Source organism: Anolis sagrei, chromosome 3, assembly GCF_037176765.1.
Source record: "Anolis sagrei isolate rAnoSag1 chromosome 3, rAnoSag1.mat, whole genome shotgun sequence".
In the NCBI taxonomy this organism is placed as follows: domain Eukaryota; kingdom Metazoa; phylum Chordata; class Lepidosauria; order Squamata; family Dactyloidae; genus Anolis; species Anolis sagrei.
In genome coordinates, this window is record NC_090023.1 from 214,941,608 (window position 1) to 215,065,302 (window position 123,695).

General features: G+C 39.9%; 1 protein-coding gene and 1 pseudogene across 2 annotated transcripts; both read right to left on the reverse strand.

The window, feature by feature from the left end:
* Positions 1–8,831: 8,831 nt before the first annotated feature.
* Positions 8,832–10,815, reverse strand: LOC137096590 (filamin-A pseudogene; annotated as a pseudogene).
* Positions 10,816–20,833: 10,018 nt separating this feature from the next.
* Positions 20,834–119,698, reverse strand: SUFU (SUFU negative regulator of hedgehog signaling). Of its 2 annotated transcripts, none has more exons than XM_060768296.2 (12): positions 119,369–119,698; positions 107,733–107,867; positions 96,847–96,983; positions 65,323–65,465; positions 63,189–63,274; positions 60,884–60,956; positions 58,908–59,061; positions 57,716–57,827; positions 46,522–46,656; positions 45,360–45,498; positions 31,796–31,864; positions 20,834–30,038 (listed from the first exon to the last, which is right to left on the reverse strand). In XM_060768296.2, exons 1-12 carry the CDS (start codon positions 119,524–119,526, stop codon positions 29,949–29,951), a joined length of 1,431 nt encoding a protein of 476 aa, XP_060624279.2. In that variant the 5' UTR covers positions 119,527–119,698; the 3' UTR covers positions 20,834–29,948. The 2 variants fall into 2 exon arrangements, with proteins under 2 accessions (XP_060624279.2, XP_060624278.2); XM_060768295.2 differs by having other exon boundaries at positions 58,908–59,064; positions 119,369–119,697.
* Between the last annotated feature and the right edge of the window lie 3,997 nt (positions 119,699–123,695).

The following is a 123,695-nucleotide window of genomic DNA, read 5'->3' on the forward strand; positions in this document are numbered from 1 at the left end:
GATAGATTGTAGACCAGTGGTTCTCAACCTGTGGGTCCCCAGGTGTTTTAGCCTACAACTCCCAGAAATCCCAGCCTGTTTACCAGCTGCTGGGATTTCTGGGAGTTGGAGTCCCAAACATCTGGGGACCCACAGGTTGAGAACCACTGCTGTAGATAATTGATGGAAACTATAGTCTAACACAGGAATGGGCAAACTTCGCCCCCCCCCCCAGGTGTTTTGGACACCAACTCCCACAATTCCTTACAGCCTACTGGTTGTTAGGAATTGTGGGAGTTGGAGTGCAAAACACCTGGAGGGCCAAAATTTGCCCATGCCTGATCTGACACATCTGAAGACTATAAAGTTGAAGAAGCCTGGGTTAGAACCTTGGTCTGAGGAGAATCAGGTTCAAATTCCCAATCTGACAGGAAGTTCTCTCTGCTTGAATGTAGGCCAGTCTTGTTACTCTCCCAGCCAAATCTACCTCATGGCTGTTATGAGGAAAAGGTGAGAAATTAACAGGAACTCCTGGAAAGAAAGGATAAAAGTGGTAGAAAATGGGATCGTGTTAACACACAGCATATTGACTAGCCTTCTCTAACCACAAGCCCTCCATATATATTGGTTTACAACTTCTACCGGTGGCACAGTGGGTTAAACCCTGAGCTGTTAAACTTGTTGACCAAAAGGTTGCAGGTTTGAATCTGGGGAGCGGCGTTAGCTTCTGCTGTCAGCCCCAGCTTCTGCCAACCTAGCAATTCAAAACCTGCAGGGAAGGCAACAGCGCTCCATGCAGTCATGCTGGCCACATGACCTTGGAGGTGTCTACGGACAACACTGGATTTTCAGTTAAAAAATGGAGATGATCACCAACCCCCAGAGTCGGACACAACTGGACATAATGTCAGGGGAAAACCTTTACCTTTACCTTTCGAGCAACCCAACATGTTCCTAATGTCATACCATTCACTCAATGCCTCACTAATGAAATGCAATTAGACCTTGTCGTCCCAGTTTAATCTCTCTCTTTCTCATACACACACACACGACCTCTACGTGGGGTCACATCCCCCCTAACAAGACTCCATTCCCAGTCTCCAGAGAACTTTCCCAGTGGCTGGAGACTGACGTGACTCATATATTCCCTTCTGCTCAATGGATCTTAGACAATGGCTGAGGCCAGGCTTCAGCGAAAGGACTTGGAGCTTGGGCTGCAGAACTGTACGTCCCCAATGAGAACCTATTTTTTCTTGAGGGCTCTTACAAAACTAAGGCCCTTTTGGGTGCCCAGAATTTTAGTCAATCAAGGGAGACTAATTAAGATGGGAAAGAAAAAAAAAAACCCTCCCCTCTTCCCTGCCAACATCCGGCATTTTCATTCCCTTGGCCAACACATTCACTCTCGAGGTCATGACCTTTGGGGGGATCACAAATGAATATGGGGAGGTGGTGACCTTTGCTCAGCAGAGATGGAAGGAGTGAGGAGCTATCCCCAAATCTTTCCTTTGGTGGCATGGGGTCACTGTCTGGGAAGGGTCAAGCACTGTAGGATTAGCTCTTTCATCTAGGCCACCCATTAAAAATCCCAGATCATTAGCAACACATTAATGCTGCCTCAGAAAAAAAACTTGATCCCTTCACCCACTGCTGCCTCTCGGCAAAGGGACAAAGCCAGTAGCCTCACAATTTCCCATAAGATACTTCTATGGCTGCAAGTGGTTCGAGAATCAATTCTCCATTTCTGGGTCACGGTATAAACTGTCTGTCATTGTCACGTTTACAGTGGCACACAGTATATATTGCAACCCAGAAACTATACTATCTAGTCTCATGTATGAATGGACTTCATGTATAAGTCAAGGGTAGATTTGGGGACCAAAATTATGGATTTTGATATGACCTGTGGAAAAACCAAGAGTCATTCTGCAAAGAGGGGAAATCACCAATGTCATGGGCCGGCAGCCCCAGACCATTTCCTCAAGCAAACATTCAAAAAGGCAAAAAGTGGCTCCACAGCAGGAAATCTAAAATGGTCTATGTTTCTTCTAAGTTCTCCTGGAATGCACTAAGCTTTTACCCTTTACTACTCTAAGAAAAGGGGGTGGTTACTTTTTCCTTCTTAACATTTTGGAAGAGAGTCAAGACTTGGTTGTTTGAGCAAGCGTTTGAGAATGCAAGGTAAAAGACATAGAGCGACTGGACAACGAGATGGGACAATGTTTTTATTAGATGATTTATTGTATGATTCTAGTATTCTTGTTATGGTTTTATATTATGTGTTAATGTTTTAAATGTTTTATGATGTTTTTGGGCATCGAATCATTGCCATTGTAAACTGCCCTGAGTCGCATGAGGGCTGAGAAGGGTGGTATACAAATATAGTAAATAAATAAGATAAATAAATAATAAATAAATAAGCTTTATGGTTCAGTATTCATACTGATCTGTGGATCAGATTTTTTGTATTGGAGTATATATTGAACACTTTGAGCAATTTCCACTTGTTCCTGTCCCAATTGGTCACCCTTTCCATGGTCATTAATTGAGAAAGCTCCGATATCAACAAGCAGAACAGAAGCAACAGTAGTGACAAAAGAGAGAGACGGTCAAGAAAAATGCTTTCCTTTCAGTATTGGGATCTGAAAAAGCTTTATAATGACTCATGGGAGTGGGTTGTCTCAGTCGGGTCAATGTTATTTTATCACCCTCTTGCTTTCAAGTGCTCTGAGTTTAATGTACCAAGTTTTTGCCAATTTCAAGATTTGTCTATGGGATTTTCCTGCTGTCTTGTTTCATGGATTAAAGTGCCTAGTTTCATGGATTTTGATGTACTCATGGATCTTGTTTTCCTATATATTGGAACTTTATTTTTGATGTATTCATGGATCTTGTTTTCCTATATATTGGAACTTTTTCCCCCTGCTATTTTTTACTACTTTGCCTACATATATTCCTCAATAAACTACTTGCTGATTATACCAAGCTGGTGTGGTTTTTAAGGTCAGAGGTGTTCAGATGTAAGGATTGAACACCAAAGTGGGGAGCCTTCCAGAAGTTCCAGACTCCACCTCCCATCAGCCTCAGCTGGCACGGCTACAGATGAGAGCAATTGCTGGTCAACAAATTCTGGAGGGATAAAGGTTTCTCATGTTTGACATACAGACATTGGTTTCTGAGGAGAAAACCAATGCCTTTCCCAGAACTGCTGTTCTGTATCTCATGCCTCACCTTAAATCAGAGATGAATGTGCAGCCCTTAAGTATGCAAGGTGTGTACGCTCTTCAACCTTCAAGTCCAGAAGGAAATGAAATTCATCTCTTATATCTCTTGCACTTTTCAAAGTGTGAAGAGCTCTATAGTTTTTTGCCTCATTTATCCTTGCAGCAAGCCTGAAAGGTAGGTTAGCCTGAAAGGAAGCACGACTTGCTTGAGGCCACCCACTGAACTTCAAAGCCAAAACACTGCTTATGCATGGCCCTTGGTTTCTCACATTCAAACCAAAATAGTTTCCATCGTGCACTCCAATTGATGAACTGAATCGAGGCTTTGCAGTTAATTTGTGAAAGCACCAGAGTCCTAAAAGACACCAGAGCTTGAAAAACGTTCCTCTGGGGGAGCATGGCCAAGATCCTGAATTGCTACAGTGTTGTATAAATAAATAAATAAATAATTTATTTAAAACATTTATATTCTGCCCTTCTCACCCCGAAGGGGACTCAGAGCATATACACGGCAAACATTCAAAGCTGGGACACAAATTCACATCCAATACATAAACATTAAAAAAAACCATTTATCAAAATATTAAAATACACCATTTAAAACTGTCCTAGTCATAACCACCATCAGAGTTATATTCTGCTTGCTTTGTGCATCCCACAATACTGGATACCACTTCAACACATATGGATGACTGTTAAATATGCACAGCTCACACTCCTTTGCACAATTGGAAAATTATGTGTGCTGGTGTATGCTCTACAATACACCTCTGAGTGCATCTATATTGTAGAAGTAATGCAGTCTGATGCCACTTTAACTGCCATGGCTCAATGCTCAATTATGCGAGTTGTGGTTTTTCAAAATCCTTGGCCTTCTTTGCCAAAGAGTACTGGTGCCTCAGCAAACTACAACTCCCAGAACTCCATAGCATCAAAACATGGCATCAAACTGCAATGGAACTACAAATATGGTCATTCCACTTAACCCATCAGTGGGCAAACCTGTAGTCCTTTGGAACAATTGTTAGATCACCTCTTATCAATTATTATCTATTGTTGATGGCTTTCATTGTCGGAATCACTGGGTTATTGTGAGTTTTCTGGGCTGTATGGCCATGTTCCAGAAGCATTCTCTCCTGACATTTCGCCTGCATCTATGGCAGGCATCCTCAGAGATTGTGAGGTCTATCGTTGACAGCAGTCTAATACCATTTGGATGGTCACAAATAGTTGGTTTGAACTAGTTTCTTGCCCAATGGGATCATGTAATGGGATCATTTCTATTTCAGCTTTGAATGTCACCAGTGTAGCTGTATTGTTGGAAGGAACAGTGGATAAAGATCCGCTCATTTGTTCTGTCATGGTTACGTTCACAGCAATATAACCCAAAGTTGTGTCAGATGCCACGAGGTTTGAAGGGAAAATTCTGTCAGCCAAGCCCTCTCTTGTCTCTGAGACAATGGGCCCTACCACACAGCTCTATATCCCAGAATATTAAGGCAGAAAAATCCCACAATATCTGAGTGTGGACTCAGATAACCCAGTTCAAAACAGATATTGTGGGGTTTTCTGTCTTGATATTCTGGGGTATAGGGCTGTGTGGAAGGGCCCTACCATTTTATTAGGATGGGCTTTTGGGAACTGAGGTCCCTTCTACACTACCATGTAAAATCCAGATTATCTGCTTTGAACTGGATTATGTGGCAGTGTAGACTCAATTAATCCAGCTCAAATTCGATAATGTAGATTATCTGCCTTGATAATCTGGATTATATGGCAGTGTAGAAGGGCCTGGGTGGACCATGAGAATGCTGCTTTTTCAGTATCAATGTATTTTCAATATGTGCTTTGATATTTGAAGCCAAAGAAGACCTTAAGATCATAACAGGGGGAGGGGGGAGGGCCTTGTAGGGTGTATATTGCTATAATAGTGATGGACTGTGATGGTGCTACTCAACTGAGAGACTTGATAACCACCAGTATGCAAGTTTGACAAGTGACAGAAATGCAGTCTAACATCCTATCACGACACAGTTAAAAATGAAGCAGCCAAATTATGATTAAGGGATTGGTGCAATGTGTTATTTGTGTATGGTATTTATTATGTTTTAATATTTTAATGGTTTTAAATTGTATTTATATGTCTATTGTTGTACATCACTCTGAGTCCCCTGTGGAATGAGAAGAGCGGGATAGAAAGTAAATAATAATATGAGGGCCATCCAGTCCAACCCCTTGCCATGCAAGATTACACATATGGCCATTGTGAGACATTTTCCGTTCCATTTCAGGGTGGACAGTGGAATATAAAACCAGTCAATCAATTAGATCAGTAATGTAAGTCAGAGGAATTAATGACAAGACATTTCAGGCAGGAGCTTATCTAACCCAGATATGGGCAAATCTAGGCCTGGGGACTGATTCTCCTCTCTCTCACTATCCTATCATTCCTTCTTTCCTTCCTCCTTCCCTCCCTTACTTCCCTCTCTCTCCTTTTCATCCTTCCCTCCCTTCCACCCTTTCATCTTTCCTTCCTTCTCTTTTGTCTTTCCTTCTTTCTCTCCTTCCTCCTTCTCTCACTTCCTTCTTTCCCTCCCTTTCTCCTTCCTTCCTTCCCTTCACCCTTTCATCCTTCCCTCTTTCCTTTTTCCTCCGTCCTTCCCTCCCTCCTTCATTCTTCCTTCCCTTTTCTTTCCTTCCTTCTCTCTTTCCTCCCTCCCTCCATTCCCTTTCACCCTTTCATCCTTCCTTCCTTTCCTTCCTCCCTTCCATCCTTCCTCCCTCCCTTATTTTTCCTTTCCTTCCTTCCATCCTTCCCTTCCATCCTTTATCATTTCTTCCTTCTCTCTTTCCTCCCTCCCTCCTTTCCTTATCTCTCTCTTTCTCCTTCCCTCTTCCCTCCCTCCTTCCCGCTCTCCCTTTTTCCTTCCATCCTTCCTTCCCTTCCTCCCATTCGCCCTTCCTTTCTTCTCTCTTTCCTTCCTCCTTTCCTCCCTCCCTTCCATCATCGGGCAGCCAGTCCTCCTAACAGGGAGTGCTAGCATGCGGCCCCCAAGTTAGAAAGTTTGCCTATGCCTGATCTAACCAATCCATGACCCTATTGGACTGTGATGTTACTCACTGAGTGGTATTGAAAACTAAACTTTAACAGTCCTATTTCCTTCAGTGGGAAGTATTTCATAGGAGGAAGGAAAGTCCAGGTAAGCTTCTTCCTCTCTTTGGTGCCTTCTGCACCAAACAACACTGGATGGTGGTCAGCCCAATGGCCCTCCATCAACATTCACAAGTCAAGCAACTGCTTCACCTTTGGCAAAGAGCAGGCAGAGCTTCGAATGCAGTGGAGATACATGCAGGTACTTTTAGCAACAGAACACCAGAGAAGGCACATTAACTTCTCCCTCTCATTTTTTTTAAACATGTGCATGCACATAAAAATTACAAACTGCTTTCCAAACCTAAATTAACTCAAGTTTAGGCTTAACCTCTGGGTTAATTAGAGAATGTTTGCTAAGCTCATTGAAGATGAAAAAGGACTAAGAATTCTCATTATGAAATCCAAGGGGAAGCAAAATGAAGGGAGAATAGGGCGGGGGAGGAAAAGGAAAGTGAAGGTATAAAAAGGCAACAAAAGAGCCAGCTTTTTTGCTTTTGGGAATATATCATGCACAGGGAAAGCAAACTATATGATCCATGCTACACTAGATTTTTTTTACAGTGCAGCTACTAGGGTTCTAGGCTCCTTAGTCCTACCACGGAATGTATTTGTGGTTTGAGCCATTTAAACTCTCCACATAGGCCCCAGCTCCTCATACTGGGGGAGAACCACCAGGCAGCATTAGAAGGCCTCCTTTACATACCTTACCTAAGGCCTTAGGTCCAGTCCCTGGGTATCATCAAAGACAGGGCGCAGATAGGTGAAGAGGGAGACATCTGGCTGGGACAGGCACGGGCAAACTTTTTAACTTGGGGGCCCACAGAGCGGGTCGGAGTGGGGTGGGTGGGCTGGACAGAGAGGGAGAGGAGAGGCGGGGGGGGGGCTTTGTTGCAGGGTTTCACACACAGCAGTTTGCCTGGTCCACGACTGTGCCCAAGAAGTTGTGCTCATCAGCACCAGCCCAGGCAGAGCCCCTTCCTGGTCCACACCTTGGCCTCCACTGCCATGGGACTCATCTGCTCCTTGCCAACACACTCTCCTTCTTCTGGGCCGCTGCCCCCCCCCCCATGACAAGGGGGGCAGCTCCTCCTCCTCTTCCTCCTCTACCGCTGCCACCTGGGCATGTGGCTGCCAGGAGCTCTCCTTCTCTTCCCTCTTGCTCCTGTTCTTCCCAAGGGGGGATTTGCCCAAGATTTTTGGGAATTGTAGTTCAACCAAATCCTTATGCATTTTGTAATGGGAACATTCATGAAAAACAAAAGCAAAGACTGAGTTTTCTTCTAAGACATACCATAACATATGACCAAACTGATTTTACCTAACTTGCCCTTGAGGAAAGTGGCGGCAGTAGTTGAGAAGGAGGAAGAGGAGGTAGAATGGGAGCCACCTTCCTTGTTGTCAGAGGTGGAGACCTGGAAGAAGGGGAACACACTGGCTCCATGTGTGCCAGTGAAGAGCAGCTAAGTCCCATGGAGACCAAGGAGCAGGCCAGGAAAAGGCTCAAACTGGGGCTGCATGTGACTTCCCTGTTCTCCTCTCAGCATGAGGACGTGGGTGGGCCACCATGTCCTTATCGTTATAGGGAGGTGAAAGATAGGAAGGCCTGAGAAAAGAGCCCAAAGCACCGCATCTGCCCCCTCGGGCCTGGTTTGCCCATAGCTGCTGCAAAGCCTCAAATGAATAAATAAAATTGGAATAGACTAAAGGTTGACAGCTTTGGTGAATCTGGTGTCCACATTTTCTACCACTGGGTTGTCAGAAGGCTGAGCAAGGTAAATAGACACTTTTGTACTGTGGTGTTGGAGGAAACTTCTGAGAGTGCCTTGGACCATAAGAAGATCAAACCAGTCCATACTCCAGGAAATAAAGCCCGACTTCTCATTGGAAGGAAGGATATTAGAGGCAAAGATGAAGTATTTTGGCCACATAATGAGAAGACAGGATAGCCTGGAGAAGATAATGATACCTGGGAACATGGAAGGAAAAAGAAAGAGGGGCAGGACGGATGGATGTTATCCTTGAAGTGACTGGCTTAACCTTGAAGGAGCTGGGGTGGTGACAAGACCTCTGGTGTGGGCTAGTCCATGAGGTTAGGAAGAGTCGGAAACTACTGAATGAATAAGCAACAAAGGGTTGTCCAGGACCCACATCAACTGGTAAAAATTAGAAGTAGCTGGACGTCTACTACTGATTTTGAAAAAATGAAATTACTCAGTACAGGACTAACTGCATATTACTTAAAAGATGAATTGCCATTCCTGGGGGGTGGTTTTTGTGTTGACTAGAAAAAGGATGCTGCGCAGGAACCTAGAAGGTGTGTCAAAAGTCACAAAACAGCTCCAGTTCCACATTTAGCGCACCTCTTGGTAGGAGAAACAGTTTGCTTTGGGATGAATTCAGTTCTTATGTGCCTACCTCTCAATTATGTATGGATGTATTTTGTAATTCTGATGGGGCTGGTGGGGGTGGCCTGGTCAGCAAAAAAGCATCATGATGGTATAGCTGCCAGCACCATGGGGAGTGTACTTAACTGTGAACATTTCATTGTTATTCCGAATGATGACAAAGTTGATGTCTCCCTCGGCTGGACCCACAACATCTGGGGTACACTTAATCCCAATGCTGACATCACCTTGTCCAGTCTCTGTGCAATTGACTGTAAAATAAATAGGTTCATGAGTCTTCATGCCAGTTTTTGCCACACCAGGACGATATACTTTCACTTTGTTGGAATGACTGCCAGCTCCAACATTCATCCTGTAGGGACTGTTGAGGATGTTGACTCCTCCCCAGGAGACCATGGCTGTGAGCTTCGCTGGCTTCTTGGGCACATAGGAGCAGCTATTGGTGCCATTGCCATTGTTCTTTACGGAGACATCCACGGGAGATCCATCAGAATCCTGTACTTGCATTTTGCGAGGTGCCGTTCCACCATTCTTAGCATCTATTGTAAATTCTGCAGGTTTGTTGACTGCAACACCTGTCTTCTCTGGCCCTGGACCATGGGCTTTTACCTTCTCAGGGTGGAAGTCTTTGGGAGCAGCTTTGATCTCAGCCATGCAGGGACTGAGCTTTATGTCCTTCTTGTTGCAGAGCACATGAACAGCATGCTTGCTAGGTTCCTGGGGCCAGTAGTGCACATCACAAGAGCCGTCACCTTTGTCATCACATTCACTGAAAAATCTAGTGTGCCAACATCATCTCTAATGGCCTCCACCACAAAATCAGTTGACTTGCCAATGACGCCTCCTTCCAAACTGAGTCCCCAGGCTCTCACCTTCTGGTTTTTGCATTCTGCGGGAGATTTATTTATTTATCGTGTCAGGAGCAACCAGACAGTTGTATTACATTTTTAACAAAACAAACAAACAGACAAAACACAAACTTTGCAAGCTTGGTAGCTGATTAAATGTCCTTTGACCAATATCTGGTCACTTGGAGTACCTCTGGTGTTGCCGCAAGGAGGTCCTCCATTGTGCATGTGGCAGGGCTCAGGTTGCATTGCAGGAGGTGGTCTGTGGTTTGCTCTTCTCCACACTTGCATGTCGTGGATTCCACTTTGTAGCCCTATTTCTTAAGATTGGCTCTGCATCTTGTAGTGCCAGAGCACAGTCTGTTCAGTGCCTTCCAAATCGCCCAGTTTTCTGTGTGCCCAGTGGGGAGTCTCTCATTTGGTATCAGCCATTGATTGGGGTTCTGGGTTTGACCCTGCCACTTTTAGACTCTCGCTTGTTGGGGTGTTCCAGTGATCTTAGAAAACTATTTCTTGATTTAAGTCATTGACGTGCTGGCTGATACCCAAACAAGGGATGAGCTGGAGATGTCACTGCCTTGGTCCTTTCACTATTGGCTGCTACTTCCTGGCGGATGTCAGGTGGTGCAATACCGGCTAGACAGTGTAATTTCTCCAGTGGGGTAGGGCACAGACACCCCGTGATAATGCGGCATGTCTCATTAAGAGCCACATCCACTGTTTTAGCGTGGTGAGATGTGTTCCACACTGGGCATGCATAATCAGCAGCAGAGTAGCATAGCGCAAGGGCAGATGTCTTAACTGTGTCTGGTTGTGATCCCCAGGTTGTGCCAGTCGGCTTTCGTATGATATTGTTTCTAGCACCCACCTTTTGCTTGATATTCAGGCAGTGCTTCTTGTGGGAAATCTGCTGCTATATTTATGGTTCCATTTGGCATCAAGCCAGTTTTACTTTACGGTCTCCCTCTAAACGAAAGAGCTCCAAGAGCCCCACTCAGATCTCACAAACTCAGAGCTGTGACTTCGCTTTCTGAATCCATTTGTGTCTAATGCGACCATCTTCTTTTCTTGTTGCCTTCCACTTCAACGAACATTATCTTTTACTGTAACACCTCAAAACACAATAGTATATCCTGGAGCCATTCACCTGATTTGGAACAGTCACATAAGCCCAATATCCTATCATGACCTGCCTTGGAAACCATGTTGACGTACTACAAAAGGAATTATCTGCTCTTGCAAGCCAACCAGGATCAGGCCTGGTTAGTATTTGGAAAGATTGCCAGTGAATACCAGGTATTGTAGGTCATATTTCAGAGGAAGGAACTGGCAAAACCACTTCTGAGTATTCCTTGCCTAAGAAAACCCTGTGAAATTAATAGGATTACTATAGGTTGACATATAACCTGAAAGACTACACATTCATACACAACGATATGCGAATGTGGAGAGGAGCAAACCACTGACCACCTGCTGCAATGCAACCTGAGCCCTGCCACATGCACAATGGAGGACCTTCTTGCAGCAACACCAGAAGCACTCCAAGTGGCCAGATACTGGTCAAAGGACATTTAATCAACTACCAAACTCACCAATTTTGTATTTTGTCTGTTTGTTTGCTTTGTTCTGTTAGAAATGTAATATAATTGACTGGTTGATCTGACACGACAAATATAAATACACAACTTTTCTGTATGTGATAATTGAACACCGCACATGGCAAGGCTACAAGTCTAGGATCTCACAGCACAAGATTTTTATTTAATGTTGCCACCATAAGCCTAAAAGGCCTTGTGAATATATTTTCAGAGAGTCAGGGACTTTCTGTGGAGAAATGGCCAACTTGGCCTCTTACAGCCCAAAATTAAAATCTTAAATCTCTAGCAATTCCAACCAGGACTATGACCCCAAAAGAGGAGGGAAAGGGAGAGGGAGAGAAAGAGAGGAAGCTGCTTTGTTTTTTGTGGAACAGAAGAATCTGCATGTAAAAGCTCTTAATGGATTTCAGACTAGCCTAAGCAGGAAACCAAAGATTGTGTGGGGGCCAAGCAAATGCTTATAGCAAGTTCCAGGAAGTGTTACTTAGTAATCTGGCTAAGCCCTCACAAACACAACTTGTGTAGGCAGAGTTGAGAAAACAGCCACGCGGCACATTCAGTCGGCTGAAAGACAGGAAAGAGAGAAAGAGAGAGATGGAAAGAAATTAATGAGGATTTGCAGTGTGCATCCTGATGATTCTGAAGCTCCAAGACCAAAAAGTACATATTCATCTCACCCTATGTGCATAATTACAGGTTGTAGCTCATGATATTGCTATTCCTGCAAGGAACGGTTCCTCCTAGAAGAATGAGTGGCATAAAGAGAATTTCTACACCTAGGCTGCCCTTGAAAAGATATATATGCACAAGTGCATATATGAACAGAAAATGTTTTATCCAAGTTAAGAGGTGAAAAACCTGCTGAAGTTTGGTACATCTGTTTTTGCTGATGATGGAAATGAATAACATAGTTTAAAACATGCCTCTGAGAGATCACAAGTGGAACTTTTGGTGCGGTATTTGAAGGGCAAACATCTTGATCAGGAATTGAAGGGACAAACCCTCCATGCTCATTCCTGCTTCCGATATCAGGCATTGATTGAGAGACAGGGCCTTTTCAGTGGTGGCCCCTCATCTGTGGAACTCCCTCCCTAACAAAATTAGATCAGCACCCACCTTCTTGGTCTTCAGAAAGAAAGTAAAGACATGGACGTGGGACCAAGCCATTGGGCAGTAAGCAGTGCAAAAAACGAACAGGATTATGTGCAACTGACATTTGGAAAGGCCTCGGATTATGGTTTCTGAATTATGTGATTTTAATGTTTATATTATATTTTAAATTCCATATTTTAAATGTCTAAATGTTGTTTACATTTGTTTGTTTAATATGATTTAATAGTTAAGTAAAGGTAAAGGTTTTCCCCTGACATTAAGTTCAGTCGTGTCTGACTCTGGGGGTTGGTGCTCATCTCCATTTCTAAGCTGAAGAGCTGGCGTAGTCCATAGACACCTCCAAGGCCAACATGACTGCATGGCACAGTTACCTTCCCGCCAAAGTGGTATCTATTGCTCTACTCACATTTGTATGTTTTCAAACTGTTAAGTTGGCAGAAGCTGGGGCTAATAGTGGGAGGTCACACTGCTCTCCGGATTAGAACCTGCGAATTTAATGTAATTTATAGGAGCCCATGGTGGTGCAGCAGGTTAAACCACTGAGCTACTGAACTTGCTGACTGAAAGGTTGGTGGTTCAAATCCGGGGAGCGGGGTGAACTCCCATTGTTAGCCCCATCTTCTGCCAAAACATGCAAATGTGAGTAGATCAATAAGTACCACTTCGGCAGGAAGGTAATGGCACTCCATGCAGTCATGCTGGCCACATGACCTTGGAGGTGTCCACGGACAATGCCAGCTCTTCGGCTTAGAAATGGAGATGAACACCACCCGCCAGAGCTGGACACGACTAAACCTCATGTCAAGGGGGCATTCATTGGTTATGGGGTGGATTGGACTAATTTTAAATGGGAGTGGGCTGTGTGTGGCAATGTCTTGAGGGTGTTGAGCTGCTCTTTATCAGGGTTTTGGCAGTTTAAGCAACTGGACTGTAAGTCCTATAATTATGCTTCAGTGCAATGCAAGTTTGATATGTTTTAATATGTGTTATTATGTTTTAATCATTTGAAAGACTATTTTCATTGATATGTATGTGTTTTTTACAGTTCTATAATACTGTGTTTTATTGATATTGTTATTATTTGAATCTGGCATTGAATTATGGCCATAGTTTGTAAGCTGCCCTGAGTTCCCCTTCGGGAGTGAAAAGGGCAGAAGTACAGTAAATAAATAAATAAGGGAAACCTTTACCTTTACTAGTTTAATTTATATATATAGTACTGTTAATATAGTACTCAAAATTATTGAGAAAAATAAAAACGTTTATGCTAGGTTTTTATGTGGATGTTAGGCATCAAATTTTGCCGTGAATATGGTGGAAACCATTTTGAGTCCCCCCACCCTCAGATGAGAAAAGCAGTATATAAATAAAGTAAATAAATAATAAATAAATACTTAGCAGTAGGAAGGCTAAAATCAGAATTTTAAAAATGATGCCTTAAAAAAACTCCAGCCAAAAAGTAACTTTTTCAAGCTTTGCTAGCAACATATTATAAATAAAACCGCCACCAGACCCACAGGGATTTTCTTGTAAAGCATTAGAGAATTAGAATTTATTCACATCTAGTTCTCATGAAGTATCCTCAAGGCACCTGTTTAATCAAAGAATGTGATTGAATTTGTGAGCATCAAACCAGAAAAAAATGTACTTAAATCCAAACTGCAACTTGACATTTTTATTTTGCATGCTTGTTGTTTCCAAGATGTGGGTTTTCAAATAATTTATATATATATTTAAAAATTATTGAGAAAAATAAAACCACAATGTGAAAACAGAAAATGGATGGGTTTGCAGGAAAGTGACTTAGGAGATCCAAGCCAGATGGAATTGCACCATGGATCCCGGAATGGGGAGGGGAGGTTGAGCACCTTCCTGAGAAATTATTAGACAAAATTGGATGACTAATAATAGTTCAGCTTAATTAAGAATTAGAAATGTGACATTTACTAAATAATCAAGGAAACACACACTTACACACACAAATTTAAGACAGCTATTATAATTGAACCCTCCCAGGAATACTAAAGGTTGCATGGAGTCTATCCTACGTAGATTTATATAAGTGTACACACTAAGTAACACAGGATGTCTGAGTGCACATTACATTTATAAGATTGTAGTAATCAAGAATGATTTAATGATAATAGGGGAATTTTCCCTCCTCTTGATTGTTCCCTCTAGTAATATGGCAACTGTTGTCATGCCATGGTTGGAGAATACAGATCACAGGAGATTAAATGTTTTGTCTACACCAGTGTTTCTCAACCTTCCTAATGCTGCGACCGCTTAATACAGTTCAACATGTTGTAGTGACCCCCAACCATAAAATTATTTTCGTTGCTACTTCATAACTATAATTTGCTACTGTTATGAATTGTAATGTAAATATCTGATATGCAGGATCTATTTTAATTCACTGGACCAAATTTGGCGCAAATACCAAGTTGATAAATGTTTACCACGTTGATAAAATTAGAAATGACCTGCTTGTCAATATTGAGTCCTTAAAACTAGTTCTGTGGGTCCGGTAACCAACCTTGTTCTACCATTGCAAAGTACCATTGCTCTGCCCACCTGATAAAAGATCTGATACATTGAATAGGGTCAATGGTCCCCACTTACCTTTGGAAGAAATAGTATAATATATGCCAAGATGAGAAAGAATAACCTTGGTTTTGGAGGTTAGAGAACTGCCAGCTCTGCAAAGGCTGATGATGTTAAAAAAATAGTGTTCACATACCGGGGTGGTTTCTTCTGCAACATAAATGGTCATCCCGTGGTTTCCCATAGCTCATACCAGGACATTTAGAGATCAGATATTCCGATATTTGTATCCACGCACCCTACTTGTATCTTCCTTAGGCAATCCCTCATAGTCCGAGGACAATGGTCCTCCAAGTGTAGTGTCTTGGTGGTGGGGCCGTAGGTGGCTGTGGAGCCCTATTCTTTATCTGCATGTTCTCCCGCAGTGAGGGCATCAGTTTCCAGGTGGAAGGCGGTCCTGGTCAGGGTTGACTTGGTGCGCCTTCCTCTTGGCACATTTCTCCCTTTCGCCCTCCATTTGTGCCTGTTCGAATTCTGCAGCACTGCTGGTCACAGATGACCTCCAGTTAGAGCGCTCAAGGGCTAGGGATTCCCTTTTATCAGTATCTATGCCACACCAATGTTGGCTACTTGCACCAATACAGATTAATCCTGAAAATGCAAGTGGTGTTTTTTGTTCAAAGATATTACACATTCTGTTTCTATGGGACAAGATATTCTAGGAACCTTAATCTAGGTAACATTGTTACCATTAATACTACTGTAGCAAGATTGTTAACTCCTGTAGTATTGTTAATTTAAAAATAATCACTCATGGTTTGGTGCTTTCATTACTGCTAGAATAACATTAAATGATCTGCTATTCCTAGTAAAGGTAAAGTTTTCCCCTGACATGAAGTCTAATCATGACTGATTCTAGGGGATGGTGCTCATCTCCATTTCTAAGCCAAAGAGCCGGCGTTGTCCGTAGACACCTCCAAAGTCATGTGGCCAGCACGACTGCATGTGGCCTTTCCATAGAAGCACTCCTACTGATCTACTGATATTTGCGTGTTTTCAAACTACTAGGTTGACAGAAGCTGGGGCTAACAGCAGGAGCCCACCCGCTGTTCAGTCAGCAAGTTAAGTAGCTCAGCGGTTTAACCCGCTGCGTCACCAGGGGGCTTATTCCTAGTTCTATTTTATTTAGATTTAACTTTGTAGCAGAAAAAAACTAAATAGTTCAGCTTTTGCAATTTATGATTTAAAAGCATCAGGAGTGATGAAAAAAGTGTTGGGAGATTTTTTACATGACTCAAAGGCTAAAAGTCAACTTGGAATAGTCAAAAAGATAGAAATTGGAAACAAAACATCTACCCCTCCCCTTGCCGCCCCCCAAATAAGGGCTTGCTGCTGCCCAGAACTTGGAAATGTTGCTCTTGTGCTAACTGGACAGTTCTGGGAGTTGTAGTCCCAAACAGTTAACTTTTCCATGCTCAGCTGAAAGTAGCAGGAGTTGGCTGGTCTGCAAGGGCAAAACTGAACAGCCCCAGGGAACTGCCTCAGGCCTCCTCCAGACTCAGTGGATATTTAGCATTCAGCCCAACCTCAAAGCAGTTGAAATATTAACTGTATGCCATAGGCCAGATGCACAGTGCCCGGGGATATCAAGCACAGAACTCTCTTTTTAAACGGCTGAGTAAATCACTGCCCCATTCATGGTGCTATTCTGAGCTTCCCCGTACACCCCTCATCTATATGCGCCTATTATCTTGTGTGTCAAGGTCTAACCTCTCATCACATGTGGAAACGCCTTTTGTGCACTTCCTTTGGTTGCCAGTGTCACTGCAAAAATAAAATATGCCGATCCCCAGGTCTTCAGATCAGTTTGTTTCAGAGGTGTCATCCACAGAATCAGAATTTGGGCAGTAAAAGCACCTAGAGATTTGGTTGGCAAAAGGTGAGGTTAAGCAGTTGTTGTTTTTCAGGATTATTGTTCCATTGCCTCAAGAATCACAGAACTGGTGCAGTCTTATGGGAGATGGAGACCTTAGCTGATTGACTGAACTGATACAGGGCCAGCAAGAGAGAAATCCCAATATACAGTGCTATCCAGCAAAGTGTAACATCCTCGGGGTATTTAGGACCCCTTTGGAAGCTCTGTTCAAAGTCTGGCACTGGATAAACAATAGCTTTGTGTGTACAAATGAGGCCCACATTTGCAAAGCAGTGAAGGTCATTTCTTTCTGCAATTGCCTTAATAAAACTACATAAAACCCAAGTGTTTAGCAAGATACTTTACAAGGAACGTTGGTCCTGTAAATGCCATATTAAACGTATTTACTTTTACCTTTCTCTTGTAGTGACAGAAAAGAAAAGAAGCTGTTCTAAGAGTGAGATCATAGATTAAACTACCTGCATGCTGGTATACTGGGATCTGAGTTCTGAGTCCCCCTTTGGTGGTTGAGAAGGGCGGGATAGAAATATTGGAAATAATAATAATCTAAATCTATGTATATAGATTGGTTTTCCCTGCATGCTTCACTATCACTCCCCGTTTGTGATTCAAGGGCTAATTTTGAAACATGAAGATGTATTGAGGCTACTTTGTTTATCTGTTTATATCCTGACCTATATCACAAGATCTCAGGGCAGCATAAAATCAATTTGAAACCAATTAGAAACATGTAAAACAAGAAGTTTTATATGTAAAAGATGAAATAAGGAGCCCCCGGTTGCGCAGCGGGTTAAAGCGCTGAGCTGCAGAACTTGCTGACTTAAAGGTCGCAGGTTCAAATTCGGGGAGCGGGGTGAGCTCCTGCTGTTAAGCCCAGCTTCTGCCAACCTAGCAGTTTGAAAACATGCAAATGTGAGTAGAGCAATAGAAACTGCTCCTGTGGGAAGGTAACAGCGTTCCATGTAGTCATGCTGACCACATGACCGTGGAGATGTCTATGGGCAATGCTGGCTCTCCAGCTTAGAAATGGAGATGAGCACCAACCCCCAGAGTCGGACACGATTGGGCTGAATGTCAGGGGAAAAACTTTACCTTTTTTTACTAAATCAAGAAGTAATGCATAAGTCTATAAGCGTTTCTAACAATGAAAAATGAACTAAAACAACACCCTATACAAAAATCCGGACTCTGAAGGTTTTTATAAAAAGCCATGTCTTAACTTGATGGCAGAATGAAGCCAATATTGGCATGAATTAGGCCTCCAAAAGAAGGGCACTGTATAATTTGGGGTACCACTGCAAAAGGGCCCTTTCCCTCATCCTCCCACAGCCCATAATACACACTAGCAGGGACTCCAAGATATTGCAAGGAGGAAGAAGGCTGCTTTTGGACCACAGAGGAGTAGGGTCTTCTCTAAATGGAGGATTTAAAGTCCAAATTGACTTTGAATCTTCAATTAAGTATTTTCAGTAAAGATAATGGTATTTCCTGAAATTCTAAAGTTGTAGTTTTTGGAGCCCCCGATGACATAGTGCAGGGGTCCTCAAACTTTTTAAACAGAGGGCCAGGTCACAGTCCCTCAAACTCTTGGAGGGCCGGATTATAATTTGAAAAAACATGCATTCCTATGCACACTGCACATATCTTATTTGTAGTGCAAAAAACACTATAAAACAATACAATAATTAAAATGAAGAACAATTTTAACAATTATAAATTTATTAGTATTTCAATGGGAAGTGTGGGTCTGCTTTTGGCTGATGAGATAGGATTGTTGTTGTTGTTGTTGTGTGCTTTCAAGTCGTTTCAGACTTAGGTTGACCCTGAGCAAGGGCCGGGTAAATGACCTTGGAGGGCCGTATCCGGTCCCCGGGCCTTAGTTTGAGGACCCCTGACGTAGTGGGTTAAACTGAGATGCTAAACTTGCTGACCGAAAGGTCAGTGGTTTGAACCTGGAGAGCAGGGTGAGCTCCCACTGTCAGTCCCTGCTTCTGCCAAACTAGCAGTTTAAAAACATGCAAATGTGAGATCAATAGATACTGCTTTGGTGGGAAGATAATGGCACTCTATGCAGTCATGCTGGCTACATGACCTTGGAGGCATCTATGGACAACGCCAGCTCTTTGGCTTTGAAATGGAGTTGAGCACCACTCCCCAGAGCTGGACACAACTAGACTTAATGTTAAGGGGAAATCTTTACATTTACCGAGTTTTTGATTATCAGAAATTCACAGGGTCCTTCTTGGCTCTCTGAGCCTGACCATACCAGCTGAACCCCACTCATATAGGCTCTTGGCCACTAGTGTGTTACAAGATGTTCCTATTAGCTTTGTAGCTGCTGTGAATTCTACTAGCTGGAGCTTCCAAATAATTTTTAAGGGCAGCCCTGGATAGAACATGCTATTGTTGTGATGCACTGGGTTGTTTCTCACTTATGGCAACCCTAAGGTGACCATATCACAGGGTTTTCTTGGCAAGATTTGTAGGGGGGAGGTATCATTACCTTCCTGAGGTTGAGAGAGTGTGGCTTGCCAAGGTCATCCAGTGGCCTTCCATGGCCAAGCAGGAATTCAAATCCTGGTCTCTCAGAGTCCTAGCCCAGATTTCAAACCACTACATCCTGCTACAGCGCACATCATAGTCTAATTGGAAAACTACAAGTGCATGAAAAACCGCAGTAGGTTGACCCTTGTTCAGGAAATACTGCACTTAATGGGCTAGTCAAACCTGGCCACAGGCCTCTACTTGGGACTCTAAGTAACAAAGAAATATCCAGGAATATTCCCTGATGACACACTTACTTTTTCAGGAGAATACAATCCCTTCCAGGCCAAGCTTCTTATGAAATGTCCTGGACTGGGAATAACTGTTCCACAGAATCCCTACCTTACTGCAATTCAGATTAATGTTACTACCTCTAAGATAGACAAAAGTTGTGGACAGGGGTTGTTTTACTGCAGAGATGTGACTTGAAATCCAGGTCAGAGTACAACATCCCAGCCAAGGAATTACGGTGTATCCAAATATAACAAACATGCAAATAGTATATTAACTCAAACCATAGTTATAACAAAAGCAATGAAGAGTATAAGAGCACCCAGTGTTTCACAAAAGGGCTTCAGGAATTATTATTATTAGTATTTTCTCGTGTCACGAGCAACTTGAGAAACTGCAAGTTGCTTCTGGTGTGAGAGAATTGGCCATCTACAAGGACGTTGCTCAGGGGACACTCGGATGTTTGATGTTTTACCATCCTTGTGGAAGGCTTCTCTAATGTCCCCGAAGGAGAGCTGGAGCTGACAGAGGGAGCTCAACCTGCTCTTCGATTCGAACTGTTGACCTGTTTGTCAGCAGTCCTGCCAGCACAAGGGTTTAACCCAGGGGTCCCCAAACTTTTTAAACAGAGGGCAAGGTCACAGTCCCTCAAACTGTTGGGAGGACGGATTATAATTTGAAAAAAAGTGAATGAATTCCTACGCACACTGCACATATCTTATTTGTAGTGCAAAAAACACTTTAAAACAATACAATAATTAAAACAAAGAACAATTTTAACAAATATAAGCTTATCAGTATTTCAATGGGAAATGTGGGCCTGCTTTGGCTGATCAGATAGGATTGTTGTTGTTGTTGTTGTTGTTGTTGTGTGCTTTCAAGTAGTTTCAGACTTAGATTGACCCTGGGCTACGGCCGGGTAAATGACCTTGGAGGGCCGAATCCGGCCCTCGGGCCTTAGTTTGAGGACCCCTGGCTTAACCCATTGCACCACCGGGGGCTACAGGAATTATTATTAACAAACTCAAGCCTTTTCCTGAGTCTGTCCACACTGTATAAAAGGAAACAAACCACACCAGAGGGATACTGATAAGAAAATGCTGAGGCCTAGGCTCATGTTATGTGTGCACACAAATGGCCCTCAGACCAGGCTGGAGCTGGCAAAGAATAGCTGGAACAAGAAAGTTAAACATAGAAGAAAAAAGCCTAATTTATCAGCTCTGCAATCACGTAATAAATGCACACACAAGACGCAACTATGCAAACAAGTTTAATGCACTTTGAATACACAGGAGGGAAACAAAGCTTTGTGATTCACAAAAATATTACAAAACGTAGTTTTGTGCAGGTAAGCACACCAGCACTGTAATAATGTAAGAATATACACTAGAAACTAATATAAAATATTTTAAAAACCTCTGCTAGTTTAGGTTTCCATTGTTCTTTTGGTAGAAAAAGGGTATACTACAAATCTGAAAATCTCACTGCAGGAACGGCAAACCATTTTGAGACACCTTCTGCAGTGTCCTTACCATTTTTGTAGAAACACACGCATACGCACACATAGATGAACTGCAAAAAGGTTCATCTCAGCCGAAGCTTATCAAAGGAGCATCAGCAGTCATTATTAAAAAACCACGCAAGCCCAGATTAGGGCCCTCCACAGCAAAACAAACATTTTCAACGTTTTCTATTACTAAAACCACCCAAAATATAGAAATAATCCACAAGCATTCAACCCCTTGAAAAAAAGAAAGCAAATCTACCCCTTTCCTTTAACAGTGAACTCTTGTTTGCTTGCAGATTACTCAGTTTCAAGCAGAAAAATGACCCCTCTTCCATTTGTAGTGTGACACAATTTCCATGTATTCCTTTAAAAATCTTATTTGCCTTTTTTAGGGGCAGTGACACTCAGACCTGCTAGAACTGAACATCAATGCTGCGCTCTCAAACCCTCCGCCAAGGATGCAGTGAATGGAAGATTCCTACGAATGCAAGAAAAGTCATGAAGCCCTTGGCTTTTAGGTGTCCTTTCACCCCTTCCACAATGACATTTTAAAACTGTTAAAATAGTAAATTGCGGTTCCAGAACAGCCAGGCCTCAGACTGTAGTTCATCAGCAATCAGAGCACAGGATCTTTTGAATTAACTCACTGGTTTTATCACTTTAATAGGTTTTGCTTTCCCTAAGGTAGGTTTTTATTCAGAATTGAGATTCTGTTCAGTGTCATTGAAAGGGAAACTAGTGAAAGGGGAACTGGTGAAAAGGATATTCAGCTTAAACCTGAGCCAATCGGCCTTGTGACACTCCTGTGTTTCTCCAGAATATTAACCAGGACTGAGCTGTGGCCATCTTTGCATACTGCAGAGCTCGCTCTGTTCTAAAATACACGATGAACAGGGCTCACACACGATTGGTATCCCCTCCCTCCATTATGCAGAAGCCCCGTGATGAATGCAGACCTTTGCCATTAGGACCCCAGGGAAGAAAACAACAGTAGCCATGTTGATTTTCACCCTCACTTGGAAAGAAGGAAGGGAAGCATCAGGCAGAGGGGGAAGGGGAGCAGAGAGGGAGAGAAGGAAGAAAGAAAGAGAGAAGTGTTTGTAAAGCCAGTCAGCTGGCAAGAAAATTCCTGTTTGAGCTTTTAAACAAATTAGCTTTCAGAAATTAAAATGCATTTGATGGGAGTTTTTGAAGCATTTCCCCACACACTAGCATTCACTGTGTCATTCTGCTCTCGGAGAGTTCACATTTCAGCAGTGTGAATCTAAAAGCAGGTAGATGGAAAGAGCTCCCCTCCTTCACCCCAATACTAACTCAAACACCTTATTAGCTGACTGGCTCAAAGAAGGAAAGGCACACCTTCATGACAGCCTTGGAATGACACTACAAAGCTAATGTACCACTTACTATGACTTTATGGTCTGTAAGCTATTTGAGAAGGGTAAAAAAAAAGAAAGAACTGTATATGAAACGAAAAAGCAGCAAAGTGCCTAATGCCCATAGGTTAATTGCCTGAGAGGTAGGTCAGCCTACGGAGCCTTTTAAAACTTACATCAGCTACAGGCTCATTTTCTTTCGGACGTTTTGAATGGCCAACAAAGAAGGGTTTGAAAAAGACAGAACAGAGATGGGAAAGGAAACCTCATAGTAACATAATTTTGCTAAAATATGAAGGCATTCTCCCCTTTCCCTATGGTGATAGCGTTGGGGAGAAAAATTAAACATTAACACATATTTTGCCTTCAGCCATTACAACATTTCTGCAAATACATTTACTCCTAAATCCTTCCATTGCTTTTATGTATATAGATCATGTGTAAATGATTCCCCTACAAAGCAGTTTATGGCTTTTCTCCTGCTGTTGGAAAAGCTGAGTGCTCTAGAATAAGAATTACAGTGCAGCTGAACTCTACTGACATCCTTGCAGATGGCAAAGCTAGGCTCTTATTTGCCATATGAGTGACTTAGGCCCCTTCCACACTGTCCTTATATCCCAGGATCTGATCCCAGATTATCTGTTTATCCCAGGTTATCTGGCTGTGGAGACTCATACAATCCAGTTTAAAGCAGATAATCTGGGATAAAATCCTGGGATGTAGGGCAGTGTGGAAGGGGCCTTAGACTTTCAATTTAGCAATGCAAAACTTGCTTCAGAGGCTTATAGTGCATGTACAACATCTCTGACTAACCACTACCTTGCCTTGATGGAAATGGGTTGCAAGACTGGATGCTTGATGGAGCTTCTGTAACTTTAAGCTTTAACAGATCTTTGAGTAGGACCAGCTACTGTGAAGTTCTGTCATATGGAGTTTAAGTATTTATCCTCCCACAACTTCCAACCCCAACATTCAACAGCAGTTGTCATTCCTCAGTTTTGTGCTGGAAGAGGCAGAGAAAGGGTGTGTGTTGGGGGGGGGGGGGCTGCAACAAAAACAGAGCTGGGTGCGTCTCTGCACACCTTTCACTGCAGAGGCAATAGCCGTGTTGGGAAGGAACTGCTGCAGCTGAACATGAGATCTGAAAGGTGAGAGATGACAGGTACCCTCATCTCACTTGACAGAGCTTCATGTAACCACATCCTGCTCTGTGATCTGTAAAGGAGTAGATACAGAAATACTATTCAAGATCCGGTCCAGAGGCAAAGTCCAGCCCAATGCGTGGAAAAAAATACAAAGGGAAAGCATGGTATCTAAGGTGTACAGAGAGGTGCATAAAATCAGGAGCCATTACGTTTTCTTTTTTGGCCCCTTAGGGTAAGTCAGTCCATCCTCCATCTTTGTTTTTCTCCAGAAGCACAAACTCTCGACCATAAACGCTAACTTTCTGCCAATTTCTCTTCCACTGTTTCTGTTGGGTTGTTCCCCGCTGGAGACAAGGATTATGCTTGGAGTGCTGTTTAATGCAGCACTAGACATTTAAATAATACAAGATTTACATGATCTTTATTACTCTTCAAAGTAACATGGTTGTTCATTTCAAAGCTGAAAAACTATGGGATTGAAAGGATGTTTTGAGATTGTCCCCAATATCCAGCTAATTATGGCTCTGCAGTTCTTCTTTTGCTTCTATCTATCTATCTATCTATCTATCTATCTATCTATCTATCTTTTTCTTACTCCCACTCCTAACTCAATCTTTGAAACACTAGTGCAGTGGTTCTCAACCTATGGGTCCCCTGATGTTTGGGCCTTCAACTCCCAGAAATCCTAACAGCTAGTAAACTGGCTGGGATTTCTGGGAGTTGTAGGCCAAAACATCTGGGGACCCAAAGGTTGAGAACCACTGCACTAGTGTGACAGCAACTTGGTAAACCAGACTTTGAAGACCAGAGTGGTTCCTATTTTTGCTTAGGCTCCATGAATGCTAGCACTATGATCAGATGAGAGAAACGTATGCTGAAGTTGTTTCATTATAAAAAAGCCATACTATCTTCATGGGGTGCAATTCCTGAGTATAACATCAGGTTGGGCTAGCCAGCGGTTCTCAACCTGTGGGCCCCCTGGTGTTTTGGCCTACAACTCCCAGAAATACCAGCCAGTTTACCAGATGTTATGATTTCTGGGAGTTGAAGGCCAAAACATCTGGGGACCCACAGGTTGAGAACCACTGAGCTAGACACCTGCAACGCAATGAAATCCCTATTGTCTAACCTATAGCAAGCCTTCCACTTGAAAATTCTACTGTTTCCTGTACCTTGCCTTCACATTTGAATAGGAAGCCTTCGGAATGGTCCTTTTGTTACCATTTGGTCTAATGGCTAGGCGAGCAAATGGCTGGCAGAACAGCTGCACTGAAAGTTAATAATTGTTGCAGCAACCCAGAACTGGTGTTTACAACCCCAGGTGCTTCAGGGATTAAACAGCAGGTGCAAACCAACTGAAAAGCAGCCAAAGCTCCAATTCTCTGCAAACTACCGTTTCACTGAGTAACAAGGAGAGAACAAAAGTGCAAGGTGAACCCTTCCTGTCTCATCTTGCCGCGGTGAAGGGAATGGTCAGCATGTCTGGCCCAAGAAATGTATTCATCTCCAGTAAAAAGTTGAGAGACCAAGCCCAATTCCATTAAGTCCTCTAGAGAGCCGACAAGAATTTTCAGCGGTAACTGCCACAAACTGTTACTGATTAAACAAATATACATCTAGGCAAGTTTCCTTTGATTTGCCATGGCAATAATTCGTGGATAGTTCCAAGCAGATATGAATGCTGAATGGTTTCTCAAGTCATATGAGACAACTTATTTTAACTTTAAATAAATAGAGGCTGGAGGACATGTTTTCCCCTCCAAAGGAATGTGCATGCAGGACAAAACACTGATTCTAATTCACAGATCCTTTCTCAACCCACTGGGTTTTTAAATTCCAGGTTCTCATTTTGTATCATGAACTGCAAAATTTCTAAGATGAACTTTAGATACCCCCTTGTTTTCTTAAGGTCATGTTAGTCTGTTATAGCATAAAAAGGAAAGAGAGAGAGACAAAAAGGGGGGAGAGAATCTAGCAGGACATTTAAGACCAATTTATCTAAAGTATTCATAAAATGTCCACAGAAATATATAAAGCAAAGCTTCTGCTAATCTTGGAGTTGCTGCTAGGAATTTTCCTATAATGCTTCTGATGAACTAGATCAGTGCTTTTCAGGCTATCTAATATGGGTGTGGAATCGGCAATTATTATTTTGCAATGTGTCACAGACCAACACTAAATTTGTGCCCATTGGGTATAATTGTTTCTTTCTTTCCTGTAAACATGCCAAGGATCAGCCGACAATGACTCAGGGACTAGTACTGGTCTAGGGAATAATACTGCATTAGATAACTCAGTCTCTAGAAATTCTTCCTAAGGGCTTACATGACCAACTGTAACAGTCATTATGATGACATTATTTCTAAAACTCTATGCCCCTGAACACCAGTTTTTGGAGAATATTAGTAGGAATGTACTATTGCCCTTGTGGGCTTCCCAGGGGCATCTACTTTGCCACTATGGGAACAGGATGCTGGATTTGAAATTCTTTTGACCTGATCTAGCATTTCACATTCTTATGAAATAAGCTGTATATCCATTTTAAACACCAGGGATAAAGGCTCTAACTTCATCTACTTTCTGATAGGGCAGCCATCTATGCAAATCAACTATTACACCATTACAATCTGTAGCACAACAGTCAATAAACAGATATACCACTTCAGCTGTTGTTTGAAAACTAGGATATCACTGTGAACATAACATATAAGTTATCAGACAGCAACATTTGAATAACAATACACCAAGTGAGTTCTAAAATGTTTATCTCATCTGGATTTTCATACAGTGTACTGCTGTTCTGTGCTTTGTCAGCACACTAACCTGGATTGTGATCTTGACAGCACAAATAGCATAACCAACACAACTATGCTAGAATTTAAAGCCTTCCCCCCTCCCTTTGTGATCCATACACAGAAGACAAACTAGAACTCTGTGTTACCCTCAAATCACAATGTGAATGGTGACGATTCTGGTGATATGACAGGAAAATGTACTCATTACAAAAAAAACACCCCCTTGGAGCTGGGGATCAACTTAGAATCACAGAGTTGGAAAAGCCCTCATGAGCCATCCAGCCTAACCCCCTGCCAAGAAGCAGGAAAATTGCATTCAAAGCATCCCAGATGGGACAGTCTGGCGTTGAACATAAGGCTAAAGTTAAACCGGAAGTCAAGTTACTTCCTGTTTTGTTTTAGTTTTATTTTGCACAATTTTTGTTTTGTATATACAATAAACTGCTTCACTTGGATGCATATCTGTAGTGTTTTTTTGGGGGGGGGGGCATGGGGAGGGGTCCTCCAGGTACTTTGTGGGTATCATGAGGATACAAAATGTGGTTGGACCACATAGATTCCATAGGCTGCTTACACCACACATTGGCTATATCATGCTCCCCACAGTATCCATACTCTGTACTCAAATCATCAACACTTGTCTACTCATTTAAAGGGAATGTATGCCAGTTACAAAGGAGCTGTATAGAAATGTTTACGTATTTATTTTCATCAATAAGATTCTGCTCCAGATTTTAAGTTCCATGTGATGACAACAGAACACATGGAGTCTGGAATGAGCTTTTCTATTTAAAAAAGAGTAAGAAGAGCTGTCATCTTGAGTCAGAACTATGGCTATGGAAGGCCAGTGCTGGAAAAAATTTCTTTCAGCATGGCTCCTCTCACCTTTTACAATATTTCTCCAGCAAATAAAACTTTAACTGATGCAAAGAGGGACACAGTATTTAGAATGATAGGTCAGCTGAAGAAGAATTACTTCTTTGTCTAATAGGTGGGGAGAGAAATAACATCTCCTTAACTCACTAGAAATAAAATAGAAATCTACACCTTGAAACTAACTTCTGGATAACAAATGCATTTGTGTAAAGGAATACCTTTATTCTTCCCTGTTCTTAGACGTTAATCTAACCCCCTATAGCACATTGTCATATTTTGTAAGAAGCATAGTGTAGTTGTCACAAAATTAGGCTGCAACTTTTGACCTTCCATCTGGAGGACTTGATAGTGCATGATTTCCAAGGCATTCCAGAATTGCCTAACTCAGTATCTATTAGAATATATTCAAGAGGTTCCCTAAACATAAATAAAAAGCCAAAATATGACTTCAGCAGCAATATGGAAAGATGAATTTTCTAAGATAAGACAACAAGCATCTCTCAGCTCATGAATTGCTTCACAGTGGGTTCTCTGCAATCTAAAACAAGCAAAAGTCTGTAAGAACCATCACAAAGAAGCATTTTTAGGAAATCTGATAAAAAGGTGGTTCTACCAAGACTAATAAATCAAACAAACTATCAACCTATTCAGTTGTTTCCTGTGTTTAAAGAGAAAACCCTTTAATTCTAATTAGCACTCTTATTTGCCCTTTTTTACTAGACATGAAGCAAGAGGTTGTTTATGTTGAGCTTATCACAAGAAGCCTGGGTTTGTTTGGTTCAGTGGTTCTCAAACTGTGCTCCTCCAGATGTTTTGGACTTCAGCTCCCACAATTCCTAGGAGCTGGTAAGCTGGCTGGGATTTCTGGGAGCTGAAGTCCAAAACACCTGGAGGAATGTATGAGGGTTGAATGAAAAGTAATGCCTCCACCTTCGTAACTCCTCAACAGATGGCAGTACTGGTATGTGGCAGGTACTGGCTTGTTCAGTAGACTAACCTCTACAGTTCCATGCTGACAGGAAGCCTTAGCATTGAACAGTTGTGTTGTTAAAGTGCGAAGTATGGAACCCTGCACAGACGGTCGGTCAATGCGACTTAAGCAATGTACAGTCATTGAATTCTTGACAGCAGAAGGTATCACCCCAAAGAAAATTCATTAGAGAATGCAAGCTGTTTGTTTATGGTGATTGTGTTGATGAGTACTGTGCGTCATTGGCTGAGTAAGTTTAAAGATGTTGAGGTGGGAACATCTGACTTGCATGACAAAGAATTGGACGTCCTGTGATAGCAACCACCAAGTTTCACAAGCAAAAGGTTGACAGATTGATTCAGGGCGATCGTTGTATCACTCAGAGAGAAATTTCAAGCATAATCAGGAGAGCACGTAGGGCACATTATTGCTTTGCTTGGCTATTGGAGGATCTGTGCATGATGGGTTGCAGAAACAGAGTGTCGACTTCTTCCGTGACAGCTTCAGAAAACTTGTTCATCATTGACAGAAATGTATCCAATTGTCTGGTGATTATGTGGAAAAGTGAATAGTGGTAGTTAAAGAGCACATTCTAAGGATTATTTCTGCATTTGATTTATTAAAATATTCCCATCCAAACCCAAGTAACAAAGGTGGAGGCATTACTTTTCATTCAACCCTTGTAGTTTGAGAAACACTGGTTTGGTCTATTCCCCCAAGAAAACAGTGAAAGAGAAATTTAAAATTACAATCTAATCCATACTATCTAGATCAGTGGTTCTCAACTTTCAGTTGTTTTGAACTTCAACTCCCAGAAATCCCAGTCAGTTTCCAGCTGTTAGGAATTATAGGAACTGAAGTTCAAAAAACCTGGAGGACCAAAGGTTGGGAACCACTGGTCTAAATAGTAGAACCTACAAGATTCATCCCTTCCAAGTAAATAAGTACACACTTGGGTCTCAAAGAACTTCTGTTTTGAAAATACACTATTCTCAAATATGATCAAAGTTGTAAGCACATATTTAGGCTTTAGAATTTCAGTCCTAAAGTCTAAAATGACAGCCAAGGTACTTGCATTATCTGGGCTGTAAGGCCACGTGATTTTTGAGATATGCTTGCAACCAGTGACTATGATTCACCTGCAACTCAGTCTCTCACAGATGATCATGATGTGTGCATGTGTGTAGCCAAGCAGGGGAGGACATAGCATAGCCTTTCCAGAGTAAAGGGGGAGTTACAATAAAAGAGAAAGTTGGAGAGCAAAAAGAATGTTGAAGTTAGAAAAAACACATCTAATTACCAAAATATCTGTTTACACCTGAAAAATATGTGATTCAAACAAAGGTAGACAAGACACATGAACCCTGAGCTAAAGCTGCAGGGAGCTCTGGAGCTAGTTAAAATAGGGAAAGAATTCTTACAACTACTTTTCATAGTTAAATACTTTTCTCTCTCTTTGTTTCACTCTCACACTCATTCATTCGCAGGGTATTCAGAGTTCAGCCAAGATGCAAAAGGAGAATGCCAGGTGTACCAGAAGAGTTCAGTTCTGGCTGGACTACTGTTAGGTAACTCCTCCTCGGCTTGCAGTGGTTATGCAGCAACATTTCTCATTTCCAGGAAGAGCTTTCACTGTACTAAATTATCCCATGAGTCACTGGGCAGCATAAAGTTAAGTTGTTGCTTGCCTGTGTCAGTTGGCTTTAATGGAGCGGGTTGTCAAATACAGCATCAGGCAAGATGGAGACTTTCAGTTTCTTTTCAGGCCAACTATATTCCTTTGGGAGTTTGAACTAAAAGGCAAGGGAATTCATTATTAGTTGATATACCTTACTAAAATCTAGAACTTACAAGCAAATAAACAAAGCAATACCATTAAGAGCCAAGATTTCAAGCTAACAAGCGAAGATGTTTTCCCCAATGGGACAATATTATGGCATAAGTATTCTTATTTTCACCACGCACGTAATCATAATTGCCAGTCATTCATCCAGCCTTCTCAAATTATCTTTGCTTGCTTAGAAAAGATCAAACAAACTCACCTGTAAAAGTTGAGTTGGAACTAGACTAAGTTATTTATATTTAGTTTCCACTGAATTCAACAGTGAGTTGCCTTATAGAAAACTGGATGATAGCCTGTTCAGCATCAATGCTCATTTAAAAAAAAAAAAAAAAAATGAGATCCTAGAAGAAGCCAGGAAATTACAGGCCTCTTAAGCTTAATATCTGGGCAATCAAAACTATCAAGGCATTGGAACAGAAATGAGAAAAGGTAAAGTGCCTCGATTGTGTTTATTTTTTGTTTAGAAAAGGTGGCTAAGAGAACATTTAACAGCAATTCATAAAAATTATGAATGCTGCAGAGACAGTGAACAGAAAGCTCGTTCTCTCTTGTGTAACACTAAAACTCAGGGTCACCTCATGAAACTGAGTGGTTGTAGATTCAGGATGAGGACAAGAAAACCCTTTTTTCATTGAATTACACAGAAATAATTTATGGAATTGGTAGCTGAAGTATGTGGGAATGACATTTGGTATAATGTCATTCCCACATTTTAAAACTTTTTAAATTTGCTGAGTGACGATATCTACTGAAGGATGATTAGTTGATATGAAAAGCACTACTAGAATACCACTGGCAACTTGGGGCCCTTCCACACAATCCTATATCCCAGAACATCAAGGCAGAAAATCCCACAGTATCTGCTTTGAACGGGGTTAACTGCCATATATTCCAGTTCAAGGAAGAAAAAGTGGGATTTTCTGCCTTGATATTCTGAGATATAGGGCTGTGTGGAAGGGCCCTTGATCTTTTAATTGAAAGACCACATAACTTCAGCAATAAGCTGCACTGAACACTGGAAGCAAACGCATGCTTTCTGAACAACAGCAGTAGTGATGGCTGTTCTGCAAGAATATAAAGATTGACCAAAGTCAACAAGAACTATGATGATGATGATTATAATCATCATCATCTTTATTTATATTCTGCCACCATCTCCCAAAAGGGACTTGGGGTAGCTTACAAGGCACGACAAGTGTAGTATATGAGCATTACAATTCTGCATAGTGTGGATGAACAGTAGGGGAATAATTCATGCCATGCCCATAAGAAATATTATTGTAGTCCTCCATAGAAGTGATATACTTGACTGAACCTGCTACTGTAATGTAAAGCTGCCCAAACTGAGAGCAGTTACAGAAAGCAATTCCTGAAAGTTACAGAAAATGCCATCACAATGGTCAGAGCAGGATACTAGGGGCAGTAACTCTAAAGGAAATTAACTAGATTATGGGCTGCTAGTGGGTGGCTAGTGCGATGCTCTGAAGAACATTCAATCTGTGCCAAATCCAGTTGTTCCTGCCATATAATCCTGGGGTAGATATACTTCCTCACACAGGGAACTTCTAGGAATGGGATACAAACAGCAAATAAAAGTGATGCCTTGAATTCAGAGTCAGGAAACCAGGCCATGCCAACAACGTGAACAAGTCAAGCCGCTGAATGTAGAAAGTGCCCCGTTGGGTATTAAGAGCTAAGCAGACGTACCTCCTCTGGAGAATTCAGGTCTTCTAAGTCTTCCAGCATTCTTTCCACAAACTCTTCAGTCAGCAGGATCTGCAAAAGGAGAAACAGTAGTTTTATTCTTTTACGCTTCAAGCTTCACCTAATTGCCAAGCAACAAACTCCTTGCTAGTGCACAGAGAACTACTGTACTGTTGTTCGTACAGCAATTCACACAGGCCTTGGAGGTCGCTTTGCTTCCTTCCTTAATACATACAAAATGCTGCAATTATCATGGAATCCAGTTGTATCATCAATTATTTCCCTGTGTCAAAAAACTAAAGGCTTTGATTCAGTGGAGAAGAAAAGGTAAGAAATGAAGCGAGAGATCAAGTTATCAGAAAAAGCAGGCAATAGGAGAAAAGATGGGCTTTGTATATGACATACCAAAAGCTTGCCCTAGGCCTCAATAATAGATAGGGAAAAAAGAAGCAGGTACTATGAGCTTGAAAATATTTTTCTGGCAAATAGGTCATGCAATCTAACCTTTGTAAAACTCTGCTAAACCAGATCCACAGTCTCAGCACACATTCTGTTACTGATGGGAATTGAGAGAAAAGGGATTTACTAATACCTGTCCCAGGCTCAGATCAAGTTTCCTTTGCATGGGTCAGATTAACCAAATATACAAGGGCATAGAGGCAAAACAAGCCCCCTGTCTCTGCCGCAATCCACCCTCAAGTGTTTCTTGGCACAGTTTTAACGTGACTGAGTGTTAGCAATTGCTATCCATATCTTTTCCACAGTACTCCCTAAATTCAGTACTGCTCCTGCAGTGACAACACCCCAGTACATTAGAAATCACATACATTTGATGAGCCTGATATTAAAAGGTGACATCTGCAGCAAATCAACATCAGAGGCTGTCATAGCTCTAGGCGCCTCATTTAATTTCTTGTGGGATTCAGAAGCTTAGAAGCTGAAATTGAACAAATTTGTTCTTTGAAAAAAAATCAGCTTGAACTGAGTACCAGAATGTTTAAGAACTCCTCTATCAACAGGACTTTGCAGAAGAGTAGAATTATCTAAGGCAATAGTGAGGAAACTTGTAATATACAGAGGCCAAGTGAACTTGCTTCATGTGCATTCAAAACTCTCATCAAAGAGGACTGTTCTCCAAGGGAAATTTTCTGCTGCAACTATGACAGCAAACAGACCCTTGAGTATCAGATAGCATTTGCTATGGGGCTTTGGAAACACTACAACATTTCCATAGTTCTGGCAGCATTGTGCAAATAGTTCCCACCCCACCAGCCTGTTGTAACTGGCTTCTCATGCTGGGACATGGTTCTGACTTTGTATGAAGACTGTTTGCAAAACACACACACACACAGAGTTACATTACAAGGGTGCTCTGCCATTAGCAACTGATGAAAGGAATGTCCATGCTTGGATTTTCAAACGGAATATGCTTCTGACAAAGCAATGGGCTTTCACAACGTTTAGCTAATTGGGTTAAGGAGCTGAATGTCCAGATACATACGCACAGAAATACTGCAGTTCAATAAAGCTTTATTTAGGTGGCATGGTTGGACAAAAAAAAAGTAAATATGTTCAAAGTGGCCCCTATACCCTTGTGCTTTCTTTCCTTGACTCCCCCTGTTGATCAGGAAGGTGTGTAGTGGGATTTCTAAACCTATTAGTCATGAATGAGCATGAAGTATATGCAGTTGGAAACTCTAGATTTTATGGCTATTTTTATATATCTTTTCCTGTTTTTTTGTTTGTTTATTTGTTAATAAGTTTATTAAATTGCATTGAATTATACAGTATTTTGTCTGCCGTTCGGCAATCTACCAGAAAACATTTGTTATTATGCAAACCAAAAATTAATAAAATAAACTGTGCTTGAATAGAAGTCCTTGCAGGAATGATGCTTCATCCCCCTAATCATCTACTTCAACTTCTCAGCATTTATCCCAACTCTACAATGTCTCCAGTAAACAGAACTTGGAATACCAGTTATAAACATTATGATATTGAAAATCTGGAAATTAATGTTCATTTCTAGCATTAAGTGGGTGAAATTAAATTTGTTGAGGTATTATTAGTTAATGTATTAATTACATTAGCTGTATTTAGTTATTAACCAAAATTAGTTATTAGCTCCAACTAAATTGAACGTTGATTTCCACTTATTTAACTGATGCAATGTAGTTGGGCCTAACTATAGGCCTTCATTTTTTTAATAAATCATGGGAATGGCAAAATATGGCATTTCTGATTGTTGCTGCTGCCTCCTACTGGTTAGTTTTCTTATTGGCTCCTTCAAAGTGTTTTTGTCACTTGTAAGTTGCCTTCCCCAGCCTGAAACCTTCCAGATGCATTCTATTGCAAATGCTACAGTCTGATTGATGAGTGAGGATGGTGGGATTTGCAGAATATCTGGAAACTGCCGGATTGATGAAAGGTGCTTTTTCTCCATAGGGAGAAAGGCAGGGTATAAATAAAGTAAGTAGGTAAGTAAATAAAAACAAAAGCAACCTAATTCAATCAAATTTGACACTGATTTTTCTCCATTCCAGACTTACCAACATAAATGTGGCTCATTCACACTTCAAACACCTCATCCTCCTTGTCTCCCAGTATGGAAAAATGGAGTAATACATTTATTCCACTCACAGGACAATACTGAAGAGGACCACCAAGTGGCTACAAAGATCAGTTGTTGAATTGAGGAAGAAATTCTTAATCGGAAACATTCAAAAGCCTCTAAACATGAAGAATATTTTATGCTGTACTGAGTACCTACATTTTACACTATCCAAGTCACTTAGGATCATGGGCTGCAAAGATCAATATAAGAACACATGATTTTCATGCTAAGACATAACATCTCCAGTTTCTAATGACCTCTTTCTTGTCCAACCATTCTTCTCTTGAAACCACCATCCCTGAAATAAGTAACAAAGCAACGTCTCTCATTCATTGTACTGCAAGAATGAGTGCTGTTAATTGCCAAATGTAGTTATGTAGTTGTTAAAACTCATCAGGGAGGAGGAGGTGAGGTAGCATACAACTAGTTCAATTTAAATTAAATTCAATCTTTCACTAACAGAGCTTGGAAACAGAGTATTAGTGACTAATGGTTTGAAGTTACAGGAAATTAGATTTTGACTGAAAATATGAAGGAAATTCTTCAAAGTAAAAGTGGTCCAACAATGGTACCAATTGTTTAGAGAGATGATGGAGTCTCTTTCTTTGGATGTCTTCAAAAAGAGGCTGGACAGCTACCTGCTGGGGATACTGAACAAAGAGCTACGATATATATCAGTGGTGTCCAACCTTTGGTCCTCCAAGTGTTTTGGACTTCAGGTCCTAGAAGCTATGGGCAGCATGCCCAATAATTGGGAATTCTGGAAAATGAAGTCCAAAACACCTTGAGGATCAGAAGTTGGACACAATAGTGAAATCTGTCACCATCATCATGTGTTCCTCATAAGAGAGATTTGATGCAGTGACACAACACGCCCAATGCATGCCATAACACAAGTCAGTAGCATATACTGGTATTGTCAACAAATCACCAGCCTTAAGATAGTTTTGTGATGAAAAACCTCAATTATTCATAATTTATTTCCTAAAGCAAACTTTCCAGAAGTGATCCAGGCCACTGCACAATGGAAAGTGGAATTTTTACTATGAAATACATCAGTAAACATTTATGTAATTTTAAAAAATCCACCTGAATTTTTATAAAAGGAAATTATTGTCTACAGTGCAAAAAATATGGCAGGTACAAAACACATACATATAGGTCATCCAAACAGGATACAATAATAACTTTGGAGGAATGAGTAGAAACTTTTAACAGTTTCTTTCCTCATAGCAACATGGTTGCAATCAGTCGTCTGTTCTCATTGGTAAGGTACAGCTTGCTTGAGTCATGACTGACACTTGGATCCAATGCACGTTATATGCATTATATACACTTGGATTTTTCAAAATGTATGTCATGCTCCAAATGGTAAGAACCAAAGTCATGATCTATAGAAAATGTCAAGTAGGAAGTAGAAATGGCCGCACCTTCACATTAAGTGGTTAATGGAGGGTGGTCCAAATAATATCGGAACTGCTTGGCTAGGTAAAGTGGCAGATGCACAACTGATATTAAATGGTTTAAGTATAGTCAAGTGAGATGTAAGGATTTGATAGGACAGATGAGCAAAAAAAATGACCATTACTAATATTTATTTATATCCCACTTTCCTCTCCTAAAGGAAACTCAAAACGACAAAACTGAAGTATAAACGTAGTCACTCACCAATCATCTTCACAGACTGTTGCAATATTTCTAATTTCTCCCTTCCACTATGAAAAAAGCAAATGGGTAAGGTACTTGAGCGCACCAATGGCACTACCTTTCCACAATGGTGGGATTCTGTGCTTCTATGACACAAGAGGCTAATCTGACAGCAGCGGTTCTCTAATAGGGCCTCTCATGTCTGATAGGTTTTTGCTAAAGAACCAGATGAAACATGTCACAGAGCTAGAGGGCATCAGTAGTAGAGTATGAGTATGTGTTTGGGGGGGGGGGGGGGGGAGAGATGACACTGGCAGAAGATCTCTTACAGACAGCAGAAGATCTCTTACAGCATAGCTAACACTTGTTAGTGCTTCACAGAAGGAGACACGATAAATCTCCTTTTAAAGATATTTTAACACAAAACTCCTAGGATGATACAATCCAAAATGAAATGATAGTGCCAAAAGATCAAATTCCCAAGTTGGATGACACTCAACAAATTACTGGTGTACAGTAGAGGGCAAATAGTGCTGTGACTAATAATGCAACTGGTCATTGCTAGTTGCAAAAGGTCATTTTCCTCAGAAGTGAAAGGAAAATCTGAAGGTGAATAATACACATTATAGGAACATGGAATTAGGGGAAACAAGATATAGTAAAATAAGAACTGGAGTATATAAACATTGTAAAACTTGGGGTGAACAAGCTAAAGTGGATAGGAATGGGATGCTTTGAGTCAGATAATTCTGGAGTTTTTAACTCAGGGATTGAAATGGGATAGGATTCATAGTGACATGAGTAGTAAATCAGTCAAAATATATAATGCAAAGTCTGGCCCAAATAATATCAAGAAAATTTCAATGAAAACTTATCAATATAGCTGCAATCCAAGTTTATGCTCCAAATACAGCAGCAGCAGAAGAAATTTAATAATTCTATGCTGGAATCCAGGAGGAAATTGAGAACATGCCAAAACAGGACCTGGTGTGTCATTGGTGGTTAGAATGAAAAAGGAGGAAACAACGCAAATTTAAAATTATGGAAAATTTTAAGAACTTCAATGCAGAGAAACTGAAGATAACAACAACCAAAATGAAAGAGGCTCTTTCTACAGGATCTGAGAAATCAAAAGGAAATTTAAATCATGAGTAGAAATGCTATATGATCAGCAGGGGAATATATTACAGGACAAGTAAAACAAATAAAAAGAATACACTGAAAAACAATATACAAAAGATGGAAGAATAAAAGATTTCTTAAAAAAACGAACAATTTGAAGATCAACCTACAGTTTTAGAAAGGAAGCTGCACTCAAAACATGTGGGAGAAATTAATCACCAGGATCAGATGGTGTACCAATAGAGCTGCTTTAAGCTACAGAAAGAGAAACTACGGTAGTTCTAACTAAAATCTGTCAAGAAAACATCTTCAGATCAAGAAGTTACCGTCAGGACACAATACAGAGAAAATGGAACGGTTTCTAAAAGGAAAGGAGGTCAGGGAAGATTACATTATACCATCTAATCTGCTTAACCTGTATGCTGAACATACCATACATACAGAAAGGAAGTACAAATATCCATCAACAATTTAATATATGTAGAAAACACCATACTACTAGCAGAAAGTAGTATAAACTTGGAACCATTACTGAAGAAAATCAAGGAAATGCAAAGATAGGTTTACACCTGAACATTAAGAATACAAAATAATGACAACAAATGATTCTAACAACTTTAAAATAGATTATGAAGACATTGAAATAATTGCAATAGTTCTGTTATACAATCAAAAATACTAGGAAGCAAAGTCAGGAGAACTGTGGTCCCCTTGCACCTTTAAATGCATTAGCAAATGCAAATGTGCTGAGATGTTAACAGCCCTTCAATTATTTTAGTGAAGAGAATAACTGAATTTGCTATATGTCATATCGCTTAATTGTGCAATTGCTTTTTAAAAAAAACTCCTTTTTATTACACACAGATACTGTCAATCTATGCATGAGTCTCCATTGTGCTTAATATGCTATTTGTTTGACCGAACACAATTGTTTTTGTCTTCACCTGAAGCATTGACTGCCCCTAGGAAGTGGTTTACTGTAGCATTATCTTCAGAAAGATTTTCTGGTGCTTTTGGCAGTCGTTATTCAAGAGGAGGTGAAACTGTTGCTGGAAGCCTTTGATCATTTACAGTATTAACACGAGTGGAACACATCAGAGATACTGCCTTGGTAACTAACAGGCAAACAGAAGCTTAGCATTAACAAATGAGACTTCTCGCTTACGTTTGCATCTTTGTGGCTCAAAATGATTTTCTTATAGAACAATACTAGAGACAGGGGAAGGTTTTAAGAAATTAAGTTAGGCCAACAGAAGAAATATTTAAATGTAGCTCTGATCAAGCAAGCATATGAAGTTTTTGAAGAGGATGTACAAGAACCTACATTTTGATGTTGAAAACTGGAAGAAAAACTTAACTGTGCTAGTTATTTCTAACTCATGGTGATCCTATGGTGCACCTATCATGGAATTTTTGGGGCAATATTTGTTCAAAGAGGATTTGTCTTTGCCTTCCCCTGAGGGTGAGAGGGTATGATTTGTCTAAGGTCACCATTATTGGAAATTCCATAACCTATTGGAATTAACTGCACCATAACGTTATTGAAAAGGTAAAAATGAGGTCACATCCATTTGGCAAATGTGAATCTCCATGAATATGTGGAGACCACCTTTTGAAAACCACTAGTCAAGAAAAGCATGACCTTGTTAGAAGTCAACCCTTTGAACAAGTGATATTCATAAGCATTCATGTAATGGCACACAGGTAACTCAGCTATTAAACTGAAGAATCGTGTCTTTAAACTGCCAAGGATAAAGACATGAAACTACAAAAAATATATTTGGATAGTAGAAGATGGTTGTTTCTTTGAAGTAGAATTTGCAGTTGTAATTGCCCAAAAGATATACACTCCCTTGAAACCTCTTAGTTAAAATATGCACTCAGAGGTTAAAAAAACAAAGTAGTCTTCTTTAAAAATAACATCTCAGGTTTACTTACAAACGTCTTGTATATATTCAGCATTCTAGTCAATAGTCCAATGTCTTTAAGCATATAGATATAGTCCAAACTGTATAACTGTACTCACTGAAGTCTGAAAGGACACAAACTGCATCCACCTCCATTGAGGTCTAAAAGCATATTATACTAAAGTCCAAATAGCAACATGCATCCACCTCCACTGAGATCTGATGCAAACGGAATACAAAATAGAGTCCTGTGTCTGAAGCCCCTCCCACACCAAAGAGATACAGTCAAACTGGCAAACCAAAATGTACATACAATATAGGTTAACCATTATACACATTTACAAACAGCAGAGGCTTGGAAGGTTGCTATTTCCAACAACCATGGCCAAACAGGCAATCAAACCCTGGTCTCCAGAGTTGTATTTTGGACTACATTGGGTCTCCAATTTTCCTATACATTGCACATATTGTGTAACACTGATTTGCTTTTTTTGTTATGTTTTGAGAACAGCTGTCTTCAAAGTTAGTGTTATGGGTTGAACAAGAGCTGGGAACTACAAAATAAGTAGAGGAAGAAGGGCAAAGCTCCAAAATATCTTGAGGAGGACTGTGAACTATGCCAAAAGAAAAAGATTTATCCTATGACCAAAGTCCCACAAGCCCTATGACATCCAAATCTAGGGGATCCAAAATAAGAAATCAAACCACAGAATACTCTGTGATTTGACATTTAAATGTAATTTTTGCCCTCCAGGTCTGTTTTGGACTAGAAAAGGTTTTTTAGATTGATCGCTCTAATGAATTGTCCAAAGGCCTATCTAATTCAATATTCTGTTTTCATAATGGTCATCTGGATGCCCACTTGAAATCATACACGCAGGACACAGGTGCAATAGACTCATTCCTTTGCTATTCTCTAACAACTGTTTTTCAGAGATATTGTGTATTAAAGTTCTCATTACTAGTAGCTCTTGCTATGGAATCTATGTGGCTGAACTGGGGAACTATAGAAAGCAGAGCTTCTTTACATCTGCCCTGAATCTCCCACCCTTCTGATCTATTAGTTAAATCTGGGTTCTGTCATTACAGAAGAGGAAGCCTCTACCCGTTCACTTCTACCATACACTATTTTATAAATGGTCATGCTCTTACCAGTTTTCTAACCTAAAAGCCTCAAATATTATAATATTCCCTTACAGGAGAGGGGAATAGTTCTAGTCCCTGATCATTCTGATAGCTCCTTTTTGTCTATTCCCCATTTTATATCTTTTGTAAACATGCACCCATATCAACCTGAGGACCAGTTAAGACTGCTAGAGGTCTTAATATATTTTGACATCCATTTGCAGTTAGGTTGATGATGGCCAAGGAATGCGCTCAATTTGTCTGAAAGGCATGTTATCATGCTAAAAAATGAGATATGGTATCTGATTGGATCTGTATGCGTTAAGCAACACTAACAACATGTAATGATGACATATTATAACTTGAACAAGCTTGTTAGAACTTTCACTATGGATAGGTTCACTTGAGCTTGTTGAAGAAAGGGATAGATAGGCTGGTTTTTCTTGCTCAGTTGAAACTCAGCTTCACTTTGGCTAGATTAGTAGCTGAGTTGGAGCTAGTCGGCTCTTGGTAAACACACTCTTGTTCCTATAGCATAGGCATAGCCCTGAAGGCTATTGGCATTGTCTGTTGTACTAGGTGGTAAAAGAACGTCAAGAGGAAAAACGTCACTGGAAACACTAGTGTCTTATTTCAAAAGAAGATACATGAAATACTGGTTTGGCTTCTGTGTCAAGAGCGAGCATTTGGACAATACAAGGCTTGCTGACTGCAAGCTTACAAAATCAAGGATCTTTCTTACCAAGGATTTTCCTTGTAAGAATGCAAGATTTGTTTTATTTATGGCTTTCCACTTTCATTTCAGTATGTTCACAATCAAGAGAAGTACAATGACACTTGTTTGGACCCTTACTTAATTGAGTCACGTTTTGTTCTTTCTCTTATTCAAATTAATGTTGTGTAACCTATAACATCATATCACGCAAATGGAAACTGAACAAAAAAGATCTAAAGACTCAGGGACTATGAGAAATCTATGTTCACAAACAGCTGGATATAGGCTGTTTTGAATATGTTATTCCCAATTTGTTAAAAACAAGGACAAACTGCAACTACCAATCCACTTCAGTAGGATCATATTAAAGAAATCTTATTGTTATGTTTATACCTATCCTTTAAAGGAAGTTATCAGCTACAGTAGCAACAAAATACAATACAATCATAAACAGAAAAATAAAAATCCCACTAAATTTAGTGGTATTTCCTCCTAATAGAAGTAGGAAGAGAACCATAGCGTATTAGTACATTCTCCTCTGCTATAGCTAACCAAAACAAATAGATCTTTCAGAGCCCAACACCCTTCTGCTGCTAATATGTTTAATAAAAGATGGAAAATACTTATTTAGAGGCCATAGTTTTACACTTTATTTATTTATTTCACAGTTTTGTATACCGAGCTTCTCAACCTCGTCGAGGGACTCAGCCCGGTTTACAGCCATAAAAACATATACATTCATTAAAATATCATATATCACAAACTACAAAACAACTTTAAAAACACTAAATATAAAACTACAGTGGTCAGTCGTCCTAATAAGATGGATCTATATCCACTTCCATCCAGAGTCCTATGGTGTTGTCTCATTCCTCGAAGGCCTGACTCCACAGCCACGTCTTCACCCGTTTTCTAAATGTTAGGATGGATGGGGCGGTTCTGGCCTCCAGAGGGAGAGAGTTCCAGAGTCGTGGGGCCACCACCGAGAAGGCCCTGTCCCTCGTCCCCACCAGTCGTGCTTGCGAGGCTGGTGGGACCGAGAGCAGGGCCTCTCCAGATGATCTTAGTAATCTTGATGGTTCGTAGGGGAGAATACGTTCGGAGAGGTAAACAGGGCCGGAGTCGTTTAGGACTTTATAGGTCAACACCAGCACTTTGAATTGTGCTCGGAAGCTAATTGGCAGCCAGTGGAGCTGGCGTAACAGCGGAGTGGTGTGCTCCCTGTACCCAGCCCCCGTTAGTAATCTGGCTGCCGTGCGTTGGACTTGCTGCAGCTTCCGGGCAGTCTTCAAAGGCAACCCCACGTAGAGAGCGTTGCAGTAATCTAAGCGGGATGTAACCAAGGCGTGTACTACCGTGGCCAAGTCAGCCCTCCCAAGGTACGGACGCAGCTGGCGCACAAGTTTTAATTGTGTGAAAACTCCCCTGACCACCGCTGAGACCTGGGGTTCCAGGCTCAGCGATGAATCCAGGAGAACTCCCAGACTGCGTACCTGAGCTTTTAGTTGGAGTGTGACCCCGTCCAGCACAGGCTGTAACCCCGTACCCTGTTCGGTCTTACGACTGACCAGGAGTACCTCTGTCTTGTCTGGATTTAGTTTCAATCTGTTGTCCCTCATCCAGTCCGAGACAGCGGCCAAGCACCGGTTCATGACCTGAACAGCCTCCTTACTTCCACTGTTCTTGCATGTCCTAGCTAGACAACAATGCAGCAGATCAGGCTATGAAAGTGAATCATTATGGGCAGACAAGATATTGGTGAACTGAATTGGTATTTTTGCAAGTAAACAAAATGACAAATGTGGTAGAAGCATTCTTGAGCCAGACTGTGAAAACAGCTATCATTGCTACTTCTTCTTTTAGGATTGTGCTCTTTTTTCTTCTCAGCCTGAAACATGAACTATATTCACTTGAAAAACGATTGTTTATGATGTTTGAATTCTGCAATCACGAGTCCAGTTCTCTAGTTCCTTTAAGACTCTATTTTGCCTAGCCTCTTACCTTTATCATCAGTGCTTAAATTACAGGGCAGAGAGCAGCAAGAAGGGTGGCCCGAGGTCCATAAAACCGAGTAAGACTATTCCCATGAAGGTCACACCCACAACCAAAATGTAGACTATTATTTGTTGCTCATAGAATATCCAACACTAACATTTTGCCTAGAAACTCTACTCTTCAATACATTGTCATACATGTATAAATTCTGAATAGCTGTGTCTGAAGCTAATACATGACTGAAAAGGATAGTGATGTAATAAGAAATTCAATGTGCAGATTTGACAAATATGAATTTAAAATGATGTGTGGGAATGAATGGAAGAATGGAAGATGAATGTAGGGATGGAGTTAATAATTTTGGAAACACCAGTATAATATTAAGGCCTGCAATGACTAAATACCTGCTTGCTGGACTTTCTAATGAGAAACCTGATAAGAACTGGGACAGTGATAAAGGAAATGTTTGCAACCTTCCTTATGTTAAGAAGGAAGTCAACACAAGCCTTGTGTTTGTTGACACCAATCAACAAGATCAACACTGAGATGGATCCAGTATGGAAGACGTCTATCATTAATTTACAACTTTGGGACTACATCAACAGAATATTTCTATAAAAGACTCGACCTAATAATGCTCAAATTGTGACAGATAGAGACGCTGTTCACCCGCCATGCTCTGTTCCATGGGAAGGACAGAGAGTGGCAGTTCTGCACAGGAGCAGTCTGGTCACTTCTGGGCTTCTTTCTCAAGGGAAGAGGAAGAAGTACGCTTTTGGAATCTTAGATTTTGTGCAGGGAGTCAGGTTCTGTTGTTTGGAAACAGAGATATGGTCCTTGGCATTGCTCTTAGGGAAAGAAGTTTTGGCATTTCAGTGTTTTGAAGTTTTAGCGTTATGGAACTATACGTTGGCAGGCTGCAGGAAAGCAGGGTCTGGCCTAACAGGTGCTTCTCCAAGGAGGGAGAAAAGGATATGATAATACTTGGATGCATGTGGATGGATGCGTGTACATGTGTGTGAATGTTGAGTGAAAATGTAATTCCCCTTTGTTTGTTTGTTAACCAATGTAATTGTAAATCCAATGTAGTTGCATAGAATCTGTATGTCTGTATGTCCAATGTCATTCTTTGTCTAAATGTTTTCTGTAATCTGATATACCTTCTCACACTGGAAATTGCAATAAAAAGAACCTATGCTTTAAGATCATTCATGTCAGTGAAATAACCAGAACATGGATTTGAGTCTTCAAATGTCTACCTTAAATAATTGCTGGAAAATTCAACAAGTTTCTCAGAAAACAAGCTGGCCTTCTCCAATCTAGCTTTTCAAATTGTTTTGAAACATTAACATAGTCATGTACCTGAAGAAAATGCAAAAAATGTGAAGTGATAAATATGTGTAAATCCAGGCCAATTGTGACACCTAGAGGAACAAAGTGCAGGTGGGTTCATACAAATTAATACGTATATTTCAAAATGTCCACAAAAATAGGTTCACATTTGTGCTAGAAGGTGTACGTGATATACAAAACTCAGCAGTTTTTACATGAGTTGCCAGAGAAGAATAAAATCTTATCTAATCATGAGTTCTTGAAAGATGCAGAACCAACACATGGCTCTACTCCTTGTGGGCATGAATTTTACTCAGCCACTTTAATCTTTCCTCCAGAGACTGCCTGCTTCCCCATCACTTCTCTTTGAAAAGCTACAATGTATTTTAATTTCTGTTTCCAGAATCAACTATCTCATCCTAAAGGATGCATGCAGTCATGATGACATGCTTTTAGAAAGAGCAGAAGATTGTACCAAGTGTGTGGGGCAATCTAACAATTCATGAACTGGAAACCATAAAGGCAATGCTTGGAAGCAAAGCTGCCACTGCATATCAACACCGCACTCTGCTCAAATCATTACTTGGCAAGATGAAGCCCTAGCAGTTTATTGAAATTGGTTCTATTTTCCTTTTAGGGGAGAAGGAAGAATGCATAGAGTTTGCATCAAAAGCCTAGACTTTTTATCATAGAGTACTAAGCTAAAATTATTTTGCAAGGCTCCAACTTTGGCAGCTCTGATTTTCCTTTTGAGTTTTTCACAAGTTCAAGTATTGTAACCTAGCCTCCTAGGATGCAGGATGATGTTCAAAAACAACAGTGACTACAAAGGAAGCTGCATTGCAGTAGTGAAGAAAGGAATTAGAGGTTGTAGAGTATGTAAAAGTTCTGGGATTTTGGACAGCAAATTGCTGTTTACATAGAAGAGTATTAGAATTTGCCATTATTTCTTAGCTAAAAATTCCTTGTTCTCAACACTTCAAAGAAAACTGGATAAGGATGAAAAGGTTTCCTAAAGCCTAAAATAATACAGCAAAACCAAGGAAAAATATTCTTTCAAGACATAAAAAGGAAGGTATAGTAAGGAGGAAAGTAGCAGTGGGTTCTTACTTGTAACCAGGGTCCATGTGCTGCATAGGGATGCTCCTCCGTAGCAAAGGCCCCTTCAACTCCTGTTGATACAAAAGTGATTGCTGTGTCCCCTGTAATACTTTTGTATGTAAAGTGCCGTCCATGTAATAATCTGCCTCTGGAGGAGTAAATGGAAATATGCTTAGTAAATCCACGCTATCACCTGATCAGCACAAATACAAAACCCATCTCAGAAAGATTTACATATTACACTCAAAAGTTCAAAGATTAGAAAAGAAAGGTTGCAGTGGAGATGGCCACCAGTGGGTGGAGTGAACATAAACTGACCATGGCTATATATGATCAAGAGGCTTGCTAATATGGTGCAGACTTTAAAATGAGATTTATGCAGTTAGCATAAATGTTCCAATATTCACAAAAATACTGCTGCCTCATGGGCTCAAGATATTAAGGGATCAGTACCTACTTAAATGTACAAATGGAAAAAGGTCTACACTTTTGTACTATGGTGGCTTACTTTTTCTTGCCAAGAACAATGTATGACAGTGAAAATAAGTGTTTCATTCTGAGCAGCAAGTCAAGGTGTGGGTTGGAACATATTCAGCAGCTTCAAGACAAGTTATTACTTTCTATTTCACGTTTTAAGCAGTAAATGCAAAAAAAACCCCTACAATATAATCTCACCAGTTTAAAGGAGACACATTAAACATCCAAACAAGCAAAAAGTTCAGATAGGCTTGACTTGTATGTTGGTTAAAACTTAACTTGGCCTATATAATGGTCAAGGAGCATGCTAACCTGGAAATACTGGTAATTTAAAAAATTAGGCATGATAAAAGAGCTCATGCAAAAGTTCATCAAAAGTCTTGGATATACCTAAATATGTTGGAAGTCAGGAGGGTATCTGCCACTAGTGTATTTTCTGATGTATAATAGGCCACAAGGCAACTAAAAATGCATTGATAAAGAACATTTTACAAAGAAATAGTAACTAGTTTCAGAAGACAGGGCATTTTCACACTTGATGGCCTATGCCTTATCTTAAAGATAAAATCAAGAGTTTTGTGCCATATAGTGTATGCACACAGTATCTCAGGCTAGTCTTTGTAAGCTGAGTAATATAAGCCTGAACTGACATCCCAGCTGCAGTTTCCTGAGAAAAAGCCGAAGTAACACTTACCTTAGACAAAGTGGAATTAATGCTCCTGATTCCTGATTAAATTTTAGGTGCACACTCTCGAGCTGCCTTGTGCGAATCAGCTCATGAGGAATAATTGCTGCAGAGCTTTCACTTTCTAGACTATCTTTGCGACTTCTAAGGGAAAGAAAATAAAAGGATTTAGGCCCCAATACCAGTATCTTATTGCTGCACGGAAGTTTAGTGAAGGGAAACTCATTCAGCTATGGGTTACAATGTCAAACCCAAACCACACCAAATAACTGTGCTAAATGAATTAAAGTTTCCCTGAAACACCAAAAATGACTATTCGCAGCCATTATTTTTTATGTTCAATTTCACATGCCATCATATCCCATCTAGTTTTGATCCTATGATTTTGGTTTATAAACAGTTTGTTCCCTGTTCTTTACAAGAATTCTGGCACATACAATTTTAAAAATCTCTCTTATTTTCTGGTGTTCAAATATGATCATACTTGTTTTATAAACATATGATTGATTGATGCCAGGCTTCAATGTTTTTAAACTACTAAGTAATGATATGCCTGAAAACAGATACTTTTGAACAACAAAAGCCCTCCACATCTAATTCTCCCTCTACATCTCAACTGTTTTGTCTTTAAAACTCAATTGCTCCTAGAACATTATTTGTAACACCTGTAGATCAACAACGTGCATTTAAATCCAGAATCAGAAACTCCCTTCCATCATACAACAGACAATACTCCTAAAACACGATCAGGAAGATAAAGATTAATCCATTCAGACCAAAAACTTTAGATTATGCAATATAACTATACAAACTCATTTGGAAAATATAAATGCTGTAAGATGCACCAGATCTTGTCTAATTCTGGAAGTTAAGCAGGGTCAGCTATGGTTAGTACTAGGAAGGGGGACTGCCAATGAATACCAGATTCATAGGATTGCTATAAGTCAACACCAACTTGAAGGCACATATAAACACAGACAAAATTCCACAATGAAATGGATACAAGCATAGAGAAAATATGTTAACAGAGCAAAGAATTTTATACCTTCAGTCCTTAAAATCAGGCATAAAATCATACCTTTTGTTTGAGGAAATGCTCTTTTCACATTCCTCTGTGCGTGTGCATGTGTATTAGATTGTATGTCTGTGGCAGGATTGGCATACATTCTAATTATTGCTTTACTTTGTAAAACATTGTGTACACCGAGGCTCCAAATAATTATAATTTCCCTGAGAATAAAAACTGACCTATCAGTGTATATACAGAATTCTATACTTCTACCACTATCCTATATACCAGACTGAATTGGTGTCAACATGAACTGTGCTACAATTGTTCGTTTAATCAAACTACTCCTCAAAATGGCAGTCCATAATTTCACTAGGGAAGAGTTGCAACAGATTTTGACAGAACGACAACTCTCAAATAAAGCACCACTTTTGCCAAAAAGTGGTGTTACGGATTGAGATTTTATGCAGCTGGTTCTGGAGAAAACCAAACAATATCCAGCACATAAAATACTGCATACATAAGGTCCAATTTCTGTTTCTGTCAAGAGAACAGCTACATTAGTGTTAAAATTATGTTGTCATGTAATCTGATCAAGTTACAACTGTTACATTAACCCTGAAATTCTATGAAATAAACGATTAGTGTAACTAGAAATGTTTAAAGTTTGGTCAGTTTAGTTTTTTTTAAGTCTGTTCCTTTACTCTGGACTTAATTTGGCCTCATCTTCTGGCTTGAGTACATCCTGTTGAAGCACTTCTCCCCTAAAGCTCCCCTAAATCTATATTTGACTGAGACCTGTTGGCTCTGCCTCTTGACACTGTGGTATTCTTTAGTGACTGACCCTGGAAGCGCAGGGGTTTCCATCTACTTTGTTTCTGAAATGAAGACCCCACTCTTTGCCTTGCTAGTTCTTAATAAAGGGAGGGTACTGGCAGGGCCACCCACATGTTAGATTTTCAATAACCTATGCTAAGCCGAGTAAAGCACTAAGTATGCAGGAGATTTTCACATTCTTTTTAGCCTGAATGAAAATCCTTGCCTAGTCCTTGGGAAAGAGGACAACTCAGACAGAGATGATGGAATTCCTTACCTTTAAAAAAAAAAGAGGATGGGACAAATATGTAATTACTATACTTTTTTCCCTTCCAAGTTTTAACTTTAAAAGGGTTAACTCAGAAAATTTGGCACATCTAACATTTGTTATTTTTACTTAATGGGCCTCCTTCATCTCAGGTTTTTTCACACACCTCCTCCTCTCTGTTTAATCAGACCTGTTTAGAACAAATACTCAAATTTTAATTTTTACAATTAAGACTACACTAATCAGCACATAAAATATTGCTAAATCCCCACCAGATTCAATGTTTTATCTATCAACACAAATAATTCATGATTCTCAGTTTGCATCCAGAAAAAACGAAACAAAAAAATTGACAAAAGGCAAGGCTGCTGTGTTAGGAGGGGGAGAGCATTTGCATGAGAGCAATGTGTCGGAAATGCCCCAGTTTGAAGACTGCACATCTAGCATTTTATGCAACTAGAGGGGAATTTGAGATTAAAGCTCATTCCCAAATGATTGAAGGATTGTGGGAGGTGTAAGTGTGGGCAGTTGTCAGATTAATTCTTTAGATGATTAAATTCTTTTTGTTTCTTTAAAGCTGTTTGTAGTCATGTTTGAAGTCTCTTCATTTTGAGTGAGCGTAATGCAGCAGTTACCAAGGTGACTTTTGCTGACTTTCAACTATTTCTTCCCTCCTCTTCTGTTCTTACCAACAGCCTGAATAGGTTTCTAAATCTTGTGAATTGAGATGAACAGCAGTGCTGTTAGCCGCAGTGCTGTTAGCCGCAGCCATACTAGACTTAAAAAGCTGGGGTTGTGCTGCAGAGCCAGCCACACTAGTAATCTACTGTAACACTAAGCCTCGTCATCTTTCTGCCCTTATTATATCCAAAAGACCTGTGAGAACAACAGGTCAAATCATGACATGCTCAGATGCATAAACCGGAGCCCAATTGTAGCTCTTTCCATGTTAATTGTCAGCTACTGCCCAAAAACTTGATGCCAATAAGTATCCATTTTAGGGCTCCTGAAGAGAAACCAATGCTGAAAATGTTTGCCTGTTTCACTCTTGGTTTATTAAAATAAAAGATGGAGTGTCGACAAGACAAATCCCAGCACTAGTACTTGGACAGAACTCACATAGCTTTCTTGAATACAAGTAAGTCTGACAGAATCATAGACTCATAAAGTCTTTTAGTTGGAAGAGACCTTGTGGGCCATCCACTCCAACCCCTGCCAAGAATCAGGAAAACTGCATTCAAAGCACCCCCCGATAGATGGCCATCCAGCCTCTGCTTGAAAGCATCCAAAGAAGGAGCCTCCACCACACTCCGGGGCAGAGAGTTCCACTGCCGAACAGCTCTCCCAGTCAGGTAATGTTGAGGTGGAATTTCCTTTCCTGTAGTTTGAAGCTGTTGTTCCACTCAATCCTTCAGGGCAGCAGAAAACAAGCTTGCTCCATCCTCCCTATGACTTCCCCTCACATATTTATACATGCACATCATGTCTTCTCTCAGCCTTCTCTTCTATAAGCTAAACATGCCCAGCTCTTTAATCTACTCCTCATAGGATTTGTTCTCCAGACTCTTGATCATTTTAGTCACTTGCCTCTGGACACATTCCAACATTTCCCTTCAATTGCGGTGCGCAGAATTGGACACAGTATTCCAGGTGTGGTCTGACCAAGGCAGAATAGAGGGGTAGCATGACTTCCCTGCATCTAGACACTATACTTCTATTGATGCAGGCCAAAATCCCATTTGCTTTTTTAGGCACTGCATGGCATTGTTGGCTCATGCTTAACTTGTTGTCCACAAGGACTCCAAGATCTTTTTCAGACATATTGCTGTTGAACCAGGCGTTCCCAATTCTATATCTTTGCATTTCATTTTTTTAACCTCAGTAGAGTATCTTGCATTTGTCACTCTTGAACTTAATTTTGTTAGTTTTGACCCATCTCTCTAATCTGTTAAGAACGCTTTCAATTCAGCTCCTGTGTTCTGGAGTATTGGCTATCTATCCCAATTTGGTGTTGTCTGCAAACTTGATTACCATGCCTAAACCTTTCAAAGATAGATCTTTGAAAGTTTATCACTATTCTAAAACATGTTACCACATTGGACATCTCTACTAATTTTATCCATTATGTATTTTTATATTTCAAAACATGGTTTGAGAAAGTTAGATTTCTATGTGTATTTGTTTTCTGCTCCATAACTCCTATTTCTGCAATTATAGTTCACTATTTTAACTAACTCTGGTCTGATTCTGCCAGTAACTGGAAGCCACGATAAAACCACAATTTCCAATTCTAATTTGCATTCTATAATTACAGCAAATTAAGGTTACTCTTGGCATAAAGGAAAGCAAAACCTGCAAACTCAGTGCCTGCAGGTGGAATAACAAACTAGTTTAGGTGCTTTACAGGGGGTTCTAACTCACTAAAAGTTCTATAACAGCAAAAAGAGCTGTATAATCCAGCAAGAAGGGAAATTAAAATGTATAATGATAGTATAATAGTTGAATGACAAAGTGAGCTAGCTCGGGATACTGGTTTAAGTTTCATTTTAGGACTCTAGAAGACCAGAGTTCAAATCCCTGTTCTGCTATACAGAAAGCTACTTGAACTTAGGCAAGACACTAACTCTAAGCATTTAGCCCCCAGTCTTTTTTGTAGCATTTGCCCCTAAATGCTGTGGGGGGCATTTGGGGCATTTTTGTCATTTTTTGCCCCCCATGGTCCAATTTAAAAGACCAGCAGAGGACTTTTTTAAAAAGGAAGCAAACAGGAAGAGATTGCTCTTATAAGCCTATCCATGGGTAATGTCTGCAAATGTCTCCAATTACCAGCCTACTGAGAAAAGAAGGTACATCAGAGGCAGCAATAACTCTCTTTAATATGCTTTGGAGGATTTAGGACCACACACAATGAAAATATCTTTCTCTGATGGTGATCCTGTGGTTGACTTAAAGTTTATAGAACTTGTACCACATGCTGCGAAACCTCGCCAATCTAGAGTCCAATCCAGAACAGTTATCTTCTGTGGTCTGTGCCAGATGCTTCAATCACGGGCTAAAAAGAAGTTGTAGTGTGTGTGTGTGTGGGGGGGGGGGGGGGGTTACTTTCAGATACAATAAAATGAACCCAAATATCAGCCCAATACTGAAGGGATGGAGAATATGTGGCATGCTATATGCTACTTAACTGTAAGGTACATGATTTAACTGTAAGGTACATGGTCAGGGTTTATGACAAATTAAGATCAGAAACTTCTCCAGAACTACCTGTCGTTAACACCACACACCTATATCTCTAGGCAATGAGCTGTCTTTCGTTTAATTATTTAATTAGAAGGACAGAAAACATTTACAGGAAGTCTCTGAGTTACAAACATCAGACTTACAAATGACTCATAGTTAAAAACAGGAGTGAGACAACAGGAACTTAGAGAAATCTGCCCCTAGGAAGGGAGAATCACTCCTGAAAGAGTTATCATGGGGGAAAGATGTCTTTTTCACCAATCCTTGTTTCCACAACAAGCCATTTTTTTTCAAAATCCAATTATCACAGGGAGAGGATGGTAGGTGAAATCTTCTATGCTATCCAAAGCTATAACATATATGCTTTTGGCTGGAGTTACACTTAAAAATGTACCGGTTCTGACTTGCCAATTCAACTTAAGAACAAACCTATAGAACCTATCTTGTTCATAACCTGGGGACTGCCTGCAATGCATTTTGCAAACCTGGAGATTCCTGGGTTCTAGGGAAGAAAAAGAGTGACAACCTTGCTCTGTTGCATACCCAACTATACATGTACCTTTGGAGAACTGTGATGGCATTCAATGGGAAGCAGAATGCAAGAAATAATTTCCATTGCTGCTTGAAGAGGAAACAACAGTTTAATCTGTTGACAACAACAAGGTCCTCAGAATGGCACAGATCTCTCATTCCCATTGGACCAAGAACATCCGAGGGAATGACAGCAATCACCATGCCAACACTCATTTGTTGCTATATTAAAAGGCCAATATCCTTATGGGATAATTTATTTATTTACTTGCTTACTTCATTTCTACCCCGCCTTTCTCGACCCCAGGGGGACTCAAGGTGGCTTTCAAATCTGGCAAAAATTCATTGCTGCACAGGTAAACAATAAAACACATGCTCAAATAGGACTGCAACAAAATAGTCTATGTTCTGGATTCAAGCCAGTCATTTCCTTGAAGGATAGCATTCATTTTCTCCACCATCAATTATTACTCCTCATTCTGCTACTACTGAACATTCTTAGATAGTGGGATTGTTTGTAGATGTGCCCTCTGCTGCCCCTCCCAACTGTACTTCTGCAAATTTTATTGCTTCCTTAGTCAAACTAATATCTTCATTGTGTTTCTCACAGGCCCCTTTTCAGTTATAATTTTACAGTATTCACTTCATGAATCCACTATTAGGAAAAATATGCACAGCTTTACACAGCAATGAGTAGAGTGGGTTCTGTTTCCCAATTTGTTATAGAGCCAGTTCAATGTGATAGAATGTGCTCCGGGTTTCTGTCGTTTAATTAGGTGTACGCCCAAAAGCAACAGTTCCTGGACATCTGATGAATCGCAAGCCATACGACTGCATTATTATTCTCATTCATTAAATGAAAAGGGGAACACCTGAAATTGAAAAATCATGACTTGCCATGCTAAAAGCAAGGTTCACTTCTAGAAATCCACATGCACATGCCCATCCACTACCCTCTACATCAGCGGTTCTCAAAGTGTGCTTCGAGGAACCCTTGGGGTCACAAAGTATACTGATGAGCTCCGTAGTTTCCTCCTCCCCCTCCAAACTTTCCCTCCTCTTTCCTGTTTCTCCCTTTTCCCTGCCTCTCTTGCCCCAAAAAGCCTTTTTCCCTCACCTTTCTCACCAGCCAGATCTTTTCTTCCTCGCCTTGATTGTTTCCAAAACCCTATTTCCCTCCCACCACTCAAGTGGTGTTTAGACTGCACTTCTCCTGCATAGACTGAATGGTTCTTGGGGTTTCTGTTGCTATTATTGTTGTTGTTAAGAATGGATGGCTATCTGTTGGGGGTGCTTTGATTGTGCTCTACCTGCATGGTAGAAGGGGGTTGGACTGTTAGTCAAAAAGTTTGCCATGCCTGATATATATCCATAATAAATAATATATAACATTACACATGAACATGTCTTGGGGCTCCACAATAATCTTTTACTTCAAAAAAGGCTCTGAGGCTGAAAAAGTTGGAGAACTCCTGCTCTACATCATTATAATTTAGCCACATAGTAAAAGAAATTCTGGACCAACTCCTGTTGCACAGAACTTCACAAAGACAGCAAAAATGTAAAAACTTAAAAACAAATGCCTTTCAAAACAGCCAGTACAGAACAATGAATCTACAAGCGTAAGATCCCCAGGATGTTCCACATTCAATCAAGAACTTCCCAGGTGGTCCAAAGAAAGCTACTATTTTCCAGTTGCCATGCCACATTATTTACAGTGTTGTAAGAATTCTTTAAATATGTATGTGATGCATTTACAGGAATTGTAAGTCAGGAAAAAAATGCAAAACATAGAGCAGGAAATAACTCATTTTAGATGGAAGTTCCTTCTGAGTTCTATGCATCACTCACTTTTGCACTCAAGAAGGTTGGGAGGAGACATGTTAGCCATTTAAAAATAAGTGAAAGGATTCCATAAAGAAGAGGGAGCAGGCTTGTTTTTTGCTGCTCTGGAAACTAGGACTGAAAGCAATGGGTTCAAATTACAGGAAAGGAGATTCCTCTTGAACATTAGGAATAACTTCCTGACTGTAAGAGCTATTCAGCAGTAGAACCCTCTGCCTTGGAGTGTGGTGGAAGCTCCTTCCTTGGAAACTTTTAAACAGGCTGGATGGCCATTATTATGTATATTTATTTAGTGTGTACCCCACTTTATCTCCCCCAAAGGGGACTCTCTTAGATTGTGCTTTTCCTGCATGGCAGGGGATTGGACAAGATGGCCCATGTGGTCTCTTCCAGCTCTATTATTCTATCATTCTTTGATTATTCAGATATCAATATAAGTCTACATTAGAAAAACAAAGACACAGATATGTTGTCGAAGGCTTTCATGGCTGGGTTGCTGTGAGTTTTCCGGGCTGTATGGCCATGTTCCAGAAGCATTCTCTCTTGTGTCAGGAGAGAATGCTTCTGGAACATCTCCATAAAGCCCGGAAAACTCACAGCAACCCAAATTTGAAATGTACTTTTCTGTTCAAAGACTAAATACATAGTTTCCATGCATCCCTCCCCTTCTTAAATCTATATGGAAGGTACAAGAGGATGTAGTGGCTTCACCTTTAGTTTCTTCACACCACTGAGAAGCTATGGCTCAAGTCATTTATATTCCTAAAAAATAACACTGAAGTGAAATCCAAGCAAGCCAACAGAAATAGTTAAACAAGCCTATTTTCTTCATAACTACAACCCATTACTAAATTAGTTTACAAGGAAATGCCTACCAATTAAACAAGCAAAGTCCTGACTCTTTCTATTGCTTCATCTTAAAATGGCTGGAGGATTGTATTGTATTTCAGTGACTCCAAAGAAAACAGATCAAAGAGATCCATCATTTGAAGGCCAACGTGGTCTGCAGAATGTGAAGTAGTAAGAACAAGCCTGAATTCTGCTAACCAAGGAGAACTGATTTGCTCTCAAAATAAAGTGTTCCTAATTTCTGGTGAGAGGAAGACTAGTTGCTAATTCTTGCAATGGTATGTTGCCTGGTAAAACACATGAAGTAGACCCTGTGGAAATTCTTTATTCATTCTTCCAACTGAATGGACTCTGTGTTTCAAATAATGGATTGCCACACCAAAGGGGTCTTATGATGTCCTTCAGGGTGGCTTGCCAGTTTTTCTATAGTCACTAACACAAAAGTCACATGACATGCAATAGTCTTCATGAGCCTTTGATGATGTGGTTTTCCCATTGCACACTAAATAACAAATATATCTGTCTCCATGAAGATACTATTTTAAAAACCTACCTCCACAGCCATTTTGAGAAAGCAGAATCTGATAATGTTTTAGTGTATTCCAAGAACCAACTTCTATTCAATATTAACCAAAATTAATTATGAGTCACGTGAACAATTTTGTGGGGACGGGAAATCAACAGATTAAGGTTTTATAACAGATATATAAAAGTGTACAGAACAAGGCTACACTTTATTACTTCAAAGCCATTGATCAAAAAATGTCGCTGCATCATGCTGTGCATGAAGCTTTGAGCAGAGGAAAGGATAAGCTGTCCCATATTTTGAAGCTTCTAAATACAGTTTATACTAAGAAGTCTATGTATTTATTCGTATAGTGGACACCAACTGTTTATTAGTGGCAAGGTAGCAAATCTCAATTAATTCGTTTTTTTTTTCTTTCTTGCACTGGAATGCTAGTAGGCTACTATTAATCATGCATATGTTTTACCTTGCCCCTTTGGGATAAAATCCAGGATCAACAAAGCATCACTAAACTAACCCAGAGGTATGCAACATAGAATCCTTGTTTATTTCTACAAGGTGCTCAAAGTCAATTATTTGTTGTGAAGAATACATGTTTTACTTCCCAGAAGAATCATGGTCTAAACTGACTGCTGTCAGAAGCAAGGTGACCGAATTGCACATGCCTTGTTTCCCAACTGAACAGTAGCAATGAAACAGTGGCCACAGTGATTTTTGGCCACAAGAGAAAGGTTAAGTCCCTGGTGGGATCTTGAGTGGAGGGGCAATACAACCACCCACTCCTGAAAAGCTGAACACACTGATCTAACCCATAAACAGTTATTCTCCTACCTGGCCTAAAGGTTATTGGGAGATAATATCTAATATCTTAGACAGATTAAATATCCTACATGTGTACTGTATTTGTCTTGGTCAACAGATGATGATGATGATGATGATGATGATGATGATGATGATATAATAATAATAATAATAATAATAATAATAATAATTTGTTGTATTTATAGACTGTCCTATCTCCCCAAAGGGACTCCAGGCATTTTTCAACAAATATGGCAAACATTTAATGCCAAAAGAAAACCATGGAAACAATTTATGTCAGGACAAGGCACACTAGACAATATAGAACAACCTAACTGTAACATAATAAACAAAATAACAAAAAATAAAAACATCATAAAATACAAAAACTCTGATAAAACATACTAAAAATAAAAAAAAATAACCAATTACATTGGAGCTCCATCAGGCGAGGTTGAATAATATCAATGGCCAGGAGTACTAAAAGGACCTGATCAACTATAAAAGGGCTAGGTGAGGGGTAGTGCAATCAGTGTATCATAGGGCCAGGGAAGTGGATGAAGTGCAGAACAGCATACTATCTGGTGACCTAGGGACTGGGACTAGTGACTAGTTGTTCTCGAAAACCAGCTGGAACATTCAGGTTTTCAGTTCCCCATGAAAGGAGGACAGGTCGGGGGGGGGGGGTGTTGCCTAATCTTTTTGGGGAGGGTGTTCCAAAGTCACGGGGCCACAACCGCACCTGTGATGGTGGTGGAAGTGAGAGGAGGGGCTCCCAGACAGATATTAGAGCCTGTGCTGGTTCACAAGGGGAGATGAGATCACGAAGATAGGCAGGGCCTGAACTGTTTAGGGTTTTGGAAGTCATAACCTGCACCTTGAATTTGGACCGGAAACTTACTGGAAGCCAGTGAAATAGGGGTGTCATGCGCTCCCTATAATTAGCTCCAGTTAAAAACCTGGCTGCCGACTTTTGTACCAATTGCAGTTTCTGGGCTGTCTTCAAATGCAGCCCCACGTAGAGTGCATTGCAATAATCCAACTTGGATGTAATCAAGGCATGGATCACCGTGGCCAAGTCAGGCTTCTCAAATAAATTCTGAATGAACGCTATCATATGCTGGTATGTGAAGTCTCCCATCCTTCTGCAAAATCCCCCCTCCAAATTTCTGTCTTTTATAGATTGTGAGTTGGCCCAAAATATTCCTCTTTCCAAAAATTATGAACATATTTCAAGTGCTGTACAATTAATTTAGATAAATGCAGAAGTTACTTGTCCTCTCTCACCCTGAAGGCCAAAAGACAATACATAACTTACGGTGCTCTGTCATTGTTCAACCCATTCTGTCTCTGAGTATTAATTGGTGGCAAAATAGGCTTGCTGTTAATCTCAAGCCCCCTTCGAAGAGTTTCTCGGATCTGTTCTGTATCTGGAATAACAACAATTAAAAACAAACAAACAGGTTTAGTTCAGATGACCTTCCAAAGAATAACTGTAAGACCCCAAATGAGATGTCCGCTACTCTCTTCCATCATGTGGCTTCCCCCTGTGTTTTCTGCTTGGTATTGATCATGATTTGCTATGACAAACTGCTAACTGTGTCTAGTGGCTGCCCTTCAATCTAAACTGTAATAAGAAAGAATGGTGTATGGTGCAGTCTTCTGGGGGAAAAAACAAAAAAACATTGACAAAACTATAGATTTGAAGTAAGAAGGAAACTTTTAAAATTTAACCAAATCAATTTGGGGTCCCCCCCCCCCCCAAAAGTTGCCATATCATCTAGGGTGAATTACACTCTGAATATTCTCACATTAAAGTTTTGGCTAGTTTTGGGTGTATTCATTTATATTCAATGCGGCAGTGTTACAGCCAGACCAAACACACAATGCTGGAGGATGTACTCGTATTATTACAGTATGCTATTGTGCATATTCCCAAAAGGGGATGATGTTTTCAATACTCCACATATCAAAATACACTTTTGGGCAGCATCAATTCAATTTCAATACAAGTTTTATTCATCACAAATTACAAAGATTTCTGACACACAGTACTTCACTCTAAAGTGAAAGTAGTTTGAGTTTAACTCTATTCTAAAAGAGATCCACTTTCCTCTTGCCTGCAATTTTATACTTGTTTAAATGTTTCACAGTGCTTTGTACTCTGACATGCTACCTACACAGCTCCAAAGGTAAGTTAGAGTATATATAAAGTCTATATAAAGCAAATAAACCAACCCATACTTAAGACGTTGCCCAAGCACTAGAAAATGCCTAGGAAAATGCCCATCTTCTTTTTTCATCAGGAGTGATGCAAGTTTTATTGGGAAAATTATTACAGTTGAAGGCCACAGTGTGCTCCAAAAGCAAAATATGAACTCCTGAAAAACTAACCCCAGTTTTGTATTAACTTACATCATAGGCATTGTATTAAGCCAGATGTAATGTATTAACTGAGCTGGAATGCCCAGAAAACAAACTTCTGACTGCTTGATCAAATTGTCTCTTACCTTTCCCTGACAGTCGCCGGGGATGTGAGCCAATGCAGATACTTCTACTGTCTTCATCATCTTCTGGTGGACGGCTGAGATCATCCCAGGCACATTTAGCACTGACACCACTCAAGTTTGAGCCGTCTGTCTCAATCCCTTTATCAACTCTGTCCTGCTTAAAAGGATTCAAAACAGCCAAGTCCTTTGAGACTATGGTCCTATCCTGCTATTACACCAATATCTTGCAGTTCATTTTCCAATTTAGTTAGCAATTAGCAGCTAAGAAATGAAGGACTATAGTACTTTCCTACATGCACAAAAGAAAATATACAACACCAAATCGGTAGGCAATATAGTCCCATGCAGTGCTCATTTCCAAATAGACATGCAGACAACTAAACTGTTATTCATTGTTTCCTGTGCACCATCTAAGCCACAAATTTGAATGGAAAACTACTGTATATACTCGAGTATAAGCCTAGTTTTTCAGCGCCTTTTTTAGGCTGAAAAAGCGCCCCTCAGCCTATAATCGAGTCAATGTTATTTATTATTTTACTCTGTAATTAGTATCATTTTTATTAGATTTATTATTATTATTATTATTATTATTATTATTATTATTACACTTACATTATTTTACTCTATTATTATTTTATTACATTTATTACTCTATTATTATTATGCTCTATTGTTATTGTTATTATAGTTATTATTTTACTCCATTGTTACATTTATTATTTTACTGTATTATTATTATTGGAAGGGCACGTAAGGACATTTACATTGAAGAAGGTTAAAATGATGGTTTAATCAGAATTGGAAAGTCTTATTTTAAATTACAGCTTTATGTAAATATTAAAAACATTTCACCTACTGATGCCTCAATTAATGTAATTTTATTAGTATCTATTTTTATTTTGAAATTTACCATTTGCGCCTGCATTTCCCACCCTCGGCTTATACTCAAGTCAATATATTTTCCTAGTGTTTTGAGGTCAAATTAGGTGTCTTGGCTTATATTCAGGTCGGCTTATACTCAAGTATATACGGTAAATTACAAAGTGTTGAATGAAAAATGGGTTCTAATGAATTAGCCACAGTTCATTCTTTCAATTTTCAAAATCACAATAAATTTCTTCCTTTTTTGCAATGTTCAGTTCTTTTGTGAGATAAAAAACACAATGTGCTCCTTAGTGATTTTCCTGACTTCAAACCTAAAATTAGAAAATAACTCTCCTGCATCATACAAAAGTTACCCATTCTTACAAATAGTGTGTAACTGAAGAAAATTACTTGTCTCTACTTCCAACACCTACCACTAGATGGTGGTATTAAGCTAAGCCTCATATATGTAGTTATAAATAATGTAAAAACAGAGAACATTCATTCAGGTTCTGTTTTTTTTCTTTTTCACATCCAAATACAAACACACATGTTTTCTCAGGACTGCATTTAGGAAACTTCTTTCTCTGCTGTGTTCATCAAATATGATTCAATGTTTGGCATGCTTGAGGTAAATTCCAACTTAGGCTGCTAGATTCACAGAGCGTTCCATATCTTTAATGGACCTGTTGGTCGATTTAACTAGAATTGTCTTCTCTGTACACAGCAGGAAAAGACTGCACATGTTAAATTTCTGCAAAATTGACAGGTTCTCTTCCTTTCCTTGTGGGATTGCAGGATAGAGAGTAGCACTTTGCTTCCTGTCCCAAGCAATGGAGAGTGTGAGCTGCTCTGATATGTTTGAGAACAGAACAATTAGCTATTGCAACGCACCCAATGTAAACAGCTGAAATGTATTCAGCGAAGCCAAGCACTCCCTCGGTTATTTAAAAGCTTATCTCCAGATACTATGAACCCAAGGATTTTTATTTCAAGCTCTTGCAAGGTGCTGAGAACTTTCAGGGAAGAGAATTGAGCTGTTCACTACAACAAGGAAAAGAACTATCAGCTATCTTAAAAAAAAGTAACAGACTGGAGTAGTTAAAACATACTTGCAGATGTGGATCTATTTCAAATATTGTCTCTCCACGTCGCATATCTGTTATTAACCATGGGCCTCCAGCTCTATAAATGCACAAAACCAAACAGTAAGTGTTACTATCGCTCTTGCAAGTTGTCTAGGATGCAATGAAGGCCAGAAGGAAGAAACAATAAGAACTTATGTTCATACATTCAAGATACTGATAAAAAATACATGTTTACAGAATAAAATATTTTTCCAACAGAAAGTGAACAAAAGCCTAACTACCTAACGCACCAGATTGGCATTTGATCTTTCATGCAAAGCAGTGTCAGGTTTGGTTAGTACTTGGATGGGATACCATCAACAAATACCAGGTTCTGTATGTTATAGCAAAATCACCTCTGAATATTCCTTGCCTAAGGAAGTCTTATAAAATTCATGCAGTTGCTATAAGCTGAAAGGGAACCTGAAGGTACATATACAAGAGACAGATGAAAGAACCAACCCATTGTTCCCGATACTTGGAGAAAAAATGTTTACAGCAAGTCAATGAAATGAATAGTAGATAATAGATTGGAACATAACAACGTTTATGGATGGGATTTATGTTTCCTCAATATAAATTGCTCCCTTATTTGAAATTAGCACAATATTTTATATGGTTGCTGGGATGTTCCAGAAGTGTTCTCTCCTGACGTTTCGCCCACACCTATGGCAGGCATCCTTAGAGGTTGTGAGGTCTGTTGGAAACTAGGCAAGTGAGGTTTAATATATCTGTGGAAAGTCCAGGGTGGGAGAAAGAACTCTCTTCTGTTGGAGAGAGTTGCAATTGGCAACCATGATTAGCATTGCAGCTTCAAAGCCTAGCTGCTTCTTGCCTGGAGGCATTCTTTGTTGGGAAGTGTTCGCTGGCCCTGATGGTTTCTTCTCTGGAATTTCCTTGGGGTTTTTTTTAGCGTTGTTCTTTATTTGCTGTCATATTTTCATTGTTCATGTAACTAGGAAAATTTAATTCCCTATAAAGGGAGGATGACCTAGAATTATATTATATATGATAAGTCTTATGTGTTTTCCAGATAATCTTCATACAGTGATGCTTCTTCTGAGGTCTGAAAGTGCTAAATAGCACCAAATCCTATAACTTGTATGGATGGAGGGGACTGTATTAAATCAGAACCTCATACTTTGGAAGAAATGCCTTCCTAGGACTAGTAATTAAAATGAAACTTGCTTTTAAAGGAAAGCAACAGCTATTGACCAATTAATATTTGTTTGTCTAAAGTAAAATATACTGAAGTATTCTAATGTTTCTCTTGTTTCCTGAGATTTTGTGCTCACGACTCAGTACAGGCTGAGTATCAACTATCTGAAATGCTTGGAAAGAGAAGTGTTTTGGATTTTAGATTTTCTGGATAAGGGATATTCAACCTATGCCACCTTTTCTCAGTTTATTTACTTGAGGATTTTTACACAGGAACTACACTTCCAATACAGAGAGTCTTAAAGTAGATTGTAAGGTAAGGTAAAGGTTTTCCCCTGACATTGAGTCCAGTCTTGTCAGACTCTGGAGTGCGGTGCTCATCTCAATTTCAAAGCCAAAGAGCTGGCGTTGTCTGTAGACACCCACTAGATCATGTGGCTGGCATGACAGCATGGAGCGCCGTTACCTTCCCACCGGAGCAGTACCTATTGATTTACTCACACTTGCATGTTTTCGAACTGCTAGTTTGGCAGAAGTTGGGGCTGTCAGTGGAAACTCACGCCGCTCCCTGGATTTGAACCTGCAATCTTTCAGTTAACAAGCTAAGCAGCTCAGCGCTTTTACCCACTGTGCTACCAGGGGCCCCAAAAGTAGGTTGTACACACAACAAAATGATTACTGGAAAACAGGAGACAGACAAATCTTGCAGGCAGTTTCCAGTCTTATACTATAACTAATTAAGCCTTCTTGTATATTCCAACAATCATATTTTAGGGAATAATGATACTACAACAAATTTGTTTGTTATCTGAGGAGGTCCTTCTATGTGTTTTACCTTGTGAAGTATCATTGTTGGTCTATTTTGATATAGTATAAGGCTGGTATTATACTCAGCTATCCTGAGACTTATTTTTATCAATTCTTCACAAATGCTGACTGAAAATACTGCAAATTCAGGTGACAACATGAAACCAGAACAAAATAAATACATACATGGACACCTGGTTTCATAATACATCCTAACTCTGGAATTTAGAACATTTGATGATATGTCTGTATTTAATATGGAGTAATGTTCTTTCTTAAGTGGTTACCACATGGTTTCCAAGTCGTCTGAAGCTGCTATACTTACACAGGAACTGTCCGCAGAAGTTCTAATATTCCCTGCCCATTCCACTGTTGTGCTGCGTGAAGTTCCTCAGTGCAGACCCCAACAATCTAAACAGGAAGAAAAGGATGAGACGGTAGTCACCTCTAATATACATCCCAGGCATACATTGCAAGCTAGATTTAAAAGGGGCCCTATTATATTAGATGAAAGTGAATTACTAAGGAGGGAGCCAGGGCTATTTCCTCACCACCACAAGGCCAAATTGATATTTCCAGATATCTGGAAGTGAGGAGAATACAGTTTTAATTGCAATAACCGACCAAAATATGAGATTCCTACAATTTGGACCCTCAAAATAACAAAAACACTTCCCAGCCCGCAACATTTTCTCCACCTCTGCTCTAGATTATAACAATTTGAATAAATGCACATGCAGCAGAAACAACTTAATAGTTCAGACATTGTCACCGTGTAACTTTAATATTCAGCATACTTTTCTTCCAGAAATGTCATGTCCACACAGAGTGAATATTACTTAAATAGATTAAGTATTTTAGTACTCAGCCAGATGCCTTTCTTGGACTGGCATGTTGCATTCACAATTTCTTTTAGAATTCTGGCCTTGTCCTCTCCACCTAACCAAAGTTCAGTGGTTAGGCAAAGTAGGAAACAATGATTTACTTAAAATCAGTACTGGACCCACAGATTCCATATTATTGAAGATGGGGAAAGTGGAATAAAAAGGGGAACACATGATGCTCTTCACTGCTGTTTGCATACTATCAAACAATAATTTTACATTATGTCTAATTCATCTCAGTAGATTCAGATGATCAAATATATGACAGTGAATCATTCCTTCAATCCTTTCCTTTTCTTCCTTTCTACCTGCCAAATATTTGCTTCACGTCTATGTTTCCTAACAACAGAAGCTATGATTAGCATGAATGACCAAAACATGGTTAGATGAGATGGTTTCAAATCCCTTTTCAAGCCATGATTTGGAAATCAACATCAACTACAGCTTTTCAGTCTGGCTATAATGGCAAACAATAACCCAGAACTAAAGACCATAAAGTCCAAGAGGGATTGTGACACCACCCCCTCCCCAGGATACATTTGATTTTTCATCAGCAAGAAGATGACCAATATAGACCAGGATGCAGATAACATACATGCTTCTCATTTGTTTTGGCAAGCTGAGTTTGACAACCAAACTACAGAGATGAAGCAACAAACTGGTGCCTGCCTTGCTTCAGTTTGCTGACTAGATTGTCTTGTATGGAATAATACACAAAGCCAACTGTTTACTGAGTGCATTGCTGGTGCAATGGAAGCCAATAAATTATTTTGAAGTTAAACAAGTTTCCAACGCGATGTGACATGGATACATCAAGCTAGGCTGCAATAGTAAACACCAATTGCCTTGGATAATGGCTTTCATTTAACAAAAGTTAGCCTGTGTTTTTAAATGGCCAAATTTTAATATCTGCTAAATTTGATTACTGATTTGAAAACAATAGTAGTTGAATTATAGATACTAGTTTTGTATTTTTGTTGATTTCTTGAAGATTTAAATGTGAAAATGCTATGAGAGAACTCTATAGTTTTTAAGGGCTGAGTGTATACACATATCTAAAATCAAAAAATGGGGAGAAATCCTTCTGCCATTTCGTGAATACTAATATCACAAAAATAATATCCTTATTTAATTGAAGAAGGCAAGAAAAAAAATCTTGGAAAGTAGAATACAAGACAGTATAATTCACGAATGACAAAAGCCTGAATGTAATATAACTGTCAACAATATAAAAAACTCCTAAACCTGTAATAAGTATTTACACAGCACTCTCAAAGGCTTTTACCCATTTTCCCAGGAATGGATAAAATTGAAATTATGAAAAGGACACCTAGATCAACCTAAATCTGCCATAATAGTGTACAATGTGAGACTAATTTTACATTCAGAATTATGACAAACTTTTGCCAGCTTTCAGCCACCTATATAATTACATGTAAAGGAAAATGTGATCCAATATTAATAATTTTCTAAGAGAATGAAATGAAACTACAGACCCACAATTACTAATTTGAGTACATACTGTAAGATTATCATTTGAAGGCAATGATTAGAAAATCAGTTCGGTTACTGTACCTGCAGAAATGTAACAACCCCAAATGGTGTCTGAACTGGTTGCATTTGAGGATCTTCAGTTAGAAGCATATGCTGGATCCTAGACTCACTGTTGTCCAATGGACTGTGCCACGACACATGATCACCACTGCAAAATGTATTTTCTGTTGAAAAGAAATGGGAGGAGAATGAGGGGAATTGTTGACAAGTACTCCTACATGTGTATCTATTAAAAAAGAGGAGTAAGTGAAAGAACTGTAGTAACTTAAGTTCAAATTTATTTACACATACCATTACCTATTTTCAGTCATAACTCATAACAGGATGGACAAGCAAATTTATGAACTCTCCTAGGACCAAGGAGTCTTTCTAGCATCCACTGATTTTCCTCATCCTCATCCCACTGCCTCACTGTGGCCACATGGTATTGGCTACCTTCCCTTTTGGTTCAGTCTTGCTGACACTTGGACACTTTTGTTACTTTTGTCAAAGTGCAACCAGTAATTGCGGAGCTTGTTTCCATAAGGTAAAAAATCCATCTGAACAAATTTTACAGGAATTGGGAAAAAAACTTGCAGAGGATATGCATGATTTTGCTATAAAATGCAATTTCCCAAGCCCTGTACCAAAGTGATTTGATATACTTTGATATTTCTTAACTCTACATAATATTCCACTCCTAGTCAACAATGTGCAGCCACCTATATAACTCATTATTAATCTTTTTGGAACCCTTTTGGAAACAAATTCCACAATTTGATTTTTACAAAATGTACATACCGGTATATTTTCCTCATCAATTGGTAATAGCACCACTGTACACAGTAGAACCCCCCCCCCCCCCCAAATGGCAAGGAGTTTGGAAGACTATTCATTTCACTAGCTTCTGTAGATTTCTAGTTAGTTAGACAGATGGCTGTAATGTTAAAACTATCAATGTATAATATATAACATTATGTTGTTCAGCAATAATAAAGCAGTAATAAGTGGGATTTTATTTATTTATTTATTTCATACATTTGTATCCCATCCTTCTCACCCTCAGAAGGGGACTAAGGGCAGCTTTACAATCGGCAAGCATTAGATGCCCAAACAAAGATAATTATAGTAACAATTTGCATTTAAAACAATAGCTAAAATATCAAATATAAAACAACCAATTAAAAGCATACAAGCTGAAGTCATAATCCAGGTCAGTCCATTGTCAGTCCAATACATCATTCTCATTATTATTGCTGCACCTTCTACTCGAATGCTTGGTTCCAAAACCAAGTTTTAAGGTTTTTTTTTCCCTTAAAGGATAGGAGGGAGGGGGCAGATCTGATTTCATTAGTGTTCCACAACCGGGGGGCCATCACTGAGAAGGCCTTGTCTCTTGTACCCACCAGCCACGCTTGGGAGGATGGTGAGATTGAGAGCAGGGCCTCTCTCAATGATCTTAGTCTCCAAGGAGGGTCATAGAGGGAGATACGTTCAGACAAGTAAGCTGGGCCGGAACGGTTTAGGACTTTATAGGCCATAGCAAGCACTTTGAATTGTGCTCAGTAGCAAATCAGCAGCCAGTGGAGCTGATGTAACAGTAGGTTGGTATGCTCCCTGTATGCAGCTCTGGTGAGCAATTTTGCTGCCGCTCGTTGGACTAGTTGAAGCTTCCAAACAGTTCTCAAAGGGAGCCCCAGGTAGAGCACGTTGCAGTAATCTAACCAGGGTGTAACTAGAGTGTGGACCACCGTGACCAAGTCAGGCTTTCCAAGGTACGGGCGCAGCTGGAACAAGGTTTAATTGTGCAAAAGCTCCCCTAACCACTGCCGAAACTTGGGGTTCCAGGCTCAGCGATGAGTCTAGGATCACTCCCAAGCTGCGAATCTACGTCTTCAGGGGGAGTGCAACCCCATCCAGTACAGGGATACAAAATTTTACAAACTGTGATACCAGCCTCAAGCCTTCAAAAACTTCTGAGAGATTTTTTTAAATGTCTCTGAAGCAGCTGGGCTGCTATTTGTGAGTTCAAAGTACATTTTAATGACTAAAAAGTGAATTTCTTCAAAGTGGACGAAGTGGAGAATCCTTGTTGCAAGCTCAACTATCAACTATCATGGAACCCAATAACAAAGCCCCCAGCGTGCCAAGCATTCACTATCTATGTTCATGCCCAACCCCTTCTACAAATGCACTGAAATTTTGTGAAGGTATACCGATTTGGCTGTTCCTCTTTCCAATAGTCATTTGCTTTTTTTTCTTTAATGAAAACCTCCTTGAGAAAAGAAGTGACTGCCAAACACTTTCAAGCAGTGCTGCTCTTAAAAGTCAGGTTTCTGCTAATTTATCCTTTCCTGCACAGATTGTCCCGAAGTCTAATTTACAGTATGGAGGCAAATTGCTGACATGTGCACAAATCAAGTGTCAGAAAATAACCATGCATAACAAGGAAAAGCTCTTTAAATATTATATATAATATTTAAAAACAGATGGAAATTTTATCATTTTCAGTGTGCATAAATTTCCAAGACAGAAAAAACAGAAAAAGTCATCCATTCCCATAAATAACATCAAAACAGGAAGCAGTGACATAATATTGGAATAATGAATGAACAACTAGACAAAACAACTATCCTCACTCCATAAAAGCATGAGCAAAAGCAGCTAGAATCAACATAACTTTTTGAGTTTCTTAGCATATTCATCTTAATTGTGTTGCTGCCACACTTTTATTTTATGAGAAAAGATGCCCTTTGCCTCCCCTTTCTCATCTGAAAAACGAATATCATACAGCAGGGGCACTAATTTGCCTTCTATCAATCAGGAAGGAGAAGTAGGGCATATGGCAGATGAAAAAGATGCTAAGTAATTGTCTTTTGGCCAGTTTAGGTTTAGCTGCATCACAAACAGCACAATAGCCTATCTGCCTCACTCATCCATCTATTTATATGCCTAACTGCCCATCTGTTAGCAGCTTCAGCAGCAGCCACTCATCTTTCCCACCCTGCATCCAGCAATTTTTTTAACTCATCAATGACTTCAGCAAACTGAGTCAAGTGAATGGGGCAGAACAAGAGAGTGGGAGAATTGGGGGAAAAGCAGAGGGGGAAGAGTTCATTGCATATGAACAGATATTATATTATGCAGGTCTGCTCAAGAGTTTGATAAGATTTATTCTTTGCTGTTAGTGTGTGCCTTCAAGTCATCTCCGACACAGTGAAGACATCTGCCCTTGCGCTTTGCTACTCTGCTGCTGAGTATGCATGCCCAGTGTGGAACACATCTCACCACACTAAAACAGTAGGTGTGGCTCTTAATGACACATGCCGCATTATCACGGGGTGTCTGTGCCCTACACCACTGGAGAAATTACACTGTTTAGCTGGTATCGCACCACCTGACATCCGCTGGGATGTAGCAGCCAATAGTGAAAGGACCAAGGCAGTGACATCTCCAGCCCACCCCCTGTTTGGGTATCAGCCAGCACGTCAACGACTTAAATTAAGAAATAGTTTTTTAAGATCTACAGAGACACTCGCTGGAACACCTCAGCAAGCAAGAGTCCAAAAGTGGCAGGCTAAAACCTAGAACCTCAATCAATGGCTGATACCAAATGAGAGACTCTTCCCTGGGCACACAGAAAACTGGACTCTTCCCTGGGCACACAGAAAACACAGAAACACACAACGCCTTGGAAGGCGTTGAACAGACTGTGCTCTGGTACCACGAGATGCAGAGCCAACCTAAAGAATGTTGCTACAAAGTGGAACATGTGAGTGTGGAGAAGAGCAAACTACAGACCACCTGCTGCAATGCAACCTGAGCCCTGCTACATGCACAATGGAGGACCTTCTTGCGGCAACACCAGAGGCACTCCAAGTGGCCAGCTACTGGTCAAAGGACATCTAATCAAGCTTGCAAACTCTGTATTTTGTTTGTTTGTTTGTCCGTTTGATAAAAAATGCAATACAACTGTTTTGGTTTGCTCCTGACATGATAAATAAATAAATAAATATCTCCGACTTATGGAGACCCTAAGGCAAACCCTTCATGAGGTTTTCTTGGCCCCATTCACTTGACTCTGAAGGTATACTGTTGAGAGAGAGTTTGCCATTGCATTCTTCTGATGCTGAATGAGTGTAAATTACCCTTAATAGGTTTCTTTGGTTCAACACACTACATAACAGTTTCTTGAGATTTATTGTTAGGCAACCAATTTAGGGTTGTTGGCTTTATTTTGGACGGTGTTGGTATGAAAGGAATCAATGCACAGGAGAGGTTGGGAGTCAGCAGAAATGTTTTGGACTATACATCTTATAAAGTGTTCCCAAAGTTTCCATACATAGGAAGAATTAACAAATTTATATTTTAAATTATATTTTAAAGTTTAATAAATGTAATATTATTTGGAAATACTTTATAAAATTTTGTTAGTGGTGGCAGGCAGGAGATTTGTAACCACAGGGAAGAACAGTATACTATTTTTTATATTTGCTTCTGGACTTAGAAATTGGTTCCCTGTTGCAGACTGCAGCTTGTGGTGGATGCTATTGGTTTTAACACACATTTAAGAAATATTCAATTTCACTACAAAACTTGGCCCTGTACTCAAGATGTTAGAAGTTATGTGATAACTCCTTTGGGAACAGATACTCACATTTTATTTTACAGCAACTATTTTTTTAAAAGGGCAAATTCATAAAAAAATGCAACCAAGAAAACCAGCCTAAGGGGACGCTTGAATTCAACTTTTTGAAATGTAAAAAAAGTAAGAATTAACCCACTGTTTGTGCCCTGTTTCAGCCACCGGGGGTGCTGTCGCTCCATCTCCCTGCCAAAGAGCTTTCTTTGTTGGTAAAATTACTGCAGATGCAGACTGTAGCCAGGAAATCAGAAGACGCTTACTTCTTGGGAGGAGAGCAATGTCCAGTCTCGATAAAATAGTAAAGAGTAGAGACATCAGACTGGCAACAAAGATCCGCCTAGTCAAAGCCATGGTATTCCCTGTAGTAACCTACGGATGTGAGAGCAGGACCTTAGGGAAGGCTGAGCGAAGGAAGATCGATGCTTTTGAACTGTGGTGCTGGAGGAAAGTTCTGAGAGTGCCTTGGAGTGCGAGAAGATCCAACCAGTCCATCCTCCAGGAAATAAAGCCCGACTGCTCATTGGAGGGAAGGATACTAGAGACAAAGTTGAAGTACTTCGGGCACATCATGAGGAGACAGGAAAGCCTAGAGAAGACAATTATGCTGGGGAAAGTGGAAGGCAAAAGGAAGAGGGGCCGACCAAGGACAAGATGGATGGATGGCATCCTTGAAGTGACTGGACTGACCTTGAAGGAGCTGGGGGTGGTGACGGCCGACAGGGAGCTCTGGCGTGGGCTGGTCCATGAGGTCACGAAGAGTCGGAGACGACTGAACGAATGAACAACAACAACAACAAAACTTCCTTCCTTGTCTGATCAAACGCAGAGCTTAAATACCTCCCTGCTTTAATGTAGTTCGTATTTATCTACTCACATTTGTTTTTGAACTGCTAGATAGGCAGAAGCTGGGCTCGCCCTGACCCAGACTTCGAATTGTCAACCTTCCGGTTGGCAAGATTTATTGCAGCTTGGTGATTAACCTGCTGTGCTAAAGCCTGGCATTTGTTGCTAGTCTAAAAAATTTTCGGTTTTCAGATATAAAACCCTCTATAGATTTTATTCTTCAGCAAGTGACAGAAGATTGGTAACCAGCAATGAATATTCAATGCTCTTTAGGACTGTTTCAGTCTTTTAAGTTCTCAAATGAATATACTGGCTAGCTTCTTGTGGTTACTATGGACAATCGCCAGATATCCTCACTTTTTTATCTATAGGGTCTCTTTTTTAAAAAAATATTTCTTATTTTTGTTTTTTTAAAAAAGTCAACACATACTTCGTTCCCTACTAATACATCTAAATTCAGACCTGATGGTTGTTAAAAGTAAAAAAGAAAAGAAAGACATATGACCAGGAGCAACAGGAACACATACAGGAGAACCATAGGCTCTCGGACGAATCTCAATGGATTGTCCTTGACGAATGCACCGGGGATGTCGAGGAGGAGGACAACACTTTTCACCTACACAATTCACACCAACAGGATCACTTTTCTGGAGACCTACACACTACATTGCACAAAAGGGGCGCTGTCATTCCTGAAAGTAAACAGGTCTTGGTAGTAGGTGACTCCCTCCTTAGAGGAACGGAAGCTGTCATTTCCAGACCAGATGGGATGGCTCGAGAAATATGCTGCCTACCGGGGGCAAAAATACACCATATCACTCAGACGCTCACCAGGCTCCTCAAGCCCTATCACCGTCCTCCCCTCATGTTGATTCATGTAGGAACCAATGATACTGCAAGGCATACGTTTCAAAAGATCACAAATGATTTTCGAGCTCTAGGAGCAATGCTAAAAGAATGTAATGTACAGGTGGTCTTTTCATCCCTCCTCCCTGTTGTAAGACACGGACCCACAAGAGCCCGAAAAATAGTTTCTGGGAATCGCCAGAAGGCTAAACGGAGGGCTGCACAAACACAACAAGGACCACGTACCAAAAGCACAATAATCCCAATTAAACAGCTCAAGGGAAGATCCCAGGGGCTCACATGTCTTTACACTAATGCACAGAGCATGGGAAATAAACAAGACGAACTCCAACTTCTAGCACAACACCACAAATATGATATCATAGCCATCACTGAAACCTGGTGGGATGACTCCTATCGCTGGAATGTAGATATCGAGGGGTATAACCTCTTTCACAGAAACCGAACAAAGGGGAGAGGAGGCGGAGTAGCCTTATATGTCAAAAACTCTTATGCTGCACAAGAAATTCAAGACAGCAATCTGGGAAACCAGCTTGAAATCATCTGGATAAGAATCAAGGGAACTGGGACTCAAAAAGATGTCGTTGTAGGCGTCTACTACAGACCCCCAAGCCAGGAGGAAGATCTTGATGAAGTCTTCTGCCAACAGTTGACCAAACAGGCACAGAAAAGAGATGTAGTAGTCATGGGCGATTTCAACTATCCCGATATTTGCTGGAAAACAAACTCGGCCAAGAGTACAAGGTCCAACAAATTCCTCGCTTGCCTTGCAGACAATTTCATGGTCCAGAAGGTAGAAGAGGCAACAAGGGGATTGGCTACTCTTGATCTCATCCTAACAAATGCGGAGGACCTGATCGATGCGGTCGAAGTGGTAGGATCCTTAGGGGCAAGTGACCATGTGCTCCTGCAATTTGAGGTACAAAGGAAGGCCGAAACTAAGACAAGTCAAACCCGCATTTTGGACTTTAGGAGAGCTGATTTCCAAAAAATGAAGGAAACGCTGAGCAGCATTCAGTGGACACAGATACTAAAAGACAAGGGAGCTACGGATGGATGGGAATTTCTCAAGAGTGAAATACTCAAGGCGCAATTGCAAACCGTGCCAACAAAGAGAAAAAATAGGACAAGTGCAAAGAAGCCAGAATGGATGTCCAAAGAACTCCTAACTGTGCTAAGACACAAAAGAGACATGCACAAGAAGTGGAAAAAGGGAGAAATCACCAAAGAAGAATTCAAACAAATAGCCAACACCTGTAGGGAAAAGGTCCGCAAGGCTAAAGCAAAAAACGAGCTCAGACTTGCCAGGGACATTAAAAACAATAAAAAGGGCTTCTATTCTTATGTCAGTAGAAAAAGGAAAAACAAGGAGGCGATAGGACCTCTTCGAGGAGAAGATGGGGCAATGCTGACAGGGGATAGGGAAAAGGCAGAACTACTTAATGCCTTCTTTGCCTCGGTCTTCTCACAAAAAGAGAGTCTTCAACCTCAGCAAGATGGAGTGGATGAGGGATTGGAGGACATCCAACCCCAAATTGGGAAAGAAGTCGTCCAGGAATACCTGGCCGCTCTTAATGAGTTCAAGTCCCCAGGGCCAGATCAACTACACCCCAGAGTATTGAAGGAACTAGCGGAAGTCATTTCGGAACCATTGGCAACCATCTTTGAGAGTTCTTGGAGAACGGGAGAAGTTCCAGCAGATTGGAGGAGGGCCAATGTGGTCCCAATCTTCAAGAAGGGAAAAAAGGACGACCCAAACAACTACCGTCCGGTCAGCCTCACGTCGATACCGGGCAAGATTCTGGAAAAGATTGTTAAGGAAGTGGTCTGCAAACACTTAGAAACAAATGCAGTCATCGCTAATAGTCAACATGGATTTATCAAAAACAAGTCATGCCAGACTAATCTGATCTCTTTCTTCGATAGAGCTACAAGCTGGGTAGATGCGGGGAATGCCGTGGATGTAGCGTACCTGGATTTCAGTAAGGCCTTCGACAAGGTCCCCCATGACCTTCTGGCAAGGAAACTAGTCCAATGTGGGCTAGGCAAAACTACGGTGAGGTGGATCTGTAATTGGTTAAGTGGACGAACACAGAGAGTGCTCACTAATGCTTCCTCTTCATCTTGGAAAGAAGTGACGAGCGGAGTGCCGCAGGGCTCCGTCCTGGGCCCGGTCCTGTTCAACATCTTTATTAATGACTTAGATGAAGGGCTAGAAGGCATGATCATCAAGTTTGCAGACGACACCAAATTGGGAGGGATAGCCAATAGTCCAGAGGACAGGAGCAGAATTCAAAACGATCTTGACAGACTAGAGAGATGGGCCAAAACTAACAAAATGAAGTTCAATAGTGACAAATGCAAGATACTCCACTTTGGCAGAAAAAATGAAATGCAAAGATACAGAATGGGGGACGCCTGGCTCGAGAGCAGTACGTGTGAAAAAGATCTTGGAGTCCTCGTGGACAACAAGTTAAACATGAGCCAACAATGTGATGTGGCGGCAAAAAAAGCCAATGGGATTTTGGCCTGCATCAATAGAAGCATAGTGTCTAGATCTAAGGAAGTAATGCTACCCCTCTATTCTGCTTTGGTTAGACCACATCTGGAATATTGTGTCCAATTCTGGGCACCACAATTCAAGAGAGATGTTGACAAGCTGGAAAGTGTCCAGAGGAGGGCGACTAAAATGATCAAGGGTCTGGAGAACAAGCCCTATGAGGAGCGGCTTAGGGAACTGGGCATGTTTAGCCTGAAGAAGAGAAGGCTGAGAGGAGATATGATAGCCATGTATAAATATGTGAGAGGAAGCCACAGGGAGGAGGGAGCAAGCTTGTTTTCTGCTTCCTTGGAGACTAGGACACGGAACAATGGCTTCAAACTACAAGAGAGGAGATTCCATCTGAACATTAGGAAGAACTTCCTGACTGTGAGAGCCGTTCAGCAGTGGAACTCTCTGCCCCGGAGTGTGGTGGAGGCTCCTTCTTTGGAAGCTTTTAAGCAGAGGCTGGATGGCCATTTGTCAGGGGTGATTTGAATGCAATATTCCTGCTTCTTGGCAGGGGGTTGGACTGGATGGCCCATGAGGTCTCTTCCAACTCTATGATTCTATGATTCTATGATTCTAATAGAATGCATTTATTTTTTATAAACCTGTCCTTAAAAATACAACAGAAGTGCTTTTTTGTGTGTCAGGAGCGACTTGAGAAACTGCTTCTGGTGTGGGAGAATTGGCCATCTGCAAGAACGTTGCCCAGGGATGCCCGGATGTTTTGATGTTTTACCATCCTTGTGGGAGGCCTCTCTCATGTCCCCGCATGGGGAGCTGGAGCTGACGGAGGATTCTAATCTGCCAGCACAAGTCTTCAGTCCTACCAGCACAAGAGTTTAACCCACTTCACCGCAGAAGTGCTAAGGAGCACTAACATTCAGGGCATGCAGGCCCAGAGAAAGTTTAAAGGCTTCTTAAACTTCAGTCCAAAGACAAAAATATGCATGAATCCATAAAAAAAGACAATATTTCTCTGTGATACTTAGGAATAGATACTATAATGCATGTATCTATTCCTCCCAGTGATCCATGGCGCTGAGAATGTTAGCCTCCAGGCCCATCTAAATCACTCACCGGCCAGAGAAGATTTCTCTCTTCCAGCAGAAAATCTCCATACCTTCCTTGATCTATCATTACCAAGATAAAGCAATGTGGCCAGAGGGTGGGGTGTGAGGAACCTAAGTGATTACATAAGGAAAGGAAATGTTCCTCAATTAAACAAGCAAATGTAGAAACCAAAAGTATCAGATAAGTGTTGCTTAACACTGCATATAATTAACCAGCTGCAGAAAAGGGGAGATTTAGCAAGCTATGAATTCAGAATAAGTGAGAACTGTGAGCAAGAAGAAAAAATATTGCTCTTCCAATATTCAGATCTTGATCCCACAATTTCACATGCTAGATAGGTTATCAGACAAGATTCTTCTAAGTAACTAAAAGTTTTAACAATGCAAACCTCATAGTCACAGTTCCCTAAAACGAAACAAAGCTACAAAGACACTTATTCTTGAGCCTTGTCTTTCTGTCACAATATTCTACATGTCAAACGTTCATTCAATTCCATGCTGATCAATCTTTGCAGTTGTTGCCCGGACTCCGGACTCCATCTCCTAGGAAATCCCAGCAGTTGGAGCTGTTTTTCAAATGCGAATATCACTGTATTGCGAAGGCTTTCATGGCTGAAATCACTGGGTTGTTGTAGGTTTTTCGGGCTGTATGGCCATGTTCTAGAAGCATTCTCTCCTGACATTTCGCCTGCATCTATGGCAGGCATCCTCCGAGGTTGAGGGGTCATAAAAACCTGCAACAACCCACTAATATCACTGCTGCATACCCTCCTATTTGTCTCTATCTGGTGCAAGACAATTTTCTTTAAAGTCTCTCTTCCTCACACCAACTGGGCGACTTCAGCCTAATTGTTGTGAGACAAATAGAGGCTAGAGGGAGAACTGTCTACTTTGGCTTGAGTTCTGCAGAGGCAAGGTGGTTTAAAGGTAAAAAATATCAAGAGTTTTACAAATTTGAAATATTGTTACACTCATGGAACTCTTCAGCTCAGATGTTAGGTTTATACAAACCTATGTGCAAGACTGTAGAAACAATTTTTTAGTATCTCAAGCTCAGTCAACCTTTCTCATTAATGTAATGTAATGTAACATTTTTGAAATGTTCAGTTTGGTGTATATACCTCTGTTGTTGCACCGAATCGTCTATTCCGTAAGTATGAGGAGGTTCTATTGCAGTATGCAAAGATGTGTGGACTAAGGTGCTAATCCAATAACTATATAAGAAAATGAATATGATATGGTATCCCTGTCCCACGAGACAAATGATGATGTGTTTCTCACTACAAAAGTTAGGCTATCATGATTGAAAAGCACATGTTGTAAAACAACCTTCTCCACACTAATTAACACCAAATATGTATGATATGTGCCATTTATTAAATCACGTTATTGTGTCATGTTGTTTCATTTTAAAAAAAATATCGAAACCCTACTGTGGGCAAATTTAGAGTGGGCAAATTGAGAAGATCCAGGGTCAATTTTCAGACTCTGGGACCATATCCAAGCTGCACTAAATCAGAAAATACAATAATAAATGAACATTTTAAAAATGCAAATTGGAAGTACCTGGTTTTGCTTTTGGGGTTGTGTGTGTGTGTCAGGAGTGACTTGAGAAACTGCAAGTTGCTTTGGGCGTGAGAGAACTGACCGCCTGCAAGGACATTCCCCAGGGATGGCCAGATGTTTTTGATGTTTTACCATACTTATGGGAAGCTTTTCTCATGTCATGGGGAGCCAAAGCTCCCCTGATTCGAACCTGCGACCTGTCAGTCTTCAGTCCTGCCGGCACAAGGGTTTAACCCATTGCGCCACCGAGGGCTCCTGGTTGATCATTTCTGGTTTCATTTTTTTAAAAGTCTGGGAGTCCCTTCAAGCTCTAGAACAGGGCAGAGCACAATGGGAAAAGTCTGTGTGGCACAAGATTGAGTTCATGTATAATCCACACTTTACAGGCCTCTGCTATAACTGTAAATTTTAAAAAGAAATATCTTTTTGCAGTCACATAATCTGAAATTGAGTTGGTAGGAAAAACTTTTTTTTAAAAAAAACAACAAGGATCCTGCAGCAACACACCATTTTCAAAGGAACACAGGGAACTGCTAACATGAGGCATCACTTAGTGCAGGTGGGACTGTTTTGTAGATAAAAAAGACCCATGAATAAATGCATTAATTCCTTGGCTGGACTAGTCAGCAGTCATTTTTCTCTTTAATCTACTTCTCTATCCTATATTTTACATACTGCATGGTTTAATTCATATGTAATGATAAGCTACACTGCAAGTTTAAGTGTTTCAGGCTTCTTTATCTTCTTTGTATGAAGAATGCCAAAGCTTTTAGCTGCAGTCTGTAACAAAACACAGATTTGCATATATACCAATAGATCCTTGAAGAATCTAATGATATCTTAAAGAATTGCACATTTATTTTGGAATAATTATTTATGGACTGTGGTTCATGAAAACTTACACCAAATAAAGTGCGTTAATTTCCAAGTGGTCACTGGATTCTGTGCTATTATTTCTGTTGCCACAAGATTAAATCAGAATCACCATTCTGATGTTGTCATTTCAAAATCCATACTGACAATTCATTTGTGATGTATTTTATATAGAAAAGAGTCTCTGTAATTAGGAAGTTACAGACCTTGTTCTTAAAATCACACTGCTGTTCATCTATCCCCATTACTCTGATGATGGGATTAATAGCCAGATAAGTAATTTACTTGGGTAAATAATCAAAACTACATTTGAAAAGATTAAAGAATGACTGGACTTCATGAAAGTGCAAAGATTAATCTTTTCAAGTTCTGCCAAACATCTTTTCAAGTTTCTTTCAAGAATTCATTTTTCAAAGTATTCAAAAAGTCATCTTTTACACTGCTGGTAAGTTTTATATTTCTCAAGGATTTTAACATTCCAAGTTGTTTCCAGTTTATGACAACCCTACAGTCAACTTATTCCAGGGGCTTCTTTACAATTAGTTAGTGTTAGTGTTCAGAAGGAGTTTGCTCTTGATTTCTTCTGGAGTTCTAAGAGTGTGGCTTGCCCAAGGTTACCCAGGGTGTTTCCAGAGCTGATTGGGGATTCAAACCAGAGTTGTAGTCCAACACTCACTACACCACGCTGGCTCTCTTCAGTGGAATTCGGCCTCCCATTTTTTATAATTCCTTGGGTGCCCAATTTTTCTACATAACCTAAAGTGGCATTGTATCTCCTTCCACAATGTCAGGAGGTTTACGTTTTTTAACAATGACTCGCATTGCTTTTATTTTACCATTTCCTTTATCCTCCCAACATTACAGACAAATAACTTACAACATGGTTAAAACCTAATAAAAAAAAGTAGAACACAATTTATCGAGCTACCTTATGAAAGCACCATTCATTTCAATAGTATCAAGTCATTTAAAAACATAATGTTAAAAATACAACATAGTCTCTATACATCCTCCAATCAATGAATCATCAAATGCCTAAATAAAGATCTTCACCTACTGGCAAAAGAGTGCATACAGGGGGAGCAACCTAGGTTCCCGTAAATTAGAATGCTAGTCTTGGAAAGTCCATCAAGAAAGCCCTTTCCTGTGCCTTCACCAGTAGGGTTTGCGATGGCGGCGGGAGTGAGAGAAAGCCCTTTCCCAAAGATCTTAAGGCTTAGGCAAATTTATATAAAATTCAAAGCTATTCGTTCATATCATTGGTGTGTATTGGTAGTGAACATTCAATTTCCAGTAGATAATGAAATGAATCAATATGTAAGAAATGATTTCTTTAACCTGTTTTGCCTAAATGTTTCTGTGATCTCCTGATGACATCCCATTTAATTGGGTTAGGATGCTTATGGGTATGCGTTCATAAATAAAATATTAATTAATGTTTGCTGTACTTCTTCATACATACACCACAGAATAACTTTTATGCATTAGTTTATTAGAAGTACTGTGTCTCCGAAGGGAGCTATATCTAAAAGTTTAAGAACTCTTTAAAAGAGATTAAATCCAATCCAATATTCCAACCACTATGCTAGGAGTCCCCAGTGGCACAATGGGTTAAACCCTTTTACCGGCAAGACTGCCGACCAAAAGGTCGGTGGTTCAAATCAGGGGAGCGGGATTAGCTCCCATCTGTCAGCTCCAGCTTCTCATGCAAGGACATGAGAGAAGCCTCCCACAAACATCTGGGCATCCCTTGGGCAACGTCCTTGCAGATGGCAAATTCTCTCACACCAGAAGCCACTTGCAGTTTCTCAAGTCATTCCTGCAATGTAAAAAACCCCTACTATGCTGCCCTGATTTTAAAATGTAAAATAAATTGTGCCTCAAAGGGAGCTATATCTAAAAGTTTAAGAAATCTTTAAAAGAGATTCAATCCAATCCAACATTCAAACCATTATGCTGTCCTGATTTTAAAAAGTAAAATAAATAAAATGAACAGGATACAATATGAACTACTCATCCATGGTTGAGGGGCGCATACTGTGTTTATTCACCTCCAAAAATATTCCACCAGATATAGAGGAAATATTTTCTATATTCTGCAGTAGAATCCTACTTCTGGGGTTATTTTGGGGTGCTGATTCAAAAAATTGTACTGGATAGACTACATCAGTTCTAGTTCCTCAGATATGGCTATCATGGTTTTCTATATGCTAACAGATTAAGAGTAAATGTTCTGTTTCTGAAAACAGATGCCAATAATCCCAACAAAGGGTGTTTTTTGTCCTGATGGGATTGCGTTTTACCGATGTGATAAAAGCCCACAATATGTCATATTGTACAATTAAATACTAAAATTTGTTTTTTTTTTTAAATTATGGTATTCATATATATGAATTATTTTTGTTTTCTATTGTGTTGTATTGTGTAAGCGTTAGTCAGCTTGAGTGTCTATGCAAACATAGGAGGAATAAAAATAAAGTTAAGAGTAAGAACAAGACTAAGAATACTCTGAGATCACAACACAACATAATCCTGCACAGACTCAAGCTTACTTCCTCTGGTGAATTTCTCTCAATTATGTCTAAACCCAGTGGGAAAAGAAAGGAGGGATAAAAATAAAGAAAACAGTAATAATAATACCCTGAGATCACAACACAGCCATTGATTTTAGATATTATTTATTTTTATCCTGCTGTCCTCTCTTTTTGGGAAAAAATATTCCTCAAAAGGATTCAATAATAAGTTATCAGCACAGACATGAGGAAGAATGGTTCCTCTCTTCCCAGGAGGAAGAATGGTTCCTCTCTTCTTTGTTCAATAAAAACATAAATTAATGCTCAATTAATACAAGTGTGTTGTTTTGTGTTGTTGCTTCATATAAACATTCAAACACAAATAACATATATGGCTGCTGAGCTCTTTTGCCACTGTAGTTCTAGGTATACTGTCCATGATAAATTTTAAAAGAATATTAGTTAAAGGTAAAGGTAGTCCCCTGACATTAAGTCCAGTCATGTCTGACTCTGGGGTGTGGTGCTCCTCTCCATTTCTAAGCCGAATAGCCAGCATTGTCCGTAGATACCTCCAAGGTCATGTGGCCGGCATGACTGCATGGAGCGCCGTTACCTTCCCGCCGGAGCGGTACCTATTGATCTACTCACATTTGCATGTTTTCGAACTGCTAGGTTGGCAGAAGCTAGGGCTGACAGCGGAAGCTCATGCAGCTCCCCGGAATCGAACCTGCGACCTTTCGATCAAAAAGCTCAGCAGCTCAGTGCTTTAACCCACTGAGCCACCACGGGCTCCTAAAGAATATTACCTTTCCCTAAAAGAACTTTTCACAAAAAGAACCTGATTTTGTCTCCATGATGGACACTGAAAATGTGAACCTCTTAAAGGACATTAGTATTACTTACAATTAAGTTTAGGGGCATTTTTAGTACCACAGAAAACATTACTGCACCTTATGTAATTAGAAATTATAGTACTGTTGGAATTCTGAATGAAATACACAGCCCAACCAATAAAATTCTTGGTGTCTTGGTTTTTAGACTTGTTTCTGGCATATTTTCGGGTGCTGCTTCAGAAAATTTCACGAATTGCAGCTCCTCTAGTTCTTACATATAGTTACAAGATTTTTATGGACGAGCAAATGGTGATAGGTGCCATCGGAGCATCAAAAATTACACCTCATAGGGGAAACTGGTGCCATTTTTGAAACCAGTAGTTCACATATACTCAGAAACAAGACTAACATTTCAGGCATCAAAATGTGTGTTGGCCAATGTCATCTGTGCAGACTTTGGAATGATAATTGAAGATAAGTCATGCTGAAGACTAAACTGTCATGGCTATATCCAATGGAGCCCAGAGAACGGTTTTCTAGATTACAAAATGCCCTCCCCCTAACAGTAAACCCCAGGATCCCACATGATGTTGCTACGGTAATTAAAGGGGAATCACAAGGCAATAATTCGTATGGTAGTCTACCTTTACAAGGGCTGGGGGGAGGGGGGGGGGCAGAAGCACGATGAAAGTGGGAAGACTGTTTTTTTAAAGAATAAACACTATTATTTTAACCTAAGAGAACATCTCTCTATAAAACTCTAGCTTCTGTAGGAAGCCTGGAGCACTTGGGATTCCAAGAGTCTTTTCAGCATGACATTTATGGGGAACCTCCAACAGATATTGACCACAGAGACACCTGTAAAGATCGAAAGATTTCTAAAGATAATATATTAATTAAATCCATGAATAATCAAATCTTTAAAAATAAAATTTGCAAATGTGGAGGGAAGGGGCTGATTGTAGTGCAGTGTGCGCTGTGCAGTGTGTTCCATCATTACAGAAAGACCACTAGTGAGGAGATGAGCTAAAGATAAATACTCCATAATGGTGAGTGGTGTACAAGTTTGATTAAACTAGGAAACCATGTATAATTCTTAAACATTACTGAAAAGCTGTAATAATTGTAACATGTATAAGTCATGACACATACAAATTTTCAAGATTGTAATCCTCATGATTTCCAATTTAAGTTTACTATTAAAATGCTCCAGGTGTAATTTGAAAAAAAAAAAGATATTTTTGTGATTTTACTTTCTAGGAATTTTTTTGGAATAGTGTCTTCCACTTCTTAATGGAAAAAATGATGTGTGTGTGTGTGTTTGTGTGTGTGAAAAATATCTGTACGTAGAGAGGTCTTGTAGCTCCTTACAGACTAAATGAAAGAAAGAATCTGGTAGCATAATCCTGCATAGACTCAAGCTTACTTCCTCTGGTGAATTTCTCTCAATTATGTCTAAACCCAGTGGGAAAAGAAAGGAGGGATAAAAATAAAGAAAACAGTAATAATAATACCCTGAGATCACAACACAGCCATTGATTTTAGGTATTGTTTTATTTATTTTTATCCTGCTGCCCTCTCTTTTTGGGAAAAATATTCCTCAAAGGGATTCAATAATAAGTTATCAGCACAGACATGATACTGTATCAAATACTGTAATATGAAATACAAGTAAGCTACCTACAAAGTCAACAATGTGCCTGCATCACAACAGACCCCTCCTGAGGTCATAACACAACCATATAGGTATAAACACCTCTGTTTCTGGGCCCACAATGACTTCCTGCTGGGATGTTGGACAGACAAGAAATGGTCGCTTCAGTCTCAATTAGGGCTTACAATCTCCAATTTTCAAACAATTCAGGAACATCACTTCAGAAATATGTTCACTAGAATCGAGGGATGGGTGAGAATTTTACTCCTATTTTGAGGAAAATCTACAAAACTCAGGAAGAGATTAACCCATTTAGCCCTTCCCTTTGCCCATTTGCAACCCCCCAGGTAAGTATTTCCAGTGCCTTCCTTCAAAGAGCAGGTAAGTATGTCCAAGCTGGGATAAGTCTGCTTTTTAGACTACATCTCCCAGGATGCTCTCTATACTAAAGGGCGAGCGATTCTGGGCGTCGTAGTCCAAAACAGCAGGGCTTCAGCTATTTTAGTGGAATCCCATGCCCTAGGTGAGCCCCATCGGGCTATTTTTCATCGTCGAGATTGGATGAGGTTTGTATGCATGGGATCCATCCCTCTTCTTCCAGGTCTAGAAGGTTAAGGCACTGGAGGAAGACAGCAAGGAAGGAAGAAAGATTTTATCCTCTCATGGGCCTCCAAACCATCTGCTCCAATCCTTGCTTGGATCGCCAAACTGGCTGAAATCGAAGGAAGAGACAAAGCTGAAGACCTATATTCCAGAAAAAAAAGACAGTTCCCTGGAGAGGAAGCCTGCTATGAACGCGAGAGGAACACAGGGCTCCTTAATGCATCGGTTCTCAGAGTTCCCATCCTTTAACCTGGCAATGCAGGCTGCGGCTGGTTGCCCGAGTTGGAGCCGAGAAGGAATTTTTCCCCGTCAACACCAAATTGGCTCTGGGTGGAAACGGGTTTTTCGCCTTCTCTGCATTGCCTTCCTCCTGGATTGCTGCAAATGTCTTTTGATTTGTGGCTCAGGAGGAGTTAAAAAATGGGTTCTCCCAGGAGGAAGAATGGTTCCTCTCTTCTTTGTTCAATAAAGAACATCAATTAATGCTCAATTAATACATGTGTGTTGTTTTGTGTTGTTGCTTCATATAAAAATTCAAAAACAAATAAAATATATGGCTACTGAGCTCTTTTGCCATCATAGTTCTAAGTATACTTCCGTGATAAATTTTTTAAAAATATTACTTTTCCCTAAAATAACTTTTCACAAAAAGAACCTGATTTTGTCTCCATTGGTGGACACTGAAAATGTGAACCTCTTAAAGGTTATTAGTATTATTTACAATTAAGTTTAGGGGCATTTTTAGTACCACGGAAAACATTACTGCACCTGGTGTAATTAGAAATTATAGTACTGTTGGATCTCTGAATGAATTACACAGCCCAACCAAAAAAAATCATGGTGTCTTGGGTTTTAGACTTGTTTCTGACATATTTTCGGGTGCTGCTTTAGAAAATTGCACAGACTGCAGCTGCTCTAGTTCTTACATATAGTTACAAGATTTTTATGGATGAGCAAATGGTGATAGGTGCCATCGGAGCATCAAAAATTACACCTCATAGGGGAAACTGGTGCCATTTTTGAAACCAGTAGTTCACATATACTCAGAAACAGGACTAACATTTCAGGTATCAAAATGTGTGTTGGCCAATGTCATCTGTGTAGACTTTGGAATGATAATTTAAGATAAGTCATGCTGAAGACTAAACTGTCATGGCTATATCCAATGGAGCCCAGAGAACGGTTTTCTAGAATACAAAATGCCCTCCCCCTAACAGTAAACCCCAGGATCCCACATGATGTTGCTACGGTAATTAAAGGGGAATCACAAGGCAATAATTCCTATGGTAGTCTACCTTTACAAGGGCTGGGGTGAGGGGGGGGGGGGGGCAGAAGCACGATGAAAGTGGGAAGACTGTTTTTTTTAAAAGAAAAAACACTATTATTTTAACCTAAGAGAACATCTCTCTATAAAACTCTAGCTTCTGCAGGAATACCCAAAACACCTGGAGCACTTGGGATTCCAAGAGTCTTTTCAACATGACCTTTATGGGGAACCTCCAACAGATATTGACTACAGAGACACCTGTAAAGATCTAGAGAATTCTGGAGATAATATATTAATTAAACCATGAATAATCAAATCTTTACAAATTAAACTTGCAAATGTGGAGGGAGGGGGATGATTGTAGTGCAGTGTGCGCTGTGCAGTGTGTTCCATCATTACAGAAAGACCGCTAGTGAGGAGATGAGCTTAAGATAAATACTCCATAATGATGAGTGGTGTACAAGTTTGATTAATTCTAATTCTAAAACATTACTGAAAAGCTGTAATAATTGTAACATGTATAAGTCATGACACATACATCTTTTCAAGACTGTAATCCTCATGATTTCCAATTTAAGTTTACTATTAAAATGCTCCAGGTGTAATTTGAAAAAAAAAAACAAGATATTTTTGTGATTTCACTTTCTAGGAAAGTTTTTGGAATAGTGTCTTCCACTTCTTAATGGAAAAAAATGATGTGTGTGTGTGTGTGTGAAAAATATCTGTACGCAGAGAGGTCTTGTAGCTCCTTACAGACTAAATGAAAGAAAGAATCTGGTAGCATAATCCTGCATAGACTCAAGCTTACTTCCTCTGGTGAATTTCTCTCAATTATGTCTAAACCCAGTGGGAAAAGAAAGGAGGGATAAAAATAAAGAAAACAGTAATAATAATACCCTGAGATCACAACACAGCCATTGATTTTAGGTATTGTTTTATTTATTTTTATCCTGCTGTCCTCTCTTTTTGGGAAAAATATTCCTCAAAGGGATTCAATAATAAGTTATCAGCACAGACATGATACTGTATCAAATACTGTAATATGAAATACAAGTAAGCTACCTACAAAGTCAACAATGTGCCTGCATCACAACAGACCCCTCCTGAGGTCATAACACAACCATATAGGTATAAACACCTCTGTTTCTGGGCCCACAATGACTTCCTGCTGGGATGTTGGACAGACAAGAAATGGTCGCTTCAGTCTCAATTAGGGCTTACAATTTCCAATTTTCAAACAATTCAGGAACATCACTTCAGAAATATGTTCACTAGAATCGAGGGATGGGTGAGAATTTTACTCCTATTTTGAGGAAAATCTACAAAACTCAGGAAGAGATAAACCCGCTTAGCCCTTCCCTTTGCCCATTTGCAACCGCCCAGGTAAGTATTTCCAGTGCCTTCCTTCAAAGAGCAGGTAAGTATGTCCAAGCTGGGATAAGTCTGCTTTTTAGACTACATCTCCCAGGATGCTCTCTATATTAAAGGGCGAGCGATTCTGGGCGTCGTAGTCCAAAACAGCAGGGCTTCAGCTATTTTAGTGGAATCCCATGCCCTAGGTGAGCCCCATCGGGCTATTTTTCATCGTCGAGATTGGATGAGGTTTGTATGCATGGGATCCATCCCTCTTCTTCCAGGTCTAGAAGGTTAAGGCACTGGAGGAAGACAGCAAGGAAGGAACCAAGATTTTATCCTCTCATGGGCCTCCAAACCATCTGCTCCAATCCTTGCTTGGATCGCCAAACTGGCTGAAATCGAAGGAAGAGACAAAGCTGAAGACCTATATTCCAGAAAAAAAAAACAGTTCCCTGGAGAGGAAGCCTGCTATGAACGCGAGAGGAACACAGGGCTCCTTAATGCATCGGTTCTCAGAGTTCCCATCCTTTAACCTGGCAATGCAGGCTGCGGCTGGTTGCCCGAGTTGGAGCCGAGAAGGAATTTTTCCCCGTCAACACCAAATTGGCTCTGGGTGGAAACGGGTTTTTCGCCTTCTCTGCATTGCCTTCCTCCTGGATTGCTGCAAATGTCTTTTGATTTGTGGCTCAGGAGGAGTTAAAAAATGGGTTCTCCCAGGAGGAAGAATGGTTCCTCTCTTCTTTGTTCAATAAAGAACATCAATTAATGCTCAATTAATACATGTGTGTTGTTTTGTGTTGTTGCTTCATATAAAAATTCAAAAACAAATAAAATATATGGCTACTGAGCTCTTTTGCCATCATAGTTCTAAGTATACTTCCGTGATAAATTTTTAAAAAATATTACTTTTCCCTAAAATAACTTTTCACAAAAAGAACCTGATTTTGTCTCCATTGGTGGACACTGAAAATGTGAACCTCTTAAAGGTTATTAGTATTATTTACAATTAAGTTTAGGGGCATTTTTAGTACCACGGAAAACATTACTGCACCTGGTGTAATTAGAAATTATAGTACTGTTGGATCTCTGAATGAATTACACAGCCCAACCAAAAAAAATCATGGTGTCTTGGGTTTTAGACTTGTTTCTGACATATTTTCGGGTGCTGCTTTAGAAAATTGCACAGACTGCAGCTGCTCTAGTTCTTACATATAGTTACAAGATTTTTATGGATGAGCAAATGGTGATAGGTGCCATCGGAGCATCAAAAATTACACCTCATAGGGGAAACTGGTGCCATTTTTGAAACCAGTAGTTCACATATACTCAGAAACAGGACTAACATTTCAGGTATCAAAATGTGTGTTGGCCAATGTCATCTGTGTAGACTTTGGAATGATAATTTAAGATAAGTCATGCTGAAGACTAAACTGTCATGGCTATATCCAATGGAGCCCTGAGAACGGTTTTCTAGAATACAAAATGCCCTCCCCCTAACAGTAAACCCCAGGATCCCACATGATGTTGCTACGGTAATTAAAGGGGAATCACAAGGCAATAATTCCTATGGTAGTCTACCTTTACAAGGGCTGGGGTGAGGGGGGGGGGGGGGCAGAAGCACGATGAAAGTGGGAAGACTGTTTTTTTTAAAGAAAAAGCACTATTATTTTAACCTAAGAGAACATCTCTCTATAAAACTCTAGCTTCTGCAGGAATACCCAAAACACCTGGAGCACTTGGGATTCCAAGAGTCTTTTCAACATGACCTTTATGGGGAACCTCCAACAGATATTGACTACAGAGACACCTGTAAAGATCTAGAGAATTCTGGAGATAATATATTAATGAAACCATGAATAATCAAATCTTTACAAATTAAACTTGCAAATGTGGAGGGAGGGGGATGATTGTAGTGCAGTGTGCGCTGTGCAGTGTGTTCCATCATTACAGAAAGACCGCTAGTGAGGAGATGAGCTTAAGATAAATACTCTATAATGATGAGTGGTGTACAAGTTTGATTAATTCTAATTCTAAAACATTGCTGAAAAGCTGTAATAATTGTAACATGTATAAGTCATGACACATACATCTTTTCAAGACTGTAATCCTCATGATTTCCAATTCAAGTTTACTATTAAAATGCTCCAGGTGTAATTTGAAAAAAAAAAAGATATTTTTGTGATTTTACTTTCTAGGAAAGTTTTTGGAATAGTGTCTTCCACTTCTTAATGGAAAAAAATGATGTGTGTGTGTGTGTGTGAAAAATATCTGTACGCAGAGAGGTCTTGTAGCTCTTTACAGACTAAATGAAAGAAAGAATCTGGTAGCATAATCCTGCATAGACTCAAGCTTACTTCCTCTGGTGAATTTCTCTCAATTATGTCTAAACCCAGTGGGAAAAGAAAGGAGGGATAAAAATAAAGAAAACAGTAATAATAATACCCTGAGATCACAACACAGCCATTGATTTTAGGTATTGTTTTATTTATTTTTATCCTGCTGTCCTCTCTTTTTGGGAAAAATATTCCTCAAAGGGATTCAATAATAAGTTATCAGCACAGACATGATACTGTATCAAATACTGTAATATGAAATACAAGTAAGCTACCTACAAAGTCAACAATGTGCCTGCATCACAACAGACCCCTCCTGAGGTCATAACACAACCATATAGGTATAAACACCTCTGTTTCTGGGCCCACAATGACTTCCTGCTGGGATGTTGGACAGACAAGAAATGGTCGCTTCAGTCTCAATTAGGGCTTACAATCTCCAATTTTCAAACAATTCAGGAACATCACTTCAGAAATATGTTCACTAGAATCGAGGGATGGGTGAGAATTTTACTCCTATTCTGAGGAAAATCTACAAAACTCAGGAAGAGATAAACCCACTTAGCCCTTCCCTTTGCCCATTTGCAACCGCCCAGGTAAGTATTTCCAGTGCCTTCCTTCAAAGAGCAGGTAAGTATGTCCAAGCTGGGATAAGTCTGCTTTTTAGACTACATCTCCCAGGATGCTCTCTATACTAAGGGGCGAGCGATTCTGGGCGTCGTAGTCCAAAACAGCAGGGCTTCAGCTATTTTAGTGGAATCCCATGCCCTAGGTGAGCCCCATCGGGCTATTTTTCATCGTCGAGATTGGATGAGGTTTGTATGCATGGGATCCATCCCTCTTCTTCCAGGTCTAGAAGGTTAAGGCACTGGAGGAAGACAGCAAGGAAGGAAGAAAGATTTTATCCTCTCATGGGCCTCCAAACCATCTGCTCCAATCCTTGCTTGGATCGCCAAACTGGCTGAAATCGAAGGAAGAGACAAAGCTGAAGACCTATATTCCAGAAAAAAAACAGTTCCCTGGAGAGGAAGCCTGCTATGAACGCGAGAGGAACACAGGGCTCCTTAATGCATCGGTTCTCAGAGTTCCCATCCTTTAACCTGGCAATGCAGGCTGCGGCTGGTTGCCCGAGTTGGAGCCGAGAAGGAATTTTTCCCCGTCAACACCAAATTGGCTCTGGGTGGAAACGGGTTTTTCGCCTTCTCTGCATTGCCTTCCTCCTGGATTGCTGCAAATGTCTTTTGATTTGTGGCTCAGGAGGAGTTAAAAAATGGGTTCTCCCAGGAGGAAGAATGGTTCCTCTCTTCTTTGTTCAATAAAGAACATCAATTAATGCTCAATTAATACATGTGTGTTGTTTTGTGTTGTTGCTTCATATAAAAATTCAAAAACAAATAAAATATATGGCTACTGAGCTCTTTTGCCATCATAGTTCTAAGTATACTTCCGTGATAAATTTTTTAAAAATATTACTTTTCCCTAAAATAACTTTTCACAAAAAGAACCTGATTTTGTCTCCATTGGTGGACACTGAAAATGTGAACCTCTTAAAGGTTATTAGTATTATTTACAATTAAGTTTAGGGGCATTTTTAGTACCACGGAAAACATTACTGCACCTGGTGTAATTAGAAATTATAGTACTGTTGGATCTCTGAATGAATTACACAGCCCAACCAAAAAAAATCATGGTGTCTTGGGTTTTAGACTTGTTTCTGAGATATTTTCGGGTGCTGCTTTAGAAAATTGCACAGACTGCAGCTGCTCTAGTTCTTACATATAGTTACAAGATTTTTATGGATGAGCAAATGGTGATAGGTGCCATCGGAGCATCAAAATTTACACCTCATAGGGGAAACTGGTGCCATTTTTGAAACCAGTAGTTCACATATACTCAGAAACAGGACTAACATGTCAGGTATCAAAATGTGTGTTGGCCAATGTCATCTGTGTAGACTTTGGAATGATAATTTAAGATAAGTCATGCTGAAGACTAAACTGTCATGGCTATATCCAATGGAGCCCAGAGAACGGTTTTCTAGAATACAAAATGCCCTCCCCCTAACAGCAAACCCCAGGATCCCACATGATGTTGCTAAGGTAATTAAAGGGGAATCACAAGGCAATAATTCGTATGGTAGTCTACCTTTACAAGGGCTGAGGGGAGGGGGGGGCAGAAGCACGATGAAAGTGGGAAGACTGTTTTTTTAAAGAAAAAACACTATTATTTTAACCTAAGAGAACATCTCTCTATAAAACTCTAGCTTCTGCAGGAATACCCAAAACACCTGGAGCACTTGGGATTCCAAGAGTCTTTTCAGCATGACCTTTATGGGGAACCTCCAACAGATATTGACCACAGAGGACACCTGTAAAGATCTAGAGAATTCTGGAGATAATATATTAATGAAACCATGAATAATCAAATCTTTACAAATTAAACTTGAAATGTGGAGGGAGGGGGCTGATTGTAGTGCAGTGTGCGCTGTGCAGTGTGTTCCATCATTACAGAAAGACCGCTAGTGAGGAGATGAGCTTAAGATAAATACTCCATAATGGTGAGTGGTGTACAAGTTTGATTAAACTAGGAAACCATGTATAATTCTTAAACATTACTGAAAAGCTGTAATAATTGTAACATGTATAAGTCATGACACATACATCTTTTCAAGACTGTAATCCTCATGATTTCCAATTTAAGTTTACTATTAAAATGCTCCAGGTGTAATTTGAATAAAACAAGATATTTTTGTGATTTTACTTTCTAGGAAAGTTTTTGGAATAGTGTCTTCCACTTCTTAATGGAAAAAAAATGGTGTGTGTGTGTGTGAAAAATATCTGTACGCAGGAGGTCTTGTAGCTCCTTACAGACTAAATGAAAGAAAGAATCTGGTAGCATAATCCTGCATAGACTCAAGCTTACTTCCTCTGGTGAATTTCTCTCAATTATGTCTAAACCCAGTGGGAAAAGAAAGGAGGGATAAAAATAAAGAAAACAGTAATAATAATACCCTGAGATCACAACACAGCCATTGATTTTAGGTATTGTTTTATTTATTTTTATCCTGCTGTCCTCTCTTTTTGGGAAAAATATTCCTCAAAGGGATTCAATAATAAATTATCAGCACAGACATGATACTGTATCAAATACTGTAATATGAAATACAAGTAAGCTACCTACAAAGTCAACAATGTGCCTGCATCACAACAGACCCCTCCTGAGGTCATAACACAACCATATAGGTATAAACACCTCTGTTTCTGGGCCCACAATGACTTCCTGCTGGGATGTTGGACAGACAAGAAATGGTCGCTTCAGTCTCAATTAGGGCTTACAATTTCCAATTTTCAAACAATTCAGGAACATCACTTCAGAAATATGTTCACTAGAATCGAGGGATGGGTGAGAATTTTACTCCTATTTTGAGGAAAATCTACAAAACTCAGGAAGAGATAAACCCACTCAGCCCTTCCCTTTGCCCATTTGCAACCGCCCAGGTAAGTATTTCCAGTGCCTTCCTTCAAAGAGCACGTAAGTATGTCCAAGCTGGGATAAGTCTGCTTTTTAGACTACATCTCCCAGGATGCTCTCTATACTAAAGGGCGAGCGATTCTGGGCGTCGTAGTCCAAAACAGCAGGGCTTCAGCTATTTTAGTGGAATCCCATGCCCTAGGTGAGCCCCATCGGGCTATTTTTCATCGTCGAGATTGGATGAGGTTTGTATGCATGGGATCCATCCCTCTTCTTCCAGGTCTAGAAGGTTAAGGCACTGGAGGAAGACAGCAAGGAAGGAACCAAGATTTTATCCTCTCATGGGCCTCCAAACCATCTGCTCCAATCCTTGCTTGGATCGCCAAACTGGCTGAAATCGAAGGAAGAGACAAAGCTGAAGACCTATATTCCAGAAAAAAAAACAGTTCCCTGGAGAGGAAGCCTGCTATGAACGCGAGAGGAACACAGGGCTCCTTAATGCATCGGTTCTCAGAGTTCCCATCCTTTAACCTGGCAATGCAGGCTGCGGCTGGTTGCCCGAGTTGGAGCCGAGAAGGAATTTTTCCCCGTCAACACCAAATTGGCTCTGGGTGGAAACGGGTTTTTCGCCTTCTCTGCATTGCCTTCCTCCTGGATTGCTGCAAATGTCTTTTGATTTGTGGCTCAGGAGGAGTTAAAAAATGGGTTCTCCCAGGAGGAAGAATGGTTCCTTTCTTCTTTGTTCAATAAAGTACATCAAATAATACAAGTGTCTTGTGCTGTGTTGTTGCTTCATATAAAGATTCAAACACAAATAAAATATATGGCTGCTAAGCTCTTTTGCCACCGTAGTTCTAAGTATACTGTCCGTGATAAATTTTAAAAGAATATTACGTTTCCCACAAAAAACACCTTTTCACAAAATGAACCTGATTTTGTCTCCACTGGTGAGGAAATATTCAGCACAGTCCTCTTGGCCACTGAGAAAATGTGAACCATTTAAAGGATATTAGTATTATTTACAATTAAGTTTAGGGGCATTTTTAGAACCATGGAAAACATTACTGCACCTTATGTAATTAGAAATTATAGTATTGTTGGATCTCTGAATGAAATACACAGCCCAACCAAAAAAAATCTTGGTGTCTTGGTTTTTAGACTTGTTTCTGGCATAGTTTCGGGTGCTGCTTCAGAAAATTTCACGAATTGCAGCTCCTCTAGTTCTTACATATAGTTACAAGATTTTTATGGATGAGCAAATGGTGATAGGTGCCATCGGTGCATCAAAAATTACACCTCATAGGGGAAACTGGTGCCATTTTCCAGTAGAAACCAGTAGTTCACATATACTCAGAAACAGGACTAACATTTCAGGCATCAAAATGTGTGATGGCCAATATCATCTGTGTGGACTTTGGAATGATAATTTAAGATAAGTCATGCTGAAGACTAAACTGTCATGGCTATATCCAATGGAGCCCTGAGAACGGTTTCCTAGAATACAAAATGCCCTCCCCCTAACAGTAAACCCCAGGATCCCACATGATGTTGCTATGGTAATTAAAGGGGAATCACAAGGAAATAATTCGCATGGTAGTCTACCTTTGCAAGGGATGGGGGGGGGGGGGGCGCAGAAGCATGATACAAGTGGGAAGACTGGGTTTTTTTTTTAAAGCACTATTATTTTAACCTAAGAGAACATGTCTCTATAATAAACTCTAGCTTCTGCAGGACTAACAAAAACACCTAGTGCAGTGTGCCCTGCTGTGGCTGCTATGCTCTTTTTCCTCCATAGTATACCATCTGTGAATATTACCTTTGCCATCAAAAACATATTTTTCAAGAAAGAGCTTGATTTTATTTCCAATGATGAGGAAATATTCAGTGTTGCCCACTATGAAATTAAAAATTTGAACCTCTTAAATTATATTAGTATTATTTACAATTAAGTTTAGGGGCATTTTTAGGACCTTGGAACACTTGAATAACATGAGTAAGTCATGCATCTTTTTAAGTTTACAATCCTCATGATTTCCACTTTAAGTTTACTTTAAAATGCTTCAAGTGTAAGTTAAAAACTCGAGATGTTTTTGTGATTCTCCTTACCGGGAACGTTTTTGGAAAAGTTAAGAAGTGAGTTCCTTTTTTTATGGAAAAAAATTATAATAAATGAAAAGTATCAGTATGCAAAGGGGTCTTGATGTGTGTGTGTGTGTGTGTGAAAAATATCTGTACGCAGAGAGGTCTTGTAGCTCCTTACAGACTAAATGAAAAAAAGAATCTGGTAGCATAATCCTTCATAGACTCACATCTACTTTCTCTGATGAATTTCTCTCAGTTATGCCTCTGAACTTTATCCCAGTGGGAAAATATGACATTGTAGAAAGTTAAGAGATCAATGCTGGTTAATTCCTACATTTTAAAAATTGAGCAATTTGTTTATTAAACTATATTAGTTATTTTGGTTAAGTAATTCATTTGATCACCCATGGCAGTGATAAGATCCTAAGTAAGCTGCAAATATTTTTTGAATATCCCAAATAGGGTGGGAAGTACGCAACCTTCCAAATGTTGCATTCCTCAAAACTAGGTACTATACCTAGAATTGCTGGAACTAGCAGTCTGACATTTGGAGGGCCAAATTGTCTGCCTTCCTTACCTAGAATAAATATTTAATATCTTGACAAATGATGTCTATTATCCAAACATTAAAGTGGCATGGTATATTCAGTGCATTCAGTTATAAATAGAGCAATCCTTACATTACTCTTCAAGAACTGTCACCTGCATCACTTTAGTGACAAATTACACTATTTAACAAAAAATGGAAAAAAAAATCTGTTCCTGGTTTAAAGTGTTATTTCCTGTTTAACTGTAGTTGTTATACTCCAGAAACTCCATTTTTGTGGCTGCCATAAACTATATTGAAGTACTTGAGACTCTATCAGATATTCATTGAAAAACTATAGGATATCCCACAAAAAATGATGTTTTTGCAGTTTAATAAACTTTTTCCATGTTTTTATGATAGAACCAATTAAGAAATGACATTTATAAACACAGGGATAAAAATTGTGTTAAATAGTCTTATTATCATTGCAGGTAAAATATACAGCATAAAAGTTTACTTACATTAAAAAGAGACTTGTTCACTAACCAGTATTTGCAAACCCACAGTGAAACCTTATCTCTTTGGTTCATTGTAATCTCATGAAACATTTCTCAAAGCTCCTCCAACCCAAAGGAAGAAAATACAGTATTGCTGAGATGTGGAATTATTGATTCATTCAAGATTACTGCCATCAAAACTCATAAGAACAAATAAAGTTTTTGGAATTCAGTTGGGACCACTTGTTAGAAATATAAAATTTCAAGTGCTTACTTTGGAAACTGCAAGATAAACAGTTCCAAATTTAAGAAATTGTCAACTTGGAATTGCTCAAGCCAGACAGCAACACAGGAATAATAAAGTAACAGAGGAAGATCCAATAGTGAACGAAATTAAAAACACATGCAAAAGGTACTTGAATCTAATGCTCATATTTTTTGGCTAAATAACCTCTCCAAACTTAAGGTGTGAATTAGATTTGTGTCTTATCAGTGCTGAGCTCAAGCAAAGGGGGAAGCTAAACTCGTAGCTCCTCTTTGAGGTACATCATCTCTCATTTAATTGCCATGGCTGAATGCTGTGCAGTCCTGGGACTTGTAGTTTGCTGAGGCATCAGCATTCTTTGGAAGGCCCCATGATCCCAAGCTACAACCCCCATGGCCCCATAGCATCAAGTCAGGGCAGTTAAAGTGGAATCATTCTACAGCAGAGATGCACATCAAGGTTTACATTTTCATTTCTAGACTCTTTGGTGTCCTAACACTTTTGTTTTTGAAGAAGGAATCCAAAGCAGACTGCAATGTGCACTTTTCCTGGGCCAAATGACTGAGTGCACTTTTTGCAGCTGCGCATAACATTTGCCAGCACATACTTTTTTTTGCGTTCAGGGTTTTGGAAAATGAGGTGCACATCAGATTCTATGACACATTAGACTCAAGTAAATATAGGGTATTTTTCTTGGCAAAGTGAAAAGTGCTCTTAATAGGGAAGATATTACTATGTATTCCTGTGTTTCTTCCCCTTTTTAAATAGCATGTATTTCTTTCAAGACTTCAAGGATGATGACTGAATACAAGATTTTAAAGAACTGTAATTGTAACGCAGCTTGTGTTTGAGAAGTTTTATAAATAATTATGAACCAAAGGGAAACAAAGAAGAATCAGAAAAATGTATGAACATGAAACTAGATTGTTTTAATAGGACATATTCATATGACACAGTAAACCAGTATGTTTTGTGAATGAGGCAACTTGTTAGTGCATGTGGTTTTACTGCTCCTGCTCGGCTTCTCTTGCAAATGAGTCTTCCAATCAAGGAACTATGGTATTACTCTTCCCAAGTGCCATAAAACATGTATTTTGTTGGCTTATAACTGTGACAAACCAGAACTCTCAGTTCATGTTTCGCAACAAAAAAAACAACATAGGTTGGAAGTCGATGGTTTGCTTAGCTCCTCTTTGCCCTTGTATAAAGAACCAGGGCAAGAAAAGGGGCAAAATATACCTACACACTGCTTGAGCATAAGACAAATTCCTGCCAAACTCTCATCTGAGTCAAAAAGATCAACAGCTATCAAAAACGTTTTAAGATGCTTCCACAAACAATCAAGAAGAGTTTTTGCTAATTGATTCTCCCGGACTTGTACTCCGTACAAAGCAGCATGAAGCTAAAGAGATCTCAAGTCTAGAATTAGCCGAGGAATCACGTGGTGCTATTTTAGCAAATGACTGACTCTAACTCTCCCCAACAAGAATGATTCTAGCATACATGTAAAAGCAAACCAAGTTATCTATTGTTTAAAACAATGCAGTAATTAAGGAGGAACGAGAAGCAATCACCTGGACAAATGGCACCCTTACCATACCTTCAACAAAAGAAAATATTTGAATTATCATTCTACCAATCAAAGGTACAAAATTTCACAACTAGCTCTGCCACAACCTGCTAAAAAATAAAACGACCCCCTTCCTCCCAAAAAACTTGCACTAACACAAAGCAAATCATTTACATAGTACCTGATTGGAAGACGTATCTGGCTAAGCCTTGCATCAACTCTGCTGGCCAAGTTGGTGGTGCAGATTCCCCAGTTTCACGTTTAAGTCGGAATGTCAGTTCAAATCCAAAGCCACTTGGGCCATCTGGTCCAGTAAATCTAGAAGAAATTAAAGAGAAAAGTTTCATACCCAAGTATCAAAACCAGGATTGTTTAGAAAGGCATCTGTGATGTCCACAGTACAGTCTCATTTACATCAGCTCAAAAGTGAGTTTTACAGTCACTTCTCCACATTTACAGGTTTAACTTACATAGATTTGACCATTTGCAGGTTTGTAGCAGCTAGTTCACTAACTCAACCTCCTCACCACCACCACCTCATTGCCTGACCTGCCAACAACCCCAGTCTAAAACTCCCTTTTTTACCACTTGTCCCATGTCACCTCAGCCAGATTTTCAAAGTCCCTCCACTTTCCTAGAACACTGAAGCTGATTTTATCAGTAGCAGCAGATCAACCTCTCCATCACCCCCTCTATGGTCTGCTATTGCCACCACCAATAGCTGGTGTATAATCCAGCTTCTGTGTCCTAGTAGGAATTGGAGCTATAGGTTGGCATTGGTAACAGGGCAAGAGATGGGGAGGAGGGAGGGAGGGAGAGCTCAATCCACTGCTTCCAACAGCTGCCACTAAAATCAGCTTTGATGTTCTAGGGAAGCAGAGGAGTTTTGAAAATCTGGCCAAGGCATTACTGTGACAAGGGTGAAAAGGCAATATGGGTTGGGGCTGTTGGCAGGAGGGAAACAGAAGGAAGAGAAGAAGGTTGAAGTGGGAAGGTAAGATGTTTTTTTTTTCATGTCAGGAGCGACTTGAGAAACTGCAAATTGCTTCTGGTGTTGCTACCTGTTACTAAAATCAGCTTTCGTGTCCCAGAGAGAAGGACAGGCGAAATCTGAGATGTCATGGTGCCAAGGTGGGAAAGCTGTTGCCAGGAAAGATGATGTGGAGGAGGAGGACAAGATGGAGCAGGACAAGAGCTTGATCCTCTGTGAGCAGCTGCTGCTAAAGGTGGGAAAGAGAGCTATGCGATGAGACAACTGGTGGGAAAATAGTCTGTCAAATGCATGTTATTATAGCCATGGCTTTTCCACTAACCCCTGAAAAAACAGAAGACCTGTAAGTAAATATTAAATTTGGTAAGCCTTACAACTGAGAAATTGCACATAGAACTGCAATCATTTTCTTGGGCTAAGAGGAAAATAGAAATAAGAATCCCCACAGAGGAACTGGCCAGAATTTGTTCCAGAACAAAAGATGCTCTACTTATCCTTGCAAAATGGCAAAAAAACATTTTACTTATTACTTTAAAGTATAATTACAGAAATTGATAGACAAGGGCTCAAATCTTCAATTAATCCAAGTTTACAAAATACATTTATTTGTATTTCAGGCTTTTGTAGCTATCATGGTATGTAGAGAATTAAACAGACGAGCTGCAAAAGACATTACATATTATAGAAAGAAGTGAGACTTAGCTTCCCCAATGTGAGCAGGAAACAATAACACTGGCAGAGCTCAGAACCCACGCAACAGTTCATTTAAACTCAATCCTAAATAATTTCCAGAGCATAAATCTTTTTGGACACAATGAGATTTATGTCCTCACACACAATTTATGTTATTAATATATGTTTGAACGTAAAGTGGGAATATTGCTACTACCACTACTAAAGGTAAGGCTAGAATCTAGGAGGCATTTGACATTAATCCAGACTATGTGAATACAAGCAACTATAAAACCTCCAGTCCTTTAATTTTCCAACATTTATTAAATTAAATTCTCCCCCATCCCTAAAGACAACATCTGTAGAAATGGAAAAGTTAAGTCACCAAAGCCAAGTCACTATTATTTTGCAGATTGCCCCTGGGTATACATATCTACTTCTTTGAGTTCTTCCATAAACTCATTTACTGTCTTGTCAGTTCAAAAAATTCAAAATTATTTACTGAAACAATTCACTGAAAATGAGAAGGGACTTTTCTGCTGTCATAATGGAAAATTCTCTCTTTCTGCTTGGTGTTTTTGCTAAACAGTTTCCTTCAACAGTTCTTTGCCTTCATATTTTGATCTGTTTTATCTGCTGTGCTGTATTTTAATCTATACTTTATAATGCATTTATTGAGAGCTACTCTTGATTATGAAACAGACGAGAAGGAAAAAAATACTTAGGAAGAAAGAAAACATTATTATGCGATATTGCTTGGAACATCGTTCTAAATACAGATTTAGGGTGTATTTTATGTATAACTACTATTTCTTCACTTCTTTTATAAGCACAGTTCTTGTCCCAGGAATAAACCTAGTGTAGATCCTACTTCAACTTAGTTTGATATCACACACAAAAAAGTTAAAAATGCAACATTTCAGCATTAACAACAGCAGAAACTTAGTATGTGTCAAGCTAATTCATAAATTATTCTGTTTCAAAGACCCTGTATTTGCCTGCAATTCTTTACCAGAAACCAGTGTGCTAAAAACATTTAGCATTAGTGTAAGACAGTGTGGTGTCAAGTCAATACTGACCACGAAATCCAATGGGTGATCTTGAGTCCGTTATTTTTTCTCAACATGACCTAATCCTTCAATTATCATGAGGATAAAAAGTGCAAGAAAAAAGTCATATTTGTAGCTCTGAGTTCATTGGAAGAAAATGAAGATAGGAGCATCACAAATATTGTATATGCTTGTGTAGAATACCATTTTTTGTCTGAAAATTGACTAAAAACTATGAGTTGATCAATACACAGGCCACTGTGAGTTTATTCAAAATGAGACATTGAAAGCACAACTGCAAATAATTCTAATGAAAAAGAAAAGTGGGCGGCACCAAAAAAACCAAGGTGAATGCTTAAGAAGCTTTGAGATGTGCTGAGATTAGAAAGGGAAATGCATAAGAAATGGGGGAAGGGATAAATCACCAAGGAAAAGAAGAAATGAGCAGCCAATATTTGTAGAGAGAAGAGTCAGAAAGACTACAGATCAGGATGAGCTCAGACTTGAAAGATTAAGCATCATGAAAAGAGTTTGTTTGGAATAAAAGAAGAAACAAAGACGCAATCCACGCAAAGTCGCAGATGGAGAATGTTGGATAGGTAAAAAATGAAACAAGTACTGTTCAATATCTGCTTTATCTTGGTCTTTTCCTCAAAAACAAATGTTCAACCTGGTAATTTTCAAAAAGGTCACTAACTACTTTAAATAAATTCAGATCTCCAGAGCCAGAAAAACTGGATCTAATTGCACAAAAAGAACTTAAGAGAAGTAACGGCAAAATCGTTATCAATAATCTTTAAGAAATTTTGAAGAGCAGACAAAAATTGAGGATAGAAAAATGTTGCTGCCATCTTGAAAAATGACTAAAAAGCAAACAAAGGTTGCCTTCAACTTCTCAGATAGGCAAGATGCCAGGAAGTTTATAGTCAGGTCTGTGAATACATAGAAAATAATGCTGTTGTTTAACAATCTTAAATGCTATGAATTTGAACTAACTTGGGCTCCTCAGAAAGAACACAGAGTGATCTTACCTCTTACTTTGATAAGCTACAAGGTTGATAGATAGAGGGAATATTGTGGGTGCAGAATGTATTGATTGCAGTAAAACAATGATATCCTTGCAGAAAATATGATAATATGTGGGGACAGATGCTTCTCAGGCTACTTCAGGAATCAGCACTAAAAATGTTTTTGAACTATTTAGAAGCAACTGCAAGCGGCACTCTTTCTTATGCATTATTCCAAAACTAACAACTCAAAATAAGCTGCCAAAACATGTGGCCAGAAAATTAAGGTATGCTTGTCAAACTGCCAAATTACATGAAACCAATAACGTTAGACATTTACTTTGCACTATTTTTGGTCTCTCAGGCTCAAACTAGACATTACATGGCATTCTAAGATTCTCTCCTCCATGGTGTCTTGTTTATTTTAATCCAAAACAGCATGCCCTACGGTGCCCTGAGGGACGCAGGAAAGAAGCTGCTTAACCCTTTCCATTCAGATTCTTTCCATTTTATAATTACTCTTTTATCAAACTTTCACTGAAAAATAAACAAGCTATCTTTCCTCCTCGAATGTACAAAAGCAGTTGCATAAGGATGACTTTGCACTGAAGCAAAGCCAGCCATGGTACAGTCGCATGCACATTAGACTAGACTCTAGAGACCAGAGTTCAAATCCGCACTTGGCCATGGAAATCCTCTGAGTGACCCTGCACAAGTTACATTCTCTCAGTCTCAGAAGAAGACAAAAGGCAGACACCCTCTGAATACATATTGCAAGAAACCCCACAATTTTAGGGTTGCCATAAATCAGAAACTATTTGAATGAACACAACAGCAACAGAAGGAAAAGGTTTAATCATAGAGTTGTTACTCCTGGGTTTATGGGTTCCAGTCAATTTTTACTCCAACCCCATCTACTGCTGATCTGCACAATTATTCAGATTGAATTCCAACTTTTGAAAAACAATTATCTGCCCAGTGGCTCTCAAACATGTTAGCACTGTGACCCACGTACAGCTACAGGCAGATGTTGGGCAGTATAATTGGCCCTCAATTTACTCAGTGTTAGAGGCAAAACACCGCTCGTATGGGAGGGAAGGGACTTAGGCAAAGGAAAGGGGTGGAGGAGGATAGGAGGCTCTTTTCCACTGACTGTTCTGCAGTCTGATTCAGATTTCTGGAAATGAGGCTAGGATGTTGTTCCTCAGATAGGCTCTGAGAATGTCTGTGTTTTACAGGCAAATGCAGAAATTGCAAAGGTTTTAGAACTACAATTTCCAGAATTCCTAAACTAATATCATCACTAGCTAGGGAGTCTAACTCTTGTTCAATCTGTTTTTTGGCTCAAAATATGCATAGCCCATTTTCATGGCTAATTCTTAATTGGAACTCTCTACATCTACTTTTGCAAACTCTCACACAAATTTTGAACATAGTACCACACATTCTTCTGGATGATGGGCAAGATCAGAGTACACTCCACTTTTTTCAAATGAGTAAATATTCCTAACATTTCCTCTTGGTATTTTTACACTGCACAATACACAGACCACATTGGTATTTGTAAAATGTATGAAACTCATGTTATATTAAAATATGTCATTCCATTTCGTCTGACTGATGTTTCTTCTAAGGATCTGTTGCAAAAAGAGACTGCATTATATCTGATAAAACCGTCTTCCTGGGCCTCACTGAGAAAGCTGCAACTTGTCAAACCAATTACTTGTTACAAGACAGCCTATAAACAGATGTATGAAGAAAACAACCAGCAGCTTGGTAAAATGAAATAGAGCGCAGGACTTCATATTTTACCACTCTCACCATCCTTTAGTTTACCCTGAGTAACTGAAACTCCAAAGTTTTCTCTTCTCTCCAAGACAAGAGATGGGGAAGAATAAAACAGAAAACAGTGAAATGGAAACAGCAAACTGACAGAACAGTCTTCCTGGTTGTTCAATGGAAGACAAAATCATAAACCCAAGGGACTTGGTTTAGGAGATTCAGCCATTAAGCATGATCACCTTGACTGGTGTTTGTACAGTACCATTGAGAGCACGGTCAAACATTATGTTGGAAATCCAACGCTAAATATGGAATCAGTACAGGCAGTGCCCAAGTTATGAACAAGATAGGTTCTGTGAATTTGATTGTAAGTTGGAAAAGGAACATTTTTAAGTACAACTCCAGCCAAATACATACATACATACGCTTTGGATAGCATAGGGAAAAGTTCACACTACAGTGGTGTTTGTTTTGCTATCTGTGCCCCTGATCAGAAGATTTCACCTCCCTTTATTTCCTTGTGATAATTGGACTTTGAAAAAGTTGACTTGTTGTGGAAACAAGGATTAGTTAGGAAATGAGTGATTAGTAGTGCTGAAGCTTAGGAACTCCGAATAGTATGGAAAAGAAAAAGCAAGCAACTTTGGTTCTGGTAATGTAGAGGTACAGAATTTGAATAATTTGGAGAAAGTTTTGGTATAGGAGCTAATATTCTGGAAGACAGGTCTCAGACAACAGTTAGTCTCTCAAAATCTTTAAAGAAAGGGAAACTACACACCCTGTTTTTAGTCTTTAAAATGCAGTTATTTTTCCAGAGCTATAATGCTGCCAAGATCTTATTTTGGCAAGAGAACCAAATGAATCAATTCAGAAGCAAGGAGAGCTGCTTATGAGTTTATACTCAGCATTCACAGAGGATGGATGAGCCATCATTCAAACAGTTGCCAGTTTCCCTAATCTGAATTATCATCAAAACTTTAATTCTGCATTTAAAAACTTTTTTGCATTGGAAAGCAGAATAGTTCTTCTCCACTGAATCACATGCAGACTAGGCTTGCCCAGAGCCAAATTTAGTTACGTTCCTTTTATTAAAAACAGCAGTGCCTGTAAGTTCAACTACTGTGCTGTAAACATAGAACAAGTCACTTTCCATGCTTCAAGAAAAAAAAAAGATTTAATTTCAAAACCTTTAACAATAAAGATGTGTATTAGTTCCAAGAATTGTGTGTGAGTTTAAACAGTGCAAGGCAGTCTCTCTGTAGGTGGCCCGGCTCTTACATTAACTACCTTAAACAAATGGCATTTTAAAGCCAAACACACACACCAGACCAAAAAGAAAGAGAAAATCCACAAGGTGGTCATGCTGCAGGGGAGGTCTACCACCAACAGAGAATAGGAAGTATAAAAAGTAACTTGATAGTATGCATGAAGGAGGCAAGATTCGTGTATGAGACATGTGGCTGAATATTTTAGATTTATAAAACTGTTCTAGAAAAATTGGAATCAGCAGGAAACAGCCACTCTCTTCCCTCTTGAAGTAAAAAAGACAAGTATATACAAGAAGATGAGAACAATGCTGGACACAATATATTTTGGATTATAAAATAAAGGGACATTCAAAATGATTTCCACCAGAAAGACAGTTATTATCAATCTTAGACATAAAACTAAAATGAAAGATAAGCTGACTATTCCTGCGTCATTGTTTTTACCACTGTTCTGTTTCAGGACATGGTATGGATCTTCATTTCCTTATATGCAAACCATTAAAGAATTTATCCTAATAGGTGTCTTACTAATCTTAGTAAAACAATCTATTTTCACAAGATTAATTTCACAGCTGTCATTTTCACACTGGCAAATGCACTGGTGAAAGATGTTTAAATCTGCAGATTTTTCAACTATTCTTCAATATATATGACATCTCCTATATAAATTCATCCACATTATAGGGTTCTTTTGTGAGGAAACACCCACGAGCATTTAATCAGAGAAAACCCATTCTCTTCTGCCTGAAAATATCTGCAAGGAAGGAGGTGCAGGGTCTTATTAAAATGAAATATGTCATTAATATTCACACCTAACTTGCCAGATCTGTGTGTAATTCCAATATTAATCAATACAAAGTACTTACTTCAAGTCAGATGTTCCTATTTCAAAATAATGTGACACAGTATTGCATTATAAGTAGCCATAATCCTACTTTTTAAAAAGAAGCCTGATAATAAGGAGCTATACCTGAAAACAACATGCACCTCACAACAGTGGATTTCCAACATTTATTGTGGTAAGAGAGTACCATGTAGACTCAAGTATAAGTCAACCTCATGAATATGTCAAGGGCAGGTTAAAACTATGACACATGAATGGCCCATGGATAAATCAAGCATCATTCTTCAGAGTTGGGAAAGCATTAAAGCCATCTTAGGGGACTAGCTGCCCCTGACTATTGCTACTGTGATTTCTAGTCATTCAAAAGGCCAGAAGTAGCACTACAGGAGAGAGAGTAGCGAGGATTGGTGCTTCTTTTAGGCATTCCCAAGTTCTCATGTTTGACCACTCTCCTCAAAGAAGAAAATTATTCCTTTTTTAATATGTAAGAGTCAAGCTGTAGTGCTCACACTAACCTACAATAAGTCTATCCAGGTTTTTTATCAATTTTTTTGTCTAAAATTTCTAGAATTATACATGGGTAAAAATATTGGGTGTGCCATGGAATTGGGGCTAACGGAGTACTAGACTAGCGGAACTGCAGTTGATTTCTGATCAAACAGCCATTGTCATTCATCCACTGCAGTGGTTCTCAACCTGTGGGTCCCCAGATGTTTTGGCCTTCAGCTCCCAGAAATCCTAACAGCTGGTAAATGGGTTGGGATTTCTGGGAGTTGTAGGCCAAAACACCCGGGAACCCACAGGCTGAGAACCACTGATCCACTGGTTGCTATGACTTTCTAGTTGGCCTATGGCTCTATTTGTTTAGAACAGAGTATTTTTAACTCTCGACTAGAAGATTAAATAAGGCAAATTCATCTTAGTTATCTATTAAGTCACAGCACCAATGGGCATTCACGCAAATAAAATGCTAATAGCTCTGAAGTTATAGTTTATTGTACTAGGAATACTGGGTAGGTGTTCTGAGCTGTGCGTAAGTCAAAACAGTGCATAAGTCAAAAGAGTAGCTGGCAGTTATATTGTTATTTTATGTGCACCCTTAGAAGAAACAAACTTAAACTGATGCCATTATGGTTCAAATTTAAAACACACACCAGAAACATGTGTCAAAATATAGATACAAGCTGCAGAATACTTTAACACAGATAGATTTTGTACTGTAACAGTCCAAGACTAAATACATATGAATGTTCATTCTGTAAAAGTGGAGAAGTCAGTAGCTTACATGAAACAGGGGGTAGAAAATTGCTCAGCGAAACCCCAAGATTCTCACAGTCCACTTAATGCTTTCGTATTGTTAAAATATGTTTAATGATTACATAGGGGTATGAATGGTGTATGGTAACTCTGCTAGTCTAATCCAAATAAATAAATAAATAAATAAAACAAAGTGCATATTTGTGCATCCTTAGCTTTTATTGCTTCATTAAATAAAAAATATTGTATGTGAGAAAATGCAAAAATTAATGTACTTTGTACATTCTTTTCATGAAGATATAAACTCAGTGACTATCTACAATAAAATAATTGGCCAAAAAACCCCTTCCCTATCTTTTCTGTATCCATTTAATACCAATTGTAGGATGTGATTCCTAGCTCTATTAAACACTACACAGAGGTACACAATGCTTTCTGCGGGGGGGGGGGGGGGGCAGAGTTGGAGGTGGACTGTGTTTTCAATGACCCAGCGGAAGCTGCATGCTAATGAGAGGTAGGAAGAATCTCCAAAGTCACAATATTATTCTTCCCATTTTATAACATACACATTTATTATATTTTAGTGTATTGCACACTTAATTAACCTCAAATAATTTGCCTCAAATTTTAATGTCATTTTAATTTATTCAGATTTACTAAAAATATTTTAACATTGTTTTTTTTAAAACCAGGAGTTCTCAAACTTTTTCAGCTACAGAGCCCTTTTTGAAGCAATGTTTCTCTTGGAGCCCCAAGAAATGTTTATAGATTATATTTATTATATATTATATATAATGTATATATATCAGACATGGGCAAACTTTTGGACACGGGCTACATTGCGTATCAAAATTTGACAAATGGGCTGGGCCAGTGGCAGATGGATGGAGAATGTTTGTGTGAACTAACTGAAAAAAATATTAACAACTTCCTATGCACATTGCACATATATAGCTTGTAGTGCAAAAAAGAAAGAATAATACAATATTTAAAACAAAGAAAAAATTAACCAACATAAACTTATCAGGAGCCAACCAGTCCAACCCCTTTCTGCCATGCAGGAAAAGTACAATCAAAGCACTCCCAACTGATGGCCACTCAGCTTTTGTAATAGTAATAATAACAAAAGTAATAACAACAACAACAACAACAACAACAACATAGTCTCCATTGAAGAACAAATGTGCAGGGAGACCAGGCTTGTTTTGAGGGTCAGGATGCTGGGACATAGACATTTTTTGACAGGGTTGTTCATTGCCCCATAGGGACTGATCCATTATTAGGAGCTTTGGCTTGAATGCCTCCTTTACACAATACACAAGAGCATGGAGGAGGAGGCTGCTTTGGAGGAACACACACAAGTCTCACAGATATGCTCTGAGTTCCAATATGTTTCTGAAGGGAGTAGACCTTCCCTCAGCTTCCAGGCTCCATGTATTGTCTGCTGTCTCTCTCTTCTCTTCCCGCTGCCACCATTCAGGGCTGAGACACTTCCCTATGGAGTCTACCCCTCATAGCAGTAGCAGTAGTAGACACTTGCTGGCCAGTGCTAGAGGCCTCCTTCCCGGCAGCTTGAATCCTAGCTTCAGCAGCAGTGTTGAGTTCAGTGGTCCCCACCATTTTTTAAAAGCACAATAAAGGGGCTGGCGCATGATAACACCCTCTGTGTGGTGCAATGGAAACAGGGTCCTGGAAGTAAGGAAGGTGAGCGGGAAAGGTTCTGGGTAGTGAGGGAGGTAGAGGAAAAGGCTTTTGGCAGAGAGGGAGGGGGACCAGGAAAGAAGAGGGAAAGCTTGGGAGGGAGGAGGAGGGAAGCATGGAACTCTTCAGTATGCTTCACTGACCCCTTAGTGCTCCACAAAGAACAGTTTAAGAACTGCTATCTTATACAAACCCTCCACCATCCATTTCTTATATTAGTTCTTTTTAAGGAATGACCTCTTGTCATACTCCTACCTGCAAGAAGCTGCAATTTGATCCCATTTAAGGGGGGTCATAGAGGCTTTCAGGAATGTCTCTTGACACCCTGGTCCCCAACACTCAGGGAGCACCCAAATGCAACAATAGTAATGAAGCTGTTTTGTTAAAAAGTAGTATCTTACAACATAGTGTCCTGGGAGACCTCGCCTGAGAAATCCCTTAGGCAAAGCTACTTCTATTTCTGTGCATATACCATAAACAGAAATTAAAGACTTACTCGTGCACTCTGTTATCACCATACAGATCGCTTAATCCAAAGCTTACATAGTGCCAATGCTCAGGAACGTTTTCGGTTGGACTCCCTAAATTTCTATACATACTGACATAGTCCAAAGGATCTGGTCCACCCAACCTATTAAGAAAGAAAAGAAAAACAATAGTAAGTTGCAGCTCAATGTTAAGAAACAGAGGCATTCAGGAAAATAGCAAACAGGAATTTTGCCCTCTGTCATTACAACTGCAATCCATCCTGTATCCATAGATTCTATATACATGGAATGATAGGGTATGAATGGCACGTGAAGAATATAAAGTTCCACAACATTTACTAAGATTTGCAACATTAGTCAAAAGTCTAAGTCAATTAACCATATGAGTTTAAATAATTAGGCCTGCATATATCTGTTGCTGTGTGAATTCAAATTGCCCCCAACTTATGGTTACTATAAGGCTATAAATCTATCATGAGGTTTTCTTGGCAAAACTTGTTCAGAGAGAGTTTGCCTTTCTCTGAGACTGAGAGAGTGTGATTTATGCAAGTTGACCCAGTGGGTCTCCATAATTAAGTAGGCATTGAAGTCCTGGTCTCCAGAATCATAATCCAATGCTAGCCATGTTTAAATATTTAAAAGGATGTCATTTAAAAGGATTGAACAGGTTTTCTGCTGTTCTACAGACTAGGATACAGAGTAGTAAACTGAAATGGCCAGAAAGGGGATTCCATCTTAATATTAGGAAGAACTTCCTGATAGTAAGAGCTGTTTGACAGTGGAATAGGCTGCCTCAGAGTGTGGTGTAGTCTCCTTTTTTGGAGGTTTTTAAATAAAGCATAATGGCCGCCAGTCAATAATGCTTTGATTGTGTGCTCCTGCATGGTAGAATGGGGATGGACTGGAAGGTTCTTCTGGTCTCTTCCAACTCTATGTTTCAATGAGTGAAATAATCTTGATAATTTATTTTTACCTCCTATCCAGATTTTTCTCTTTGTTGGACAATATTTTGCAGTCATGAAAACTTCAATTACATGGAAGGTGTTTAGTGCAGTAAAATTGCTATAGAAGTGAATATTCTACCAGATTCTTCTTATAGGTTTTCTATGAATTCCTGAACAAAGTGCTGAACAAAATCAGACTGAGGTGTGAATATTCTAGTCTTTTTATAAAATACATTATCTGCTTCATAGCTATGTGTATTCTATTACTATCAATAAAAGACATTTCGCTGCTATTATTATAATCTCAATGAATAACAATAAGAACAAATACATTTACAGAATTATCTTTAGAAAAGTAAGTTACCAGAGAATGGAAGCCTTTTAAGCTCCTACATCCAAGGGAATAATTTGGCAGTAAGAACATTAGCCTCAAAGACAAAGGGCAATATTTGCAAGCAACACAATCCAGGTGCAATGCTACAAACATTTTGAAAACACTTAATCAGCACTACTTGAAAGAGCATGAAACAGAAGAAAAGCATGAAGATTAGATCACTGCCTGTCATGATCCGCCACACACTTTAGTGAGAGACTATCAATACAGCAGTATTAAATAATTTCTATTGTAGCACTTTGTTTACTTTAGTTGTTATTCCCAAACACATCTCTATATTTTAAACCAAACAAGAATAATGCCATCAGCATAATCATCTGAATACAAAATATTACACTATGATATAAATTTGCATAAGACAGCTCTCTTTTCAGTCGATGAAAGAGATGAAGAGTAAACACGTATCTTAGAATATCTCAACACTTGCCTTCCCCACAAGCTCATGGCACTTAACAAGTAATTTTTCAAATAATTGTGTTCTTTGACCAGAAGCCAGAAGATCTCCAGACTAAAGTTAGGGACATTGTCAAGGAAGAATTCAGAAAGACACTATCTATAGCAAGCAAAAATAGAAAAGCATCCATGATTAAAACAGTGGTTCTTAACCTGGGCCACTGACCACCAGTGGGCAGTGAGGATGAAAATCTGGTCTGCAAGTCTCCTTCCTCTTTATTATTTTATTTTGTTTTGTTTCCGCTTTTGTTGCCAGATGCTTTCGAGACACTTCCTCTTCACTGCCCACCATCACATGTCTTTCTACAACTTCCAGTGGGGCCCCATGGAAGAAGTGTCCCAGAAGTGGCGAAGGAGACTTCCCTTGGAATATGGGAGGCTTCCCATGTTCCGTAGAAAACTATGGGGCCAAACAGTGGCGGCGATTCTTCCCCGTGTGGGATGGAAAGGCATTCATTGTGGGTGAGCCGGGGCGCCGGGCTTGCCCCGCAGGACCTCATCCATGTGATGGGTTCCTTTGATTTCACTTCTACTGGCAGACTAATCTCCCTCCCTTCACTAAAAAGTAGCCTTTCTGTTCAATATTCCCTGAGAGGTATTTCCCTCCAAATCAACAAGACCTAGAACAAAACAAAGTCCAAATCCACAAAAGAGCAAACAAAATCTACAACTGCAATATTATGAGTGATTCCAGCTCAAATGGAATATTCTTTGAATCAGACACGAGAAGGACAGTAACAGCAGAGATTTTCGGGTAATAGCTTATGAACTTTTGGTCCAAGATAACAACACACATACTAGAGCACATGCGTCAAACACAAGACTTGTGGGCCTTATCCAGCCCACCGTGTAATTTTATGTGACTTTCAATGCTAGAGCAACATAGTTACATTTATACAGTTTTACAATTACAAACGGCCTTTTGAAAACAACCATAAGATTGCTGTGGCCCTTGGTAAAAATGAGTTTGGCACCCTTGTACTGGAGAATCAATTTGGTACCATTAGCTAACAGGGAGCTCTTCAATTTTCTGCCTTTACTCTCTCTAGATTATTTTCAACTGAAGTAAGTTACTAGTCCTCCCTGGTAACTTCCAGATGGCTGAGCTTTCTGGCTGTAAGATGCTTGGCCCAAGGCAATCAACAATAAGCCAAGCTTGTATTTGCAACTTTTTGCAAGACAAAGCAAAGGTTATGGCCCATTCTCACATGTACTATTCTGCTTATGGCCAACATACCACAACCCATGGCTTCACAGCTTTCTCAGTACATTTCATCTGTGGCACTGTCCCCAGCAGAGAAATTCTGCTTTAACACTATAATTCTCGATCCTTCTAGCTCTGAAAACCTAGTCAGAGGCATTTGTGAATAACCTACAATTATAGTTCAGGCCAACCTTTCTCTGTATCAAACAAGGCAGTGCTATTTAAAGTAGTGAACCATTGGTTGTTGGTCTCTAAAAGGTTTTCATGAAAGGAATAATTGTACTCAAATGGCACAGTGGAAAAATATTTCCTGGACCCCCACATCAGATATTTTGAGAAGCACTGAGAGAAGGTATTGTGCTTCCCTGACTCCCTATCCACATCTTCACATATGCTACGTAATGTGCCAGACCCCTGCATCTCAGTATTTCCTGGCACTCTTCAACCAGCTTCATCCCAAGGACTATTTGTTCTCCCTTCCCATCTAGGTCCACATCACTTCCTTTTATTTTCACAACTATAGAAACACAGACAACTATTGTACTAGAGGAGAAAATGTTTCTTCACACAGGTATGTCTTACATGCCCTGCGGAAAGCTGGTAAGTCCCGCAGGGCACGAACTTCAGGTGGCAGAGCATTCCAGACTGATGGCGCCACTGCTGTGAAGGCTCTGCGTCTGGTAGCTGTTAGACGCAAGGTCTTGACACTGGGGACTTCCAATAGATCTTGGTCCTCAGAACGGAGGGATCTCTGGGGTTGGTAGGGGGTGAGACGATCACTCAGATACATTGGCCCCAGACCATGCAAGGCCTTAAAGATGAGTACCATCACTTTGAAAGTGATCCGGTGCTCAATTGGTAACCAATGCAGCTGTAGTAAGATTGGTATTGTGTGGCATCTCATCGGAATTCCCGCAAGAAGCCGAGCAGCTGCGTTTTGTACCAACTTGAGCTTCCGAATCACCGACAGAGGGAGGCCAATGTAGAGGGCATTACAGTAGTCCAGTCTTGAGATGACCGTGGCCTGGATCACCGTAGCTAGGTCGTCCCTGGACAGGTAGGGGGCCAGCCGTCTAGCCTGCCGCAGGTGAAAGAAGGCGGTTCTGCTCACGGCGGAGACCTGGGCCTCCAATGTCAGCAGAGGGTCCAAAAGGACTCCCAGACTCTTTACCAATGATTACGGGCGTAACGCCTCGCCATCCAGGGTGGGCAGATGGATGTCCCCACTGCCCGGTCCACCCAGCCATAGGATCTCCGTCTTTGCTGGATTCACCCTCAACCTGCTGGCACGCAGCCATCCAGTAACGGCCTCGAGGCACTGATGGAAACAATCGGGTACAGAGTCCGGTCGGCCTTCCATCTTCAGCACCAGCTGAGTGTCATCGGCATACTGATAACACTCAAGCCCAAAACCTATGTACACTGCTTTTCTCATCTTACAAATTAGCATGCCAAACACAAAGCACAATTCCTCTTTATGTCAGTCCATCAGTCTCAACAAGCCATATTCAATTCTATCCATGCCTTTGTTGTTGTTGTTGTTCATTCGTTTCCAACTCTTTGTGACTTCATGGACCAGCCCACACAAGAGCTCCCTGTTGGCCGTCACCACCCCAGCTCCTTAAAGGTCAATCCAGTCACTTCAAGGATACCATCCATCCATCTTGCCCTTGGTCAGCTCCTCTTCCTGTTGCAATCCAGAGCAGAGAACGAGGCCCTAAGATAACTATCCACCACACTTGACTTGTGAAAAACAATCCCTTTTTATTGAAGAAAAAATGGTTTCAAAATAAAGGAAAAATGCAAGTCAAAAGCCACAGCAAAATCAGCAAACATGAATTTAAATGCACAAGAACAAAACCCAAAGCCACACTGCAAAATACTGGAACCTGTTTAGTGATTCACTAACCATACTTGATATCCTAGAAATCTTCCCAAGCTATGGCCAGGGAACCGGGAGAGCTGCCAAGGTCTTCATCAATTCTGAAACGATGCCTGAACTGAGACAGTCAGCCCGGCGGAAGGCAATTAAAACCCAATAATTGATTCCGTGAACCGCCCCTCTTCTTTGAAGCCAATGTTTTTAATTCTTGAATTCAGGAGGATCGACGCAAGCTGAGTGATTTATTTCTATCTTGCCAAATTTGGCCCCTTCTGTTGTCATTACAGTTAACAGGTGCAGAAGGGAGGGAAAGTTCAAGGCTTCCCTCTGAAACATTCTCATGAACACTGGTACTTTCATTTTCCAAATCTACAGAAGTTCCTTCCTCACTAATTTCAGGAACACTGGCATTTTCCAAACCTACAGCAGTTTCTTCCTCACTAATTTCAGGAGCATTGGCATCAAAAGGTACATTTCCATTAGCATCAGTAAATATATTTTCATTAGCATCAGGAGGAACAAACAGAGAATCAGGTTCAAGTTCAAACTCAGACTGAACCCCAACACTTCCTTTTTCCTTCCATTTTCCCCAGCATTGTTGTCTTCTCTAAGCTTTCCTTCCTTCTCATGATGTGGCCAAAGTATGTCATCTTGGCCTCTACTATTCTTACCTCCAATGAGCAGTCAGGCTTTATTTCTTGAAGTATGGACTGGTTGAATCTTCTCGCTGTCCAGGGCACTCTCAGCACTTTCCTCCAACACACAATTCAAACGCATCTATCTTCATTCACTCAGCCTTCCCTAAGCTCCAGCTCTCACATCCGTAGGTGACTACGGGGAAAACCATTGTTTTTACTATGCGGATTTTTGTTTACAGTGTGATATCTCTACTATTCACTATTTTATCAAGATTGGTCATTGCTCTCCTCCCAAGAAGTAAGTGTCTCCTGATTTCCTGGCTGCAGCCTGCGTCTGCAGTAATCTTTGCCTTATTTGTCATCAAAAAACTAGGTCCAGCAGAACTGCCTATTCAGTCAGAAAGAATATTTGAGTATCAAGTCAGAGATCATTAATGGGATGGATGATCAAATGAGATAGTAAAAGAAGCCAGGTAATGTACAGGAAATATCAAAGTGTAAATTGAGAGAGGCTTACCATAAATACCCTGAAGGTATGAGATCCTTTCTGATCTTGGAAGCTATGCAAGATCACCCTTGGTTAGTAATCGAATGGAACATTGCCAAAGAATACTAGGGGCTGTGGTTACCTTTAAGAGGAAGGAACTGCCAAAACCACCTCCGAGTATACTTTGCTATGAAATTCATTGGTTCATCATAAGTTGATAGGCACACGTACAAACATAGTGTATAGTTCTGAATAAATATGTACCTGTTAACTAATGTTATTGAAATAATTTCTATAGACTAGCCACGATCATCACCAACATGCATACTATCAAACATAGAAAATCTGTATTAAAGTCAGTTACACACTAGTTTTCTTTGTAAGAGAAGGGTAGGGAAAAAAGAAAGTAGCATAGAGAAAAATGGCTAGAGAGAAAAGAATGTGTTTCTTTTGAAAAGTATGATACAGGATATCATAAAAGATATTGCAGAGACTGAATGCAGAAAGCTCCTCAAAGTTTATGCACTCACTTGTGAAAAATGTGCAGTGATCAAGTGTCAAATACTCAGAAAATATTTAAAGTATTTTATTAGTTTTATCCTCAGTAAAAGTAAAGATTCTCAGCTAATCCTCAAAGATGTTTAACAGACATTACTTACACTTTTATTAGTCTGTTACACATTTTGAGAAAACGATGAATACTGATCACAAAAGTAAAGAAAGATTCAATTCATCAGACCTGTCAAGTTTCACCATAACAACTAGTACTTCAGGCCGCTTCCTAGCAAACGCAGCCATTTGTCAGCCACGCCACATCAACCTGTCGCCTGACTACAACATACACATATAGGAACCTCTCCAAATTCTTAAAAGCTACATCCCAATTCAGATCCAAATCTGGACATTTCACTCACTTGTTTACAGTGTGATATCATCCTCTATACCACCCCCCCCCCCCAAAGAAAAATCCTCACCAGTATTTTAAGTAGGGTTTGTTGGAAATGCCATCAAAAAGGAATTTTTTTACCATATGTCATGGACATGGCCTAAAGCCCAAAAATTCTGGATTATAATTCATAACAACATTGAGGGGAGGCCAGGGGACAGCACCATCTTGTCTCCTGCATTTGCCATCCTTTGGGGACCCCTCCCCCCAGCACCAACTGCCGCTCTGGGCCAGAGCGAAGAAAGAGGGGCCAGGGGACAGTTCCACCTTGTCTCCTGTGCTATTCTAATAATATGTTATAATATAATATATTGTATATACATATAATATTTATAATATTGTAATGTAATGCAATATAATACTAGTAATTGTTTTTAAATGCATAATGATTTTGTATTCTGTATATCTAAACTGTTGTAAACCGCTCTGAGTCGCCCAAGGGCTGAGAAGAGCGGTATACAAATAAAGTAAATAAATAAATAAATAAATAATTGAATGATGCCACAAGCTGGGAAAGAGACAAAAAGAATTTGACAAACAGATAGCCGTATTTGATAAAGTTTCTTGCCTTTTAAAAAACAAATAAATACAAAGATTTCAAGATAACTGGCAGTTGTTTCTGACTTTAAAAAAACCTGAAAAGATTGCCTGCTAACAATTTTTATGATAAATGACATGGGGTGATGGAAAGAAGAACACTGGTGAGACAAACGCCACTGAACAGAACTAATAGATTGATATGTGATTTTATTTGTGGGATATGAATTGGGAAATTTTATGGTACCACAACTTTCTATTGGTTAACTTGAGGTAGAGTCTAGAAGCAGTCAAATAAATTTTGTTGCAAATAAGGTGACAATACCTCAGAATATATATTATGTGGTAAATACATGACAAGTGTTTATTTTATAACAAAACCAATGTATATATTTGTGTTTAAGAATAATATGAGTAGACAATGAAGATGATGAGAAGTGGAAAACTAAACTGAAGGTGTTTGATCGGTATTGCTTTAGTGTGTTTGGTGTGTTTATATTGATATTGTATGGATTTTTTTTGTATATTTGTTGGTTGTGTATTCAATAAAATGATTTTTTTTTCCAAATAAATACCACAGTCGCCACCCCCTTTTAGTAGTGTAATAATAATAAAACAAACTTTATTTTTAACCCTCCCCAAGGGGACTCTGGGTGACTTTCAAAACACAAATTTGCAAACATTCAATGCCATGCCCAGCTTACCTGTCCTAACACATCTCCCCCTATGAACCGCCTTAGAGATTAAGATTGTCAGGGGAGGCCCTGCTCTGTTCCAACTCCTTCGTGGGTATGACTGGTGGGAATGAGAGACAGGGCATTCTCATTAGTGGTCCCACAGCCGTGGAGCTTCCTTCCCAGTGATATAAGATCAGCCCCCTCTTTCCTGGCCTTCAGAAAGAGAGAAATTGTGGCTTTGGAATCAAGCCTTCAAACAAGCGCAATAGAAGGATATGAAACATGTGAAATGACTTTCACCTTTTTTTGTTATTTAATATTTACTGTTTATTTTACATAAGTGATATTTGTCTTTACTGTTCTAATGTAGTACAGATCCTATGTAAAATCATACTACATATTTTTGCCATTAATATTGAAATCTGAAATATATACAGTTTACCTGCCCAACTGTATCTCTCACTACAAATACGAACCACCGTGAAGGTTAAGATTGTGGGGAGAGGCCCTGCTCTCAGTCCCACCATCCTCGCAAACACGATTGGTGAGGAAGAGAGACAGGACATTCTCAGTGGTGGTCCCTCATCTGTGGAACTCGCTTTCTAGTGACATCAGATCAGTCCCCTTCCTCCTATCCGTAACTTTAAGAAAATAACTTAAAACATGGTTATGGGGCCAAGCCTTCAAACAATAGATGCAGCAATTGAGATTGATACTGACCCTATGTTACTGGCAATGGGTTTGACCTGGACTAGGATTTGAATGTGTGTGATTTTCAATGAATGCTTTAATAATTTAACATTTTAATTACTGTTTTAATTGCAATTGTTATTTATGAATCTGTTTGATGGCATGAAATGGTTGCCTGTTGCAAGCCACCCTGAGTCCCCCCTTCTGGGTGAGAAGGATGGGATAGAAATATGCAAAATAAAGACATAAATATACAGAAAGTCTTTACAGAAAGACTACTGGATAGTCCCAGATTACAATTGTGGATGGCGTGGTTTTCGTAATGGATGTAATGTTTTTACCTGTTTAATGTGTATTAATTTCAATCTTAAATTTTTATTTTCATTGTATGCTGCTCTAAGGCACTTAATAGTTGCCTATATGTAAGTCACATTGAGTCCCCTCTGGGTTAAGAAGGGCAGGGTATAAATATGGTAAATAAATAAATACATAAATGTGCAGTAACAAGATAAAACAAACTGACAAACCAATTAAAATGAACAGATTAAAAATACACAAATAAAACAACATTAACTAAAACTTCTTATCAATCAAGCCTCCTAAAAAACACATTCAGCAACTAAAATCTGTATAAAATATAAAAGTAGAAAATCTAATTGCCAATATCTCCCCAAAGGGACTTGGGGCAGCTCACAGAAGCACTTCAAATGCCACATACAGACAACAATATGCAAAGGTAAAGGTTTTCCCCTGACATTAAGTCCAGTCGTGTCCAACTCTGAGGATTGGTGCTCATCTCAATTTCTCAGTTGAAGAGCCGGCGTTGTCCACTGACACCTCCTAGGTCATGTGGCTGACATGACTGCATGGAGTGTCGTTACCTTCCTGCAGAAGCAGTCCATTGATCTACTCACATTTGCATGTTTTCAAACGGTTAGGTTGGCAGAAGCTGGGACTAATAGTGGGAGCTCACCCCACTCCTCGGATTCAAACCACCAACCTTTCGGTCTGCAAGTTCAGCAGCTCAGCAGTTTAACCATCGGGGGGGGGGGGGAGCAATGTGGACAACAATATGTAAGAAGAAATATAAGTATGTAAGCTTTCTTGCTGACCCCTCTATCCTCAAACCCCTCAATGTCTCCATCAAAACAACCCCCTCCCAATCAAACACCACCAGCAGCCATGAATTCAAAGCACTTCCTCGAGCTTTCCAAAAGATCCTCCCTCCCATAAATAGAAAACAACTTTTGGTCACTTTAGAAATCCAAGTGTGCATCTACACCAGTGTTTTTCAACCTTCCTAACACCACGACCCCTTAATACAGTTCCTCATATTGCGGTGATCCCACGACTGAAATTATTTTCGTTGGTACTTTCATAACTGTAATTTTGCTAGTGTTATGAATCGTAATGTAAGTATCCGATATGCAGGATGTATTTACATTCACTGGATCAAATTTGGCACTCATACCTGGCATGCCCAAATTCGAATACTGGTGAGGTTGGGGGAGGGGGGGCATTGATTATGTCACCTGCAAGTTGTTGTTGCTAGGACTTATAGTTTGTTTATTTTATTTATTTATTTACTGCATTTTTACCCCACCTTTCTCAACCCCGGGGGGGGGGGGGAGGGACTCAGAGCAGCTAACAAAGGCAGCAATTTGATGCCACAATCAATAACACAGTATAAAACCACAAATACATACAGAGTTAAAACAATAGCAGTTAATTATAACCAAATTATCATAAGTCATTAAAACAATACTCAGTCCATGAACCCACTGATAGAACCATAAAACCATATCCTCATACATATGGCCTTACCAATCCATTTCCAGTCAAAGTGCTGCTTTATGTTTATTGTCCGAAAGCCTAGTCCCAAAAACAAGATTTTAATTTTTTCCTGAACGCCAGGAGGGATGGAGTCGATCCTATTTCATTTGGAAGAGCGTTCCACAGGCAGGGGGCTACAGCCGAGAAGGCCCTGTCTCTTGTCCATGTTTGCGATGTTGGCTGGAAGGAGAGCAGGGCCTCCCTGGATGAGTTACGAGGTGGGACGTAGAGGCAGATGCGTTCGGACAACTAAGCTGATCCAGAACCATAAAGAGCTTTATAGGTAAAAACCAGCACTTTGTGGTTAAACTACAATCGAAGAGGATGGAATTGAACCAATTGAATGAAGGGATTGAACCAAACTTGGCACACAGAACTCCCACAACCAACAGAAAATACTTGAAGGATTTGGTGGACACTTGAGTTTCGGAGTTGTAGATCACCTCCATCCAGAGAGTATTTTGGACTCAAACAATGATGGATCTGGACCAAACTTGGCACGAATACTCAATATGTGAAATGTGAACACTGGTGGAGTTTGGGGGGAATAGAGCTTGACATTTGGGAGTTGTAGTTGCTGGGATTTATAGTTCACCTGGATAGAATTGGGCCAAACTTCCTATACAGAAACCTCCATGACCAACAGAAAATACAGGTCAAGTGGTGTCAAACCTCATTCATTCTATAGTGTAAAGTAAGCATGGGCCAGCCTGGGCCCTTGAGGTGTTTTGGACTCCAACTCCCACCATTCCTAACAGCCTCAGGCCCCTTCCTTTCACCCCTCTGCCGCTTAAGCGGCTGAGGGGTGAAAGGAAAGGGCCTGAGGCTGTTAGGAATGGTGGGAGTTGGAGTCCAAAACACCTCGAGGGCCCAGGCTGGCCCAGACGCAGCCTGAGCGAAGGGGGCGCCTGTGGAGGCCCCTCGGGCCTTTGTCTGCCCCTTCCCGAGGCCTGACTCACCAGTACTTGAGGATGGCGGTGACCTGCAGCGGGTTGGGCTGCTCCGGGTAGAGGCGCCGGCACTCTCCATAGATCCCGTGCAGCCCCGGCGGGAAGAGCGGGGGGAAAGGGCCCGGCGTGGGGCCCGAGGTGGCAGAGGCGGTCGCTGAGGTCTCCATGAGGGAAGGAGCGAAGGAGGGAGGAAGCACGCCCGCCTCAGCCCCCTCCACGGAAGCCGAGGCCCAAACGGAGGCTCCAGACTCCCCTCAGCGACCCCAGGCAGGAGACGCGCTCTCCATCGACATCCCCCTTTCTTTCCTCCCGCCTCCCGCGCCTTTGATGGGCAAGCGGCTCCGCCAATCGCGACGCGGCGAATGTCCTCCGAGGATCCAACGCGCCCCGCCTTCCTCTTCCACACACCCTTTCTGCGTGACTGACCCCTAGCGGCAGTGGGGAGGCGTTGCAAGGCATGCCTTCCTCACTAGTTCACTGAAAGCAGGGCTCCATCTCTGTTTTGTATTACTCCCATTATACAGCAGATCCCTGGCAGAAATGAAGATATATCTGTCAAGATACAGAATGGGGGACGCGTGGCTCGAGAACAGTGCGTGTGAAAAAGATCTTGGAGTCCTCGTGGACAACAAGTTAAACATGAAATGAGAAAGGAGAAAGGGTCTGGAGAACAAGCCCTATGAGGAGCAGCTTGAAGAGCTGGGCATGTTTAGCCTGAAGAAAAGAAGGCTGAGAGGAGACATGATGGTGATGTATAAATATTGTTATTATTATTATTATTATTAAACTTTATTTGTACCCCGCTAGCATCTCCGCCTAGTCAAAGCCATGGTCTTCCCTGTAGTAACCTACGGATGTGAGAGCTGGACCTTAGGGAAGGCTGAGCGAAGGAAGATCGATGCTTTTGAGCTGTGGTGCTGGAGGAAAGTGCTGAGAGTGCCTTGGACTGCGAGAAGATCCAGCCAGTCAATCCTCCAGGAAATAAAGCCCGGTTGCTCATTGGAGGGAAGGATTCTAGAGACAAAGTTGAAGTACTTTGGCCACATCATGAGGAGACAGCAAAGCCTAGAGAAGACAATTATGCTGGGGAAAGTGGAAGGAAAAAGGAAGAGGGGCCGACCAAGGACAAAATGGATGGATGGCATCCTTGAAGTGACTGGACTGACCTTGAAGGAGCTGGGGGTGGTGACGGCCGACAGGGAGCTCTGTCGTGGGCTGGTCCATGTGGTCACGAAGAGTCGGAGACGACTGAACGAATGAACAACAGCATCTCCTGAAGGACTCGATGCGGCTTACAAGGCCAAGGCCTCCACACACAATGCAACAATGCAAAACCTAAGGCAAATTAAAAACAATTAAAGCAATATAAACAACAAGCAATAAACTAAGACACTAAGACACAATAAAACTGGGCCGGGCCAGAGTAATGGGTACAGGATTAAAAGTGCTGATGTGACAGCAAATATGTGAGGGAAAGCCATAGGGAGGAGGGAGCAGGCTTGTTTTCTGCTGCCCTGGAGACTTGGCTTCAAACTACAAGAAAGGAGATTCCACCTGAACATTAGGAACACAGTCACTTCCTGACTGTGAGAGCCGTTCAGCAGTGGAACTCTCTGCCCCGGATTGTGGTGGAGGCTCCTTCTTTGGAAGCTTTTAAACAGAGGCTGGATGGCCATCTGTCAAGGGTGCTTTGAATACAATATACCTGCTTGTCAGGGGGTTGGACTGGGTGGCCCATGAGGTCTCTCCCAACTGTATGATTCTATGAGCCAACAATGTGATGTGAGGGCAAAAAAAGCCAATGAGATTTTGGCATGTCTCCATAGGAATATAGTGTCTAGATCAGGGGTCCTCAAACTAAGGCTCGACGGCCGAATACGGCCCTTCAAGGTCATTTACCTGGCCCTCGCTCAGGGTCAACCTAAGTCTGAAACGACTTGAAAGCAGACAACAACAACAACAACAACAATCTTACCAACCAAAAGCAGGTCCACACTTCCCATTGAAATACTAATAAGTTTATATTAAAATTGTTTTTCATTTTAATTATTTTTTTTGTACTACAAATAAGATATGTGCAGTGTGCATAGGAATTCATTCACGTAGAGGCAGCAATGTAGAATGAGTCCCAATTTGTGTGAATGACAATGGACTGAACTGGACTATGATTTCAACCTGTGTGATTTAAACAATTTTTAGTAAATTTAAAGCATTAACAAACTGTTTTAATTGCTTTTATCACTTATTACTGTTGTTGGCATTGAATAAATGCCGGTTGTGAAGCCGACATGAGTCCCCCTCCAGGGGTGAGAAGGACGGGATACAAATATGTGAAATAAATAAGTAAATAAAAGGTAAAGGTAAAGGTTTGTCCTGACATTAATTCTAGTAGTGTCCAACATTAAGTCTAGTAGTGCCCCTTCTACATTGCCATATAAAATCCAGGTTATCTGCCTTGAACTGCATTACATGGCAGTGTAGACACATATAATCCAGTTCAAAGCAGATAATCTGGATTATGTGCTTTGATAATCTGGATTATATGGCTGCATAGAAAGGGTCTTAATTGCCACTGATCCATGTCCAAGGCAGAATTCAACTCAGAAATGTTGTAGCCGAGAAGGAGATTTTCTAGACTTGTTTTCTAAAAGACTATTATCTAAAACATCTCCTAGAGGATAGAGATCCACCACTCATTATAGCGTGGCTAAGTTTTGTGCGGCAGTTATAAAAATAAGGAAGCAGATTATTTTAGCAGAAAAAGTTTTATTTTATTAATTTTTTTACCCACAGACTTCCTACTTTTAATGTTGTAAATTTTTGTTCTTAGTGTTAACAATAAAAAAACTGTTTTTAAAATTTTAAAGTTTCACACTTTTGGTCTGTGACTGTAACAATTAAATTCATTCAGGGCTCCATCTTCATTGCCATGTAATGCAGCTTGATCAGTATTACATGTTCAGTGTAGACTCATATATTGCAAAACTGTATTATGAGTCTACACCAACCATATACTGTTATTTCAAGTTGTATTACATGGCACTGCATTATGAGTCTACATTGACCAGTGCCATATAATACAACTTGAAACAGCATTATACAATCAGGGTAGACTCATATAATGCCGTTCTGCATTATATGTGACTACACTGACCATATAATTCTGCTTCAAGCTACATTGCATGGAATTGCATTATATATGAGTCTATGCTGACCATATAATGCTGTTTCAAGTTGTATTACATGGCACTGGCTTAGATATGAGTCCACACTCTGCCTTGTCGAGCTGCATTATATGGTACTGCATTATATATGAGTTTACGCTGACTATATAATTCTGTTTCAAGCTGCATTGCATGGCACTGCATTATATATGAGTCTATGCTGACTATATAATTCCATTTCAAGCTGCATTGTATGGCACTGCATTATATATGAATCTACACTGACCATATAATGCCATTTCAAGTTGTATTCCATGGCACTGCATTATATATGAATCCACACTGAACACATAATGCAATTTCAAGCTGCATTGCATGGCATTGCATTATATATAAGTCTAAGCTGATCAAATAATGCGATTTCAAGTTGTTTCACATTGCAATGGCTTATGAGAGTCTAAGACAGAAGATATTTTAGAAAAGACATGTTTCATCTGTTGTGTAATACAATGTTAAGGTCATAGAGATTACTTTATTTTCCAAATGAAAAGACAAAGTTAAAGTTATAAACCATCAGCGGTCAAGCCCAACATGCATTGGCTGGAATGTCTTTGTATAACTTCTTTGCAATGCTGCCAGGACTAAAGACCAACAGGTCGCAGGTTCGAATCCGGGGAGAGGCGGATGAGCTCCCTATATCAGCGTCAGCTCCTCATGTGGGGACATGAGAAAAGCCTCCCACAAGGATGATAAAACATCAAAATCATCCGGGTGTCCCCTGGGCAACGTCCTTGCAGACGGCCAATTCTCTCACACCAGAAGCGACTTGCAATTTCTCAGGTTGCTCCTGACACGAAAAAAAAAACATTTATTTATTTATTTACTTTGCTTGTATGCTGCAGTTGCTCAGCCCGTAGGCGACTCAACGCGGTTCACAACAAGAGCCAAAAGACAATCATAACAACATACAATTTAAAAACCATTAACAGCATAGTATACAAAGTGATGACACATCAATAACAACACATTAACATCTCGTAGCTAGAATCATGATCCAATTCGTCGTCCATAATTCCGTTCCTATATTCATCGTATTCATTGCACTGTTTATCCGAATGCCTGTTCAAACAGCCAGGTTTTTAGTTTTCTTCGAAACACCATTAATGTAGGAG

What these genes read in the sequence shown, in the direction of transcription:
- SUFU (XM_060768295.2), bottom strand. Translation starts at nt 119,526, where the DNA reads ATGGAGACCTCAGCGACCGCCTCTGCCACCTCGGGCCCCACGCCGGGC. An exon ending in CTTCTGCGGACAGTTCCTGT is followed by an intron (nt 60,957 to 63,188) that starts GTAAGTATAGCA and finishes GTGCATTTATAG; the next exon opens with AGCTGGAGGCCCATGGTTAA. An exon ending in TTAATTCCACTTTGTCTAAG is followed by an intron (nt 45,499 to 46,521) that starts GTAAGTGTTACT and finishes TTACTCCTCCAG; the next exon opens with AGGCAGATTATTACATGGAC.